General features: G+C 37.1%; 2 protein-coding genes across 2 annotated transcripts; one reads left to right on the plus strand and one right to left on the minus strand.

Moving 5' to 3' along the window:
* Nucleotides 1–540: 540 nt before the first annotated feature.
* LOC149785165 (low molecular weight phosphotyrosine protein phosphatase-like) lies at nucleotides 541–49,549 on the minus strand. The gene is made up of 6 exons (XM_089978958.1): nucleotides 49,488–49,549; nucleotides 26,700–26,773; nucleotides 18,490–18,606; nucleotides 16,675–16,736; nucleotides 6,878–6,977; nucleotides 541–3,505 (listed from the first exon to the last, which is right to left on the minus strand). The coding sequence occupies exons 1-6, from the start codon at nucleotides 49,528–49,530 to the stop codon at nucleotides 3,419–3,421; spliced, it is 483 nt and encodes a 160-aa protein (XP_089835084.1). The 5' UTR covers nucleotides 49,531–49,549; the 3' UTR covers nucleotides 541–3,418.
* Nucleotides 49,550–49,746: 197 nt separating this feature from the next.
* On the plus strand, nucleotides 49,747–97,916 carry LOC149785166 (bifunctional FAD diphosphatase/FAD synthase-like). The gene is made up of 14 exons (XM_089978957.1): nucleotides 49,747–49,950; nucleotides 56,187–56,281; nucleotides 58,003–58,126; nucleotides 63,255–63,367; nucleotides 68,473–68,613; nucleotides 71,608–71,756; nucleotides 72,959–73,047; nucleotides 73,453–73,597; nucleotides 78,582–78,662; nucleotides 81,975–82,073; nucleotides 82,841–82,962; nucleotides 85,032–85,173; nucleotides 92,113–95,098; nucleotides 95,162–97,916. Exons 1-13 carry the CDS (start codon nucleotides 49,806–49,808, stop codon nucleotides 92,246–92,248), a joined length of 1,581 nt encoding a protein of 526 aa, XP_089835083.1. The 5' UTR covers nucleotides 49,747–49,805; the 3' UTR covers nucleotides 92,249–95,098; nucleotides 95,162–97,916.
* The last annotated feature ends 46,263 nt before the right edge of the window (nucleotides 97,917–144,179 follow it).

Consider the following 144,179-nt stretch of genomic DNA (forward strand, 5'->3'; position numbering starts at 1 on the left):
TGGCTGCAATATGTCTCTAAAGATTCACTTCCTTCATTCCCATTTGGATTTCTTTCCTAGCAACTGTGGTATTGTTAGTGATGAACACGGCGAACGTTTTCATCAAGATATCGCAACAATGGAACAAAGATACCAGGGAAAATGGTCCACTACAATGCTGGCTGACTACTGCTGGACACTCCTCAGAGATGCTCCCGAACAGCTGTACAAGAGACAGGCGAAGAAATCTAAGATGTAGTCAATGACTTGATTTTTTATAGGTAGGCTATTACAGTTGACCTTTTACTATTGGAATGCATTTCGTTATGTAAACATTAATTTCTTGCAGATTACAAAAAAACTAGAGCCAATTTTGCAATTTGACTGTCATATTCGTGTTCAGCACATAAAAATTGATAAGAATTGACTAATTTTATTTCAGTAACATGACTTTTGTAAAAATTTGTTGTCCAGTGTATTCTATGCTCAGTATTCATTATATACAAAGTGAGGAATATTTGATAATAGAGAATGTATTGTAAAGAAAGAACAAGGAATTCATAACACCAAATTACCCTTTAATTTATTAAATACCAGAAGCATGTTCAATTTAATAATGGCAAAGGATTCCTTACGACTTTTAACAATCCATGCTACTCATTAAATTTGTTGAATTCTAAGAGAATGAAAATTTGAGGAAAATAATTAAGTTATTGTCAGTTTTCTGGCACTGCAGTGGGGCATCTATGTTCCTGAACACATTTCTAATTTGGACTCTTTTTAGACCAAAGTAACTTCCTGAGAAGCAAAACAAAATTGTCCTGTGTTAATAATTCAGTGAACCATTGCATGGAAAATGTTTATCATACAGGTTGTTTTTGTGAAATTATCTGATACTTTTTCCCAGGTATACAAAATCTGATAGTTAAAAATGTTACAGAAAATGCAATATTAAAAATATTTCTTGATATTTTGGAATATAATTGTATAATTGTATATTTTTTAAATATATATATTTTAAATATAATTGTATGTATTTTCCTGATATTTTGGAAACACATAAAACTGCTGTTCATATTTCACCATATCAGAAACTTGTTTATCATCCCTGATTTCATAAATGCACATGAATAAGTCAATGCATTACTTGTGGTGACAATTTTTTTTATATAACAACATATACTATTTTTATACCTAATTCTTGATATATAAATTTTTAAAACTTTTTGACTGTTGTGTTTAATTAAATTGAAAGTCACATCCTACTTGTTAATACATAGTGTTATCTATTCAAGGAGCTGCCAACCCTAACAAGACCTTTTCATTAAGGCAGTTAATTTTTTCCATAAGTAAGACCAGTTTTCACTAAGATGTAGCAAAATATCATGTACTGTTATTGTCAAGCTGGAAAACATGCATTTAAAAGTCCAGAGGTGTGATTCAAGACTGATGCAGTTTTGGTAAATATTGTGTACAACCAGGGTCAAATTATTTAAAGATAATCTGATTCTTTAATTACCTCCAGTACAATTTCACCAACTTCTGGTCAAAATCCTACATAGCTCAATGGTTTCTTGCTATCTCTGAACTTGATGCAATCCATGAACAAAAAATAAATTTCATGTAGGCTGTGGCAACAGCAATCATCTTGCCTGCCACATGACATACTCAAATCAATGTATTGTTGTCCTTATTGCTTTTTCCTTTTAAGAATCTGAATATTCCCTTTTATTATTCTGTACTATTAAAACCTTTTTAGAGGTTTATTGTCCCTTTCATTGTGAAAATATATTGCTTGATGGACACCATTTTTAAAACAAACAAGCACAGCTTAATCATGCAGATGTTTTGCATATAACAAAAAAATGTAGTTTAAAGTGTCTGAGGTACTCCCGTAAAATTGGTCTGGTTCCCTCACCAACTCCACTGAATCTAATGTGAAACCCAGATCTGAATCAAACAGGGACAAGCCAGTAATGGGATTTTACCACAAACAATAATATTTCCATAATTTGAGCTTTTATTCTGTAAGTCTATATCTGAAGGGCCATTTCCTAAGACTTACAGGAAAATTGTCAGAGTTGGCAGGCCTGTATTCAGACCATTATGGTTTTAGATGGTGTGGCCATATTCATGTGATTTTCTGCCATTACAGTAATGATTTCGGTGCTTAGTATTGTATAGAAACTAAATGTTATTTATCTGCACAAGTAATTATTTTGATTGTGTATAACTGTGAAACAATATCTGGTAAATTAGGTACTCTAAAGTTTGATAGGCATGATAATTTAGTCCTCAAATAATTTAATTTTTCAAGTTTATTTCATCTCCCAAGAGAGCAAGTTATTGAATGATTTTTCTTTATCCCCATTTATTGTTGAATTATTAAACTAATTTCAAGGAAAGAAATATTTTTCATTCAATATAATCACATTATGAATTATGACAGCTAATACATGTCATAATTTTCATACCTTAACTTTAGTTTATATATTTCATTCACTAATTCTTTTAAGCTCATGGGAAATATATAAATTAACACACAAATGAATCAATTAATTCCATAATGAATTAAACAAATGGTCATAATATTTAATCAATCAATAAATACAATTTTGTTCAGTAAATGATAAGCTTCAAATTTTAAATGCACTAAAGACTTAAATAGGATATTCATATTTTTTTATTTCATTCACAATATTCTGCAATAATTATTTCACAAAATAAATATCCCATTCATCATAAAAAATTTCCCATATGTTTCATAATTTACAAGATAAACAATGCCCTTTACTGCACAGCAGTGAGTTCAGTACATTAAAAAAAAGCATGAAAAGTAATTATATATGGTAAAAACACTTGTGATTCCAACATTCGTAGACTTAATTTGCAACCATAATGGCCACAATTATGACCTGCATATAAAAAAAAGAACATGAAAGAAGAACAATATTTCTTACCCAAAATTATATGCATGATAAAATTAGTCAATATTTCAAATTTCTTTTTCAAAAATATGCATTAACAAAATGTATTAAGAGAAGTAGAAAAGTAATGATAATGCTTCAAATCATATTTTTTTCAATTTTGTCAATAATTTCAAGATGATCACTGTATCAGCCATAATGGATGTAAGAGCAGCACCATTTTCATTTGGGCCTTGGGATGAATGTGTGTGTAAAATTTCATGGCAATCTTCTAAGTAGTTTCAGAATAGTGATAATAAACTTGTGCTAATGGAATGGAGAGTGGATGGAATACAACAGGCCATCCTAAAAGCTCTTCCAGTTTATGACCAGTAGATCAAACAATTTAGTCTTTCTTCAAATGAACTCATAATAGCACCACAAATGTGAAAAAAACTAAGCAAATGTTGCAGGTTTTAGTACACCACTGCAGTCAAAAAACAAAATTTCACTCCCTAACATGACGAGGAAAACTAATTTCTTTCACAGAAATCTAAAAATCCCTTGCAACTTCTCACACACTGCTTATAGACATTTTCAAATCCTGATGGATCCCCATCCTGTGAACAGAAGACATGAAGAAATGTTAAAAATGAACAACATTTGTATTCCTAAACTAAGTAATGCTGAAATTACTTCTGTGTTTACAATATCATATAAGGTATAAAATATTTACTACAATACCCAAGTCAGATGTTTTCTTCTTACAATAACATTAAAACATCTCGTCTTTTTTTTCTTCAGGGTTATAGCTTTGACTTCCTTTGTTAAAAGTCTTATCCTTTATTGAAATGGTGATTTTAAAGAGCCTGTAAAGACATCTTTATATCAAAAGAGGAAAGGCTCTGGAATGCATCCTGCAATAATTAAACATGCATATAAATGCATTACAGTAATTTCTGTCAATATTAAAATACATTGGCATGATTAATAGGCACAACACATTTTTATTCATTAAATACAAAACTTGTACATAATATTAATTCATTCTTTCTGGCTAAAATATTAAATCAAACAAGTCTATGTCAGACAAACAGTGATAACCTGCAACATTAATTGTGTAACAGAAAAAATGACTAACTGAAATCACACCTACAGAGTTGTTTACTTCATAACCATGGAAATAAATGCCAATAAGGAAGTTGTATCTAACTAATATTCACAGATACTAAACTCCTGTGTTTATGCTGGAAGGTGTGGGCTTTTGATGATTGCCTTGGGTGAATCAATTCATTTATTTTCAACATTTGTTCATGTTTTATCATTCACTATCTGGTTTTTCATTCATCTTTTACTTTATAATCGTGGTTTAGAGTACACCTTTCACTCAAAACCATTGTAATGTAGTATTTACAAAGACCATTTTATGACATGGTGCCTTAATCTTCTGTATTATTGGAGCAAAACAGACATTTCACCACAAGTCACAAGTTGAATTTATTATTTTGATTGTGTAAACATTCCTTCATGGATTTCCCTAAAAATGGAAACTATAGGTATGAATAAGGGCCACCCAGATATATCTTGTCATACAGTTTTGGATATACCTGGAGTAATCTCACCAAAATGCAATTCCACAAAAAGATAAAATAATAGTACGTCTATTTTCTTGTTGCAACAACAATCAGATGCTGTGTAATTAAGATCATCTCTAACAAGACTGAAATTCTGACTTTGTTTTTTAATATGATGACAGGAATAAATGCAGCTTATTTTGCTGAAACCTGATGATCGGTCCAAGGAAAATTTAAACCATATTCATGTTTTAGGAATAGCAACTCTGACATTCATGCTACTTTCACCAAACTGAATCACCTTGTTCTGAAGGAAACATGCACACCATCTTTCCTTGGCATCTGTTTTGTAGAATTTAAATTGTTCTGCAGAAATCAAATGCAAAGGCTAAATTTATTTTATGAACAAGTGACCTTGACCTCTACCTTCATGCTACTTATGAAGAAGCCTATTCATGATCTTCTGAATGAAAAGGTTTCTAAGGGGAAAAAAAATACTAAATATTGCTGAAATCTATTTATAGAACTTTAGTTATATTTGCTATTTCATGCAATGGAGATGGCAGCTAAGTACCTTTCCCATGGAGAGAAAGAGGCAGCTGACCCTGGCTGTCATCAAACACTCAAAACTTTTGAATATGAGCAAAACATTTTCCGAACTTAGTTACTGCAGCTCACATGTTGCGGTGATGAATGCATGGGCTGAATCTGTTTGTTTTTGACAGTGATTTTGACCTGTAGCTAATGACCCTATAATGAGCAGGAACTTTCTTAAACAAAACATTGAAGACAAAATTTATACAACTCTCCCCCATTAATATGCTTGGCTACTACATGATTCAAGATATGCTATGAATCCTGTCACCAAAAATTATGAACTTAAAACAAAAATATATAGAATTTTGGATATCTGTCAGCTGAAAACTTTACATTAAAACCATTGCACTTGTTTTCGATGTTGCCAGAACATGTTTTTGCAGTCAACATTGGACTATAAATAGCCATTATTGTATTCAATGTTACACATTGTATTCCTAACTGGCTAAAGCATACCTGAAACTACCCATTCCCTAATGAGCAAATATTGTAACTGGTCTGTGTCATCTACTGTATTTGGTATAGTACATAGGACTGTTGAAATTGTCTTTAGCTCTAAAGCCACTCCAGTAGATCAGTGACTTAATCTCTGTTAATACACCTTGCAAATTATACAAACCAGCTTATTGCAGGTCATTGTTTATTGACATTGAATGGCAGATTAAGGATTTCTGGCATCATGTGTTTTATACAAAATACTTTCTGTGATTTGTTGCAATCCAACGGGTAATAAACACTGGTCTACAATAACCTGATCTCTGGTATTTGTCATTCTAAACTAACGACTTCTATCTATCTATAAATACTTTGACGCAATCACATTCGACTATTAAGCAATGGGTGGTGCGTCGTCAAAGATAAAGTAAAGATGGAAGTGATATGACAGTCAGAAGAGTAATGATAGGAAAGGCAGAAATAAGTAAAGGAGTGTTAGTGTACGTTTTCGTCCCTTCATACCCAGACCAATCCGGCTACCATAGCGGCAATGAGATAATTAAGTGCTTCAGTTCTGCCCAGAGTGCATTATCTGATCACCAGGGAGAAAGTTACTGATATATACTTGTTTGCATACTGTAGCTACAAATAAGGTCCATTAAATAATTAAGTGTCACTTTGTTGTGAAATCAGTTAAATTTATGAGTGATATCAGTATAACTTGTATTTACAAGTGACTTAAGACAGTAAAATGATCATTTAAATCATCTGTATTTAGTGAATTGAGACATATAACCTCTCAATGGAAAGAAAACACACCTTTTTCTTTGAACATAAATCTATAACTTTCACTGGCAGGCAATAAAAACAAATTTTGTTCATTTATTGAATATTGTTCTGGGTAAACACTTACAATATATGGATCTTTTATCATCATGTTCTGGGTAAACACTTACAATATATGGATCTTTTATTATCATGTTCTGGGTAAACACTTACAATATATGGATCTTTTATTATCATGTTCTGGGTAAACACTTACAATATATGGATCTTTTATCATTATGTTCTGGGTAAACACTTAAAATATATGGATCTTTTATCATCATGTTCTGGTTAAACACTTACAATATATGGATCTTTTATTATCATGTTCTGGGTAAACACTTACAATATATGGATCTTTTATTATCATGTTCTGGGTAAACACTTACAATATATGGATCTTTTATTATCATGTTCTGGGTAAACACTTACAATATATGGATCTTTTATCATCATGTTCTGGGTAAACATTTACAATATATGGATCTTTTATTATCATGTTCTGGGTAAACACTTACAATGTATGGATCTTTTATTATTATGTTCTGGGTAAACACTTACAATATATGGATCTTTTATTATCAGCTCCTTCTGTGGATCAAATTCTCCTAATAGCTTCAGTTTTGCTTTACTATTCTTGGGCTTCAGTTCCTCCAAATCACTGAAGAAAAAAAACACTTTGCAGCAGCATCCTGTTATTTATTCAGGTTCCCATGTCCCCAAAGCCCACCCCCCACCCCCGCTTACTGTTTTAATGTGGATATAATGCTTTGAACACTGTGACAATGCTTTCTAGAAGTTTTAATTCTTGATCCAAAACAGGGCAGAAGCACATGCATAGTATTTCAAACAGTATCCATAAATGCCTAACAGTGGCAATACATACCTGTGCTATTATGCCTAATAGTGTCCAAACATGCCTGTGTATATTATAAATATTAGTGTCCATACATGCCTTTGTCCATTACACCTAACAGTGTCCACTATGCCTAACAGTGTCCATTATGCCAAACAGTGTCCATACATGCCTGTGTCCATTATGCCTAACAGTGTCCATACATACCCATGTCCATTATGCCTAACAGTGTCCATATATACCCATGTCCATTATGCCTAACAATGTCCATACATGTATGTGTCCATTATGCCTAGCAGTTTTCATACATGCCTGTGTCCATTACACCTAACAGTGTCCATACATCTTTGTCCATTATGCCTAACAGTGTCCATACATGCCTGTGTCCATTATGCCTAACAGTGTCCATACATACCCATGTCCATTATGCCTAACAATGTTCATACATGCCTGTGTCCTTTATGCCTAACAATGTCCATACATCTTTGTCCATTATGCCTAACAGTGTCCATACATTCATGTGTCCATTATACCTATCAGTGTCCATACATGCATGTGTCCATTATGCCTAACAGAGTCCATACATACCTGTGTCCATTCAGGCCCTGCCCTAGGGCAAGGCAAATGAGGCAACTGCCTTGGACCCCACGGTTTCAGGAAATCAACTCCACAATGCAATTTTTTTGCTTGGCGCCCCGCTCACTGCATGCTGTCTTGGGCCCTGCACATCCTAGGGCTGGGCCTGTGCCCATTATGCCTAACTGTGTCCATACATGCCTGTGTCCATTATGCCTAAGTGTCCATACATGCCTGTGACCATTATGTCTAACAGTGTCCATACATGCCTGTGTCAATTATGCCTAAGTGTCCATACATGCCTCTGTTGATTATGTCTAACAGTGTCCATACATGCATGTGCCCATTATGCCAAAGTGTCCATACATACCTGTGTCCATTATGTCTAACAGTGTCCATACATGCCTGTGTCGATTATGTCTAACAGTGTCCATACATGCATGTACCCATTATGCCTAAGTGTCCATATATACCTGTGTCCATTATGTCTAACAGTGTCCATACATGCCTGTGTCCATTACATCTAACAGTGTCCATACATGCATGTGCCCATCATGCATTACAATGTCTACACTATTCAGATAGAGACTTAAACCTTGACATATGACTGATAGTCTAAAGATGCTCACAGTGGTGTTTGATTTTTGATCCACCCCAAGGAGCAGCGTTGGGGAGAACGGTTTTTATATAAAACTGAACTACCACTTAAATTAAGTCTTGTCTGTGATTTGTTTCATATTATTACTGACAAACATATCAATATGTATCCAATGGGTTTTGAATTAGACACCTAGGTCATGCTTTAGGGGCACCAGAAATATCAGGCAGTACAAATACAATTATATATATATATATATATATATATATATATATATATATATATATATATATATATATATATATATATATATATATATAATGTATTCAAATGTTGTCCTTGCTTAACAAGGAGTTTACAGAGGAATATTTTCCTCCATATGTCATTGTCAAGAATGTGCAGAATTAATGTAACAATCATGTAAAGAAAAGAAGGAATGAACACATTTATTTGAATATAAACAATCTTTACCTTATAGTAACATTAAGCAATCTGGTCACTGATACTAATTGTAAATTAGAGTATACATAATGAACAGATTATTATATATCTGTACTCTTGAAGATCTTGAGTGTACTTGTTATTTTGGCCAAAGCAACTTGAAAGCCTGTCAGCCACAAGTTTGTTGGCCACATGCCAAAACAACTCATCTGATATCCTGGGTGGACTGGTTGTTCTGGTACAGCCAACTGACAATCTCAGTGGCCAAAAGCCAAAACAACAGTATATATATATATATATATATATATATATATATATATATATATATATATATATATATATATATATATATCCTTAGTGGGCATGAAAAGACCAAAACAGATAGGTAAGCAAGAATGGATCCTTGATCAATCCCAACACCACAAGAGACTTATCCATTTGGGTATTTGGGTATAGATTAAACAGCTAGGACAAACTTTCTCTAGTATATATATATATATATATATATATATATATATATATATATATATATATACCACATACATTGAAAATAACATGGCATTTAAAGTGTTGGTATAAAGCAAATTGATATCCCAATACTACTGGTATATCAAATTGTGATCTGCCCATGGTCAAATAATACAATTTTTAAACATTCTTTAAACTGCAGGCCTATAGATCAATGATGAATTTCTACTCATTCATCAATCATAAATGACTTATGAAAATAACAATAAAAGTATTAATAGTCCCTGTTTTCTAAAAGAAATTAAAATGGCACACAATTTCATCGGAACCCTTTCTTTTTTCAATTCCCCTCTCACCTCTCATGTGTAAGGGACATAATAAGCAAAAATCTGGAGTGAGAGAAAACATTGCGCTGCACGAAAACATTAAAATTGAACTTGTGCCAAGTAACCTACAATAATCTGGTTTGTCATAATGGTATGTTTACGCTTTCCTCGGGATCTATCTACAGTGTTCATAATATCAATGATACATAGTTATAATAACCTGTCGACACTATATGTTAAATTTGTTGGTTATGAGGCACACATACTGTAGCATATTTAATGCTTTGTTGTTGTTGTTTCTTAAACCTATTATAATGTTCTAAAAATCGATTAATAATTATTAAATATAAAAATGTCCAAATGGTTGCCCCCCCTCCCCCGGTTATTGTAGCTAGATACGGGCAAAAATCCATGAAAATACGAGTGGTGGGGATTTTCGCTTGTGCCATACAATGATGTCTCTGGACCTATGAATGATGGTAAAGTTTAGTCAAACTGTCCAAAGGAGAGAGAGAGAGAGAGAATGTTATAATCTTTAGAAATGTTAATTAAAGCAGAATAATGACTTAGCTGAACTTTAAATTTATTAAAATATTTTGGTTACCTCTTGTTGGTTTGTCATTTCACTTATTTTCTATTCCATGCTTATTTCCATATGCCAGTAGGCAAATGCCTGACATGGTTCACTGTACAAGAAGCTAACCATGTTTGTAGTGGACTACTTTCTTCATAAAAACCGTATTTCATGTATAAATCATGAGTGTGTCTTATATTGATTTAATAAATGTGAATAAAAATAGAAACTCAAAAAGAAAACAATCAACTTATTCATTTGCATATGTGACTGTGAACAACAAGAAAAGGCATAGAATTATATTTTGCAGCGGACACACTCGCAGGGATGTGAGGAGTTCCTTCACTCGGTCTATACACAGTTGCCCGGAGCATGTCGTAACTCCATTAAATGTTCAAATATGTGTTTTTGTATGTGATATAAATAAAATATATGTATGGTATGTACACTGTATCAATGATATACCACTCATTGTACAAATTTTTCATTAAAAGGCAACTCAGCAAGTCTTGCTTCCTTTCAGCTCATGTGTATTTTCAGAACCCCATGCATCAAGATTGGGGTGGAAAGAGAGTTTGATAGGATTAAGAAAGAAAACCTCCACCATCTCTCCACACATCCTGACAGAATTGCCACAGTGGCACAACTGAGAATTGCTCTGTACACCAGGATGACCAATACTGAGTGGAAATGGTCTCTAAAAATGTGCATGGTTTACTGTGTATGACCCCTGCAAGCATGCTCTTTAGAGGTTTATGGAGAAAGTGAGAAAGAGACAGAGGAAGAGAGATTTCAATTTATCAACATCACTATCAGATGATTATACACATTTCCAAGTTCTAATGATGACTCTGTAATAGATATGATGCCAAATCAAATTTAGATAATATTAACATAGTTGAAATGCCTCAAAAACTGTACTAACACTACTGTACTTTTTTCATTCAGAAAAGACTGATTGACACCTTTTACAACAAGTTTACACTTTTATTTTATTCAAGGAAATCTGAACAAACGTATGCACTGATTGAATGAGACCTTGTTGTTGTTGTCTTGAATAGTGCAAAGTCATCCTACTGTTCAAACCTGAAAAGTAATCCTCTGAGATATGAACATTTAAATTCCCAATGACAGCCACTTTTGTTTAAAAAAAAGCCACACACCTCAAAACCCCATAAAACACTAAATTTACACTTAAATGCAAACCACATGTTTAGGACTTGAAAAGTAATGACTCATTTACGAGGCTGAATATAGATGTACACAGCTATGAACTTTAGTTCAATTCTGACTGCATTTATACTGTGTGATACTGGTCATTTAATATTGTCCTTTCCGATTGGAACAGTTATTTTATTCTTTCATTCATCACAAGATAAAATTGTTTCAAATAATATATTAACCTTATGGAAACTTAAATGGTTCTCCCTAGTCAATTATTAGCTTGAGTGGATGTTTTACAGAAATAAAGGTAGTGACTGTTATCAACACTGTTATAAAATTTTAGCATCAGAAGACATGTCAATTTCAGTGTGAGCATGGTGAATTTCTAACACGAAGCCATCTGAGATGGACTGTTGTAGTTTACAGCTTAAATTATGGTTCCATCATTAACAGTGGAAGTAAGGTAATTGTTCCTAATTAATCTGATCTTAGAATCTTGTTGAAATGAATAATAATGTGGAAAATTGTCAAATACTATATGTTCAACACATTTAAGGCATTCTGCATGGTTGTGTCCACATGTGTCCTTTTATTTGCTTGTTCTTGTTGGGAAAAATATAAAAAAACAAAATTTTAATCATGACAAAAACACTTATGTCATATGGAAATGATACGTCAATAACCTAATTGTAACAGCTCTAAGATGTTGAATTGTTTCAATGCAGTTTTCTATTTGTGACTATGGAGCATTTGGATACTGAGATGAAAAAATAAAACATGCAAATCAATTTATTTCAATAATATATAGCAAATTTTTATATTTGGTATATAGCTTTGCAGTGGAAGACATGGGATTGATTTTTCATCTCTCTCTTTCTTGACCAATAAATCAATAAAATGATGGCTATCAAATATATATTTCTCTAACGTGATGTAATGACTTTACACAAATAAAAGACCTACCAGCAGCAGTAATACCAAGTTTGGTCCCTACATTTATATCAGACTTGTAAAGTGCTTACTATTGCATATAATGGAATCCTCTACTTAACACAAAGCAAAAAGTTCAGAAAATGCTAATGGACCTATTTGGAGTATATTTGGCAAAATGAATCTTATTGTTTTTTAAAGTCCCTCAATACCATGTTATTGGGATGTACAGATGCATTCATTTCTTTATTTCTGTTGCAGTTCACACAATATATTTTGTTAAATATCATATGGAATACAGTATTCAGTACTACTGCACTCTCTGCAGTGAAAAGAACAATAACGAATAACAGACATCAAACATTTTACAACAAGATCACATTCATATTTGACTGATGTGAGACAATTGTGCACAAGTTCTGATAGTTACCCCATGCAAGAGCGTAGCTGAATCAGGTCAAATGTTGGGGGTGGGGGCTTTGGTTTTTCCTAAATTTCAAAAGGCCCTAACTTTCCTCAAAAGGGTACCAAAGCAAAAGTCTATACATCTATTTACTCAAAGTGTGCATAATACTCAATAAACATGTGCTAGAATAAAATGATGGTCAAATTTCAAGTGACAAGTGACCAGCTTTGTGTGTGTGTGTACATTTTGTTATTTATTGTGGTGGGGTGTAGGCCCTGATCCAGCACTGACAAGTTCTCAGTAATATCTTGCACTATTTCTTCTGACAGCCAATCACAGGACTATAGAGGTGTGATTTAAATTTGAGATTTGCATTGCATAAAGGACACCATGCCATTCCTTTTCTTATTTTAAATACATTTATCTTGTGATAAATGAAACAAGAACAAAAATATCCCAGTTGGAAAGAATGATCTAGCTCTATAAATTAAATAACCAGTCCCTTGCAGTACATGTATAGTTAAAATTGAACAAGTATGCATGTTTAGTCTAATGACTTGGTCATATTGTGATTTATAAATTCAGAATTTGATCTTGTTTTTGTTGATTAAAAAAAAATAAGTGGCTTTCAAATGGAATTTAACTGTTAATCCTTAGAGGATTATTTTTCATGTTTAAATAGTACGATAAATTGACACTGTTCAATACGATAAATTGACACTGTTCAATACAATAAATTGACACTGTTCAATATGATAAATTGACACTGTTCAATACAATAAATTGACACTGTTCAAGGGAAGATGTATGTGCCTCTCATCAAATCAGTACATAAGTTTGGTTTGTTGTTTTAATAAAATACAAATGTAAATATATTGCAAAAGAAGTTGGTCAGCCTTCTCTAAATGTACAGAACAGACGAGGCTCTTTCTTTCATTTTTTTATTGTCCCAATGTATTTGATAGAAATTAAGATCACTTTATTCTTGAAACAATGTCTGATTGTAAATCACACATGACATTTCAGTCTTTCCATGGGTGGTCAGCATTCATTGACTATTCAAATGTCAAATCAGTAAAACTTCTATTGTTAATAACTGGACAATAATTTGAGGTATATGTGTATTAAGTGCAACGCACCAAGTCATTTGTGTGATAGAAACACACCAATTCATCTGTGTGATAGAAACACACCAATTCATTTGTGTGATAGAAACACACCAATTCCTTTGTGTGATAGAAATGCACCAAGTCATTTGTGTGTGATAGAAACACACAAAGTCATTTGTGCATGCTAGAAACACACAAAGCCAAGTCATTTGTGTGACAGAAACACACCAAGACATTTGTGTGTGAAACCAAGTATATCCAATGAAGTCAATAGAGTCCTTCACAATTAGAGGTATATCCAATGAAGTCAATAGAGTCCTTCACAATTAGAGGTATATCCAATGAAGTCAATAGAGTCCTTCACAATTAGAGGTATATCCAATGAAGTCAATAGAGTCCTTCACAATTAGAGTTATATCCAATGAAGTCAATAGAGTCCTTCACAATTAGAGGTATATCCAATGAAGTCAATAGAGTCCTTCACAATTAGAGGTATATCCAATGAAGTCGATATAAACTTATCAATCAGAAGTATATCTGGTCAAATCAATAGAGTCCTTCTCATTTAGAAGTATATCCAGTGAAGTCAATAGAGTCCTTCTCATTTAGAAGTACATCCAATGAAGTCAATAGAGTCCTTCTCATTTAGAAGTACATCCAATGAAGTCAATAGAGTCCTTCTCATTTAGAAGTATATCCAGTGAAGTCAATAGAGTCCTTCTCATTTAGAAGTATATCCAATGAAGTCAATAGAGTCCTTCTCATTTAGAAGTACATCCAATGAAGTCAATAGAGTCCTTCTCATTTAGAAGTATATCCAATGAAGTCAATAGAACCATTATCAATTAGAGGTATATCCAGTGAAGTCAATAGTCCTTCACAATTAGAAGTATATCCAATGAAGTCAATAGAACCATTATCAATTAGAAGAATATCCAATGAAGTCAACAGAGTCCTTCTCAATTATAAGAATATCCAATGAAGTCAATAGAACCTTTTCAATTAGAGGTGCATGTATATCCAATGAAGTCAATAGAGTCCTTCTCAATTAGAAGTATATCCTATGAAGTCAATAGAGTCCTTCACAATTAGAAGTATATCCAATGAAGTCAATAAAGTCCTTCTCAATTAGAAGTATATCCAATGAAGTCAACAGAGTCCATCACAATTAGAAGTATATCCAATTAAGTCAACAGAGTCCTTCACAATTAGAGGTATATCCAATGAAGTCAATAGAACCATTATCAATTAGAAGAATATCCAATGAAGTCAATAGAGTCCTTCACAATTAGAGGTATATCTAATGAAGTCAATAGAACCTTTTCAATTAAAAGTATATCTGATCAAATCAAAAGAGTCTTTCTCAATTAGAAGTATATCCAATGAAGTCAATAGAACCATTATCAATTAGAAGAATATCCAATAAAGTCAACAGAACCTTTTCAATTAGAGGTGCATGTATATCAAATGAAGTCAATAGAGTCCTTCTCAATCAGAAGTATATCCAACGAAATCAATAGAGTCCTTCACAATTAGACGTATATCCAATGAAGTCAATAGAACCATTATCAATGAGAAGAATATCAAATAAAGTTAACAGAGTCCTTCTCAATTAGAAGAATATCCAATGAAGTCAATAGAACCATTATCAATTAGAAGAACATCCAATGAAGTCAATATAGTCCTTCAGAATTGGAGGTATATCCAATGATGTCAATAGAGTCCTTCTCAATTAGAATAATATTCAATGGAGTCAATAGAATCATTATCAATTAGAAGAATATCCAATGAAGTCAATAGAGTCCTTCTCAATTAGAATAATATCCAATGAAGTCAAAAGAACCATTATCAATTATAAGAATATCCAATGAAGTCAACAGAGTCCTTCACAATTAGAGGTATATCTAATGAACCATTATCAATTAGAAGAATATCCAATGAAGTCAATAGAGTTCTTCTCAATTAGAAGAATATCCAATGAAGTCAATAGAACTTTTTCAATTAGAGGTGTATGTATATCCAAAGAAGTCAATATAATCCTTATCAATTAGAAGTGTGTGTGTGTGTGTGTGTGTGTGTGTGTGTGATTGAATTTTTAATGTAGCTTTAACAGTTTTTCAGTCATATAGCTACTATGTCTGCAGTTTATAGTGATGTCTAGCACTGGGGCATCATGCCTCAGACATGTAGCATGATGTCCCATCCAGTCACATTATCCTGACACCAGGCTGACCAGTCCTAACACTAACCTCTTAATGCTGTGCACCTAGCAAGGCAGCTGTTAGTACCATTTTTGTAAGCCTTTGGTATGACTTGGCCAGGGTTCGAACCCAGGACCTCCCACTTTCAAGGTGGATGCTCTAACTACTAGGCCACCGGAGTGGTCGCAATTAGAAGTAAATCTGATGAAATTAATAGCATCCTTCTCAGTTAGAGGTATATCCAAAGAAGTCAATAGAACCCTTCTCAGTTAGAAGTAAATCTGATGAAATTAATAGCATCCTTCTCAGTTAGAGGTATATCCAAAGAAGTCAATAGAACCCTTCTCAGTTAGAAGTAAATCTGATTAAATCAACAGAACTCTTTTCAGCTAGAGGTATATCCAAATTTTACCACTGAATTTTTTTTTTTCTTGAACCATAACAAATAATACCAATAAAATTAAATGGCTTTATGGTACAAGGTATCTGTCAATTAGATGTAACATTATATCCTAAATGATCAGTCCTCCAAGACACTAGGCAACAAGTTTCTGTACATGCATTATAAATTTAAATTTCTGTGCACTGATGAATTTAATAAAGTCATTTAAAATGTACATCAAGGCATGTTTATGCCCTTTTTTGTCTTTCTAGAAAAATCAAACCACTGAGATATTTAATGTAAACAGAAGTCCCCTTCAATACGTACCTCATATTTTCTTTATCCATTCCTAAAATGTATTCAAACTCTCTAAAATCATCACCACAAACCTGAAATCAGATTTTATTTAAATCATTGATTTGCTTAATTGCACATGTAATGAAAATAACAGCAATCAGACTTGTCATCCATCTTTCCATTGATGCCTTCTCCTTTGCAACTCACACCACAACATCTAATAACTGCATGCAGAATTAAAATGAATGCTTGTTTTTTCACACCTCTCTTTGTAATAAATTATTTAAATTTGTGTGAGAGTGCTGAAATATAGTAGCTTCATGTATAATTTTTTAAAATTCTATATAAAATTTTTTGAAGAAGATAGTTTCCTCAGAGAATTCAGCCTAGTTTGATGTATAACAAAAGCATGAAAGAGGAATCATGATTTTTTTTTACAAAAACAACTATAAAGTGCAAAGGCAGCTAAGCAGCTACAACAACAACAACAACAACAATAATAATAATAATAATTATTATTATTATTATTATTATTATCTGTTAGTGCCATTCATTTTTTTAAAAATTACTTAATCAGTTCATTTATGGGACATGGGTTTTACAAACTTCTGTTTAGAAATAAATGCACAGACTAGATTATGGTACAAGTCACACAGGTCATGCATGCTCATTTACAGATTTTAAATTAAATACAAATTGTTTTTAAAAAAATATAACCTACTTTTCTTTAACAACAGTCTATTCAATCCTGATTTTTTTTAATGATCTGAATTTAACTGTCATCAAGAAACTTCCTGACAAAAATTATTGATCTCTACTGTCTTTTACAGTGGTGGCCATTTACTAAACTTGGGTCAAAATAAATGCGCACTGAGTGGAATGGTCACAATCAAGGGTAGTATGAATTTGTTTATCAATATGCGTAGTTTTCATTGTGAGATCACAACACGTGACATTCAATCCAGATTGTACTGGATCACACCTTTAGGTTCATTTTGTCCAAAAATGTCTAGGTACTTTAACATTGGTTTTGCCATATGCACCTTTCAGGGTATCTAAATAATGACCTTCCAAAGGAATATGGATGTATATGAATCCAAATGAAGTGAATACTTACCACTTAAAGGTATAGTATGTAGAATAAAATTCTAAAAAATGAAACCCATTACTGAAATATTCTATGCTGAAAGCTCACATGACCCTTGTGACTTGTAATATAAATGAGTAGGAAAATAATGAAATTACAAGTTATGTAACCTGTCTATGTGTTTGTAGTTATAGTTACATAACCTATAGCCCTGAGTGGCCGAGTGGTCTAAAGCGCTCTCCGTTACGGATCACTGCCATCTCACCTCTGTCTGTGTGGGTTCAAGTCTCAGATTCGGCCAATGTGGGTATGTGAGAAAGCTTGCCAGTAGCTTCTCGAGGGTCAGTGGTTCTTTCCGGGTTCTTCCTCCACCATTAATACTGGCTGCCATGTATAGCCTATTGTGTGCTGAAATATGGTGTTAAACCATACAACAACAACAACATAACCTATGTGTTTGTAATTATATTTACATAACCTGTTTATGTTTGTAATTATAATTATGTAACCTGTGTTTGTAGTTATAGTTACATAACCTATGTGTTTGTAATCATATTACATAACCTGCTTATGTGTTTGTAATTATAGTTATATAACCTGGCTATGTGGTTGTAATTATATTTACATAACCTGTTTATGTTTGTAATTATAATTATGTAACCAGACTGTATTTGTAATTATAGTTAATGTAACATGTCTAAGCATTTATAATTATAGTTATGTAACCTGTCTATGTGTTGTAATTATAGTTACGTAACCTGTCTAGCTACGTGTTGGTAATCTCTGACTCCATTCTTCTTTAAAACTTGTACAGTTCTATCATCTGGTGTTTTTCCAACATTCCAGTCAGCTATGGCAGCACTGTCCACTTTCCACTATAAATAGAAATATGGGCATGTCCATGACAATTAACATGTACAATTCCTTTTATCAAGAGCTTGAATATTTTCATGGAACATTTTTTATTGCTATCAATTGGAAAAGTATTTTTTTTTTCAGATATAAATTGTACGATTTTGTAATGGTGGAGGCTAGATTTATAATAAAAAATTGGCTTAGAAAAGAAGTATGACAGCAAAAATAATATTTTAATTTCAAACCCTAAGTCCAGGTATTCTTTTTTCCGCTATATTTTATTGACAAACAATTATGACTGTGTTACAATATAAGGTATGCTGCTACCTCTTTACCATAAAAAGACTCAAAAAATAGCACCATAAGCATCATGCTGCATGCCCATCTTCTGGCATTTTTCCTGACATTATTTGATTTTTGAGATAAGGACCCAGCTTTTGAGTGTATGCACTTTGTCACATTATGATGTATAGCGATGTAAAATGTTTTTTTTAAAGTATATGCCAGGGTACTTTGATTTCACAGAATACATATTAAAATGATAAGAAAATTTATAAATTGCATCTATGGGTGAGTACCTACTTTAAAAGTACCTTCCCTGGGTCTCATGTATGATTTAATGGAACAGCTCTTATCTCCTGCAGTTCAGATGTTACAGAAAAGACACAGCAAACATTTAACAAATAAGTTAATGTGTTACATTTTCCCTTAACCCATGAGGTAAGGGGTGACTCTGGAATGCTACCCAATGCCTAGCACAAGTTCTTGCTATGATGTGATTTGTTTAAAAGTGTCACAAAAATCTCTTCAGTGATTCAAATGTTGCAGCATGGAGAAAGAAACAGGTTATCTTAAGTGGCACATTTGCTGAATGCCATGACCATGAATTAGGGGCATGACTATGACAACCACCAAGCCATGTATCTGGGTAAAGTATCATTAAAAGAAAAGCTTTAATAAATTTGCAGCATGCATGAGGAATAGGTCATAAAGCTATATTTTAGCATGATGCATCAGAGGCCACTATGGTGCAAAGCAGGGTAATATCTTAAGGAGTTCAAAAGCTGCAGAATGGACACACCTCACAGTAGTACATTTTACTTTACTGTGGCATGCCCTTGAGGTAGGGGACATGACCACAGTACATACATGCCAGTTTGTCATGATTCATATCCAAATAAGGTCTCATGAAAATATTTTCAGTTGTTCAAAGGATACAGCCCTGACAAGGAAACATATCACAAAGTAACCCAGTATATTTGCCTTGTCACTGCCATGACTTCTGAGCTAGGGCCCCGACTACAAAGCATGACACACTATCCTTGTCCTAGGACCCTTCTTAACAGAGGCCACCCCTAATCAAATGACACATATCAGAATAACAATATAGTATAATGTTACAGTTTGTCCTCCTTCTGGAGGCTATCCCTTTAAGAGGCCATTTTCAGCGTGAAACAGATGAAGTCCTCATTATAGGAAGAACCACTTATAGATGTTACTTATAGCTGGATGGATTATACCATAAATTATATTGAACTTTATAAAAGCATATAAAAACAAGAGTAATTAATGATTACATTGCTTACCTTTCCTAAGCTTCTAAGCTTTTAGAAGCCTTCAACAACCTATGTAAATGATAATTATCATGTGTGTGCTAATAAGTCATTGCATACACATACACACACACACACTATATATATATATATATATATATATATATATATATATATATATATATATATATATATATATATATATATATATATATATATATACATATATATATATATATATATATATATATATATATATATATATATATATGTATATGTATATATATATATCTATGTGTGTATATATATATATGTGTATATATATATATATATATATATATATATGTGTGTATATATATATATATATATATATATATATATATATATATATATATATATATATATATATATATATATATATATATATATAATAAATCAACACTGAAGGGGAAGAAAACAACCCCAATATCTGCTATCAACACAAACGTATGTCAATGCACATACACACACCTAGTATGATAGAGTGTAAAACAAGGTAAAACAATAAAAACCTGTAAACAGCAGGCACCTATGGAAAATAGTCAAACTGGCCCCATAACATAGGTGACATCTGAAAGGAGGTTTACCTTACAAAGTTGGCTTTGGAACAAATATAATATGCACTGAATACCATTATTATTATTATTATTATTATTATTATTATTACTATTATTACTATTATTATTATTATTATTATTATTATTATTATTATTAATACAGTATTATTAAACAAATTCCTAAACTATATGCCCATATTATTTCCTCTGAAAATTACATACCTCACAAAATTACTGTATCCAGCTCACTTTGATCCATCCAATAAATTAAATCATCACTGACTCTTAAAAACACCCTGACCATTGTTTTGTGCACAATAAAGAAACAATAACTTTACAAATACTTTACAGGTTATATATGACTGTGAAACTGAGGACTAATTCTTCTGCCAACTTGTGTAATTAAGATTACAAACTGCTGTTCACACTTAAAACAACATCAAGATTAACCAGTGGCTCAACTTGCTGAGATCAAAGACAAATCACTTAATTGACAAGGTTTGTGATAAATAAGGAATAAAAAGAAGTTTAATGTGGCTACAATAACACATGAGCCAAACTTGTTCCTTCCTTTAGAGACAAGTCATGTAAATAAATAACCACTGACAGAAATGAAATCTGGTGTAACTCACCTCTCCATGGAGATTAAGTTTTGGCATACCAGCTCCAGGCCTTCACGAGTGGCGGAACCTGTTTAAACTGACTGGAGAAGGGATGACAGGCGTGTTTCTGGCACCTCAAAACCAGATGCTTTGGACAGATGGGGCTCGTTAACCTAGGGTGGTCGCCCATCTAGGAGAAGGTAAACTCTGATTTCAAACCTTCGCTGCCTTGCGACTATAATCTCTCATGGGAAAGGCTAAGGGTGTAAACCCACACAGAAAATCCGGAGACGGAGTCCCTAAGGCGACTTGGCATTGATTTCAGTGTCATCTCGGCAACTCCTGCGATACAGCTGGTGCCATGACATATTGGCTTGTCCTTTCCTTTGGATCCATCAGCTACATGGAGAGGCGGTATCAACTGCATGGGCAACAGCTGATTCTCCATATCACCCTGCACAAACTTGCGTCCTGGAGAGGACACTCCAGCTTCGCTCCACAGCGTCGACACAACACGGGAAGCAGCAGTTTACTGGTTATAAGTCACCACTCGACTGGCGTAGAGCCAGACGCCAGGGTTGCTTCTGATGGTGGGAGAGACCAACAGGTTTCACTGGACAGCTATCACCTACCTCAAACCTGGGAAGCCCCCAGCCAATACGGTGCCGTCCCACCACAGTTCGCCTGCCTTGCTGGGTGCATAAGGCTTAAGGTACGCGAGTACCTGACAAGTGGACTGCAATTACTGCACCAAGAAATAACAAAAGAAAACCAAGAAGGAAACCTCCAATCCTCAAGCTAGGTACCTGGAATGTCCGGACCACGCTGACTGGGCTCTCAGATGATCTCCAGACAATCAGTGATGTTCAAAAGACTTCAGTCATCAACAACGAACTTGCAAAACTCCTGGTTGACATCACCTCACTACAGGAGACATGACTACCAGATTCCAGGTCCCTCAGAGGAAAGAACTCACATTCTTCTGGCAAGGAAAGAGTGCCGACGAAGCCAGAGAGTTTGGTGTTGGATTCGCTGTCAGGAACACTCTGCTGGGGATGACAAAACCCTGCCAACTCAGAAATGGAAGACTGCTATCCCTCCGCCTCCACACCACAAATGGGCCTGTCAACCTGATCAGCGTTTACGCTCCCACACAAAGATCCTCCACAGATACCAAGTATGAGTTTTACGATGAGTTAAACTCGCTCATCAACAAAATTCCCAAGGAAGAAAACTTGATTTTGCTGGGTGACTTCAATGCTAGGGTGGGTGCCGACCATGACTCTTGGCCCTCTTGTCTTGGCAAGTTTGGTGTTGGGAAGATGAATGAGAATGGGCAGCGCCTTCTAGAGATGTGCTCGTACCATGACCTCAGCATCACCAATTCATTCTTTCAGACAAAGCCACAGCACAAAGTGTCTTGGAGGCATCCCCGGTCTAAACACTGGCACCAGCTGGACTTGATCATTACAAGACGGTCAGCCATGAGGGGTGTGCTCCTTACCCGTACCTTCCACAGTGCTGACTGCGACACCGACCACTTGCTGGTGTGCTGCAAAATGAAGCTTCAGCCAAAGAAGATCCACTGCTCAAGGCAAGAGGGTAAACCACGCATTGATGTGAGCAAAATATCATATCCAAACAAGGCTGAGTAATTCACCTATGCTCTTTCCAAGATGTTTGATTCAGAACCCCCCAACAGCAATGCCAAAGAAAGATGGGATCACATCAGAGAGACTGTGTACAGCACAGCCACACAGAATTTTGGTAAGAAGCAATCAAAGAACAATGACTAGTTTGAGGCTAACTCTGCCACACTTATGCCAGCCATAGAAGAGCGTCGCAGTGCTCACCTGCAATACAAGCGATCCCCCTGCCAGAAGACACTACAGGCATACAGGTCTACCAGAAGCAAAGTGCAGAGATTAGCACAGCAGTGTGCCAATGAATACTGGCTTCAGCTCTGTCAGAACATCCAGTCAGCAGCAGATATCGGAAACATCAGAGGCATGTACGATGGCATAAAGAAAGCAATGGGTGCCACGAAGAAAGTGTCAGCACCACTGAAGTCTGCCACAGGTGATACCATCCACAACAAGGGCAAGCAGATGGAGCGTTGGGTGGAATATTACTCTGAACTGTACTCCAAAGAGAACCACATGACCAATGATGCCCTCAACGCCATTGGAAACCTCCCTCCCTGGCTGAACTGGACGAGAAACCTACTGTAGCTGAATTAAAGAAGGCCTTAGAGAAACTGTTCTTAGGTAAAGCCCCAGAGAAGGATGGCATCGGAGCAGAACTCATCAAAGTGCGGATGTAATGTGCTGCTCACACACCTGCATGACCTCCTCTGCCAGTGCTGGGATGAGGGTGCAGTGCCTCAGGACATGAGAGATGCTAACATCATAACCGTGTACAAGAACAGGGGCAACAGAAGTAATTGCAACAGCTACAGGGGTATATCACTTTTCAGCATCGTGGGTAAAGTTTTCGCACGCATCATCCTGAACAGACTGCAGACGCTTGCTGACAGTGTACCCTGAGTCGCAGTGCGGGTTCCGTGCAGAGAGGTCCACAATCAACATGATCTTCTCCATCAGGCAACTGCAGAAAAATGCAGAGAACAACACAGACCCCTCTTCCTGGCCTTTATAGACCTCACCAAGGCATTCAATCTGGTCAGCAGAGACGGACTCTTCACAATCCTGGCAAAAACTGGTTGACCTCCAAAGCTGCTAAGCATGATCCAGTCCTTCCATGATGACATGAAAGGCACAGTGCAGTACGATGGCTCAACATCTGACCCCTTTGACATCTGACCCCTTTGACATCCGCAGTGGAGTTAAACAGGGCTGCGTCCTTGCCCCCACGCTTTTCGGCATCTTCTTCGCAGTCCTGCTCAAGCACGCCTTTGGGACGTCCACAGAAGGGATTTACCTGCACACGCGATCAGACGGCAGACTGTTCAACCTGGCACGACTGAAGGCAAAGAGCAAAGTACATGAAGTCACCATCAGGGACATGCTCTTCGCAGACGATGCTGTTCTACCCACCTACACAGATGCTTCAGCACCTGATGGACCGCTTTGCTAAAGCATGCAATGAGTTTGAGTTAACCATAAGCCTATGGAAAACAAACGTGATGGCTCAGGACGCAGACCCCCCAAGCATCATCATCAACAACTACGAACTTGAGGTGGTCAGTCAGTTCATGTACCTTGGCTCTACCATCACCAACAACCTCTCACTTGATGCCGAGCTCAACAAGCGGATCAGAAATGCATCAACAACTCTCTCCAGGTTGTCGCAGAGAGTGTGGAACAACAGCATGCTGACCCTGAATACTAAGATCACCATGTACCGTGCCTGCGTGCTAAGCACTCTCATGTACGCCAGTGAAACCTGGACTCTGTATGCCTCACAAGAGAAAAGACTGAGTGCCTTTCACATGTGATGCCTCCGACGCACACTCGGGATCACCTGGAGCAAACGAGTAACAAACAACGAGGTGCTCAAACATGCCAAGATTCCCAGCATGGTCACACTCCTCTGCCAACGTCACATCAAATGGCTGGGCCATGTACATCGGATGGATGACAGACGGATCCCCAAAGACATTCTTTATTTGGAACTCGCCTCTGGCAAAAGGTCGATTGGACAACCACATCTCCGCTTCAAGGATGTCTGCAAGCATGACATGAAAGCCCTTGACATCGATGTCAACACCTGGGAAGAGCTCGCTCTAGACAAATCAAGCTGGTGACATGCTCTGATCATTGGTCTGAAAGCCGGAGAGGACAAGCTACAATTGCTAGCTGATGAAAGATGATTGCAGAGGAAGAAGAAGCTCCAACCAACACCAGACACAACCTTCAAGTGCAGCAAGGACTGCCACTCCCGCGTTGGACTACATAGCCACAGCAGATGCTGCACAACCACCAACTGGGACATCTCTCATGGGCGCAGTTCCATCGTCTCTCGAGACTAACCGACACCAACAACAACCTGTGAATCTATCCCCAGTGTGAAACATTCCTACAAGACTGGACCGTGGTCACTTGGAACTATGTTGGTATTGTTAAATGCCAATATGTAAATGATGAAACTGACTCCAGTACAGTGTATATAAAAATGAAATAATCTACAGTTATATACAAAGTAGTTTATTCATTTATTTATTAATTCTTATTTTGTCACTATCTGTTCCATCCTTCTGCTATTCTTGTGGTGTAATTTTAGATTTATCTCTAACTGTGGTTAATTTAAAATACTGAACACCTGCATTTACCTGTAATTAATTGTCTTCATTGTTTTCATCTCTCTCTCTCTCTCTCTCTCTCTCTCTCTCTCTCTCTCTCTCTCTCAATCAGAGATGCAAAGATATTTTATAATAACAATACTTTTTCATCAGACTTCTGTTGTTCTGCATTCAAGTTTTTCTACAACTAATGTGTTTTGTCAACCTTTATACCTACAAGTTTTATTGATATTATTTTTTTCAAAATATATCACATTTTAACAATCAAGAATTTGTTTAAAATTGTGCATTGTGCTTACACATAAAACAACTTCAGTATTTTTTACTGGTGAATTATCATTTAAGGAATAAGTGACTGAATCACAATGTCTTTTCTTTCAACACTGAAATTTCAAAATTAAGATAATGTGTAACTTAAGGGATACATTGTTAGACTTCATATTTATTTTGCAAAATTTTCTTTTTTTTGAATCATGCCTCTTACTAATCTCTCAACTATGACTAAATGACTTGGCTATAAAAGGGTGCATTCTTGAGGTGATTATCCACATTCAAATGTCATACCTCTTGAAGTTTACAAGGTGTCATTGTTAAATTGTGTTTTTCTTTGTCCCCACCATACCATGTGAAGAAATGAAAAATCATGTGAGCTGAGCAGTATCTGATATGATTTTTATCTTTTGCTCCTTAATAATTATGCATTAGACTTCCTTTCGAAGAAATACTGGTATAAGTATCTTTGCCAAGAAAATATGACATGAAAAGAAAGTTAATTTTGAGAAAGATATTAAGGAAGGGTTGTTGCTCCTGCAACTACATATAAAATACATTACTATGAGAAAATAGCAAGTCGGCAAGTCTCTATGCATATTCTCAAATTTTACAAAAATAATAATAATAACAACAATATTATTAGTAATAATAATAATAATTTGTGACAAGATAAGGTGCCCTTTTGATAATGAAATTTCCCGATGATAAATACCATGCTCTCTTTAGATCCTGTTGTAAACATAATTAGTTTATGTACATCAGATGAACTTATCACACAGCTGATATAAACTAAAGTTTAACAAATTGACTGTAAGTACATGCAGCTACCTCACTCAGTTTTCCTGACTGTGACAAAAGATGATGCAACACTGCTTCTGCTGTTGGAGATCTACATATATTTCCTACAAAATGCAAACAGACTTAAGTTCAGGGCAATTCTATTATTATGTAAACAGTTAATGAAAGTATACACATTTTTTATCAGATTTTTTACTTTTATCTTCACCTTTTCATAAACGAATATTGTCATCCCCTTTCACCTGTTTTGTTATCTTTTTGCATGGAATCTGAACAATTCATCAGAGTTTTTACCTGGCTAATTACACCGCTCCCTCGATAACTCGCGCCCGGATAACTCGTGATTCCGCTTATAATGCGGTGTCCATCTTGGCTCCCGATTTTTTCCAGAGAAAATGTATTTAAAATATCTTTAAAATATGCTGAACATGAAAAAATTACAATAAGAATTGATAAATTAAACCTTGATACATTGCTTGTTTTATCATCGAAAATGGTATTTAATGCCCGTAAAAATATAATCCATATTTTGAAATTTGCAAGTTCTAAAGAAGAATTAATTTCAGAGATCTCGAAAACGCTTAATTACGCGTATTTGGATGCCAATTTTTGATCTGGGATGCAGAAAATCACTGAGGCGGGAGTCCTCCGTACGCATGTAATAGGTGTGCGGGAAAATTCAAAGATTTGCCGGTCCTGTTTCAGCCACCTGCTTTGTGGGAAAATGTGTTGATCAGTTAACTGTGCTGATATTTACAATGACAGAATTCAGTGGCTGAAAGACTCTTTGATGTACTGTTGCCATTTTATAAGAGTACATTATAAAAAAAAAAATTAAAAAAAATGATACAACAACTAGGCGGCTAGTTCAAAGGCTTTGACTGGCGGCCGAGTGAGAAAATGTACTGATATTTAGTGATTGAATTCAGAGGCAGAAAGACCCAGTTTTAAAATCCTAGCGAGACCTCTGTTTAAAGATTTCATATATTATGTAAGTTTTTATGATAAATAGTTGTCAGTATACTGTAAATAAACAGTCTGGTGAAATAGCGATCAATGAAAACTTCTGGTAAATGCTAACAGGTGGCAACAGAGAATAAAATAAACACCAATTAAACGTCTTCCTGTGTGAAAGTCACGTTCTAATCCTTTAATTCCGTTTCAGTGTAAACATTATAATCACAACATATTCTGTTCACTGAAAACATGAAAAGAGTCAATCGACCGTCACATTGAAACCTGTGAGTACTTCTGTGAGAACCTAATTACATGTACATGCCGGCTTTGTTTTGATCAACAACTTGGGGAAGTGTTTGTTGCATTAAAAAAAAATCGATTACAAGAGACCTCGGGTGCTGGATTAAGGGTCTTGGAGCTGCCTTTGACATAAAGCAAAACAGTAACAGAGACAACGACGATGATAGTGACTTCGAATGTTTCAGTGAAACTGATGTCATTAATGCCGAGGTTGTTTGGGAGAAATTCGTACAGACTCATGGTCCTGAGATGGGCGTTTCTCTTGATGATATGGAGGAGTGGATTTGTGCTGACAATGATTGCCCCACAGTCGAATACATGTCAGATGAAACTATAATTATTTCTATAGCGAACAAATTTTCAGCAGAAGACGATTCTAACTGGAGTAACACAAGTGTTGAAAGTGATGCAGACGCTGATGTTGCACCCCCACCCCTCTGCACAGGAAGCAATCAGATATTTTGATATTGCCATAAGGTGGCTGGAGACCCGAAATGTTGACTACGTAAAGCTCATGCAGTTGAGAAATCTGAGGGATTTTGCTCGGCAGCAGAGAAACCAAGGAGTAACACACAAAAAAAAAATTTACTGATTTTTCAAAAAGTGAATTGATATTTGTCAAGCGTGGCACAAACAGCAAGTATTAACTTGTTCTAGTTTACGTTGTTTTAAATTTGTAGACCAATTAAATATGTTAGTACTGATTAACCCTTGTTTTTTTTTGTTTTCCATTTTACTTCTATCGCATTCAAATCTATCTATCGTTCGATCGACACTTTCTCGAAAAGAGTCGATCTTTTGTATATAAAAGAACGTCTAATTTGGACTAAACAATAAAACTAGAATGTATCCAATTCAACATAAAAATTAGTGACGTAGTACACAATGTGTGAAGTGGTACACATGTTAAGTGAACGGAAACCACATGGAATAATGTTTTTGATGATCACCTCAATATACTGTAATTTATTCTGAAATTAATGTTGTCCTATGAGGAAATAATAAAGTACACCGTTATGAAGAGATATTTATTAATAGCTAATCTCATAACGATTATAAAGTGAGTATTCAACAGTATAATCTGCCTACCCTCCCCCCCCCATTTTTCCTTTATGTCGTCAATCACTTTATTGGTTTTGGGCTTATTTTATAGGTCCCTCGATAACTCGCGCCTCACTTATAGTGTGGTCGATGTTTCTGGACCCCAATGTGTGCGAGTTATCGAGGGAGTGGTGTAGCTGTAATGGGACCACTTAAGCATCCTGTCAATTCCATTGTGAAATATGCACAATATACTTCATATTTTTCATACTACATTTACAGTTTTTTATTTTCTCCATGACTTTTCAAAGGAAATTAAGCCATTAAGAAATAATTTATTACAATTAATAAGTTTCCCTTTTTTGTACTGAAGATGACTTGTTTTAAATAATAATGGAAAATAGGTTCCAATGTGGTTAAGTCCCATTAGGATTCAATACGCTGACCTACTTGGGCAGTGTGGTTTAAGTCCAATTAGGATTCAATACGCTGACCTACTTGGGCAGTGTGGTTTAAGTCCAATTAGGATTCAATATGCTGACCTACTTGGGCAGTGTGGTTAAGTCCCATTAGCATTCAATATGCTGACATACTTGGGCAGTGTGGTTAATTCCCATTAGAATTCAATAAGCTGCACTTGGGCAGTGTGGTTTAAGTCCAATTAGGATTCAATAATTATGCTGACCTACTTGGACAGTGTGGTTAAGACCCATTAGGATTCAATATGATGACCTACTTGGGCAGTGTGGTTTAAGTCCATTTAGGATTCAATAATTATGCTGACCTACTTGGGCAGTGTGGTTAAGTCCAATTAGGATTCAATATGCTGACCTACTTGGGCAGTGTGGTTTAAGTCCAATTAGGATTCAATAATTATGCTGACCTACTTGGACAGTGTGGTTAAGACCCATTAGGATTCAATATGATGACCTACTTGGGCAGTGTGGTTTAAGTCCATTTAGGATTCAATAATTATGCTGACCTACTTGGGCAGTGTGGTTAAGTCCAATTAGGATTCAATATGCTGACCTACTTGGGCAGTGTGGTTTAAGTCAAATTAGGATTCAATATGCTGACCTACTTGGGCAGTGTGATTAAGTCCCATTAGGATTCAATACGCTGACCTACTTGGGCAGTGTGGTTTAAGTCCAATTAGGATTAAATATGTTGACCTACATGGTCTGTAGCAGCAGGGGGGGGGGGGGGGCGAATCCGACATTTTATCCAATCGTCATTTGGCTTAATTAATACTTTCTGCACTCAGCGGATCCGGTGTAGTCAGCGCCGGTAAAAAAAAAACGACGACGGTCCATCCTACACGACGGTGACGTCATTTGGTTCTGCGCGCCGATCCCAGCGTCGTCAGCGTCCGGTAAACACAGCGACGACCGCGTCGATGTCATTTCCCCCCCTGCTGCTAAGAAGTTATTTACAATGATCTTACAAACAGAGTGATCACTAACTCCTCCTCTTGTAGATCAATTAGGTTATTTGACTGATCGGTACGTCTAAGATTAATTCTCGTTAAAAACCGATTATGGCATCGCATATAGACCGGATTAATCGGGCTCTCAACGATTAAGAATCCGGGAGGGGCTGTTGGTGAAAATGAATAAAGGATATACCCCTGTTGAGCTTGATTTGATTGCTTGGTATCTACCCGGTAACTCCCTTCGATAACATCACACACTAGATTGATTGCTATCACCGATGCGATATTTACGTTGTATGGAGCAATATGCCTACCACCATCTCCGTTATCGTGTCTGAGAAAATCATTAAGAGACTTTCTTAGTTCTGGTGTGTTGTATCCTGGAAACTTGAAATCGGGTAAATCGGCTTCTGTGATATTATACTCGGTTAGGAATTTTTGTTTATTACCATCGCTGTTAGCGGATATTGTTTTAACGATTCGCTCATTAATATATTCCATGTCTGATATAAGTTGATTTAACACCTCGACGTGTTTTCGTGCTTTTGTTTTCCGTAGCTGTTCTAGTTGTGATTGGCAAATACGATTAATCTCGGCAAACGCACCAGTGATATCATTTAAACTAACTGTGACCACGGCGGACGATTCAGGAGTTTCCTTATACGGAAAATACCATTGCATGGTATTTCTGTTTTGAAATATAAACCTGCTGGGTAATAACGTGTTTCTTATAATAGACAAATCATCTCGATATCGGGTGGTAATCTCATGATACGATTGCGCATTTGTGTGCAAGTCCGCGGAGATTTCATTAGGTGGATTCATGGGCCAACCTAGTATGGTTCTTATTGAACTGTTATAAATATCAACCATATACCCCGATGTGCTTATTTCAATCGTCGACGATAACGTCGGTTCATGAACCGTAATAGCGATTTTTGATTCTTTTCCTGTGATCGATTTTATCCTGCGTTGAAATTCTTTATTGATTTGTTCTACTTGGTATGACCCAGTTGGTATTGTAACCTCATTCCAGTCTGGGGTCCCATCGGGTTTATTTGTCCATGCAAAAACCAGCGAGTTATTAGGTTGTTGTCCGTTAAATGCATCCGCTCGGATATTAGGCCAACTGTGATATATTCGCAATTTTGCCAGCGCTATTTCCTTCACTGGAATCGGAGAAGGGAAGTTTACACTGAATTCTGGCTTCGTTGATGTTACCGATATCATATTTGTTTGTACCGGAGTGGTGTTCTCCGCGATCCGTTGAAGCAATTGAAACCCTTCGGGGTTCAGCGACATTATTATTATTCGTCGTTTCTAGTGTTTAATTTCAACACCGAATATTAACAACCTGCTTGTTTTCAGGAGAATGTTTTAAGCCCATTGAAGTTGTTTCAGGAGAATGTTTTAAGCCCATTGAAGTTGTTTCAGGAGAATGTTTTAAGCCCATTGAAGTTGTTTCAGGAGAATGTTTTAAGCCCATTGAAGTTGTTTCAGGAGAATGTTTTAAGCCCATTGAAGATGTTTCAGGAGGATGTTTTAAGCCCATTGAAGTTGTTTCAGCCACGTGGTTTCCAGCTTCCAGTTGAAAATCCTCGATTTTTGACATCGCGGAGTCATACAACTGGACCATCGTGGAGAATTCAGCATCGGATATAAACGAATTATCTATCGCCAACGAGATCAACCCGGATAATTTCGAGTACGCGTCGGATACTATTTGATGTTTTACTGTATACTCGTTGAGTTTTTTCTGAGAACACGATGATATCTTTCTAGTGATTGCGTTGGCGACTCCAGCAATTGTTGTCGCCGCGGAGATAGCGATTGGAACAGCGATCGGGGCCATCATGGTCACCGTGGATAAAATAACACCGGTACCGGCTACTATACCCGACACCGAGTACACGACCGCGTCGATGGTGGTTATTTTTCGGCGGTATTTTTTTATTTTTACACGGTATTGTTCGGAAAGCGTTTTCAAATTCGCGGAGAATTCTTTTACGGTATTGAATCGATATTGATGTGACGTCGGTGATACCTCTGATTCAATTACCTTGGTGGTCATTTTTATTTTAAAAGAGCTAGTGTTTTTAATTACTTAGATCCGCTACAAATTCCACATACCATGTAATGTTTGACAAGGTTAAATTTCTATCAACGGCTTCAATTGTAAACGGTTCAGTTGCGTCCTTGTCTATAATTGTTGATATTGTATTGTTAAACCCGAATGAACTCGATGATAATATATTAAACTTCATCATTGAAACCAGTGTCAATCAATAAATGCCCTTGACGGTTGCGGTGATATTTATTATATTCTGTGTAGGAGTCCAAGTGAATGGTCCATGTTGAATCGTGTATACTGTGTTGATGGTGTTTTCATGAGGGATTTTTATTTTTGTCACCTTCGGTAGTCTGTTGTTAATCGCTGCAACATCAGTTTTGATTGTTCCTATTTCCTGTATATGAACGTATAACCCCGCTTTGATCGTTTCAACATCAGTTTTGATTTTTTCTGTTTCCTGTCCATATGTGTATACATTCCCTTTGATCGATTCAACGTTAATTTTGATTGTTTCTATTTCCCATTTATGCGTGTCTATACTCATTTCGTTCGTTACAACATCAGTTTTGATTATTTCTATTTCCCGTTTATGCGCGTCTACACCCCTTTTGTTCGCTTCAACATTAGTTTTGATTATTTCTATTTCCCGTTTATGCGCGTCTACACCCCTTTTGTTCGATTCAACATTAGTTTTGATTATTTCTATTTCCTGTGTCGCGTCTACACCCCTTTTGTTCGCTTCAACATCAGTTTTGATTATTTCAATTTCCCGTTTATGCGCGTCTACACTCCTTTTGTTCGCTTCAACATCAGTTTTGATTGTTCCTATTTCCTGTCCATACGCAGTGATATCATTTATAGTTATTGTAATTTCATCCGGTCTGGTATTTTTTTTACCAAAGAATTTATCAATGGTGTTATCAGCCCTGTTAAAATTTTTTCGTAACGTGTAAAATTGGCCCGACAGCGTTGTAAACTCCGAAATAGTATTTTTTATCCCCACAAGATTCGGTTCGGTTACCGTCGGGGTTCCAAAAAAACTAGCAGTAGTGAGTTGTATATCGGTGACAGACTTTTGTATCCCCTCGAACTGATTTGCTTGCGCGTTAAATTTATCATACAAATTTTTTAACGAATCCGACACGGATATATAATTGTCGCCAAGTGTACTTATTTTTCCATTTATCGTCAAGATGGATTCACCTGATTTAAGTCGTCCGTCATCGGTATACAACGCGATAGTGTTCTCGGCGGCATCACGCTGTCGTATTAAAACGTCATTCAGCGACACATTACTGGATTTCAATTTACCCTGGCGGTCTTGAAATACAACTATTTCGCCCGGGTCAACACTGGTTAAATTTAACGTATCAGCGATTTCATCCTCAATTAGTTTTTTTATGTCATCGGTGGCGAGCGTTTCCGTGGATTCTTTCAGCGCCGAAACCGGTCGTCCCCAGATATCAATCATTATTATTGTAAAAAAAACCAGTGTTTTTAATTAACCCGCCGGGCCTCTACGACCCCACTAGTGTATTCGTTTACAACCACATGAGGTGGTTTCCGCGATGATGAAATCGCCGCGAGTACGTTCAATACCTCACGGCCGCATATCGGTGTGTCACTTAATTGTTGTGTTGGCAGCGTGGAATAAAAAACCGGGGCTGAACACGCCCGGATATACCGCATGAACTCGTTCGGCGGGGCTAACCCGTATGAATCAAAATAGACGATCGCACGCGGATCAATTGCGTATGCAACCCAATGAGTCCCCGCTCCGGAGGATTTATCGAGGTTAATTATACCGGTTTCAATATTCCTTGGTTTTGTCGGTAATTGATCCCTCATAAAAACACCTCTGAAGTTTTTTATCGCTAACGCGTTTGCGGCATCTATTAAATCAAAATTAGACATAGGAGTCATTAAACGGTTCCCGGTAGTCTTAGACCCTTCCCCGAGTACCATGAATACGGGGTTCCCGGTAGTCTTAGACCCTTTCCGGCTACGGGTCGTTTTTTTTTATAGCCTTTCCCGGTTGCCTTCTTCAATGCCATTCCCGCCGCGGTACCAACGGCTCCTAACGCCGCCGCCTTCGCCACTGCTGGGGCCGCCGCGGCAATCAACGCTGGAATCGCAGCTAACAGCGGAAATATCCCACCGGTCTTTTCCATGTTTTTAATCGCTGCGGCCGAAAAATCTATTTGAACACCCTTTTTATTCTTCATCGCATCATTGAAATGTTTTATTTGACGCGCCGTCAACGATATCTTATGATTACCACCTGCCATCTGTGACGGCTTTAACGTTATTGTGGTTCCACATTGTTTAGCCGACTTTGATCGTAATTTCTTGACTTGACCATCGGTCAACTCTACATCGACAACATTATACGACATTTTTATTGTAAACGCGTTTATGTTTTCAATTACATGTTTTCCACTGGTGCATCAACGATTCTCATTCGTCCACCAACACCTTCCAACAGCATTGATTTATCGCTGAGAATGACAGCAACCGCTCTATAATTGGCAATAACGCCGCGAGTTACATTAGCTCGGAAGTGTATATCAACGACGGATTGTCTTGTTAAATCAAGATGTTCCAGCGAAAAGTAATAGATCGGATATAGTTCTTTGAAATCATGTTGTGATATTTGCAAACCAGTGTCGACGTTTTGATCACGACTCATATACGACAGCAACCGATGGTACACGCGTCCAATATGGTTTTGACCGTAATTAAGTTGTATATCCTCAGATGGTTCCTGCTGGCCGTTTATTCTCAGCGAGACGTCAGTAACGCCTAATCGATCAAATATCATATGGCTGGATAGTTGATTATCAATTCTCGTCATATCCTGCAACGCAACAAATATATGACGCGGAGCCGAAATGCCTTGTTGTGATGCCAGGTTCCATGTGAATATACCATTGATATTTGATTGCTTAGTATCTGTTGTTGTTGTTAGCCAACTTAGTAATGATTTTCCTCCCTGCTCCATATAGGATAGCAATCGTGCCTCTGTGGTAATGGATGGAGTCATTACTGGCATCCACAATAATATTTTAGTTAAAAAGACTTTACCAGAGTCATTATTTGGATTCGCAAGATCCGCTGAAATTCTCCAAATTGCATTTCTATCATCACCTTTTCGCACAAGCACCACGGTATGCTTTGCTCCGTAGATAACTTTTCGCACGTTCCTACAAAATCCAAATATATGATGCAGTGGAATCGCGCATGAGAAAGATCTACGCGGCCCTGTTAACATTGATATGCGTGTTGCAGCTCCGATGTTAAAATTAGGATCGCTGTTTATAATCATATTCTCGACATCAGCATCAGCGTTATTAGCATTATTTCTTGGTCGTCTTACCACAAATTGCGAGTTTCCAGCAGTGTTTCTAGTATCCTTTGCAAACATCATAGATGGACCCGCTGATCTTGTATAATCGTCGGAATATCTTGCTAGCCCGATTATTGTTGTAGCAACATCAACATCGCGTTCTATAGACTCGATCTCTCTTCCATCAATGAGATATTTTGCACTCTCGAATAGCGCCATTACGCCGTTATTGACTAAGCCAACTTTGGTACCATCTGGATACGGTGCTGGTACAGCAGGAGTATCGGCCTCTGTTACAAGTTCTCCTTCGATTTCAATAAACGCTTCACACGGCAAAAAATATTTACTGGTATCATGGACTTGAAGTTCAATTCGCGATCGTATGTTGGGTTGTACTGCATGATAGGAATAAAATTGATAATTACGGACAGAATCATCCTTGTGCACTGGTGCGTCCATATCAAACGCCGGGTCAGCTGTTCGTTTAAACATTTTATTTAATAATACGCTGATGCATCTAAATCATCGTCGTCGTTTTAAGTTCTTCGAATTTTGTCGTGGTTTTAAACCACTTCCCGCTATTATGTTTGCGATGTCATCTTGATTATTGTTTACCAACGACTCTAGTTTTTCTTCCACGGCGTTATTTATTACTTTACTGACATTCGCAGGCATCACTGTCGTTGATGGCATCACCGGTGGTTTCTGTTTTTTTCTTCGTGAAAATCCTTTGGATTTTACCAACGACATTAGTTTGTCCTTTGCTGCAGAAACCACCCTTCCGGCAACATCTCCAATAGCACTAATACCCTTATCACGAATAACATCAATAGCCTTCATTCCTAATTGTTTGGCTAACGGCGCTACTTTTGGAGCCATTCTTGTAAATAACCCCGCAATGGTGCTACCGAGACCGTCTCCGTACCACGCGCGGTATACGGGCAATCGTGAGTTTACCACGTAGACGCTGACTGGTCTATCATGGTTGTAGTGTATAATCATCTTTATTATAAAAAACACCAGTGTTTTCCAATTAGTGATTGATCACCAGTGATTGATCAATCGCTGTAATGACCGTGGTCCACGAGTTCGTCTATGAGCGTTCGATATATATTAATGTCCATGATACCACCGGCAAATAACCGTCTGCAAATATCAGCGGCCTCATTGATTATTTCCGGAGAGTTATTTCCGGCTCGTTTTCCTCCGATTAGTATTTCTAGCCGTGATATATCACTGAGAACACTACCAGGACAAGTAACGTCTTTACCAACAGAGTATCCTTTTCCGTGTTTTGGTCTTTCACTTTTTACTTTATTGTGGAATATTATATAATTATTATCACGCGGTAATAATACATTTTTATGTTTATTTGCCAAATACACTATTCTTGTCCAGTCCTTTAACGACCTTATATTTTTCTCGTAGCCGCTATTGATATGCTCATCTCGTGAATTCTTATCAAAATTTACGGCAGTAAAATCAATCAATTCTTCATCGCTGAAGGCTCTGATTTGATCTATTGTGCTCTTTTTAAGAACATTACGGGGTATATTCCCCTCTTTCCGTATTTCTTCCGGTATTTCTTCTTCTGGTTCTCTTGCGGTGGCGCCTAGTTCTTCCTCGTCGGCCATTGTAACATAAGGTTCTTGTGGGTCCGTTATAGCGAGTGGTGGCGGCCTCCGTGTTGTAGCAACCGCTATTTTCGCAGGGAGTGTTTCCAGAGACTTTTTTGTTTGCTCGGTCTGAGCCGCTATCTTTTCAAGCGCATCGAAAACGGGTACAGTTGCCGCCGTAACATCTTTGGTCGCTTTAGTTACCGGAGCAAAGAGCTGTTCGCTTCCAACAGCAAAATCAGTTTGTAGTTGTTGCCGCGTTTGAAGTTGTTTTCGGACCCTGTCTCGTAACGGTATGAACTTTTTAAGCGCTACTAGCCGCTCTCTGGCTAGCCGAGTAGTAAGTGATTCGCCTACCATTATTGCAATTGCTCCGTAGTTTCTAATTTCCCGCCGAGTGTGGCGGGGGGGATATGTCCCAGGGGCTCCACGGAGTTTTCGTCTATAATCCTTCTAATGTTTTTAATTTTATTAGAGATTTCTCGACGTCGTTCAAAAGCCTGTCCGAGTTTTTTTCGTACTGTCTCAACGGCAGTAAATAGTCCAATAAATGCATTTACGTCATTGCCATACAAGTTTTCATTGATCGTATATTGTAATCGCTTTATAAAAGAATACTCGCGTGGCAAGGTATATCGACCTTTCTTTGATTGCTCGTTAATAATTTCATAATCGGACAATATTTTTTGGTTATCAAGCTTATCAGATAATACAATTCCTTGATTTTTTAATTTTAAAATCTCGGTTAATATATTATTGATGTCTTCGATATTCATATTCTTATAAAACATCTTATTTCTAAATAAAAAAAAAATTATTTTACAAAATGAACCCCGCGTATCAATCCCGAGGTGTGTTAACATTCGATGAAACCGTAGGATAATTCGTTTTCTTCCGGTATTTCTTCCGGAAGAGACAATTTATTGTAGCGTTCGCACTGTCATGGCGACTTCGTCATGGCGACTTCGTCACGGTGACCTTGTCACTCGCTGATTTCTGTTATATATGAAAATCGAATTCTGTGACCCGTCTTTTTTGAGATCGCTGAATTCTGTATTCCTTCTGCAACAAATCGTATTGAGGCGATATAAATGTCAAAATATTTTCCTGCCTCATTCATCGACTGAAATATTTTTTCCTCGTGAGTTGTTGTATCAAATGACTTTACGGGTTTTGCTTTCTTTGAAAACTTACCAGTTTGGCCTTTTTTGGTATTTTGACTTTGCGAGATGGCTTGCAAGTTTATAAGAGAATTATCAGTCTTATTATTATTAATATGATCAATCACAAGCCCATTTTCGATTAATCCGTTGAATGCTTCAAATACAATCCTGTGAACATAATAGCTTTTTCCTCCCGCAGTAAATTGCAAGTATCCCTCATTATTTACGGTACCAACCGGCTTCTTCAGTCTACAATTTCTAACAACGCCGTCGCGAGATGCCTCGTAATTAACGAGCACAGGATGCGGCTGAAATTCTTGGTTCATTTGTATAATAATACTACTTGTCTAATTCATTATTTGGTTTAATTATAAACCTTGCAATGTAGTCTTGAGGAGTTTTGATGACTGAGTCAGCGGTGGGGTCAATGACGGCATTTTTTATTCGCTTGTCGTAATAACGTTTTAACTCCCTGTATCGCTTTCCGCCACAATTGATACACAACTGCGATTTTCCTCTTACACCAACGTGACAAACCAAGCACGGGAGGGGGCCAAGAGAACCATTACGAACGCTTTGTAAATGATACCCGCAGAATTCACCTCTACATGATTTATTGCACGGGGTTGTCGACCCAATCATCAACCATTTGCAGTGATTCATTATACTATATTCTTTCATTTAAATACTTGTTTTAATTATATGGAAGAGTTTGAGAGATTAGCAGCAATTAAGCCCTGGAAAAATATTAAGTTTAATCTCGATAGAGTCCTCAAGGACGCACCAAAAGCGTTAATAAACGATAGAACCCTGTTGAATAAAATACGCGACTGTATCAATGAATTCAAGCGTGATGGTGCATCTCATAGTTGGTCAACATTTCGAATTGATGGTGTTGTTGATGCTACCATGAACGACAACCGCGCAGCAACGATAATATCACAACTTGGCTCCAGCAAGTATTTCTTCAGAGTAAAATTCATTGTCCGGGTGGAATCAGGTAATTGGATCATACGTGATAAATTTGAACCGGTTCTAAGCGACAAGAAAACAGTCATTGTTAGCCGCGACTCCAAGCCGGGGCTGTTAACCGGAGTTGACAGACCATACTATGAACGAGCGTATCCTGAAACAGCAGTTGTCTATGGAATATACCCGTTAAATAAGAAACCTGATATCGGAAAACTAGCGCCGATGAAACAGTCAACGGGGATAAATTGTGTAGCAGAACGAGTAATAGAGCATTTTACAAATGCGTGTCGAGGAAATAAACTGACCGATTTACGACGTAGCAAAATAAACCTATGGGAGAAGACAGTGCGCGAGCGAGGAGGAACCATTAGCGACATAGTGAAATTAGAAACGTCGCTGAGATTTCCAATAACCGTTACAACGATAACCGGTGAAGTATTATATGAATCAAAGTATAAATCAAATGGAGCCCCAATCAAAATTATTGATCATAACGAACACGCGTGGACGCCCGCGGTCACAATATTTCCACGGGATAGAACAGTAAAGTATATCCCGGGGGAATTCCTGGGAGAGGATGGTTTTCTCGCGGAGAGGAAACTATTTGATGCTATTGCCTGCTTGTGTAAAAACGACCCTGTATCAGTGTGGTTACTTCGCAGCGCTGAAAACGATGTGGATACCGTTGATCAGTTTGTAAGACCAAACGGTGAATTATATCGCACTGAAGCGTTTCACAACAAGATGAAAAAAACCGCCATGGAATTTGAAGAGCATGATGAACAACTGCTAACAAATTGTTTTACGATTCCATCGGTTGCGGCTCATGTTGCAGCAAGGAAAAATGCGTGGAGACCAACGCGCAAGGAGTTTCTACCAGATGTACAATCCAGTTGTTTGGAATATTATCACGGTGGACTATGGAACACTGAATACAACCGCGACGCTATGATTTCCGTTGATATGGTTGCCTGTTATTCAGCGAGTTTTCTCGGGTATGGATCCGCCGCTGAATATTTCAAACGATTTGGACACCCCAGACATGAAATGACTCGTGTTGCTATTAATGGACCACTGCCTGATTTTGATTTAGCCGGATTCGCTCGCATAGTATCATTTGAATTCGCAGCAGGACTTCATCGCTGTTGTTATATTTGGATCGGTAGACACATGGCTGAAAAGAAGTGGCTGCCAATAGCGCTGTTACGGTATATGATTGATTGTAGCATGCTAGTTTCGTTGATTGTCAGTGACGCGATTATATCATACCGGGCGCAGACTGAAGTCTGGTTACCAGAACCAGAGCGTCTAGATAGCATAATTGACGAGTCCAGAGCACACATTGATGCCAACGAGGAATATATCATCGAATGGTCCAAAAAGATATTCAACCAACGAAACCGCGAGGCAAAAGATCTCGGTAGAAGAATAATTGGTAAGTTCACACAAGGTGGAAAAAACTGCGACTACAAACGATATTGCTCACGGCTGATTATAGATGACGCAGAATATGATTTCGTAATCAAGGACGCAGTGGCAAAAAATAGATACGTGAACTGCAAAACAGCTTTCTTGTCCAATGGAACAAAGTTGGGTACAGTTGTTACTTACGCCGATGGAGACAGCCCCGCGTATCCACATTTGAGGGCGTCTATGCTGGGTTACGCCGCTATCAATTTATTCTCGATGATAAATAAATTTCCCGACACTGCGGTTAGAGTAGCCGTTGATTCATTTTATATAGACGTAAAGTATAAGGGAAACATAGCCGAGTTTACTAGTCCCGACGAGAGTTGGGGTATATGGAGAATTAAAAACGAAATACGACGCGATTATTCCCCGTCAGCAGATGTCACCGTTGAAAACAATTACTTACGCGGTGATAATTTATCAGAATGGTCTAATGCACCACCGTGTTCTGATCCAATTTGTAGACACAAAACAGTTTATTTAAGCGGCTGTGGCGGGTCAGCAAAGACGACTCGGGCAATTGAATTATTTCGAACGCGGGCAAGTATAATCGTGCTTACACCGACCCATAGACTAGCGCGAGAGATAAAACAACGAAATGTTGACGCCGTTACTTATCACAGCTTTTTTCGATACAGCGGCGGTGAGTGGACTCCTGATCGAATGGGGGAAAAATTTATTCCTGAGGTTATCATCTGGGATGAGATATGTACTGTTTCGTTAGATACTTTACAAATGTTTCTTGAGTGGTTGCTGCGCGCGAATACAGCGGTAATTATGTGTGGCGACCATGGCCAACCACCACCATTTGTCGGCGAGGGTCCACATGATTGGTTAAAGGGTTTTGTGGACTATTATGAAGAAACCGATACTGATTACCGAGCACTTGATGAACAACTACGCGAGGTTAAAAAATTAATCAGATTACAGCCGGATAGAGTTCAATGTGAAATAATCCGCGAGGTGATTCCGGAAACGCCGTTAAATGAATTCTGGGAAACATGGAGACCAAACGATTTGATTGTAGCGAATAGAAAGATAGTCAGAGACACACTTCAGCGGAAGTTGTTTACGTTGCATAAGGAAAAGTTTCCAACGCGTCCAGTGCCGTTGTGTTATAGACCCGCTGACACACGGCGGCAGAACATTGAAGTTGAAATCCCGGGCCCGACAGCGTCAGGGACAAAAAAACAAATTCTTGTGCTGAATGATATTGTGCTCGTTGATATCAGCGTCGTCGAAGACGCGCTACGTGCTGATAAATCCCCGTGGACGCTAGGATACGCAACGACAATACATTCCTCGCAGGGATTGACTATCACGGATACAATTGTTTGGATGGTTGATAATCGCATCGAATGGTCAAATCTAGTCTATCTTGCAGTGTCCAGAGTACGGAGAATGAATCAGCTTCGAAGAATTGTTATTGACGAAGCCAGTGACAACGATGACATCATCGATGCAAGTGTCATTGATAGAAAACTCTCTGGTTACCGCCAACAGGCTAAAAAAAAAACAGCGGCGTTTTGATATTGATGCCGAATTAATAATTGCGTTACGACAACAACAAAATAATCACTGCGCGAGTTGCAATTGTGTAATGCGCTGACGTTATTCGGATAAAGACGCTCGCCAATTTACCGTGGATAGGATCGATAACAGTCTCGGTCATATCCGTGGTAATGTGAGGTTAACTTGTCTTGAGTGCAATAGACGCAACGGCGCTAGTTAAGACCACGTGGGGGCAATTGAGTATCGTCAGGTATCACTTGTAGTTGCTCGCGAGTAAATCTGCGCTGAGGAGCAGTTGAATCCAGTCTATAGATCGGTGGTCTACCAGTTGATCGTGTTATCGTTGATATGTTATGCGTGGTAACACTCCAAATAGGATCAGTAGCTCTTTTTTTACCGCCTTCAAGCTCTCCTGGTTCATACAGATATCTAACAGTGACATCGCCGAGAATCGGCTTGGAAACGCTATCTATTTTTGATCTTCCGGGTATATACTTTTTTTTAATCGCGTCGCTGGGCTTCATGTTGATTGCTCGGGTAATCTCGTTATTTAACGCTGCAATTACGCCTGGCAACCTTTTAACCCATTCACGAGATCGTTTTTCCTGGATGAATTCTTTCGCGTATTGATATCCAAATAACCGTTCAGCAAGAGTCCGATTGAATCGTTCAACAATTGCCTGATCACGATGTAGCGCAGTATGACCTCGTCGTATCGCGACGCTATGATGTTTCAGCGTTGATAAAACAGCGCCGCGAAATTCACTACCAGGATCAACTTGTAATAGGTTTGGCCAGCGCAGAGGACCTCTTCGGTAAATCCGCTCAAACGCATCGGCTACTTCAGTTGCTGACTTTGTTTTTAACGGCTCCGCTTGTTTGTATCGACTCGCAACATCAACTACGGTTAGCGCGTATTTGTAACCGTTGTCATGCGGCAGAAATAGTATATCAGCCTGATGAACTTCATTAGGTACGCTCACATCAAAGTGTGAGAAGTTGATTTGTTTAGGTGGTGGTAGATAGATTTGCCATATAGCCTGTTTGGATAACCAATTAGCCGCAACGGCCTTTGTTACCTTTGCAGCGCTTGCGAGTTTACCAATTGCGGCCTTTCCTTTCCAGTATCCTCTCGGAGAATAATAGATGGATTCCATGTTGTTATTATAAACGCTAGCGTTTTCAATTACCAGCGCGAGAAGCTCCGCTTCCAATCATTAATTTACCTTTCATAGCCGATTTTACCAACCATGAAGCCAATTTTTCTTTGAATGATTTATCAGGAATAGCATTTAACGCGTGAATTAATTTTACATCCGCGATATGACGCTGTTGCAAATCACCGCTACGATAAGCTATATCATGTATCCGACATGCTTCGTCGATAGCGTTTATTGGATACTCACCGGGTCGCGGCTGATTTTGATCATTGAGTCTGATATCTAATCGTGTTCCGGGGCCAAAGTAGCTATATCCTGGGAGGTGCTTTTCTCCTGGATACTTTGCCCACGGTGTTCCGGGGAGTTTTGATAACTTGGCTGCAATATCACCTCCTCGCTTTTTTTTAAAGCATCCCCGGGTCTAATAGAAATAAATCTAAATTTTTTTGTACCGCATCGTGCACACTTACCAGTAAGGGCCGATCTGTTATTTCTCGTTGTAACGGTTGTCATATCATTTGTGCCAGTACGCACTCTACACTTCACACAATATAGATCCATAATTTATGTATAGAGATATGAATATAATTGATTTTTCGGCGACTAAAACGAGAGAACCAGTTAAGCATGTTGCAGCGTTACCAAACTCGATCCGGATAATTATCATCGGACCATCTGGATCCGGCAAGACGCAATTATTACTTAATTTAATAATGAGATGGATGAAGTGGGATAAGTTGTATTTAATCGCCCCTAGCGTAGATGATCAACGATGCTACGAGGTGTTGAAAGATTTTAACGAGAATGCATCAGCGATCGCTGAAAAAAATGTTATTGAGTTTATTACAGATATCAATGATGCACCGGGTATTGATGATATTGATGGCGACGTTAACAATCTAGTCGTGTACGATGATGTTATGTTAGACAATCAAAAAAACCCAGCTAGGATATTTTCCAGAGGCAGGCATAAAAACACCGACGTGATATATGTCACTCAACGATACACTCAGATTCCAAAAGTAATCAGAGACAACTGTAATATTCTTGCTGTATTCAACGGCGTTGATACACACACGCTACGAAATATCTGGCAAACTTGGTGCGGCGGTGACATGGACTTTAATGGTTTTCGAAACTTTTTTAGTCATGCTCAGTCGACCCCACATGGATTTGTAACGATAAATTTACATGATCCTCGGACACGATATCGTATTGGACTTGACCAAATATTCGGTTAGTTGTAAATAATTTTCATTGTAAATAGCCCCTTAGCAGCAGGGGGGGAAATGACATCGACGCGGTCGTCGCTGTGTTTACCGGACGCTGACGACGCTGGGATCGGCTCGCAGAACCAAATGACGTCACCGTCGTGTAGGATGGACCGTCGTCGTTTTTTTTTTACCGGCGCTGACTACACCGGATCCGCTGAGTGCAGAAGTATTAATTAAGCCAAATGACGATTGGACAAAATGTCGGATTCGCCCCCCCTGCTGCTTCTGTAATGCAAGTCACAATGATGTATACAACCACATTAGGGATTTTCGGAGACAGAACTTGATTGTTTTCTGTTTTATTTTTGTGGTTTTTATAGCAATAAAGCCCAACCTACATAAGGGTAGATGATGATAAAAGATTACACATGGGAGATATTTTTTACTCGACTTTAGACACTGTCTTTTCTTAAATGTTTGTATTCTCTTGTGGATTGAGATAAATCGGGCAAAATGTTGCAATTAATGCCAGTTGTTATTCATTCCTGAGCACATCAATTAAGATTAATTTTCAGTTTTACTTCAAGAGTAGCCCAATATCATAAATGTTTACTTTGTTGCTGATGCTTGCCTTTTTTTATATATATATTTTTGGACAGCAAAATAAATGATTGTCTTGCCATCTGAAAACAAATTGTACATATAATGAACTCCTATCTCATTTAAATGTTTGTAATTTGAGAATAAAGCTTTTCTTTTTTATCTCTTACTATTTATTTATTTTTGTTATTTATCTTAACAACATTTAAACTTTCTTTTAAATCAATGAAATGAATAATGAACAATGCTTTCATGACTTAGACGTATCCAATAAGCATTACTGTGATGGATGGCAAAGGCATAAGAACTCTGAAGGACACTGCAAAAAAAGCTCAGAATAAGTGCTTCAGCTAAGTGAAGGTCACATACTGAAAATCACTGCCAATAAAAGGTTTCAGAAGTAATTTCATCTAACAAAATAAGTAGGCATTAATGGTTGTAATTAAATTTGATATATATGTTGCTTCCCTCTTCTTTAATGATGGCATTCTTCCAGCCATTCAATGTTCTGGATTATCAATCATGTGATTACATTATGCATCATATGAAAACAATAAATCAATATGTTACCACAGAGTATATATATATATATATATATATATATATATATATATATATATATATATATATATATATATAATCAAAGCATATTTTCCAGTCTATATGTAGAGTCTAACGTACTGAATTTGGACCATCTGTGACCAATGCAATTATTTTCCTTCTATCAAAAACTACTTTCATTGGCATTAGTTTCTGGTGAAAATATATGTCTACAATTTGGTATTTAGCTCCTGTTATATCCATCTGGTAACATTTCAGCTGTCTGGTTGTTCATGTACACACATACACACACACACACTCATACACATGCATGTAAACACACACACACTTTACCTTTCTTGAGGTTCCTCCACACCAAAAAAACTTACTTTTCAGTGTAATGTAGCACATATAATTAAGGAATAATTTATATCATTTAACAGATTTCCCCATTTTCATAAGAAACACTGGGAAAAAAACTTAATCATAATATTCTTTTCTTAAAAAGGTGGAGATAAAAGAGTTAAAAAAAATAATTATTTTTAACACTGGCATGCAACATCAAATAAAGATTACTGATAAATCTTAGTCAACCATACCCTTAAAATCATTAGCTATCTCCCATTAAACTATCCTAACCTTCAAATCATTAGCCCTCTTCCATTAGACTATCTTAACCTTCAAATCATTAGCCCTCTTCCATTAGACTATCTTAACCTTCAAATCATTAGCCCTCTTCCATTAGACTATCTTAACCTTCAAATCATTAGCCCTCTTCCATTAGACTATCTTAACCTTCAAATCATTAGCCCTCTTCCATTAGACTATCTTAACCTTCAAATCATTAGCCCTCTTCCATTAGACTATCTTAACCTTCAAATCATTAGCTATCTTCCATTAGACTATCTTAACCTTCAAATCATTAGCTATCTTCCATTAGACTATCTTAACCTTCAAATCATTAACTGTCTCCCATTAGACTATCTTAACCTTCAAATCCATTAGTCCTCTTCCATTAGACAACCATATCCTTCAAATGATTAGCTATCTCCCATTAGATTATCTTAACCTTCAAATCATACTATTTTCCATTAGACTGTCTTAGCCTTCATATCATTAGCTATCTCCCAGTTAATCTATGTTGTGGTGTTCCACATGTGTCTGTTCTTGGACCTGTTCTCTTCATTCTATACATTCAGCCGCTTAACCTTCAAATCATTAGCTATCTCCCATTAGACTATCTTAACCTTGAAATCCATTAGCTATCTCCCATCAGACTATCTTAACCTTGAAATCATTAGCTATCTCCCATTAGACTATCTTAACCGTCAAATCCATTAGCTATCTCCCATCAGACTATCTTAATCTTCAAATCATTAGCTATTTCCCATTAGACTATCTTAACCTTCAAATCCATTAGCTATCTCCCATTAGACTATCTTAACCTTGAAATCATTAGCTATTTCCCATTAGACTATCTTAACCTTCAAATCCATTAGCTATCTCCCATTAGACTATCTTAACCTTCAAATCCATTAGCTATCTCCCATCAGACTATCTTAACCTTCAAATCATTAGCTATTTCCCATTAGACTATCTTAACCTTCAAATCCATTAGCTATCTCCCATTAGACTATCTTAACCTTCAAATCCATTAGCTATCTCCCATCAGACTATCTTAACCTTGAAATCATTAGCTATCTCCCATTAGACTATCTTAACCTTCAAATCCATTAGCTATCTCCCATCAGACTATCTTAACCTTTAAATCATTAGCTATCTCCCATTAGACTATCTTAACCTTCAAATCATTAGTTACCTTCCATTAGACTTTCCAGTTCGTCTTTCCTCAATCTCAATAAAATCAGGTCTCCACTGTACTGGGTGTACATTTGACAGTGACAGCTTAGGGGCATGTTCTTTGTGACCTTGAGTTAGCCAATGGAAATGTAGCTTTCAGAAATTTGAAACTGAATCAAATCATAGGCACAGACTGATGCTCTTCAGCTATATGGCCCAGTCTCCCAAACATGAAGATATAAGGCTTCAACTGAATGGCTCACTAGAACATGACCCCTAAGGGGCCAGGGGCCAGTTTATATGTACAAATTTAATGCTGCAATCAGCGACCTAGTATAAGAAATCATAAAAAAAATCAAATACAAAAGTGAGGTCAAAAAGGTCCGTATTTTTGGATACCTATATTAAAACAAAGCATAAGAATATTATCCACTTGACCAAAGAAGTCAATGGCACCTCATAGAAGAATTTTATGCACCCCAACCCCAAATTTCTACCTGCAATTTTCACGTCCGAAGGTCATTTTTGATACCATGTGATGCTCACAGTGCAAGTACAAGCCCTTTTCCTGGATGACAATTTCGCAAAACAGTGTTTACTAAACAGGCTGATGCAACTGAAAATAGTTGTCATCCAAGTCATTTTTGAGATATTCTACTTGCCCCAAACCAATGTGTTTACTGCTATGGGAGGCTAGTTCTTCTTCCTAGCCGACTAATGGTATTTCACTATCAACATACTGCAGAGTAACTATGGAAGGTGTACATGCCTGACATCAATTTCAAGAACAATACAAGCCCGAAACACCTAGTTCACAAATATATATTTAAATAGTAAACAATAATAGCTGAAAAAGCCTTAAGTTAAGAAATTTACCAGGGGGCAATTTACGAAACTGTACCCTGCCACCTAAGCAGTGCTGTCAGATCTTCGAGTAGGACAATGGAGATCTAATTTTAATCAGACTGGTCGCTCCTTTACATAATCATATGTGAAATAAATTACCAAAGTTTTCGGGATAAACCTTGCAAAGTATCCGTAACATACAATTTATTTTATTACAATATTTATATATACCATGCGTATGCGAAATTGAAATATAATTTACTTGGAAAAAAATAAATAAGAAAATAAGCATATAAAGAAAAATAAACAAATAATGGGTATCAGCGCAAGTAAAAATAAACATAATTTTGTAATGAATTATATGATTGACTTAAAAGAATAAGAATATATTAAAAAATGCAATATAAATAAAGTATAAGATATTTTGTTAGTGATGCCAAAGATTAATATTATTTCATGACTACATTTTGCTTTCAATGGACCAAAGACGCCATAAGTAAATACTTCCCATGTTTCTGGTTTTTCTGAGTAAAATCACAATATGTTGGAGAAAAGGTTCTACATACATTTAAAAATTTGTAGACGTCAAAAAATTCAACGACGGTTTTAGAGCATAATAATGTTTACAATTATTGAAGCATATATTTGATATATTTGAGTGAAAAAAAGACGCGTCTGCTTGAATGGTACAATATCTGGTCTATTTACCAGCTCAGGAGGTGGGCTGTTCTAAATTAATCTACTTTCTCAGTTATAAGCTAAATTAAATGTATGATACCTAAACATATGAAAAGCACCGATTTTCGAGGTATGGCTTCCATTCCGATGTTACCTGAGTTACCTACCTTGGCATGCAAATTTCTCGCTTACATCTGAAAAACGAGTGTCTAACAATTTTTACAGATATCTTTAATATCTTTAACAATAGCTACAAATACAATACTTAAAAAATATTCAAGTTATTTTATTACTATAATATTTACATTAAAACTCTTATGTAACTCAATATCGTAAATAGATGGAATTGAGTCCCTTACACCACTGCCGGTTTTGAAAGGTCATGATGTAGAATGCGTTCCTGTGTGGACTATGTAGGATGGTAATCCGGTTTGTGAGAGCTTTCATGAGTACACGTCACTTGCATCACGCTAACCGATTGATTGTCGTCCTTAGACATCTAAGTTCTTCTTACAACCCAGAACTTTATAAACCAATGAACGGTCATACAGCTGGTCTCATAGGTGGGAGGATTATTATTACCAGTCTTTAGCAACGAAACGACATTTTGTCAGTAAAAAGTGAAAAATATTAACAGCATCCACTTGAGTTTTCCTAGTTAACACACCCCTTTTCCCAATCACCACATCCAACTTTTCCAACCAACGTTTTTTTTCTTTCCATTTCCAGTTGACTGAGAGAAGGTGAAAGAGTGTTATAATGATCCTATTTTTATAGTAATAAGTACGAGTGCCTGTCCAGATTAGAGCGTGGGTGAGTGTGATTTAAAGTTTTAACGTAGCTCTAACATTTCTATATTACAAGTCACAAGGATCATGTAGGCATTCAACACCGACTATTTCAGTAATGGGTGTCATTTTTTAGAATTTGAATCTTCATACCTTTCAATGGCAAGTATTCACATCAATTGGATTTGTATACATCCATATTCCTTTGGAAGGTCATTATTTAGAAGCTCAGAGAGGTGCATATGGCAAAATCAATGTTAAAGTATGTAGAATTTTTGGACGAAATGAACCTAAAGATGTGATAAAGTACAATCTGGATTGAATGTTGCAAGTCGTGATGTCACAATGAAAGCTACGCATATTGATAGACAAATTCGTACTACCCTTTGATTGTGAGGCCACTCAACGTGCTTTTATTCTGAGCCAAGTTTACTACATGGCCACCATTGTAATGTTCCATAGCAATACATAATTTTTATCTGGAAGTGTCTTGGTGACAGTTAAAGTGCAGAGCATTCAACAATCGGAATTGAATAGACTATGGTTAAAGAAAATCGGTGTTAAAATTTAAATGATCAAATGAACAATTTGTATATAATATAAAATGATTAAATGTGCATACATGACCCATGTGACTTGTACTATAGTCATATCGCAACGATGTCAGCAGTGTGACAGTTTATAGTGATGTCTAGGATTGAGGCATCATGCCACAGACATATAGCATCATGTCTCACCCTATGACATTATCCTAACACCAGACCTACCAGTCCTAACACTTACCTCTTGATGCTGAGCACCAAGCGAGGCAGATGCTGGTACCATTTTTATGTCTTGGTATGATTTCGCCAGGGTTTAAGCTCACATCCAAGGTGGATGCTCTAACCACTTAGGTCACTGGAGCAGTCTGTCTGTCATATTTAGTCCCGTTTTTTTAAATTTATGTTATTTTTCTTAATGCAGTATCATGTACTTGTGTTAATATTAGATTTTGGAATATCTTTAAGTAAAGGTTTAGATTTAGGATTCCTCTGTTTTAAAGATCTTTTTCGGTCTCAGTTTATTTTTGTACTATTTAGTTTTGGCTTGCACTCAAATTATGTAATTTTGTATGTGTTTACTTTGCTTGCTAGTTTAGATAGTGCTTTTCATTTGCATGCTTACACATAGGTACATTTATAAACATGTATACTAAATGTTTGAGTGTTATGTGTGTAAGACCAGTGCTACAAAAATTGGATCCCTGTGATATTCTAAGTGAGCTGTGTGTTGAGCTTGTAAAAAGGGTGTTGTCTAATTTGCATGAAAGAAACCATTAAGGTGCAGACAAAATTCTGCATTTTCATTTTGAAGTTCTTGAAAGACACTGGTAAAATGTTAATATTCAGCCCCCTGTTTGAGCTCCATTTGTAGGTCCCTTCACTTTACATCAGTTGTATCAAAAACTATCAATTTTGTATACAGAATGAAGCATGTGACCCATGAATGGGGAAAAAATTTCTATTCTCATGATTTCATTGGCTATCAATAATTAGCACTCACTTGTTCTGCCTATGATAATGAGCTGTCACTTTTCATACATTTGAACCTTTATGACATTAGGGTTTTACTTCTGAGATAAAGTGTCTCCCTTCCCTCACATGACTCCTTGAAATCGCCTGTGTGAAAAAATCATAACAGAAATTTTTCTTTGTTTTCTTCCCACCTTGCTTACAAGACATTCCATGATCACATGACTGTAAATTGGCTAATTTGACTTAGTTGTACTAATACTGCCACATTCCAATGTGGACGCTCAAAGGACATTTATGTTCTGAGGAAAAATCAGGCCAACTCCAAAGGAAATCCTGATCCAATAATGATACATTATCTCCAGAGTGAACAGGACTGCCACAAAATATAATCCAGACAATGATCTACAAAAGGCTAAAAGTGCCTCTTATAAGAATAATAGAAAAGGCAGCAAGTTACTGGGAAATGACTGATGTGATAAAATGATGTCATATTTTAATAGACCTGTAAGGATATTTCTTCACTAGTTGTCATTTTGTCCAGTTGCTTGCTAAAAATGGGGTTGATGAAAATTCTCATTTGAAGTCAAAACCCTCGACTAAATTTTGCAAGTCTCTTGATCTGTCCTAAGCTGATCTTTCTATTGTTATATGTATGATCACTGGTTAAATATAAAAGGCAGTACCTATGCTATTCTTTGAAAATGAAGCTAAGCTGGGAGTTTAGCAACTAAAGAGCTCAAAGAAATTTTTTCAAACACAGGACCAAGGCAAGAGATTTTTTATGAAAATCATTTTTGCCAGTCTCTCTGTCAACGAAGGGGCCCCGAGTGGCCGAGTGGTCTAAAGCGTTCGCCGTTACGGATCACTGCCATCTCACCTCTGTCTGCGCCGGTTCGAGTCTCAGATTCAGCCAATGTAGATATGTGAGAAAGCATGCCAGTAGCTTCTCGTGGGTCGGTGGTTCTTTCCGGGGTTTTCCCGGGTTCTTCCTCCACCATTAATACTGGCCGCCATATATGGCCTATCGTGTGCTGAAAAATGGCGTTAAACCCCACAACAACCAACCAACAACAACTGTCAACGAAAGCCTTGCTGCCTCAAAATGTATCTTCTTGCCATCCTGATCATATAATCTGGTAGGGGTAGGCTCTAATTCTTTGCTACATAATGGGGAAAGTGGTGGATTCAATATCAATTTCCTTCAGCTACAAATGTGGCACTAATTACCCTGCCATTGAAGTTAGTATTCTCAAATCAGTTTATTCTTGCTCCTTGGTTCATGATGAAAACACCATGTTGGGTTCTATTTACAGTTCAGGAGGGAGACTATGTAATCAGTGGGGATTTTTATCTTCACATCCCTATTCAAATAGCTTCCAGGAAGTTCCTGTGATTAACATACCAAGACACTTTTATCAGTTCAAAATACTGTTGGATTTGGCATCAGTCCCTGGCATTCCACTTAGTTAATGGACCATGTAATGGCCATGGCTGCAACATCAGCTACCTGGATTACATTCCACAAAGCAAGGCATTACATCCCTTGTTACTCTCCTCCTCAACCTTGATTTCCTTGTAAGCATGGACAAACCCAACCTGGTACCATCTCAACATTTTGTTCGTCTATGTACTGGGTTTATAGAGGTCAACTCTTAGTTAACAGAACATGTCTCCCACAGGAACAAGCATTGAAAATCACGGTCCTTCATGGGATGATCTCCCTGCCTGAAACTGGGTTTGCTTAATGTGGCAGTAGACCTCTTAGTTCTAGATTGCCTATTAATGCATCCATTACAGATGATTATGTTGTTCAACTGGAGGGCAGTAGTTTACCCATTGGACCAACTTCTGACAATATACACAGATATGAGGTTAAATTTTAGAAGATTTAGCAAACACACCTGGCTCATGTTGGGTATGCCCCTGCAGTACAACCAAACAGAAATCACAGTCTGTATGGATGTGAGCACAGATTGGTGGGGGGAACACCTTCCATCATTCCAGGAAGCCTGTGGGTGTGGCTTTCTCAGAATCATCACTTACATATCAACATTCTTGAGATGAAAGCCATTTTGGAAGCTTTTCACTGGTGGCAGGATGATCTACATGGAAAGGGAGTTCTCATTCTGTCAGACAACTACACTGTGATGACTTATCTCATATGGCAAGGCCTTTGTCTTCTTGTTTGCAATTGTCTAAATTTGTGGCATATTGAATGACAAATCCATGTCCATGTTCATCATATTCCAGACTGACTCAATGTATTAGTGGACCCATTGTCCTGGAGAATCAACTTATACAAATGGAATGTTCTCATCATCTCTTGGTTATCAATCAGATATGAGCCCAAATCTGAGCAACCAATGGTTGACCTATTTGCAACTAAGTGGAAGGACAAACTCCCAACCAACCAATGGATGAACTATTTGCAACTAAGTGGAAGGACAAACTCCCAACACAGAATTGCTGAACCTCCATGGTTGGCTCTTATTAAACAAGGCATCCAGAACAAACAGTCCTCAAACCATTGGTGGAGAAATTGCTGAAGTTAGATGACCCTCCACCTGAAAGGTGTTCAAAGACAATGGAAAATCTTCACACAGTGGTGTGCCCAAGAACATATACTACTTCAGGCATCAAAAAGATAACTTCCTACTGTTGTTCTTTGATGAGAAACAGTACTAATCACAATCAAAGGTTACCATTCCATGATCACTGACACCCTGTGTCATCATGGAAAAGAGGGTATATGACAAAACAAAGACCTATCTGATCTTCTGTTCAGTTTTGATTGCACACATCCAAAAGATGTTGGCTTTTTGCCCAAACTGGAATCTATCTTGACTATTAACATGGCTGTACAAGACACCATTTGGACTGGATTCAGGAGCCTCATTGTTTTTCACCTCATATAAGATCTACCTTCTCACCTTATTAGTAAATGGCAGGCACAATCAGTAAAAGTCATGCTTTATCAATAGACCTGTACTCCGTGCATTTCAAACAAGATTGGTCAGTATTACTTATGATGTTCCATGCATTCATTGCCAAGAATAGGTTCACATTCTTAGGGAATCAGACTTAATGAAATTCCTGTATATTCTGGACACTTCATCTCAAGGTCATCTACAGGATCCAGTGTGAGCTCTAAAGTGCGATAAAGAAGAAGGATCAGCCATTGCAGAGAGGGAGATCATGTCTCTTCATACAATCATATTGAGGAGGATCAAGCCATTGCATAGAGGGAGATCATGTCTCCATGCAATCATATTGAGGAGGATCAAGCCATTGCATAGAGGGAGATCATGAAATCATGTCTCTTCTTACACATCACATTAAGAAGGATCAAGTCATTGCATAGAGGGAGATCGTATCTCATCTTACACATCACATTAAGAAGGATCAAGCCGTTGCATAGAGGAGATCATTTTTCTTCTTACGCATCACATTAAGAAGGATTAAGCCATTGCATAGAGGGAGATCATGTCTCTTCTTACACATCACATTAAGAATGATCAAGCCATTGTTTAGAGGGAGATTAAGTCTCATCTTAAACATCACATTAAGAAGGATCGTGCAGTTGCAGAGGGAGATCATGTCTCTTACACATCACATTGAGAAGGATCAAGCCATTGCTTAGAGGGAGATCATGTCTCATCTTATGCATCACATTAAGAATGATCAAGCCATTGCATAGAGGGAGATCATGTCTCATCTTATGCATCACATTAAGAAGGATCAAACCATTGCTTAGAGACAGATCATGTCTCATCTTACATATCACATTAAAAACGGTCAAGCCATTGCATAGAGGGAGATCATGTCTCATCTTATACATCACATTAAGAAGGATCAAGCCATTGCATAGAGGAGATCATGTTTCTTCTTATGCATCACATTAAGAAGGATTAAGCCATTGCATAGAGGGAGATCATGTCTCTTCTTACACATCACATTAAGAATGATCAAGCCATTGTTTAGAAGGAGATTAAGTCTCATCTTAAACATCACATTAAGAAGGATCAAGCCATTGCATAGAGGAGATCTTCTTACGCATCACATTAAGAAGGTTCAAGCCATTGCATAGAGGGAGATCATGTCTCTTCTCACAAATCACATAGGTAAAGGATTGTGCCATAGTCTGACTACAATGAGTGATTAACAGCATATAATGCTGAAAAAGTTAATATTTGTTGAAGTAATTAAAAAAGAAATGATGCAAGTTCCTTTGATGATAATGTGTGTTTGAATTTCTTGAACAAACAAAACTATTTTTTTTGCTACTCTTATTTTTTCGAAATAATACCAGCTTTTGTAATAATAGCGGTCATTTGCATCACACTTTTTCCATTTCTAGAATTAACACCGACCACCACTGCCACACAACCTGTATCTGCCAGAGGTTCATAATTTTTCCATAGTAACTAAGATGGTGAAAAAAGCAATGTTTGGAGATACATTCTGTTGCATGTCTTGATGGTTATTTTTATGTTTCAGTTATTGGAGATGAAATTCTCAAAGGACAAACTGCAGACACAAATTCACACTTCATCTGCAAGCATCTGCACTCCTGGGGTGTCCGTGTAAAACGGGTATGATCAAATTTAGTCAAGATTATAATTATGTAAGCATCTGCACTCTTGGGGTGTTTATGCAGATTGGTTATAATCAAATTTAGGCAAGATTTGATATCATTATGATAATTTTTGATGATCATTTAATCTTTTTTGATGTGCTTTGGTGAGACTATTTTGTTCATTTTGTATTATCTACCAAGTTGTTCTCTTTTTAAGTGTCATTTCATTTATGAGAAAGGATAGTTATGATTTTTTAAAAAATGTTTTTTTAATAAGTAATTAGTTCATATACATTCCAATATTATTTACACAGATAATATAGTGCATTCAATTTTTAGCACATGTGTAATTGAAAGTGGCAAGCAATCAGGGGTACTGTAAACATTGGTGTTTGCATTATAATTTGGTCTTGTATCAACAGGTTGAAATATAATCAGATAGTCAGTAAAACAGACAAAAAGTTCATTTTCTATGGTAAAAGTTTAACTTAGAAATCAAACATAATCATCAAAAGTCTAACTCCTTATTATATTCTTGAAGTTAATATCAGATATCAAGCTTCCTTTGTATCTTGTTCACTAAGACTTCTACGTGAACTAGAAGTTTCTGATTCACCTCTTCTCTCACTGCTTGCATTCTGTCTCAACAGGTGAACAACACAGACCTGCCAACCCATGTGATTTTGCTTAAGTCTTATGAAAATAACCGTTAAGTACAAGCTTATGGAATAAAAGCAAAAACTACAGAAATTTGATTTTGTGGTAAAATCCAAAATAATTGGATTGTCCCTGTTTGATTTTGGATACAGGTTTCACAGCAGATGTAGTGAAGTTAGTCCGGTAACCAGACTAACTTTACAGTTGTACCGGTACCTCAGACACTTTCAACTGCACATAATTTTTCATGCAATGCATGTGCATGATCACTTTGTTGATTATTGAATCTTTTAATAAATGGCATCCAGTAAGCAATGCATGTTGAAGATGAAAGGGAAAATGAGCCTCTTAAAAAATGTTAATAACCATTAGAGAAGAATAAAAAAGGAATATTCAGAATTTTGTGAATAAAAGCAGGAAGGGACACAATTACATTTATTGGACATCTCGTGTCAATTTGAGTATGTCTCGTGGTGGGAGATGTGGTTGCCATCATCATATGAAATGGAAAAAAATCCAAGTACATGTATTATGTCAAGTTGTGTGATAGCAACAAGCCATTGAGCTGCATAGAGTTTGGAACTGAAGTTCATGCAACTGTACTAGTGGTAAATAAGGTCTTTGTGTACTTTACAAACTTTTCAGTTCAAGATAATGTTTACCATTGCTGCATCAGTTTTGAATACCAAACATTTTAAATATGTTTTCCAACTTTACAATAGCAGTATATGATATTTTGTTACACCTCACTTAAATATGGTCAAACGTATAGGAAAAAATCAAGGATCTTGTTATGGCTGGCAGGTCTGACAACATTTCCTATCAAATGTGAAGCCACTTTATTCCTTCATTTTTTTTAATTTATGTATATGTATGATCAAACTTGTGTTATAAATATGGATGTACATGAAGATTCATTATCTTCATTACCGTATAAACAAACAATCATGTCAAACATAGAACATGTTGTCCTTACCTAGGGTGCACATGCATTTACATGTTCACTCCATTTTCTTTCAGTTATACTTTCACATTCAGTTTTACTTTTCACACTTTGTGAATAATTATCTTACGTTTCAGATATCTGTGATCCCAGATGACCTTGACACCATTGCCAGTGAGGTTGCCAAATTTTCCTTACAGTACACACATGTTATCACCTCAGGAGGTATTGGCCCCACACATGATGACCTCACATTCGAAGGTAGTTTTATTTATGTGATCTTTGTGCTTCTAAACCAAATTATTTTACATTCATTGTGCAACATGTTCTTGTAGATTAGGCCACCCAAAATGTGCGTGTTTATGGTCTCCCAACTGTCCCTGCTTTTTGGGGAAAACCCAATAGCCCCCCCCTTTCTAAAACTTCCCCAAAATTGATTTGTGCATCTAACTGAGCCAGTTTATATATATATATATATATATATATATATATATATATATATATATATATATATATATATATATATATGCAATGAACAGTGCAAAACTATCTAACTAGTCTGAGTGCTTTTGACTCTTAATTAGTCTTTTTAAAAAAAAGCAAATACAAAACATAGACACGACAATCAAATAAAACAGAAAAACCATTGTGTTTGCAAAACTTTACCTGTCTGTTTCTACAGGAATTAAACCTTTAAATTTATTATGTTTCATCTAGATTATTTTCAACTTCTTGAGGATGCTGGAAAATATTTTTATTGACCTAGAAATCGACGAACCATAACAACATATATTATTTTATGTAAATTTATGTAAGTGCAAATTATATCCTGGATATTTCGTTGTTATAGTAGTAGTTATAGACTGCTAAGCAAATTTAGAGAATTATTTAAAAGAAAATATGTCGGCTGCAAAATATAATTTTATTTGTGCATAGCTGTCTTTTTTTAGTCTTCTTGGTTTAAACCACTTGGTTTCAGTAATTGAAATTATATAAAACATCTATGGGATATAATTTGCACTTACATAAATTTACATAAAATAACAGATATCGTTATGGCTCGTCGATTTCTAGGTCAGTAGCTTGTGTTTTACTACTTATTAAAATGAAGACATCATGATTGCTTAAATATAATTTTTGTAAAAGGAAAAGCATTTACATGTACTATTTTAGACTAATAAAGCAACTGCAAAACTGTTATAGGTGGTAAGTTCTATTGTATAGATTATTTTTTAAACCTGATTATTCTTACTGCCATGTGATCATCACATGTCAGGTTTTATCACTTCGATAATTGCTGTCATTATTGCCAGGATCAGGATTACCATAACTAATAATTGAGATGGACAGGATTGATTAGCACAAATTAATGTGAAAATGGTGTGATAGCCTCTGACTTAGGTTAGATGGCCAGCTTTTTATTTGTAGTGATGATTAGGAAGACTACAAAAGTTGACAGAATGATGCAATGTGCATATTGTTCAGCACAAATCTGTATGACATAAAATTGGTATGGTAAAAGTTTTTTAACAGTGATATACATGTAGTTGGCAACATATGAATAAGTTACTGTGAAAAGTTAAAGCAAAAGAAAAACAAAGAAAAAGTGTAAATAATTTGACTCGGTGAAAAGGGGAAGAGTTCAGAGATTCATACCAAAAATTTTGTTGTCAGAAACATTAAAATAAACAGAAGTTTATGGTAAGGAAAATAATCAGCAGAATGGGAAAATGGATTGGATGGAGGAGAAAAATTCTTAGAGCCAGGATGTGGTTGTACTCTTATATAAATGACAAGGTTTTTGAATGGTTTTGCACTGTGTGTGTGCTAAGAACATTCCACCTCAAGACCAAATGATTTAAGAAAAGGCAATGATATTAATGTGGTTGTAAGAACATACTGATGCTTACTGATAATATTCTTTTTAAAATGACGTTTGTGACAGTTTGTATCACACTCATTCCATAACTGTAAACATACATGTGATTTTTAAATGAAAATGTTAAATGTTTCAGAATTGGTTATGACTTTCCTATTTCTTCATATGTAATTACTACTCACATATGTGTTTCATCTTTAGAAAGGTCACCCTTTTTTATTTGGCCACTTTTTTGCTGCAGAAACGGGTGACCACTGTATTTATGCTATATTTTAGTGATATTAATTTTCTCACATTTATGATGATGACACCTGTCATTGAAAACATTTTATGATGCATTCATGCACTTACCTTGATGCTATGAAGAATATCAGGGGAAGTAACTGGTTATTATATTCTTTGATGAATACAAGAGGTAATATTAAGGATGTTGACTGTTGGCGTAATTACATGTATTTTAAATAGTGACTAATGCTTCTTGATGATATTTAATTGTACACATTCTAGTACAGCCTGAGGTTTATTCATCATCCTTTGACAGTTGAGTGAGACAAATTTTTTAAAGAAGTGAGGTGTTCGTAAAAATACAAAATGTGTATTGTTTTCAGATTGTCTCACATGCTTTGCCCATGTTTTAATACCAGAAGAGGCCAAAATAGCTCCTTATATGCATGCGTATTTATTTTAGCTTACTAAAATACATGTTGAAATACACCATTATGTTTAACACATTTTTTTTTAATGATTGCAATATCTAAATATCATAGCTGATCTGATCAACCATACTGTAAACAAAATTTGCTGAAATATTTTATTTTCCTACTTAAACATATTTTAGGTACTTGCCAAAAACTGAATTATAATAATGTATATATGCACTTTAAGTCGAGTCAAATTACAAACTGCCCTGACCTAGATCTGCCATCTCATAATGCTCCTGCAGATAATGGTCCGTGCAGTTTGTTAGGAGTAATCAGTAGAACAAACAACATAGACTCTGATCTGCATGTGCATTATGCTAAGGCAGATCAGGATCTTTGTTGTTGTTTGTAGTTTAACTCGACTTATAGATGAGCATATGCAGTAATACTCTCACTGTTGACTTACAGAATTATCTTTTTGATAAATTTCAGGATAAATTTCATCATTATAGGCACAAATGGACAAATCTGTAAACATTGTCACTATCACTTGAATGTACTTAATAGAAGAGCTGGTAACTATTTACTCTGTAGCTTCATTTCCTCTCCTAATGTGAAGAGCACGTGTAAGATCCATTTTTGAGATGAATATAGCCCACAAAGTTGTATGGTAATAATATACAATACATGTATTGTGGTAAGTTCTGAGAGCGATATAGCCTACAGACTTATGTGGTAATGGACAAAAAATGGCTTTGGCAAATGCAACAACAACAGACTCATCTTACAGAGGAAAGGCACTGACATACATGCCAACCATTACGTTTTTTGGCATAATCATTACGCTGTTTTCACAAAAGTATGCCTTACGCTGTGCACATATGTGGATTACGCTTTTTCAATATATCCCCCTCCCAAAAAAATAAATAATTTGTTTTCTCATTTTTGTTAACATCCCACAGATCATATTCTAGAAAAGACAGCTTGTGCATACTTACAGCATCAGAATGAGCTTGTCCATAGATCATGCAGACAGAGCTGATATGCATTGGCACTTTATTTCCCAGTTAAAAGACCCAATCACTGGGAGATATAAATGTACATTTTTTTGTCAAGTTATGAAAGGAATATTGGTTTTTTACCATTCTGCGGCGGTTCGAGTCTAAGATTCAGCCAATGTGGGCATGTGAGAAAGCTTGCCAGTAGCTTCTCGTGGGTCGGTGGTTCTTTCCGGGGTTTTCCGGGTTCTTCCTCCACCATTAATACTGGCCGCCATGTATAGCCCTATCGTGCTGAAAAATGGCGTTAAACCCCACAACAACAACAACAAAATCTTTACCATTCTTATGCTGACTGTGAGAGATTGTACAGTAAAGTTAACGGGAAAAAATTGAATTCAATCCAGACTCAGTAACACAGTACTTAGTGCTCTGCTCTGCTGGTGTGCAAAACATTCATTGTCTCAGCTGGTATAAAGTGTTTTGAAATGCATCATGAGGGTCTGTTGCATTCTAAAGCCAAAAGTGATGCATGTGAAAACTTGAAGCCGTCATTGATGTTAAAAGACCAGAGGGGTAAATAAATCACTTTGTACAAAATTAATGTTGATTGAATTTTTATCATGTTATTTGTGAATTACTCTTTTTGTGCTCAGATTACTCTTTTTGTTCACTGGATTACAATTTTGCCACCCTAGGGGTTGGCATGTATGCACTGAAGATAACCTCACCAACACAGTATTCCACCTGCCAAATTGCAACATGATGTTTTGGCTGAACCCATGTTCCAAGCACTGGCATCTCATTGTGTCACCATCTGGAGAAGAGAAAGGGAAGATGTCAAATGATGAAGACCATGAGAAGTGCTAAATGCTGGACTGACCACAGGCTCATAACGTCCAAGCTCAATCAAGATTCAGACTAGCAGATGACCATAAGGCAAAAAAGTGTCCCAAAAGTTCAATGTTTCCAAATTGAAACAGGAGAATGTGAAAAAGGCATTTGTCAGAGAATTATGCAACCAACTAGAAACAATCAATATGAACTCCATGAATGTCAAGGAAAACTGAGCATCCTTCTGAGACTCTGTACTTGGCTTCATCCAAAACCCTTAATACCTTCATACATAAACATCACGATTGGATTGATGAAATCATGTTCTACATGCATTTTAGTAGACTGAGAAATTCATGTCATACATACATTATGGTTGATTCTGAGAAAATCATGCTATATATGCATTATGATTGGCCCTGAGAAAATCATGCCATATATTCATTATGGTAGACAGAGAAATTCATGTCATACATGAATTAAGGTTGATTCTGAGAAAATCATGATATACCTGCATTATGGTAGATTCTGAGAAATTCATGTCATATATTCATTATGGTAGACAGAGTAATTCATGTCATACATGAATTAAGGTTGATTCTGAGAAAAGCATGATATATATGCATTATGGTAGATTCTGAGAAATTCATGTCATATATGCTTTATGGTTGATTCTGAGAAAATCATGCCATACATGATTTGTGGTAGATTTTGATAATATGCCATACGTGCATTGTGGTAGATTTCAAGAAACCCATGATATTTTGGGCATATTTTAGATGCTACTTGTCTTCAGTGAGGGATGCTGATATTCAGATACATGCTCAAGATTAGAAGTGGATACTTTAGGGTTTGTGCATATTTGCAGGTATTTTTTTAACAAAGAACAGTTTATGTAAGCCATTAAACATCTTTGTTGCACTAATTAATATTGCATGTTCATTATAACTTTGTTAACACAGATTTCTTTGGGTTTAATATTTCTGTTATTTATGTATGTACTTCACTAGTTTACTTTATTTATACATCAACTGTAGGTGTTGCCAAAGCCTTTGGAGAAAATGTGGAGCCTCACCCTATACTTGTAGATTTGTGCAAACAACATTTTGGAACTGATGACCTGAATTCCCCCGAGTTGAAAATGGCAAAGGTAATTTTGATTCTTTGGCACAAAATTACTAATAACAAATCCATTCATAGATATCATAAAGATATATGCATCTGTGACCTTATTCTTTAATCATACAAAAGTGTTGCATTTATAAGATTTCTGTCCATACTTCAAAAAATAATCTTTCTAAACACTTCATGCACTCTTATTGGGAAAAAGGTGCTTTCTGAGGTGACACATCTCCATTATGAAAATGATCTTGTTGCCATTTTTCCAACTGGTTTGTTTTCATTATGGACCTATAAACTGTCAGGATTTTACAATTCCTTTTCAACAGGTGTCATCATCTCAATTCTTTCAAATATCCTGAGATTAATTTGACATTTACTTTATTGTCATGAGAGCCGATGCAGGTACAATCAATGATTTTATCAAAGTATTTGTTCCAAAAAGTGGTAAATTTCCCCTTCATTTTATTTCTAATAATATCAGTGTAGATGTTGACCAAGAAATATACATTTTTAGTCTTTTTTTAAAATTTGGAAAGTATTTATTTTCTATCCAACCATTTAAGAGACATTACAGTGTAAAAACAAGACCAATTCAAAGTCCTTAAAGGCATGCATTGTATTCATAGGAGACTGTGGCAAACCACCCAGTAATAGAACAGCATAATAATCTGCATGCTGAGATAACTTAAATTCCTTTTTAAATTGTTGTATTAAAATTATATCATAAGTAAGTTAAGAAGCAAAATTTTGAACCGTTAACAAATAGAATCTCCAAAATTGAAGGAGCATTTTCACAACTTTTTCAGAATCTTTCAATTAAAGAAGACCAGTTTCATTTTTCCTCAAGATTCTTGTATTTTCATTGTTAAATTGCTTTTTTATTAAAACTTTTAAACTATCACTAAAAACAGGACAGATCATTCATAACCCTATTATCTATTGAAGCAGAATCTATCTTATAGTCTACTTTAAACATTGAAATTGGTCTTCAATCCTGTATCTTGTGTCATTATCCTATAGTGTATATTAAACAATGAACTGGACCTCAGTCCTGTATCTTGTGTCATTATCTTATAGTCTACGTTACACAATGAACTGGACTTCAGTCCTGTATCTTCTGTCATTATCTTATAGTCTATACTAAACAATGAACTGGTCCTCAGTCCTGTATCTTGTGTCATTATCTTATAGTCTATACTAAACAATGAACTGGACCTCAGTCTTGTATCTTGTGTCATTATCTTATAGTCTATACTAAACAATGAACTGGACCTCAGTCCTGTATCTTGTGTCATTATCTTATAGTCTACATTACACAATGAACTGGACTTCAGTCCTGTATCTTGTGTCATTATCTTATAGTCTGTACTAAACAATGAACTGGACCTCAGTCCTGTATCTTGTGTCATTATCTTATAGTCTATACTAAACAATGAACTGGACCTCAGTCCTGTATCTTGTGTCATTATCTTATAGTCTATACTAAACAATGAACTGGTCCTCAGTCCTGTATCTTGTGTCATTATCTTATAGTCTATACTAAACAATGAACTGGACCTCAGTCCTGTATCTTCAGTCATTATCTTATAGTCTACGTTACACAATGAACTGGACCTCAGTCCTGTATCTTGTGTCATTATCTTATAGTCTATACTAAACAATGAACTGGTCCTCAGTCCTGTATCTTGTGTCATTATCTTATAGTCTATACTAAACAATGAACTGGACCTCAGTCCTGTATCTTCTGTCATTATGTTATAGTCTACGTTACACAATGAACTGGACCTCAGTCCTGTATCTTGTGTCATTATCTTATAGTCTATACTAAACAATGAACTGGTCCTCAGTCCTGTATCTTGTGTCATTATCTTATAGTCTATACTAAACAATGAACTGGTCCTCAGTCCTGTATCTTGTGTCATTATCTTATAGTCTATACTAAACAATGAACTGGTCCTCAGTCCTGTATCTTGTGTCATTATCTTATAGTCTATACTAAACAATGAACTGGTCCTCAGTCCTGTATCTTCTGTCATTATCTTATAGTCTATACTAAACAATGAACTGGACCTCAGTCCTGTATCTTCTGTCATTATCTTATAGTCTACGTTACACAATGAACTGGTCCTCAGTCCTGTATTTTCTGTCATTATCTTATAGTCTATATTAAACAATGAACTGGTCCTCAGTCCTGTATCTTGTGTCATTATCTTATAGTCTATATTAAACAAAAAAAATTGGTCCTCAGTCCTCTATCTTGTGTCGTTATCTTATAGTCTATGCTAAACAATGAACTGGGCCTCAGTCCTGTATCTTGTGTCTTTATCTTGTTTTGAGATGCATGTAAAAATACACTGAGACTGAAATTCTAGAAATACTTGTGTTAAAAAATGAATGACCAATATACAAATTCTTACAAGTTCTTCTTCCCAGAAATGTATAGAATTTGAAAGTGAAACAGAAGCAGGATTAGTTTCATATATTTCAAAACAAGGCCTCATTACAAAAAAGTTAATTTACCTACACATGAATTTCTTTCAGCATCTTTAACTTTTTTTTAACTTGTGGGAAAATGGTTTGGGGTTTATAAATCTTTATTGTTGCTTTTGTGTAAAGTTTGATAGAAATCATTGATGAGTTGGTATATAATTATGATCTGTTATCCAAAAGTAATTCCTTCATTGTTTACACAATTTATCTTTTCTAAGTTGAAAAATATTTTTAAATTTTGTCTCCTAATTCATATTTTCATGCTTTTGGTCCTACCATTTCACTTAACATGTTTTCATGCTTTTGGTCCTACCATTTCTCCCTCAAAATGTTTTCATGCTTTTGGTATTATCTTTTCTCTCTCAACATGTTTTCATGCTTTTAGTCTTACCTTTTCTCCCTCAAAATGTTTTCATGCTTTTGGTATCATCTTTTCTCCCTCAACATGTTTTCATGCTTTTGGTTCTACCATTTCTTCCTCAACATGTTTTCTCTCTGACCTATTTGAACTTGGGTTTTTGTTAGTTTGGTGTTTCCATTAAAGCTGCATATTTTGTTTGTTTAATGAATGATGTAAATACAAATTTTAGACTTTTTTCTCCTGTATTTCTTAAGTAAATTAGTATATGATTTGGCTTTACAAGTTTTGCATTGAATTTCCAATAACCAGGGCCCCAGGGTATTGCAGATAAGGGCAAAGGCAGAATTAGAGCTGAGTGATCTGGTTTATAATTAGGAATAATAGATAAATATTTAAAAGTTGAAAAATGTCCTTAGAAATTTGGAATAATCTAGAAATTAGGAATAATCTAAGACAGCACTGTTTGTTGGTGCTTGCCTGCTGCCAGATAAATAAAATACTATCCAGATAAACTGCTGCCAATGGGTCTAGCAAATCTAATTTATTCTGGATGTCCTGGGCTGCTGTTTGGATTAGGATTTAAATATTTAGTATCTTGTCAGTGTCAAGTTAAGTGCCCGAATAACATTTGAGTAATCACAGACAATGATAGAAAATTGATTAAAGCATCCAATATATTATTTGAAATTCTTGATACTGTAATGGTTATCACTGTGCAATGGTAATGATATATATTCACTAGTTTAATTCTTTTTCCACCAATTAATAAATCTGAGGATAGGCCTTCATAGATATGTACATCTGTTTCATACAGGTATCAGTAGCAGTTAAGATATTTAATATAAAAGTTTTGTATAGTTTTTCGGTTTGAAGCATGACAGTTTTATGACTTTGAGGCCATGGCAGGAATTGATAAAACTCTTAAGACTAGTCAAAACAAAATCTCAGACTCAAACTCAGTCACAAACAACATTACAGCTGAAAGATCATTTCAGATTGGTTAATAGTGGAAACATTATTGCAGACTTGAGCTCAGAGTTTATTATTTCTCGTCCAAATATTGTTTTAGATATCAAACAAAATAAATTCATATGCATAGCAACATTTTAAGTTTTTTTGGTTCAAACCCACTGTTTATCCTTGAGCCCTTGATAAGTTTTGTTGGGCAATTCTAATCTTTGCATAAATCACCAGTTTGTAAACACCCCCCACTACAGATTTCAATAACGAAAATCTTTAACGTGATAAAAATTGCACAAAACTTAGTCATTTCATTCTTTGATTTATCATTTCTAAGCTGACTTTCACCAGGGTGGCTCTAACACTGCGTTTTTCATGCTAAACTGAGTTTCTGTATTAACACTGCACCATATTGAGTCCACTATTGGCAAGTCTCTTTTCCTCAGACAACAGAGTGATGTCCTACTTGGTAATTGCCAGATAATTCCATAAATTACATTGAAGTTGAGTTATATTTCTTTGCACACATGTACATAAAAATTACACTGCTTGTTAAATCGTGGATCATGGAAGGGGAAACGTGTGGCCAAGTGGTCTAAAGTGCTCACCCTTATGCATTAAGGATCACTGCCATCTCACTTCTGTCTCTGTGGGTTTGAGTCTCAGGTTTGGCCAATGTGGGTATGTGATAAGGCCTGCCAGTAGCTTCTCATGGGTCGGTGGTTCTTTCCCGGGTTCTTCCTTCACCAATTTATAATGGCCACCATATATAGCCTATCATGTGCTGAAAAATGGCATTAAGCCCAACAACAACAACAAATTGTGAAAGGCAAATTTGCAGTTGTCGTTCTTTTCCGTTGCTTTATTCGACATTGCAAATATCGGAAGCAGACAACAAAGTATTTGCCTTCTATGTACATACATGTGTAGTCGTGCATCCAGCCCTTTGCTGAAAATGAACTTGTCCAGAACTGGAAATGACCGGCGATCAGGGTCGTCTTTTGAAAACTTGGTATGAAACACGCAGACAATAATGGTGTTAGGGCCCCCTCATCATAATTAAGTTTGAAATTATTAATCAATGAATGAACTATGGTCTGTGCATTTTTTAAATCTCATTTTAAGCTTTCTGTTTTTTAAATCCATAGTGGGGTACAAACAGATGGGGAGGTATATTCAGACTGTAGCATGAAGTGTCTCACTGAAGGACTAGTTATGGCAGTTGACCCATGATGGCCTTGCAATCACTACTGTTAATGACTTGCCATAATCTGAATTTATTATTGCCCATATCTAAGGTAAGATATATTAACTCATTTCAGGTACCTAAATCTGCAAAGTTGGTGTTTGGAGAAGACAAGAAAACAGGGGAAAGGACAAAATATCCACTTGTCACTGTCAAGAATGTCTACCTCTTCCCAGGTGTTCCCAGTATATTAGAAAAAGCATTTGTTTTGCTTAAGGTAAGGGAAAATTCAAACATAAAAGCAGTTGATTGCTTTTGTAGTAATGATGTATATGTATAGATTTACACTTACATATTTGTCCGATAATTACTAATTTATTAGTTTTTGAAAATCCTTGCAAGTCATGTAGTACCTTGGCTTTTGATATGAGGCTGGAACTTATGTCCATTTATTCCTAGTTAGATGTTATACACCAAGTGAGGGTGCAATATTCTCTTTGATGGGACAGCAGTTAGATCATTGTGGATCAACTTTCCAGTTTCATCTTATATTGGCCTACACCATGGTCAGCCACATCAACCAACATTCAAAACTATTATCTTAGAGGGTCATATATCCACAACCTCACAATTCTGGCTTCAGAAATAAATACACATGATCATTTAGTAACAGAAGGAAGGAGCACTAACACAAAAAGAATCATCTGCTTCAAAGTTATAAAGATGGCCATTGGATTTAAAAATGATTGAAACGATGGAAAACAGTAGATTTTAAGGATATAACACTTTTGAGCACAAAAAATCATGTTGAGATTCAAAATCCAAAATTTTAAAAAATTAAGTTAGACCTTGTTAGCTTCTTTGAAACATAAAAGAAATATACAGAAGCATACTCTTAAAAATCCTCAAAATTTTTAATGCATAAGAAAGAAAATTAATGGTCAGAGTTTTGAGTCCATGTACAGATTCATTGCTATAATTTCTGTAGCAGCATGGTCAGGTTTTTTTGCTGACTCACTTATGGCACACTTCCAAAATGACAATCAGAAGCGATTGTCGTAGGCCTGGAAAACTTTGTGTTTGGTTTTAATTTCCCTATCTTCAATAATTTTTCCATGCATTCCAAATTCTTTATGGATCCTGTAATGATGTTGACAATGTCAGATTCTGAAGGTGTAAAATGTAATTTGAACAGATTATGTAAGCAGTCAGCTGCCTGATAGTAACATTATTACTGCTGGTTAAGCCTGCATACTGCTAGTTAGTCCTACATACTGCTGGTTAGTCCTACATATTGCTGGTTAGTCCTACATACTGCTAGTTAGTCCTACATGCTGCTGGTTAGTCCTACATACTGCTGGTTAGTCCTACATAATGCTGGTTAGGCCAGCATACTGCTGGTTAGGCCTGCATACTGCTGGTTGGGCTTGTATACTGCTGGTTTGACCTACATGTGGCTGGTTAGGCCAGCATACTGCTGGTTAGGTCTATATACTGCTGGTTAGGCCTACATACTTACGTATGCGAAGTAGTGAAACAGGTATGTATAAAGACATATTTGTTTAATTTTTTTCTTATTTAACTAGTTAATATTTTGAGAGGTAAAACTGGAATTGTGCAAATTTCTTTTTCCAAGGTCAAATTTCACAAACAAGTTACTATACATCATGCATCATTCATTAGTTACCTCAGTGAATGATGGTTCAACACTCCTCATGCAGTGTTGCACCTTGAGCACAGGATTGCACGTTTAACCACAATTTTACGTCCTATGTTCCAGTTCCCCAAATCATACTGCTGTTTGACCCTGGGTATGCTTTTTGATCACAATAAAAAAAAAATTACACTTAATTTTCTTTATTGCTAATGCATTCAGGTCTATGATGGTGCTTGCAGTGGCTGGAATCTCTAAATATGAACAAATCTGTAGGATGTAATTTGATATCTGTTTAAAACAAAATATTTGGCAATGAAAACATTCAAGGTGTAGGTTTTTTTGCCTACTTATAGTGAAATGTCTCTGATAGTCACGTGTGATATATATTTTCCAGATTGAAGGCACAGATTATGGCAACAAAGAATTAATTTATTTTGAAGTTAAAATAATGTTAAAAGGGACACGATTTTTGCAGATGCACACATTGTCATTGAATCACTGAATAATCTGAGCAGAAAATGAAGAAGAATTATGATAATAAGTTATATTAGACAATCAGTGAACACTAAAGTGCAGTGAGTGCAAGATCCAGAATTTAAAATTCCATAGTTCAGCTCATTTCAGGTGAATCAAATATCAAACATGTTTAATATTTTCTTGAGTTACTCATGCATTTTATAAAATATTGATTACAATACACATTATGTCAAAGGGTAGGATAATAACACAGTACAGATGACAAAGTTAAGGTGTCAAAACAATAACAGCAGTTAAGATTATCTCCTGTTTTTACTAGTGCATTATCTGTTATTTGCCTTTGTCCATTTTAAAATGTTGTTTATCTCCCACATTTGGAAGACTGGAGACACAGTATCCCCAAGCCTTCAGAGCGTTGGTGCAACACTGTTCCTGACAGTGCAGGCATTACATTGATGTTGAGTCACAGTATTCCCCTCATGATAAGATTGGGGAGGGCCAAAATTTTTTGTCAGAAAGTATATGGAGTGGGCTTATTATTTATAAAGATATAATAAGCATTTCCCACATCGTTTTAAAGCTATTGGTAGGCTTATCATTAGAAAGTTATAACTGAAGTCAATGTATTATTGTATCATTTCAGTCAAAACTTGGTGTATGTTCAAAGTACAGCATTCTTTTTTACCAAGAAACTCTTATTTTCACAGTTTTGTATAAGGGAACTTAACCCTTTCCAAGTAATTCAATCTTATTTATTTGTTTTAAATTGAAAAATTTAGCTCGATTTTCATCTTTGCAGACTTAGTATGAAAAAACATGGTTTCATAATTTCATTAATAACTATGAACTTCTTGTGAATAAATATAACAATATGTAGTTTTAGTAAATGCTTTTTTATTAACTCCCATGTTGGAAATAGAAAGGTACCTTTTCTGCAGAATTTAGATGCTTTGCTTTGCAGTTTCTTTGTGATTACATGCGTAACAGAGCTTTAGGCATGGTATATCAGTATGATATGAAGGGAAGATCATTTGTATTAAGAAAGATTAAATAAAATTTAAATTTCTGTTATCTCCACATTTTGGTGGTTTACATATTGTCATCAAAAGAAGATAAACTGTGCCACCACACTTACAGGACCTGTTCCAAAATCCTTATGCTGAGTTTCACACCCAAGAAGTGTATATTCAACATGATGAGGTTTCCATAACACACATTTTGAATAAGGTGAATGCAATATTCAGTAAGGATGTCATAATGGGATCTTATCCAAACTTCAAAAGCAGGTAAGCAAGCCTGTAAAATTTCCTACTTTTAATGATGTTGCCGTGGTAAAAGTTACCTCCCTTTTCTTGTATCGAGTCTTACAGCCAGGAATACTGCTGTACGTTTGTTGTTTACTTAATATATTTCTCATCATTGGACATATTTCTGTTAAAACTTCCCATTTTCAAGAGCTAATAAACTATTAGACCCTGTTTATATTTTGGAATGGATGCAATGATGAAGCTTACAATAAAGGCTGACATAAATTTTGTAAGGATAAAGTACATTTTAGATCACTGTTTTTCAGAATATATATGAATATGAATTAGGGATGTTTGTTATGCACTGCAGTGTCACTGAGGGGACTCCAATGATATCATGGGTAATTTCTCTAATATTTAATGGAGAACATTTTTGAATGAATCAATCATTTATAGAACATTTTCAGAAATATATGTTCTAGAATTTAGTGATAACAATAAATTTGGTTACATCTGTATGATCTTTACCTTTGTGTTAAAAATGGGGGAGGAGTTGCTTAAAGGAATCAGATCTCCTAACTCTTGAGATAAATAATACTTACACCGCCATTCTGTCATCAGAAATTATAATTTTCCTGAAAACCAGAAACTTAAATACTGAATGTTGTTGTTGTTGTTGTTGTGGGGTTTAACGCCATTTTTCAGCACGATAGGCTATACATGGCGGCCAGTATTAATGGTGGAGGAAGAACCCGGAAAACCCCGGAAAGAACCACCGACCCACGAGAAGCTACTGGCAAGCTTTCTCACATACCCACATTGGCTGAATCTTAGACTCGAACCGCCGCAGACAGAGGTGAGATGGCAGTGATCCGTAACGAAGAGCGCTTTAGACCACTCGGCCACTCGGGGCCCCTAAATACTGAATGTTATTCCTACCTATTCATTTAATGGTTTCTTTGCCTTCATAGTCATGAACTTGCACAAACTTTGAACACAGAGTTAAAATTAAAGCACAAAAAATATGTGCAATAAAAAAATGGAGATATAATTTTAGAAATGTTGTAGAGTTAGCTTATTATTGAACCAAAATATCTGTACAATATTTCTATTGTAAATGCCCCCACCCCACCCCAACAACACCTGGACTGGTTATTGATGTTGGAATCTTTAGAGTGAGTTAAGATTTTGTGTTTGGACATTTTTTTTACTACAGGGACTGTCCATTTTACCTATTTTAGCTATTATAAAGTGAAGGTTACCTTGGAATCCGAGAATAAGAATCGTCTGGAGGAAGCTCACACTGCCCTTGTTAAAGCCCTCCCTGAAGGTAATTTTTGACTTATATGTAACACATGCAACTAATTGACAAAATTAATAAGTTCCAGCTGTCTGCCACAGCTGCCAGGCAGAAATTAAAATTCTGTTAAATTGCTGACTAGTTTTTCTTTGGTCAGTGTTTGAATCACTACATAATCAGCTTAGAGTGCTAACTTGGTCTAATCAGGGGTCAGCCTATTCCACACCATGGTAGTTTTTCATTATCTCAAGTACAATTTCTTGTTGTTAGAACTCTATAGTTTGTCCAACTTTTGTAAGAATTGTAACTTGAACCCTAAATTCAGTTCATTTATAAGGCAGTTTTTAAAAAAGATATATGTGCCATTTAGCATCCGTGTGTGTGTGTGAACTAACTACCCCTCCGAAAAACTTGTGTGTTGTTTTGCATTTCCAGGAAGCATAGTTAAATATGAGAAAGATCCTATTGCCAGTGCCATCAGGCAAGTTCATGATATTGTAGAATCTGATGATCAGTCCAAGTACACCTGTAATGTACGCAAGGCTGTACAGGTGATAGGGGAAAGTCTTGAAAGATACAGGTAAGGGCATTTTTACATGTAACTACAGTTATTATTAAATGAATCTTTTGTTTCCCTATCCATTGTCAACTAGTTTTTATCTATAGATTTGGAGACATAAAGTAAGTAAACTAAAGTGAAATATTGATGGCTAAAACTGATGGGACCAAATGAATCAGATTTGGTATATTCATAGTTTGAGTGAACAAGGCTGCCATTTCTGAGTGACTGATATTGAAACACTGTTTGATGCTGTATGAAAATGGACAGTGATGATTACATAACCTTGATTGAACTGAATTAAATTGAACTAGCATCTGGTGTTCTTTTATCAATATAACCTGTTTTGTTATCACTACTTCCAAGGTGATTGATTTAATGTGGTTACCATGATGCCCATGGCTTGACAGATTTTCTTGGTAAGTTGAAATAGCAGTTCAAGGTTGGAATAGTAGAGTTAGAAGGAGAACTGTTCATTTGCGTCTTATTACTGTATGCTGTATGTAGATTCTGCATGGAGCTGAAAGACATTTGAAACAACCATGTGTATTTGAGTGAGCATTCAAGCTGTGTAGATTCCACACCACGGGACTCTTGATGGCTTATTATTACTCTTGATAATTCATTTTTTGAGTGAATAATTTAAGTCCATTGTTCACAGAACTTTTCAGTTTGAATACACTGTTTGAATACACACTCACAGAATTAATCAGTTTGAATACACGCACACAGAACTTCTCAGTTTGAATACACACTCACACATAAGGTTTGAACACTTAGTAATCAACAAAAACTGACATTTTAATATTTTTTAATTCATCCAATTTTCAATATATTGAATTTGATGATTTCTTTGGAGACAATTTAAGAAAATATGTAAACCAGCTACAACTACTTTGTTGCAGTTCATTGACACCCTTACAATTTTATGTAAACCAGCTACAACCACTTTGTTGCAGTCCATTGACACCCTTACAATTTTATGTAAACCAGCTACAACTACTTTGTTGCAGTTCATTGACACCCTTACAATTTTATGTAAACCAGCTACAACTACTTTGTTGCAGTTCATTGACACCCTTACAATTTTATGTAAACCAGCTACAACTACTTTGTTGCAGTTCATTGACACCCTTACAATGTTATGTAAACCAGCTACAACTACTTTGTTGCAGTTCATTGACACCCTTACAGTGTTATGTAAACCAGCTACAACTACTTTGTTGCAGTTCATTGACACCCTTACAGTGTTATGTAAACCAGCTACAACTACTTTGTTGCAGTTCATTGACACCCTTACAGTGTTATGTAAACCAGCTACAACTACTTTGTTGCAGTTCATTGACACCCTTACAATTTTATGTAAACCAGCTACAACTACTTTTGTTGCAGTTCATTGACACCCTTACAATTTTATGTAAACCAGCTACAACTACTTTGTTGCAGTTCATTGACACCCTTACAGTGTTATGTAAACCAGCTACAACTACTTTGTTGCAGTTCATTGACACCCTTACAGTTTTATGTAAACCAGCTACAACTACTTTGTTGCAGTTCATTGACACCCTTACAGTGTTATGTAAACCAGCTACAACTACTTTGTTGCAGTTCATTGACACCCTTACAGTGTTATGTAAACCAGCTACAACTACTTTGTTGCAGTTCATTGACACCCTTACAGTGTTATGTAAACCAGCTACAACTACTTTGTTGCAGTTCATTGACACCCTTACAATTTTATGTAAACCAGCTACAACTACTTTTGTTGCAGTTCATTGACACCCTTACAATTTTATGTAAACCAGCTACAACTACTTTGTTGCAGTTCATTGACACCCTTACAGTGTTATGTAAACCAGCTACAACTACTTTGTTGCAGTTCATTGACACCCTTACAGTGTTATGTAAACCAGCTACAACTACTTTGTTGCAGTTCATTGACACAACCAGCTACAACTACTTTGTTGCAGTTCATTGACACCCTTACAGTTTTATGTAAACCAGCTACAACTACTTTGTTGCAGTTCATTGACACCCTTACAGTTTTATGTAAACCAGCTACAACTACTTTGTTGCAGTTCATTGACACCCTTACAATGTTATGTAAACCAGCGACAACTACTTTGTTGCAGTTCATTGACACCCTTACAATTTTATGTAAACCAGCTACAACTACTTTGTTGCAGTTCATTGACACCCTTACAATTTTATGTAAACCAGCTACAACTACTTTGTTGCAGTTCATTGACACCCTTACAGTGTTATGTAAACCAGCTACAACTACTTTGTTGCAGTTCATTGACACCCTTACAGTGTTATGTAAACCAGCTACAACTACTTTGTTGCAGTTCATTGACACCCTTACAGTTTTATGTAAACCAGCTACAACTACTTTGTTGCAGTTCATTGACACCCTTACAATGTTATGTAAACCAGTTACAACTACTTGGTTGCAGTTCATTGACACCCTTACAGTTTTATGTAAACCAGCTACAACTACTTTGTTGCAGTTCATTGACACAACCAGCTACAACTACTTTGTTGCAGTTCATTGACACCCTTACAGTTTTATGTAAACCAGCTACAACTACTTTGTTGCAGTTCATTGACACCCTTACAGTTTTATGTAAACCAGCTACAACTACTTTGTTGCAGTTCATTGACACCCTTACAATGTTATGTAAACCAGCGACAACTACTTTGTTGCAGTTCATTGACACCCTTACAATTTTATGTAAACCAGCTACAACTACTTTGTTGCAGTTCATTGACACCCTTACAATTTTATGTAAACCAGCTACAACTACTTTGTTGCAGTTCATTGACACCCTTACAGTGTTATGTAAACCAGCTACAACTACTTTGTTGCAGTTCATTGACACCCTTACAGTGTTATGTAAACCAGCTACAACTACTTTGTTGCAGTTCATTGACACCCTTACAGTGTTATGTAAACCAGCTACAACTACTTTGTTGCAGTTCATTGACACCCTTACAGTGTTATGTAAACCAGCTACAACTACTTTGTTGCAGTTCATTGACACCCTTACAATTTTATGTAAACCAGCTACAACTACTTTTGTTGCAGTTCATTGACACCCTTACAATTTTATGTAAACCAGCTACAACTACTTTGTTGCAGTTCATTGACACCCTTACAGTTTTATGTAAACCAGCTACAACTACTTTGTTGCAGTTCATTGACACCCTTACAGTGTTATGTAAACCAGCTACAACTACTTTGTTGCAGTTCATTGACACCCTTACAGTGTTATGTAAACCAGCTACAACTACTTTGTTGCAGTTCATTGACACCCTTACAGTGTTATGTAAACCAGCTACAACTACTTTGTTGCAGTTCATTGACACCCTTACAATTTTATGTAAACCAGCTACAACTACTTTTGTTGCAGTTCATTGACACCCTTACAATTTTATGTAAACCAGCTACAACTACTTTGTTGCAGTTCATTGACACCCTTACAGTGTTATGTAAACCAGCTACAACTACTTTGTTGCAGTTCATTGACACCCTTACAGTTTTATGTAAACCAGCTACAACTACTTTGTTGCAGTTCATTGACACCCTTACAGTGTTATGTAAACCAGCTACAACTACTTTGTTGCAGTTCATTGACACAACCAGCTACAACTACTTTGTTGCAGTTCATTGACACCCTTACAGTTTTATGTAAACCAGCTACAACTACTTTGTTGCAGTTCATTGACACCCTTACAGTTTTATGTAAACCAGCTACAACTACTTTGTTGCAGTTCATTGACACCCTTACAATGTTATGTAAACCAGCGACAACTACTTTGTTGCAGTTCATTGACACCCTTACAGTGTTATGTAAACCAGCTACAACTACTTTGTTGCAGTTCATTGACACCCTTACAATTTTATGTAAACCAGCTACAACTACTTTGTTGCAGTTCATTGACACCCTTACAGTGTTATGTAAACCAGCTACAACTACTTTGTTGCAGTTCATTGACACCCTTACAGTGTTATGTAAACCAGCTACAACTACTTTGTTGCAGTTCATTGACACCCTTACAGTTTTATGTAAACCAGCTACAACTACTTTGTTGCAGTTCATTGACACCCTTACAATGTTATGTAAACCAGTTACAACTACTTGGTTGCAGTTCATTGACACCCTTACAGTTTTATGTAAACCAGCTACAACTACTTTGTTGCAGTTCATTGACACCCTTACAATGTTATGTAAACCAGCTACAACTACTTTGTTGCAGTTCATTGACACCCTTACAATGTTATGTAAACCAGCTACAACTACTTTGTTGCAGTTCATTGACACCCTTACAGTTTTATGTAAACCAGCTACAACTACTTTGTTGCAGTTCATTGACACCCTTACAATGTTATGTAAACCAGTTACAACTACTTTGTTGCAGTTCATTGACACCCTTACAGTTTTATGTAAACCAGCTACAACTACTTTGTTGCAGTTCATTGACACCCTTACAGTTTTATGTAAACCAGCTACAACTACTTTGTTGCAGTTCATTGACACCCTTACAATGTTATGTAAACCAGCTACAACTACTTTGTTGCAGTTCATTGACACCCTTACAGTTTTATGTAAACCAGCTACAACTACTTTGTTGCAGTTCATTGACACCCTTACAGTTTTATGTAAACCAGCTTCAACTACTTTGTTGCAGTTCATTGACACCCTTACAGTTTTATGTAAACCAGCTACAACTACTTTGTTGCAGTTCATTGGCAGCCTTACAATTTTATGTAAAATACATTCAGAAGATATGTTTTGAAAGATTATTTTTATTTTTATTACATAACTCATCGGCTAGGGTTCAGAAATTGCAAAGGTATATGGAAGCTGCATTAAGAGAAATTTTTAAAAAATGTGATAAGAATTGGTAGGAATTTTGAAGCCATAGTATGTACAATGTTTTGCCTACACTAATGGCTTAGAGAATAGCATGTGATGTCATGGTACTGTATTCCTTTTTTCAGTTTAGATGAAATCTGTGTGGGCTTTAATGGTGGCAAGGACTGTACTGTTTTGCTTCATTTATTCCATGCAGTAAAGATGAGGTAAAATTAATATAACACTTTAACTAGTTAAACCCTGATCAAATTTAAACATTGACTACTAACGCTTTGGTGGCCTAGTGGTTAGAGCATCTGCCTCGGTTACGGGCATCGCGGGTTTGAACTCCAGCCGAGTCATACCAAAGACATAAAAATGGTACTAACAGCTGCCTTGCTTGGTGCTCAACATTAAGAGGTTAGTTTTAGGACTGGTCGGCCTGGTGTCAGGATAATGTGACTGGGTGGGACATCATGCTACATGTCTGTGGTATGATGCCTCATTGCTAGACATAACTATAAACTGCTACACTGCAGACGTGACTAAAAAGTTGTTAAAGCTATGTTACAAATCCAAATCACACACACACACACATGGACTACTAGTTGAACAATGAGCAAAAATTAAACATTGAGTATTAACTTATATTGAGATTATTTAGACTAAAGACAAGACCTCTGTCACAGAAAAGATGTTAGTTCTCTTGATGCAGCTCTTAAGAGCCTCACATACTTTGGAACTAAATAATTCACTTCTGATATTATTTATTTTTAAATTTTTTCATTATTTTACTTATTATTTATCCAGTGCTTAAGAAACATTGGTAAAAATGACTAATTACTAGGTATGAAATGAATCTGGTAAAATGAGTAATTTTTCACTGAATATATCGTTATTAGTAAAATATTTTTGCTTGTTTTCATTGGTTTAAAGCCATTTTTCAAAACCTGATAGACTATACATGCCAGAGTAAATTAAGTCAAATTAGGCATGTGAAGAGTACATTTTATCTAATACTTGATTGTGTTTAATGTGGCTTTAGTGCACTATAACACTGTAGGATATATTGCCAGGGCAAGTAAAGTGCCTTACCAAAGGACACAGTATGGCTTCTGATTCAGGCTGATCCATTGGTGGGAATTAAACTTGCACTGTTCTGGTCTTGAGTCATACACTATGACCTCTTTGCCATCTTGGCTTCTTAGGTGCTTGAAAAAAACTCTGAACTCAATAAATGACAATTTTCTTTGAAGGCATTCACTTGTGCAAAGTGTACTACAGAATCATTGGCTTTTCTGCTCATAGACCAAAATGGGATGGCCTGTTTCTCATGTTTCATCATCTACCCGACCGTTAGCACAAGATTATTATCATTACTTATTCCAAATTTCTGGGAGGTTTGCCATGAAACTTGACACAGACATTCATCCCAAGGTCTAGTTGCTTCTAAATCAAAATTGGAGCAGCTCAGACATCCACTGTGACTACCACAGCACCATCTTGAAAATATTGTCAACATTCTCCTGAATTGGTGGTTATATCTTCATGGGGTTTTCACAAAAAGGCTTCTTACGACATCTAGTTGGCCCTTAAAAAAATGTTGCAGATCTGACATCCAGTATGGCCACCTGCCACAGCAGTGACCTTGAAAACTTGTGATTAGTACTCCTTCTGAATTGAAGGTCATATTGGCATGGGGTTTTCATCAGAAGACTTCTTATATCTACTTGGTCCTTAATGAAAATGGTGCTGTCTGGCCATTCAATATGGCTGCCACAGTGGCCATTTTGAAAATCTTGTTATCACTACTTCATCTGAATGAATGACCATATTATCATCATGGGGTTTTCACTGAAAGATTTCTTTTTATATCTATTTGTCATAAATGAAACAATATTGATTGACATCCAGTATCTTTAGAATTGTGTTATTGGTACTCCTTCTGAAGGAAAAGACATATCAAGATGGGGTTTTCACTAGAAGCTTAATTATGATATCCTAAATGAAAATGATGCTAATCTAACCTCAGTTATTGCAGCCATCTTGAAAATCTTCCTGTTGTTACTTCTAACTGAAAGTCATATCCTCAAACATCCACAGTGAACATAATAAAGATCTTGTTGTTACTAATTCTCCTGGATAGGTGGTTATGTTGACTTGGGGTTGTGACTAAAAGTCCTCTAATGGCATCTAGTTTTATCTAAATGAAGCAGCTGATCTTATTTCCAGTATGCCCACCACAGCATTTAAAATTTGGACATCTTATCACTCAAGAGTATCAATGACAATTTCAGCACTCTGCAGTTAAAAAAAAGAAATGGTCTTATCTTGAATTCCTGACAATTCTTTTCAGGCACTAGAGCATCTGTTCATTTGAGATACTCTTGTTGTTTATCATTTTAATGCTTTATAGTTTATGTAGGGACCAAAAGTCTGTAAAAATGGTACAGGATGTTTTACTTTTAGTCAACTATCTATAATGAAAATGGAACCGCTCTGGTGGCCTAGTGGTTAGAGCATCCACCTCGGATGCAGGAGGTTGCAGGTTTGAACCGTGGCCGAGTCATACCAAAGACTTACAAAAATGGTACTTACAGCTTCCTTTCATGGCACCCAGCATTAAGAGGCTAGTGTTAGGACTGGTCGGCATGGTGTCAGGATAATGTGACTGGGTGGGACATCATGCTACATGTCTGCGGCATGATGCCCCAAAGCTAGAGATCACTATAAACTGTCACATTGCAGATATTGTAGCGATATGACTGAAAAATTGTTAAAGACACACACACACATAATGAAAATGCATCAGGATATTATCTTATGTATGTAGTCACTTATAAGCTGAGTCCAACTGCAAACTGCACAGACCCAGATCTGCTGTCACATAATGCACTGTCAGATCTGGATCTGTGCAGTTTGCTAGGAGTAAACAGTAGTACAAACAACATAGACCTTGATATGCAGGTATGTTATGCAGATCAGGATCTTTGTTGTTTGCATTTGGACTCGACTTATAAGTGATGTGCATGGTAACAAAGACAAATTTGGAACAATTGATAAAGAAAAGAAACATTTAATGTAAACAGTGACATGCTACCACGTTTTAATCCCTATTACAAAATGATTCTTCTGTATTTATAGGACTCATTTGCATCTGCTTGTTATTTTGTATCATTTGCTCAGTGTGTTAATTATATATGTATATTCAGTTTAATAACCTTAAGTGTTTATTACATAAGTATCCTCAGTATAATAACATCAGGTGTTTATTACTTAAGTATGCTCAGTGTAATAACCTTTTATACCTTTTGAAAGGGAATTTGTTTGGCATCAAATTTTCACTGCCCAAAGCCACATAGTAACACTGCAGGCAATACTTTTCAATTAAGATTTGATTGGTAAATGGAGAAATTAATGTGTACAGTAAAATAAATGTTAGAGATCTATATTACTTAACTATATTTGAAATTATTTTTGAACCGTTTTGCTGTCTTAGAAAACCAGTTCAGAGTTAATATTTTGCTTGCTTCTCACAGGAAATTCCCAACTTGCACTCAGAAGACAAAGTGCTTGTACATCAAAAGTCGATCGCCTTTCCCAGAAGTGGAGAAATTTATCCAGATAACTAGAGATAAGTAGGTGCCATCTTCATAATGAGCTTTAGACTCAATCTTCATTTTTTCTTTAAATATATTTTTTAAATAAATATACTGCAAATAAGCTTATTTGTATAGGTTTTCATGTAATTATTATTTACTTGTACATTTTCTTATTTATTTTATGTTGCAATGAATTGGGGATAAGCAGGAAGTTATCTATATAAACAGGTTTTTATATACACGTAAAAATGCATGCTTGTATGAAGGGGACTTAATACTTTTGACCATGTTACATAGACTGTTCTTTATATACAGTTTGTAGCATATTTGATTATATCATCATTGATCTTGTAACATCTTTTGGATATAGACATCTTTCCATGGTCTATTTTAACAGCTATATCATGCAATATGGCCAGTCATGTGAAAAATGGGATAAAATGTCCTATTGAAACCAAGTATGCTGACTTCAACCAGATCTCAGTTTCATAAAAGCTGATTGGTTGAGAGATATGTTCATATTATTATTATCTGAGATAAGGGAGGAGGTGTACTTAGTTTTAGATTGGAAAAAAACATTCTTCTAATTCTTTGAATATTGTAAGTAATCATTTTTCATGAAAATACTTCATAATAAAACAAAGACTGTGCTACTATTGTTTCAGATTAACTGTAAACACTTTTTAAAAAAATGCAAAGATATATTTCTCTAGTTTATTTTCTTGAAAAGCATTACATTATGCTGATACATTAAGAAACTGATGCTCAAAGATTTAAATGCTTTTTACCATTTTTGTTGTTAGTTACAAGCTGGATATGCTGAACTACAGTGGCCGAATAAAAGAATGTCTTGGAGAGCTACAAAAACAACACCCTGAGATTAAGTCAGTCATAATGGGAACCAGAGTGACTGATCCATACTCCGGTATCCAACTTGTCTTTCTTATGTTCTATTTACAGCGTACCATTTTGCTTCTTAGTACAATTATTGGCAATGGGTCTTACCATATCATTTTTATATTCAGTTTTTAAACAAACCAAATTTAAATGTTGTGAGCTTTAATGAGCACATATTTTTAGATTCTGTTAATTACATAAGAAATGCATGGATTTGTTTTAGTTACAAATACATTTAAATATTTACAACTTGTATCACCATCAGGTGCTTAAAAATGTTTCATTTATTCTGTGTACAGTGCCATGTTAAGATATTGCATGTAGTATCTGAAAATTCGGCAAATGTAGGTATGTTTGAAAACTCACCAATAGCTTCCTGCGGGTCGAGTGTTCTTACTGGGATTTTACCTAGTTCTTCCTCCACCAGTTATACTTGCTGCAATGTAAAGCCTATTTTATGCTGAAAAATGGCATTAAACCCGAGACTGCAACAACAACAACAACAATCTGGAAATTAATATGGATTTTTAAAGTTTATATCACTAACGGCCTGTTTTTAAACTTGTTTTGGCAAATTCTGATTATCTTATTAAGCTTTTGAGCTTTTTATGAGCTACAATTATTGGTTGTTATTACAGTGGATATGGTCTTTGATTTTTTGTCATCACTGAATCTTTTGAATTTGCATAGCTGGTTGTTTAAGTTCTTTTTATAAAGTCTTGTCTTAGTATCTCTGTGTATTATTTAAATGGACCAAGTTCTGAATATTACTTAAATGGACCAAATTCTGTACATTACTTAAATGGACCAGATTCTGTACATTACTTAAATGGACCAAATTCTTTATATTACTCAAATGGACCAAATTCTGTATATTACTCAAATAGACCAAATTCTGTACATTACTTAAATGGACCAAATTCTGTACATTACTTAAATGGAACAAATTCTGTATATTACTCAAATAGACCAAGTTCTGAATATTACTTAAATGGACCAAATTCTGTACATTACTTAAATGGACCAGATTCTGTACATTACTTAAATGGACCAAATTCTTTATATTACTCAAATGGACCAAATTCTGTATATTACTCAAATAGACCAAATTCTGTACATTACTTAAATGGACCAAATTCTGTACATTACTTAAATGGAACAAATTCTGTATATTACTCAAATAGACCAAATTCTATACATTACTTAAATGGAACAAATTCTGTATATTACTCAAATAGACCAAATTCTATACATTACTTAAATGGAACAAATTCTGTATATTACTCAAATAGACCAAATCCTGTACATTACTTAAATGGAATAAATTCTGTATATTACTTAAATGAACCAAATTCTGTATATTACTTAAATGAACCAAATTCTGTATATTACTTAAATGAACCAAATTCTGTATATTACTTAAATGAACCAATTTCTGTATATTACTTAAATGGAACAAATTCTGTATATTACTCAAATAGACCAGATTCTGTATATTACTTAAATGGACCAGATTCTGTATATTACTTAAATGGACCAAATTCTGTATATTAAAAAAATGGACTGAATTCTGCAATAAATCCATCATTTAGTCATAGTCAGCTAATGAAAGACCACCACCCCCACTTCCAGAGTGAGTAAAATCTCAGTCTTAGAACTGCATATAAACTGCAAGAAGTGTTTTTTGTAGTACTGTATAATAGCATACACTATAACTTATTTTTACTCTGTAGGGCTGTTTTCATCTGTTTGATGGATGCTTTTTGTTGTTTCTCTTTGTAAAAAATTTGAAATTACATACACTGGTTGAGAAAATATCATCTTTGTAAAAATTATTTTTATAGTTGTTACTCAGCTTATTTTGTTCTTGATCATGCATACTAAACATTCATAAACACTTCAAAAGTTCAAACATTTGCTTGAAATAATAGAAAAAAAGTATTTTAATCTTGGGACTTTGCCGTTCAACTCCAAGTCTTGCACATTTTTCCTGCCACAACTCATTAAGCTGTTTATTCTCCTTATTTTCACTTCATTGTTAAAAGTTTTACAACTTTGACTATACCATCTGTGGTTTTTGTTTGTCTTTTTGTCCAGCTCACTTGGAGGCTTTCTCAATGACAGATCCTGACTGGCCACAGTTTATGCGTGTCAATCCTCTATTAGACTGGTCCTACAATGATGTGTGGAAATTTCTGCGATCGTTATGCCTACCATATTGTAGTCTGTATGACAGAGGGTAAGTAAGGGAAATAACAAATCTTAGATTAAAACCTTTTTCTTATTATATATGGAATTTATGATTTTTAAAAGTGTCAGCCTCATCATTGTAGTAATCTACCATGCACCAAACAGAATGGAAAAGATGAGACAACACTCCATTGCTTTAACTGTTATTTATCATGTCTGCACAAAATATAATGGAAAAGATGAGACAACACTCCATTGCTTTAGGTTATTTATCATGTCTGCACCAAACAGAATGGAAAAGATCATTCAGCACTTCATTGCTTTAAAGAGTTATTTATCATGTTGGCACCAAATAGAATGGAAAAGATGAGACAAAACTCCATTGCTTTAAATAGTTATTTATCATGTTGGCACCAAATAGAACAGAAAAAGATCACACAGCACTCCATTGCTTTAAAGTTGTTTATCATGTTGGCACCAAATAGAATGTAAAAGATCACACAACTCTCCATTGCTTTAAATAGTTATTTATCATGTTTGCACCAAATAGAACATAAAAGATCACACAACTCTCCATTACTTTAAATAGTTATTTATCATATTGGCACCAAATAGAATGGACAAGATCACACAACTCTACATTGCTTTAAATAGTTATTTATCATGTTTGCACCAAATAGAATGTAAAAGATCACACAACACTCCATTGCTTTAAGTATTTATCATGTTAGCACCAAATAAAATGGAAAAGATCACACAACACTCCATTGCTTTAAATAGTTATTTTATTTATCATGTTGGCACCAAATAGAATGGAAAAGATGAGACAACACTTCATTGCCTTAAATGGTTATTTATCATGTTGGCACCAAATAGAATGGTGGTTGTTGTTGTTGTAGAGTTTAATGCCATTTTTCAGCACACGATAAGCTATACATGGTGGTCAGTAATAATGGTGGAGGAAGAACCCAGGAAATCCCCAGTAATAACCACTGACCCTCGAGAAGCTACTGGCAGGGTTTCTCACATAGCCACAGTGGCCAATTCGAGACTCTAACACATGCAGACAGAGGTGAGATGGCAATGATCAGTAACGGAGAGCGCTTTAGACCACTCAGCCACTCAGGGGCCCCCCAAATAGAATGGAAAAGATCACACAACACTCCATTGCTTTAAATAGTTATTTATCATGTTGGCACTAAATAGAATGGAAAAGATCACACAACTCTCCATTACTTTAAATAGTTATTTATCATGTTGGCACCAAATAGAATGGAAAAGATGAGACAACACTCCATTGCTTTAGATAGTTATTTATCATGTTGGCACCAAATAGAACGTAGGAGATCACACAACTCTTCTTTTCTTTAAATAGTTATTTATCATGTTGGCACCAAATAGAACAGAGAAGATTACACAACATTCCATTGCTTTAAATAGTTATTTATCATGTTGGCACCAAATAGAATGGAAAAGATGAGACAACACTCCATTACTTTAAATAGTTATTTATCATGTCTGCACCAAATAGAATGGAAAAGAAGAGACAACACTTCATTGCTTTAAGTAGTTATTTATCATGTTGGCACCAAATAGAATGGAAAAGATCACACAGCACTCCATTGCTTTAAATAGTTATTTATCATGTTGGCACCAAATAGAACGTAGGACATCACACAACTCTCCTTTGCTTTAAATAGTTATTTATCATGTTGGCACCAGATAGAACAGAAAAGATCACACAACATTCCATTGCTTTAAATAGTTATTTATCATGTTGGCACCAAGTAGAATGGAAAAGATGAGACAACACTGCATTGCTTTAAATAGTTATTTATCATGTCTGCACCAAATAGAATGGAAAAGATAAGATAACACTCCATTAATTTAAATAGTTATTTATCATGTTGGTACCAACTAGACTGGAAAAGATCACACAAATCTCCTTTGCTTTAAATAGTTATTTATCATGTTGGCACCAAATAGAATGGAAAAGCTCACACAGCTCTCCTTTGCTTTAAATAGTTATTTGTCATGTTGGCACCAAATAGAATGGAAAAGATCACACAGCTCTCCATTGCTTTAAATAGTTATTTGTCATGTTGGCACCAATTAGAATGAAAACGATCACACAACTCTTCATTGCTTTAAATAGTTATTTGTCATGTTGGCACCAATTAGAATGAAAAAGATCACACAACTCTCCATTGCTTTAAATAGTTATTTATCATGTCTGCACCAAATAGAACAGAAAAGATCACACAGCTCTCCATTGCTTTAAACAGTTATTTATCATGTTGGCACCAAATAGAATGGAAAAGATCACACAGCTCTCCATTGCTTTAAATAGTTATTTGTCATGTTGGCACCAATTAGAATGAAAAAGATCACACAACTCTCCATTGCTTTAAATAGTTATTTATCATGTCTGCACCAAATAGAATGAAAAGATCACACAGCTCTCCATTGCTTTAAATAGTTATTTATCATGTTGGCACCAAATAGAATAGAAAAGATGAGACAACACTGCATTGCTTTAAATAGTTATTTTCGTGTCTGCACCAAATAGAATGGAAAAGATGAGACAACACTCCATTACTTTAAATATTTATTTATCATGTTGGCACCAACAAGACTGGAAAAGATCACACAACTCTCCATTGCTTTAAATAGTTATTTATCATGTCTGCACCAAATAGAATGGAAAAGATCACACAGCTCTCCATTGCTTTAAATAGTTATTTATCATGTTGGCACCAAAGAGAATGGAAAAGATCACACAACTCTCCACTGCACTAAATAGTTATTTATCAGATATGACATAAAATGATCAGTGTGTTCTCCAAGACTTGTGATTGTATTAATCCCTACCCCACCCCAAATTATAGAATCCCCGCTTAAATAATTGACAAGCACATGAAAATCATACACATGAGCATACGAAAATCTCATTATTACTAGAGCTCAATCTGATCATGTAAATTACATAGCCAAGTGCTTACTAAGGAACTTTTTGCCACAGTGAGATTCATTCATTGATTGTCTGATTTATAAAAACATTTGAACAACTGTACATGGTGAAATTGTGCAATGATGGACATACTATTTTTGATATTTAGTGGTAATGTCTGAGCTGTTACATGTAGTTCTGATGTGTGCAGCATAGGTTGATTGATTGTCATAACACACTTTTGCTGCCTCTGTGTTAATAATGAAGATAAAAAGTTATAAATTTGATCTTTATTCATCAAATATTAATGATCACACACATTTGTTGAAATATACAGAAAGGCATCTATTCAAACTATTATCACATCCCTCCCCTTAACCCCGCCCCATTGTGAAAAACTCCAAAGTGGAATTCCTCTAATGTTTGAAAATCCTGAAGAAGAAATCATTGCCCTTTCTCAGTTGAATGATATGATAAATAGCTGTACATGAAGTGCAGTTGAGTCATTTAATTCCAACTCAGAAAATTCATTTGATAAGTATATATTTAACAAGTCATGACCAAACAGATTTGATAAGGGGGCCGAGTGGTCTAAAGCGCTCTCCATTACGGATCACTGGCATGTCTGTGTCAGTTCGAGTCTAGGATTCGGCCAATGTGGGTATGTGAGAAAGCTTGCTAGTAGATTCTCGTGGGTCGGTGGTTCTTCCTGGGGTTTTCCCGGGTTCTTCCTCCACCATTAATACTGGCCGCCATGCATAGCCTATCATGTGCTGAAAAATGGCATTAAATCCCACAACAACATCAACAACGAATTTGATACCATATGACCTGTAATGAATTAGTCACATTAATTTTACTTCCTCATGTTTAAGTTTAAAGATATTCACTCAGAACTTTACATTTTATCGGCCATTGACCTCAAATGACACATATAATGTGTTTTGAACTGTTCGGACAATATGTATGTCTCATGGAATCCTGAGAGTGGAAGGGGTATAAAGTTTATGCCATAATGTCCCAGAAGGGGTAAAAGTACATGTCCCATGAACCCTGGAAAGGGAAGGAGTGTAAAGTACAAAACCCATAGAGCCCTGGGATGAGGTGTATAATTTGTGTGTAATCTATAAAAAAATAAAACCATGGAAATCAGTACAACTTTGAATTAATTGTCATACAATCTAAATCTTGTGAAATATTAATTCATAGAGGAAATATATAAATATCTGAAAATACTACTCATGTTCAGACATAAAAAATGACAATTTACAGATTGTAAAAAGCTCTTTATGGGTCTGAAATAAAACACCATAATAGAGAAAAAAATGAGGACAGAGCTCTCTTGGTGAATATAATTATATAAACAAAATATTTGGAAATTACACTTTATGTGTATCAAACCACCAGACACAATTTCTATAATTCACTTTAATGTTTTTATTATTTACAAACTAAAAATAGTATCTATGCTTCAAGGATTGGTCCGAAATGGTGTCATGCAGTTTAAAAATACAAAAGTAAACCTATCATGCAATAGTGTTTTTTATCTCAACGTAAACAATGCTTTTACTGCTTTAGTTAGAGTTTACTTAATTATCTTAACTGGAATATCTAAAGCAAATTGCTGTAGAGTTCAACCTAGGGATACATACTGGAGTAGATATGATAAGGCTTCCAGCTTTAAAGTTGTCTCATCAGTGTCTATACTGGAGTAGATCTGATAAAGGCTTCCAGCTTTAAAGTTGCCTCATCAGTGTCTGTACTGGAGTAGATCTGATAAAGGCTTCCAGCTTTAAAGTTTACTCATCAGTGTCTGTACTGGAGTAGATCTGATAAAGGCTTCCAGCTTTAAAGTTTACTCATCAGTGTCTATATTGGAGTAGATCTGATAAACGCTTCCAGCATTAAAGTTTACTCACCAGTGTCTATACGGGAGTAGATATGATAAAGCTTCCAGCTTTAAAGTTGTCTCATCAGTGTCTATACTGGAGTAGATCTGATAAACGCTTCCAGCATTAAAGTTTACTCACCAGTGTCTATACGGGAGTAGATATGATAAAGCTTCCAGCTTTAAAGTTGTCTCATCAGTGTCTGTACTGGAGTAGATCTGATAAACGCTTCCAGCATTAAAGTTTACTCACCAGTGTCTATACGGGAGTAGATATGATAAAGCTTCCAGCTTTAAAGTTGTCTCATCAGTGTCTATACTGGAGTAGATCTGATAAACGCTTCCAGCATTAAAGTTTACTCACCAGTGTCTATACGGGAGTAGATATGATAAAGCTTCCAGCATTAAAGTTGTCTCATCAGTGTCTATACTGGAGTAGATCTGATAAACGCTTCCAGCATTAAAGTTTACTCACCAGTGTCTATACTGGAGTAGATCTGATAAACGCTTCCAGCATTAAAGTTTACTCACCAGTGTCTATACGGGAGTAGATCTGATAATAATAGTGTTACAGAGCAACAAAACGTTGTTTGTTTAAAATACATAACATTACAAATCAGACCATAAGAGGTTTATCCTGGAAGTATATGGGAAATGGGCAAGGCTCAAATCTTGGTCTTTGTGGTGAAATCTGGAATGGAAAATAACTTAATATAATATAGATCAGAACTTTAATTTTTTTATTTTCATTTTAAGTATATTTTTGTTTCAGGATAATAGTATGCATATAATTATCCAATAAGAATTAAATGTAGAGAAATATGTTGTATATGAACAATACTCTAATATCTGCATATGGCAAAGTGTGCTATGAAAACCATTTTAAAGAAAATTAAAAGGAAAGATATACCTGAATGTCAAGAAAATGTAGAAAGTACAACCAAATAAGTATGAAAAAGACATCAACACTGATTGTTTATTTCTAAATAATAATGTAGTTCCCTGTATTTATGGTATTATAAGTTTTTTAAAAATTTGGTGGTCAAGTATTTCCAGATGATAATTCATTACAAAAAATTGTGTTTAATTACAAAAAAATACTGGTATTTGTTTTTTTTTTTAAAAACTATATACTAAAGTTTTGTGTTTTATGAATTTTTATGGTTGAAATATTTTACACAAATAAATATGTCTTCAGAATCTTGGAAGCAAAACAAAGTGACAGTTCAAAATAGAATGTTTTGACTCATTTATCGTTGACATGTATTTTAAAGTCCTAGCATGATAAAATAAATCCTTTTTTTTTAAAGACTGTATATTTTATTTTGTAAAATTGACTGAATATACTAGGTACAACTATTGCAAATATTAATTCTGATTAATCTCCTGGTTTTGATTGGAGATTATATTTTCTATAGATTGAATTCTCTTTGGAAAAATCTCTGAAATGTTTTGTTTTCATCATGATTGGTTATAAAATTACCATAGACTTGCTGTAGCATAAATTGTATTAAGCTAGCATTTCATAATCGCCAATTTCATTGTAATTATTTGCAAATGACAAGTTTATTTACCATAAATACAGGATGAGAAAATGACAAATTTCTGTAGCAAAAAGGTTCTTTTAAAGTTGTTACTTAAGTTAAATAGGAAGTAGGATGTCCTTGACCAGTTTTGACAAAATGTTGTTGAAATTGACATATTTTGTCAATTTTTTTTATAGGTTCACTATCTTGAACAAGATTTTATTTCAAGCGTACTAAATATAATGATAAAAATAAATGTTCAGTGTTGATATTTTATTTATTCAAGCTTGCACAGACAGTAATAATTGATAAAACAGTACAAAAATTCCCCAAGCTACCAATTTACATGATTTTCCATCATATTTCAAACCATTTTTTTCTGGCAGCCTAATATATGATTGTACTAAAAGCATTTAAAATGTAAAAACTGAATTTTTCTTGGTTCCAGCTCAATTTTTATGATGAAAAATTCATGCATTTTGTTCACTGATAAATGTGGGGCTCTAGATTGACGTATATCACATATAGTCCTTTATTTAACATACTGTGATTTATTTCTGAAAATAATTATAACTTTTTTATAAGTCTTTGTATTTCTATCTCAGTTAATGTCTTGTCTTTTAGGTATACATCTCTTGGCTGCATGAACAATACACACCCCAACCCATCCTTGCAGTATATAGATGAAAGAGGTGTTGTCTGCTATAAGCCAGCGTATGAACTAGAGCTTGAGAGCCAAGAAAGAGATGGGAGGAATTGAGTCAAATTCATTTTTGTTGATACCAGAGTAGCAAACAAATTGCTAATAAACATGAATATTTTGGAGATAATTATAGATAGTTCATACCTTCACAAAAAGTAGTGTTGGTATATATAAAAAAGTTAAAATCGACATAAAAAGTATTCAGGACATTATATGTTAGACATTCATGTGGAAAGTGCAAGAGAGAGAGAGAGAGAGAGAGAGAGGCTTAACTGAGACCATTCTGAGTCTTTTCCTTGCATTTTGATCACATTAGCCTTACTCTCAGATAATTAAAAAGAGATTAAGAAAACACTGTGGATGACAGCAATGTGTTTGAACTCCATATATTGAAAACAAAACAAATCCAGCTTAGAAAGAAATACAAATTACAATAATAGTACTTAAGATGCTTTTACTGGAATGGTAATTTTACTTTGATATAAGAAAAGACTTGGCAGATTATATTCCATGTCAGAATTTGGATACATAAACATTCACTGGCAAAATAAAACCCCGGATTGGTTGTTTCTTCATTTCCAGTTTACCAAATCCTACCTATTCACAGAGTAGAAAATACTTGGTATGGTCTAAGGATAGTAATTATATTTATTCATGGAAAAAGGAGAATACCCCTTCTGTTTATTCATGGAATAATGATAATAATACTTCTATTTATTCATGGAAATGTTCAGAATACAATTCTAAGAAAGGGGATTCTCTGAGCAGTTGGACTAAATATATTCAAATACGATTAGCAATATATTTGTTGACTTATATTCAGAATACTGTATTTACTCATCACTAACATTAAACAAGGTAGACTTATATCTACCACTGCATAATGTGTTTGTAGATCAGAGTTTGCTTTATATCAATAACTGATAAATAGAATGGATGGTGGTGGTTCTGGCCCGTTATTCATGTAGCCCACAGCTGAGTGCAACACTTAAAATTAGATTCTTTTGCTCAATATGGAACCAGCTAAATTAAATATAGATACAAGGCATTTCAAGGTTGTGTTTAATCAGCTGAGGAATAACATAAATTTTGAGAGTTTATGAAAATAAAACAAGTGTGATGTAATTCAAAGAATGAAAATTTCAGATGGAATGAGCAGTCAAGTTGGAGTTGATGAATATGGGGTTGTATTTTCCAAATTCCAAAACTGCACACTTAGACTTGGCTTCAGATATTTTATTATGCACCAAGTCAAAAATGTATTAGAAAATTAAAAGTTGAAATTTATCTAGTTGAAGCAAAGAAAATTCTAAAAATTTAATGAAATCTAGTAGAATAATGTGTATTTGTATTTGAGTGTGCTTTCGTGTTGAAAGCCTGATTTGCGGTATAGAATGCACCTGTTATCTGGTTCTGTGCAGTTTGCTTGTAATCATAAATAGAACATGATGATGGAAACTCTGATTTGACAGAGAACAAGCACCAGTAGATCTGGTTCTGTGCTTTTAATCATAAATGGAACAAAGGTTTACAGCACTGATCTGCCAGTAAACAATGCAACAATAGATCTGTGCAATTTGCTTGGAATCATAAATAGAGAGGATTGTTGGGGGCCCTTGTTTGCTTGGAGTCCTAAATAGAATGGATGGTAGAGACTCTTATTTGTCAGCAAACGGTGCACCAGTCAATCTGGTTCTATGCCCTTTGCTTAGAATCAGAAATAGAATGTAGGATGGAGGCCCTGATAAGTCAGCTTACAGTGTACCAACAGATCCATTCTTGTGCTGTTTTCTTAGAGCCCTAAATAGAGTATTGGTTGGAAGTGAACAGTGTACGAGTAGATGGTTGGTTCTGTGTACTTTGCTTGGAATCATAAATAGAATGGATTGTGGAGGCCCTAATTTGACAGTAAACAGTTCACCATTGAATCTGGTTTTGTGCACTTTGCTTGGAATCATAAATAAAATGTAGGATGAAGATCTTGATTAGACAGTGAACAATGTACCAGTGGATCTGTTTCTTCTTCAAAATACATTGCCCAATCATAATACCATAGAAGAACTACTACTGCCTCAGAAATCCAGCCCTCTAAGGCTATAAACTTGTAGCTAAAAAGCTAAAAGTTATCTGCCTATCCCCCCATTACAGATGAATAGAGTAATCTCCCCTTGATATTGGTATTGAGGCCAAATCCTATGAATCCTATGAAACTGTCAGTTATTACTTCTGCTCATCAAGATTGCATGCTGCCTGCAGACAGAGATGGGGATCCAACAATAGTTTTTTGGGACTCTGTATTATGTTTAGGGCATCTACAAAGCCTTTGCAAGGAGTTCTTTCAGTTGCAATGTAGCACTTATTACTTGGTCCTCAATCTAAGCATTCAGTCAACTTTGTTGCACTCTTGGGTTCACGATGGAATGTAACAACAGGTTCTAATGCCATCCATTCTGGAGACTATACAATCAGTGTGACTTGCAAAAGATGTGACCTCATGTCCCTATTCAAACAGCTTCCAGAAGTTCTTTGATCGCTGACAACAGGCAACAAAGCAGCAGACTAATTATATTTTGGAGCAAGACATGACATCATGTGTTACCCTCCTTCTCATTCTCAATCTCCTTGTCAACAAGGACATCTCTGACTTTGTACCCTTTCAGGATTCAGTCAACCAGGTCTGGAATCATTGTTCAAGTAAAAAGAATGTTTTCTCAGTAAACGAGAATTGAATTGATGAAATGGTATGCTCCTTGCCTATATGGAGGAGTTCATCTGCTAGACATTCTCTTCACCGAGTTTTGCTCAATACGGCAGTGGACATCTTAGTCTTCGGTCACTTTATTCAACTCTCATAACAATGATCATGTGGTTCATTTGACCAACTCTCACAATCTGCAACAATATAAGGTTGCATCTCGAAGGTAGGGAAATCACTTTGGACTCGTGTCGGGGATACCTCTGCAATATAAGGTTGCATCTCGAAGGTAGGGAAATCACTTTGGACTCGTGTCGGGGATACCTCTGCAAGCACAACCTCTGGCAATCAAGATCACTATAGATGCAAACACAGAGGACTGGGGTAGGAAGTCTTCTACCATTTCAGAATGCCATAGGAGTCTGACCCCTAAGGATCATTATATACATATCAACTTCCTGGAGATAGAAACCATTTTAAAGATTTTCGTTGGTGGCAGGAGAAAGTGCACAGGAATGAAGAAATTGTGAAAGCTATGTTAAAATCCAAATCACACACACTTACCCAATCATAAAACACATACACCCTCCCAGCCTCCCTGCAGTTACATCCATATAGAGAACATGCCTTCTCCTCTAGTAGTAGCTGATGATTTCACATGATTTGGTACTAGTCCCATCATCAATGAGAGATCACTCTAGCTGCCACCTAGGTGGTAGAAAGCTTTAAAAATTTTTTGTCAAAAGTTTGTAGCCTGGGAGGGCCTGGGAGGGATGGATATGTGAGGTATTACAAGTGAGTAAGTATTATCAACAAAATAGATTTTACTTCAAAATTTGGTTTTCGTGTGTGTGTGTGATTTGGATTTTTAACGTAGCTTTAAAAAAATTCAGTCATATCACTACAATATCTGCAGTGACAATTTATAGTGATGTCTAGCACTGGGGCATCATGTCGTAGACATAAGGCATGATGCCCCACCCAGTCACATTATCCTGACACCAGACCGACCAGTCCTAACACTAACCTCTTAATGCTGAGTGCCAAGCGAGGCAACTATTAGTACCATTTTGTAAGTCTTTGGTATGACTCGGCTAGGGATCAAACCCACGACCTCCCGCATCCGAGGCGGATGCCCTAACCACTAGGACATCGGAGTCATTTTCTAGCTGATTGCTTAAAATCGTAAATAGAATGAATGATAGAGATCCTGATTAACCAGAAACATTTTACCAGTAGATCTGGTTCTATGTACTTTGCAGTTAGATGCATAACACTGCTCCAGTGGCTTAGTGGTTAGAGCATCTGTCTCCATTGCAGGAGGTCGTGGGTACTAACAGCAGCCTCACTTGGTGCTCAACATTTAGAGGTTAGTTTTAGGACTGGTCGGCCTGGTGTCAGGATAATGTGACTGGGTGGAACACCATACTACATGTCTGTGGCATGATGCCCCAGTGCTAGACATCACTGTAAACTGTCACATTGCAGACATCTTAGCAATATGACTGAATTTTTTTAAAAGCTGTGTTGAAAATCAAAAAAAACACACACACACCTACTAGAAAATACAGTACAACCTAAGTTAATACGGCATAAACAATCAATACCTAACACAGAGTATCAACGCACAGGCAGACAGTTGATATTCATTTACCAAATCAGCAAAAGTCAGAATATCGAAGCACAGGCCGGCAATTAGCACATTGTTTGGTTTTTATCATGTTTGAACTATGGCATATGAAGTCCTTGTGAATGGGAGTCAGTTTGTCTACTTCACTTTGATATCTTGATTGCATCAAACATTGATTGTTGACACATTTCAACTTTAGCTGTATGTGCGTCGAATAACGTGAAAAATGATGATTGCAAGTAAAATTGAATTTGTTTCCAAAACTGTGTCTGAATATGAAGAAGTTTGTAGTTTAACTCCTGATGGATAGTGTCAAGAAACAAATGCAAATTTTAACCTGAAAAAATGAAAGTGTCTGTTTTCTTTGTACACATGTCAAATGGCAGAGTGAATGCGATGAAATTGTTGGTCTATCCATCCATCCGTCAATCCATCTATTACCAATTTTGTTTTGGAACAATAAAGTTCTCTTAATTGTGTATGGCATGCAATTTAGGCAAGGAAGAATCTTAACAGTTTTGAGGTCAAAAGTTTAAAGGACAAAGTCAGTGTGACAGAGAAACTTCTAAACTTTGTTGATTACTTGCACATGTGGTAAAGAAGAGAAACATTGATTTCAGTGTCAAAATGTTCAAGATAAAGGTTACTGTGACTGAAAGAAGAATAATGGTTTCCACACAATAACATTAGTTCTACTTTACCTACCTGGCTTAAACTTTTGTGCATGGCATGACTATGAATGTCAGGAAGAAACCAGTTTACTTTGGGGTCAAAAGATCAAGTCACCTTGACTAAAAGATGAAATATGGTTTCTGCATTATATCAGTTGCCCGGACCAGATTTTATGGATGGCTTACACTTGGTGATGAGGAAGAAGCTTATTGATTTGGGGGTCAGTGGTCAAGGTTACTTTAGCTAAAGAAAAAAGTGGTTTCCACACGAGATTTCAGATATCTATACATAAGTATTAAACAAGGGGCAGGCATATAATGTGCCATTTATGGTACTCTTGTTAAATACTTTAAAATGCTATTTCATCTCTTCTATTGACTTTTTCAACATTGAAAATATTTCTCAGATAAGACATATTTTTAACATCAGAAAATGCTGTTTTCTAATATTAGAATTTTTTTATATATTAGAATATCATTTTTAATAAAAATTTGTTGATATTTAAAACAACTTTTTGTCCACAAATGCTTTTCCATGTATTTTATGGTACCTTAAATTTGATTCTGTATCATAAATTGTGGTGAATATATCACATATTCAAAATGTATGGTGTCATAAAATCAAATTTATGATATCTTACAATTGATTGTTTGAATGAATTTTTAGCAGAATTATAATACTGAGGAAAAAAAACTAAATAATAATGCTAATAAATATGTTAACACCTTTCCATTTGTTTGGACTTTTATTAATTGAAAAGTAAGCTCTCTTACCACCATTCACATCTTAATTCTGTTTTGGTATCCATGTTTGTAGCATTGTGGTATCATTGATGAATGAAAGCCTTAATACAGCGAATTTGCACCTGTTCCAGATAAAAGAGTCTGTATTTAACTTCCAAGAAGCAACGGTAGTTATTTTGTGAAATTTTTAGTCTTGAGACCACTATGTGCAGTAGTGAGTGTTCCAAGTGCATCATATAGATTGAATGTTTGTAGTTTTAGCTCACCTCAACATAAGGCACTGGGTCCATCATACGTCACATCACCTAGGCATACGTCACTGGGTCCATCATACGTCACATCAACTAGGCATAAGGCACTGGGTCCATTGTACATTTGTCACCAATGCATAAGGCACTGGGTCCATCATACATCATGTCACCTAGGCACAAGGCACTGGGTCCATCGTACATCATGTCACCTAGGCATAAGGCACTGGGTCCTTTGTACATCATGTCACCTAGGCACAAGGCACTGGGTCCATCGTATATCATGTCACCTAGGCATAAGGCACTGGGTCCTTTGTACATCATGTCACCTAGGCATAAGGCACTGGGTCCTTTGTACATCATGTCACCTAGGCATAAAACACTGGGTCCTTTGTACATCATGTCATCTAAGCATAAGGTACTGGGTCCATCATATGTCATATCACCTAGGCATAAGGCACTGGGTCACCGTACATCATGTCTTGCATCATACATTCATCAACAATTGCTCATTGAAACTCCAAAGAAAAAACACAAAGATAATTTAACCAAATTTGGCAAAGAGCATCCTGGCATGAATGGCTTTTAAATTTTTACCAATGATGCCAGTATGCCATCACATATAGCCACCATTAACTTCTCAAATGCAACAAATTTGATCAAATTTGCCAGAAAGAATACAGGCACTAGTGGTTTCAAAATTATTGGCAGACTCCTAGCCTACAGCTTGTAAATTTCCTGTCAGACTAGTTGTTTTCATAATAGTCTAATGGCTCGTAAAGTTTCAGTTTTCACCAGTCAGCATGTTTTTTACTCTTTCATGTGAAATGTTTAAAAAACTGAATGATCGTATGATATCCAAATTCTCGCAGAGTTAATTGCCAAACTCCAAGATTCATTGCAAATCTAGAAGGTTATAACAAGTCAAGATTTTTACAAATCGTATTTCAAGAATTATATTTCAGGGCTTATAAATCTTTACTGGTTTGTTAGCTCAACTGGTTGTAGACAAGGAGATCTTATGGGATGCTTTGTTGTCTGTCATCTGTCTGCCTGTTAGCATCAGTTTGTTATCACTATTCTTCCTAAACTACTTGAAGGGGGATTGCAATGAAGCTTACACACACACATAAATTTCATGGTCTAGTTGGTCCTAAATGACAGTGGTCTTGTTCACACATCCAATATGGTAGCCATTACAACCATCTTAAGAATCATGTTATCGCAACCCCTCCTGAACTGATGTTCATATCAACATGGGGTTTTCACTATCACTACTTGTTCTACATGAATGGTTATATCAACATGGGGTTTTCTCTGCAAGATTTCTCATGATGGCCAGTTGGTCCTAATAAAACATGGTGCCAGTCTGATGTTCAATAGGGTCACCACGGCAATCATCTGAAATGTTTAGTGCTACACCTGATGAAAAGAGGGTCATATCAACGTTGTTTGTCCACTAAAAGACTTCTTATGATGTCTAGTTCTTATGAGGTCTAGTTCTTATGATGTCTAGTTCTTATGATGTCTAGTTCTTATGATGTCTAGTTCTTATGAAGTCTAGTTCTTATGATGTCTAGTTCTTATGATGTCTAGTTCTCTAGTTCTTATGAAGTCTAGTTCTTATGTCTAGTTCTTATGATGTCTAGTTCTTATGAAGTCTAGCTCTTATGATGTCTAGTTCTTATGAAGTCTAGTTCTTATGATGTCTAGTTCTTATGATGTCTAGTTCTTATGAAGTCTAGTTCTTATGATGTCTAGTTCTTATGAAGTCTAGTTCTTATGATGTCTAGTTCTTATGAAGTCTAGTTCTTATGATGTCTAGTTCTTATGATGTCTAGTTCTTATGATGTCATTCTTATGATGTCTAGTTCTTATGAAGTCTAGTTCTTATGATGTCTAGTTCTTATGTCTAGTTCTTATGAAGTCTAGTTCTTATGATGTCTATTTCTTATGCAGTGTAGTTCTTATGAAGTCTAGTTCTTATGATGTCTATTTCTTATGATGTCTATTTCTTATGATGTCTAGTTCTTATGATGTCTAGTTCTTATGAAGTCTAGTTCTTATGATGTCTAGTTCTTATGATGTCTAGTTCTTATGAAGTCTAGTTCTTATGATGTCTAGTTCTTATGAAGTCTAGTTCTTATGATGTCTAGTTCTTATGAAGTCTAGTTCTTATGATGTCTAGTTCTTATGATGTCTAGTTCTTATGATGTCATTCTTATGATGTCTAGTTCTTATGAAGTCTAGTTCTTATGATGTCTAGTTCTTATGTCTAGTTCTTATGAAGTCTAGTTCTTATGATGTCTATTTCTTATGCAGTGTAGTTCTTATGAAGTCTAGTTCTTATGATGTCTATTTCTTATGATGTCTATTTCTTATGATGTCTAGTTCTTATGATGTCTAGTTCTTATGAAGTCTAGTTCTTATGATGTCTAGTTCTTATGAAGTCTAGTTCTTATGATGTCTAGTTCTTATGAAGTCTAGTTCTTATGATGTCTAGTTCTTATGATGTCTAGTTCTTATGATGTCATTCTTATGATGTCTAGTTCTTATGAAGTCTAGTTCTTATGATGTCTAGTTCTTATGTCTAGTTCTTATGAAGTCTAGTTCTTATGATGTCTATTTCTTATGCAGTGTAGTTCTTATGAAGTCTAGTTCTTATGATGTCTATTTCTTATGATGTCTATTTCTTATGATGTCTAGTTCTTATGATGTCTATTTCTTATGAAGTCTAGTTCTTATGATGTCTAGTTGGTCCTAAATAAAAATGATAATGATCTGACTTTCAATATGGCCACCACAACAACTGTCTTGAAAATATTGTTGTCTCTAATTGTCATTAATGGATGGTCACATCAACATGACGTTTTCACTAAAAGACTTACGATTATGTCCAGTTGGCCCTAAATGAAATTTTTTGCTGATCTGGTAACCAATTTGTCCACCATAACAACCATCTTTAAAATATTGTTATCACAACTCTAACTGAAAAGAAAGTCATATTGATACAGGATTTTTAATCAGAATTCCTTTTTAGATATCCAGTCAATCTTAAGTGAAAATGGTGCATATATGAAATTGAATATGGCCACTTCATAAATACTCTTGAATGGATGGCTGTATCAACGTTGAGGTTTTCATTAAAAGACTTGTGATGTCTAGTTTTCTTAAATAAAGATGGTTCTGATCGGATTTCCAATATGTCCACCACAGCAGCAATCTTCAAATCTTGTTATTTGTACTTCTAAATGGAAAGTCATATCTTGAAAATATTGTTATCTCTACCCCTCCTAAATGGGTGGCTATTTCAACATGGGCTTATCACCAATAGACTTCTTGTGATACCTAGTTGACCACAAATAAAAATGGTGCCAGTCATACATCCAATATGGCTGCCACAACTTCTTGAAAATCTTGTTGTCTTAACTCTCCCTGAATGGATGACCATTATGAGATGGGGTTTGTACCAAAACGTTTTTAGTGATTCCTACTCTGTCCTGAATGAAAATGGTGCCAAGATGACATGCAGCGTGTGCTAATTTGATATTGCTGAATCATTTCAGCGATGGTTTAAACACTTAACAGTTAAAAGGAAGAAAGGGTCATATCTTGAACACCTGGAATTTGTTTTTACCCTGTTGAGCATCAGTCCTTTTGAGGGAATCAGTCCCTTTGATGGACTTCTGTTAGGTTTGTAAGGCAAAGTTGTATGTCAAAGACTGTTAGTTTGTCTCTTCTGACCTTTCTTTTCCCCATTTAAGATATTTTAATATTTATGTTGAGGTGTGAGGTCATTGTGTATTGCCTAGTTTAAGATGCTGTGGTGTAGGGTAGCTGCTTACTAGTGGGCCAAGTAAACTTAAATGATCTTACATGAATCCTAACTGCATGAAATCAATAGGAAGATGATGTATCTTTTCAGAAATTGCAACTAAAATCTTCTAAACCAGACTTATGAACTGCTATGGTAGGAATAAATCTAGTAGTCCTTCTGACTACAAGGAATAAATCTACTAGTTCTGCTGTCTATAAGGAATAAATCTAGTCCTTCTGACTACAAGGAATAAATCTACTAGTCCTTCTGACTACAAGGAATAAATCTACTAGCCCTTTTGTCTATAAGGAATAAATCTAGTCCTTCTGACTATAAGGAATAAATCTACTAGTCCTGACTACAAGGAATAAATCTACTAGTCCTGACTATAAGGAATAAATCTAATAGTTCTAACTATAAGGAATAAATCTACTAGTCCTTCTGTCTATAAGGATAAATCTAGTCCTTCTGACTATAAGGAATAAACCTACCCGTCCTTCTGACTACAAGGAATAAATCTACTAGGCCTTCTGTCTATAAGGAATAAATCTAGTCCTTCTGACTATAAGGAATAAATCTATTAGTCCTTCTGACTACAAGGAATAAATCTACTAGTCCTTCTGTCTATAAGGAATAAATCTAGTCCTTCTGACTATAAGGAATAAATCTACCCGTCCTTCTGACTACAAGGAATAAATCTACTAGTCCTTCTGACTACAAGGAATAAATCTACTAGTCCTTCTGTCTATAAGGAATAAATCTAGTCCTTCTGACTATAAGGAATAAATCTACCCGTCCTTCTGACTACAAGGAATAAATCTACTAGTCCTTCTGTCTATAAGGAATAAATCTAGTCCTTCTGACTATAAGGAATAAATCTACTAGTCCTGACTATAAGGAATAAATCTACTAGTCCTGACTATAAGGAATAAATCTACCCGTCCTTCTGACTACAAGGAATAAATCTACTAGTCCTTCTGTCTATAAGGAATAAATCTAATCCTTCTGACTATAAGGAATAAATCTACTAGTCCTTCTGTCTATAAGGAATAAATCTAGTCCTTCTGACTACAAGGAATAAATCTACTAGTGTCTATAAGGAATAAATCTACTTGTCCTTCTGACTACAAGGAATAAATTTCCTAGTCCTTCTGACTACAAGGAATAAATCTACTAGTCCTTCTGTCTATAAGGAATAAATCTACTAGTCCTTCTGACCTTAAGGAATAAATCTACCAGTCCTGACTATAAGGAATAAATCTACTAATCCTTCTGTCTATAAGGAATAAATCTACTAGTCATTCAGTTATTAGTAACTATAAGGAATTTTTTTTTTAAAATTTAAGACTGCACTAAGACCTTTCAAACTTGTGAAAATGATGCCTATCAAGCTTCATATATGGCCTGCATTACTAAATTTTCGAAAACCAGCCTGTCGTCTATCAAAAATTGCTTTTTGTAAAACTTGTAATAAAAACCCACCAGACCAATTTCAGCCAAACTTGGCATATGGCATTCTATCACAGAGGCCGTGCAGATCAATATAATGACTTTGATTCACTATTATATATATATTAAATACTTAACTAATAACAGACTGAAAAAATTCCAACAACTTGTCTAAAAAGAACCATTAAATAATGTGCCCAAATCTGAAAGCCATTGGGGCCCCGAGTGGCCGAGTGGTCTAAAGCGCTCTTCGTTATGGATCACTGCCATCTCACCTCTGTCTGCGGCGGTTCGAGTCTAAGATTCAGCCAATGTGGGTATGTGAGAAAGCTTGCCAGTAGCTTCTCGTGGGTCGGTGGTTCTTTCCGGGGTTTTCCCGGGTTCTTCCTCCACCATTAATACTGGCCGCCATGTATAGCCTATCGTGTGCTGAAAAATGGCGTTAAACCCCACAACAACAACAACAACAACTGAAAGCCATTTATACAGTTGATTTTGATCTGCTATCATATATGGCCACCATTGCTAAATATAGAAAAACCTTTAAAAAAAATGACTTCTTTAGAACCACTGAATAAAACAGGACCAAACATTACAGAAAGAATCCTGGCATGAAGACCTTTAAAATTTGTCACATCAAACATCAAATCTGCTGCTATTACTAAAATTGGATTTTTTTAAATTAAAAAAAAGACATTTCAGAAACTACTCAGTAGAATTTGAGCACAATAGAACACATCATGGTACTAAGGACATTCATATTTATGCCATTATGTATTAAGGGCTTTCATATTTAAAATATTATGCATTAAGGGCTTTCATATTTAAACCATTATGTATTAAAGGCTTTCATATTTAAACTATTATGTTTTAAGGGCTTTCATATTTAAACCATTATGTATTAAGGGCTTTCATATCTAAACCATTATGTATTAAAGGCTTTCATATTTAAACCATTATGTATTAAAGACATTCATATTTAAACCATTATGTATTAAAGACATTCATATTTATGCCATTATGTATTAAAGACATTCATATTTATGCCATTATGTATTAAAGACATTCATATTTATGCCATTATGTATTAAAGACATTCATATTTATGCCATTATGTATTAAAGACATTCATATTTATGCCGTTATGTATTAAGAGCTTTCATATTTAAACTATTATGTATTAAGGGCTTTCATATTTAAACCATTATGGTATTAAGGGCATTCATATTTATACCATTATGATATTAAGAGCTTTCATGTCGATACCAGTGGTGTTGATTTGCCTTCAGATGTGGCTCTATTTAATAAAACTGGAAAATCCTTTTAAATGGCTTATCAAAAATCGGTTAACAGAATTTGACCTAATTTTTCAAAATCATTCTGGCATGAACGGATTTAAGGTTTGTACACATGATGCCAATCTGTCATCAGAATGATTACTTGTGGTAAAAACAGAAATATGTTGGTTTGAGTTTTTTTTAAATGTTGAACAGAGTTTAACCAAGTTTTACAAAACTTGTCTTAGCTTGAATGCCTTTGAGATTCATCATGTTGTCATTACTACAAAGAAAACACTAGTTAATACACAACTTTACAAAAAATGTTGAAAAGATTTTGAACAACTCTGACAAAGCAATATGTCATGGGGGGCATTTTCAGTACTGGACAAATGATGTGAGTTCAAAATGGAAGATGTGTTAGAATAGATCTAATGTGCCATGCTGTATATTGTAAATGGATGAAGATGTATCGACAGATCTAATGTTCCTTGCTGCAGGTTGTAAATGGATGAAGATGTATAGATATATCTAATGTGCCATGCTGCAGGTTATAAATGGATGAAGATGTATAGATAGATCTAATGTGCCATGCTGCAGGTTGTAAATGGATGAAGATGTATAGATAGATCTAATGTGCCATGCTGCAGGTTATAAATGGATGAAGATGTATAGATAGATTTAATGTGCCATGCTGCAGATTGTAAATGGATGAAGATGTATAGATAGATCTAATGTGCCATGCTGCAGGTTATAAATGGGTGAAGATGTATAGATAGATCTAATGTGCCATGCTGCAGGTTGTAAATGGATGAAGATGTATAGATAGATCTAATGTGCTATGCTGCAGGTCGTAAATGGATGAAGATGTGTTAGAATTGATCTAATGTGCCTTGCTGCATATTGTAAGAGATGTCTAATGGAGTTAGGGGCCATGCCATTTTTAGTTCTTGTCTGTAACAGCACTTTATCACATTATTGGTTATATCATGATTATGTAATGGGAGCTATGTGCTTTTCCCAAGAACACTACCAGGCAGCCAACCTTATCCAACCTTGGAGGGTATCAAACCCATGACCCTTAGATTACAAGACCAGTGCTCTGTCATCTGATCTAATGCAGCTCCATGCTGGACTCATGACTGAAAGAGTGCTGGTTTGAATGTTACCATGGAATTAGCCTGGTTCAGCTACACTGGTTTGTCCTTGGGCTAGGCACTTTATTCCAACTGTGTCAGTACTAAATGATCAGCTTGTTTTGCTTTGCCAAAAATCATCAAACTTAACACAAAAACATTTAAACTTTTTTTAATCTATTCACTCAACAGCACTTGACAAATTTCAACAAAAGACATGCTAGTGACCCAGATTTCTTGTCCAGCTCCTCTTGCATTTGGCATTTAGGCAGATGTCAGCTAGGTGAATGAACTTAGGCCCAATTGGGCCATGTGGTTTTTTTTTTATTAAAAAAATCCTAGCTAAGAATCAGATAAGATCAAATCAAATCTTTATTGTTATAAAGTTCAATTATAAGATTGTCACCAACATTAGATGAGCAAAAGGCAGTACATACACAATGGCAAGTGATCAGCATTTGAAATATATACAAATATAACCTACCAAGCCTTACGATAACAACAGAAGGTGTTGAAAACTTGTCAAATATAAATACTTTCAATGCAAGCGGACCAGACAACATTGCCAACTTAATCCTAACAAACTGTCAACCAAATTGTCGGTTGACTCTGGAAGTTTACCAACAGACTGGCTAAACACAAATGTAGCCCCGATGTTCAAAGAGACGTACACCATGCAGAACATTACCGACAAGTTTCCCTTACATCAGTTGCATGCAGACTTCTCGAACATATAATTTGTAATGATCTTCTTAACACCAGGAAAAATAATAGTCTGACTAAATTGAACCACGGCTTTAGATCGAATACTCCTGCGAAAGGCAACTTCTTACAACAATGCATGACCTACTTCAAAACAATGACTAAGGAATATAAACCGACATGGTGATACTAGACTTGTCAAAAGCACTCGATACTGTGCTAAATTACATAAATTACAGTTAAAGTTGGAAAATTATGGAATCGCTTGGACACTACTGCTGTCTAGATATGTTCCTGACAAAGCGACGCATGCAAGTGACTGTGGTTGGAGAATCATCCAAAGCAGTCACTGTCGACTTCGGCATCGCTCTGGGTACCGTGCTGAGACCACACATTTGCCACATTAATGACCTTCCAGACTATGAAATCTCAGGTCAGGTTGTATGCAGACGATTGTCTCCTTTACATAACAATTCAAAACCAGAGTGACTACCATATTCTTCAGAATGATCTCACAGCTCGCGAAAAATCGGCGACAAATTGGTATATGAATTTTAATGCCACTATATGCTCCTCATGAATATGACCAGTAAATCAGCGAAATCATCTCATTTCTACAATTTCCACATACTACAACTAGTCAGTGAAAACCCAAATCTTGGACTAACATTATCTGAAGAGTTCAAGTGGGAATTGCATATTAACAAATCGACCAATACAAACTCTACATTTGCATTTCTCAAAAGAAACCTCAATACCCACAGACATGCAGACGAACTGTCTATCTAGTATTAGTCAGATCCGTGTTAGAGTATGTTTTTGTCGTCTGGGATCCCTACTACACCAACGATATTAGCAGAGTCGAGAAGGTTCAACGCCAGACATCACGATTTGTTTCAGGTGACTACAAAAACCAGTGAAGCAGGATGTGTCATCAAAATGTTAAATGACCTGGGTATAATGACACTCCAGGACATGCGTAGTAGGATCCTACTGACATACCTCTACAAATTAGTTGAGGGGTTAGTGCTGGCTCTCTCACAAAATATATTTTTAAAATTCTGAAGAAGAAAAAATGACGTTTCTGACTCGTAAATTGCTTGGATGATTGCCATAAAACTTAGCACACATACATCCGTTCCATGGTCTAGATTGCCATAAACTGAACACATAAGTAGTGAATGGGGGCACCCTACGGACAATGGGAATTAGCATTAAAAACACCCTTGGGGCACTCTACGGACAATGGAAATTTAACATGGAGAAAAATCGTGGGGCACTGTACGGACAAGGGGATTTAACATGGGAATAAATCGTGGGGCACTGTACGGACAAGGGAAATTTAACATGGGAATAAATTGTGGGTCACTCTACGGACAAGGGAAATTTAACATGGGATTTTTTTAAAAATTTTAAAAAATTTTTTTTAAAAAAAGGGGTAGGCAATGGAAAGGCTATCTCTTTTCGAGAAATATGGCTGGCCCTGAAAAGGGCCTTTGGGTTTTATGTTAATGTATTCATTAACATAAATGGCACCGCATTGGTCTTCTTCTTGTCCTTAGGCTGCGTCTTACTGTTGGTCCGTACATCAGCACTCTTTTCAGGCATCCTTGTCTTTCGACGTAGATCCTACGTATCCACAGGCTGGTGTTTGTCCTGTGGACAACGGTCCACTTCGATCGGACATACATGAGCAAGTCTGTCCGAAACATCATGGAAGACACAAGGGTGGATGACTCAACTGTAGTCCACATCTTGAAGCGACGAGAACAGGTGAATCAATGCATTGAACGGCGCTTATTTATAGGCGGAGGAAGGATTGAAACGGATTGAATTCATTTACCAATCCGAACACGCGTTACAGAATTCAGTCAGCTCGCATCCAATCCGAAGAGAGCAGTCTGTGACGTCACGTAGTCAATATAGATTCGCTAGCGCTTGTGTGCAGTCAATCTATGCGACAGTGATTCAACATGACGGAAACTCAGAAAACGATCCAGTGGGGTGCACCAGCAGGGGAGACTGCCCAAGGGAACCCGGACTTACTTTCAGAAGAGGTGAATTGGGATTTTGTGGATTTTCTCTCCTCGCAAGAATTTGTTCCGGAACCTTCGTTACTTTCTTCATTACCGCAAGTGGAGAATTTTAGACAGAGACAGAAAGAAGAATTGGAGAAATTTATACAACGACAAAAGGAAGCGGAACAGGCTTTTCTCCTACAGCAACAGCAACAAGAAGAAGAGGTAAGAAAAAAACAACAGCAACAACAGCAAGAAGAAGTAGCAGCAAAGAAACAAGAGGGTGAAAATCAAACGGTCACGGTACTGTTGGACATTTTAGCGGAGTTAAGAAGTCTGAAACAAATGTATCAGACTTCTTTATCACGACCGAAGAGAATACGACCTTCCCGAGCCAAACACGTCAACCCTGTGACTAAGCCTACCGTACCACCCTTAGTGATTTCAACCCAATCATTATCATCATCAACATTACGCAGTCCAGAAGTAGGCCTTGGCCGTGGCAAAGGCTTAAGGCAGTTAAAATTGATTGCTTAAACTCACCCCTACACCATGAAGAAAAAAGGCCCTTTTCAGGGCCACCCACATTTCTCGAAAAGAAATACAATTTCAATTTGCCAATAACTCAAAAAAAAAAACTCACCCATGTTACCCTTTTAGTACGTGTCTGTGTATGAGTGCGTGAGTGTAGCTTCTTATTTTAAAATCACAACTCAAAGACACTTACCTTATATCATTCATTTATTCTTTTCTCCATTTTTTACAATCCAATTCACAATTTATAACACAACACTTTAATAAAGAAAAGTTCATTAATTTCTTCTTTTCTCCTTGTTTAGTCTCTCGGTTTTTTGAATTTCTTCACCGTCACACTCTTTTCCTCTTCTTCCTCCTCGCTTTCTTCCCTTCTTCTTTTTTTCTCCTGTTTCTTTTTCTTCACCTGTCTTCTTTCTTCCTCAGAAGAATCCCTCTCTTCCTCTGAAGAATCCCTCTCTTCTTCTGAAGAATTTCTCTTTTCTTCTGACTCCTCTTGTTTCTTTTTTGGGCAATCTGGAGACCAATGTCCTTTTTCTTTACAATAATAACAGGTATCTTGACTTTTGTCTTTTTTATCCCCTGTTTTTTTTCTTTTTTGACGGTCTGGACACTCTGAAGACCAATGTCCTTTCTTCTGACAGATATAGCAAGTATCTTGACTTTTATCTCTAAAGGAAGGAGAGTAGTCCGTAGGCTGGTCTGAAGAGAATTTTCTAATGACCCCTCGCAAAGCTCTGACGAAACGTTCCATCTGGTCAGTCTCTTCCATCGTTGTGCTCGGCTTGAGAGTGAAATGAATAGTGAAAGGACAAGACACACACCCTTTTATATACGCTGGTCTGCTATGACTATAAAGTAGTTTATGGTGTTTGAACTTGAGTCATTTGACTTTTTGCTTTCAAGATGAAACGATCCCATTCATTCGAGAAGAAAGAAGAAGAAAGTAAGAGGCAGAAACGTGATCTATCGCCTCGTACCAGGGCTGAAATCTTGGCACAAATTCATGCCAGTGATTTTGAAGAGGACATGAGTGAACCAGAATCCGAACCCTCTAAACCAAGTTCATCACCCTTAGTTAACCCTGAAAATTACTATTCCATTCGAGAGACGGAAAAGCGCTCCTCTAGAAAATTTAGAACCACGGCTTACAAATACACGGTGAAGTTTAAAGATTTCAAGGCTGAAGTGCCGTTAGAGAAAGCAGAAGTGTTCATCACTGAGGTGTGGGATTCTTTGCTCACTGCACTCAAGCGACAATGTCAACCCAAAGAAGACGATCGCTTGAGACTTTCCATACAACACGACGGTTTGAAATCCCCTGTTTGGATCGAGTTTAGCACCCCTGCAGAATTAACTGCTTCCAAAGTCATGGACAAGATTCAACACGTACAACAATCTAATGATCAGTTTGACATCACCGATGGTAAAGCCACACTGGACATGACCCACGTCTCTCCTCCTCAAGGGACTGGACGCAAAAAGATGTTATTGGTGGACGATCTTCGCAACACCAAAACAAGTCTCGTCCGAATTAAGAACCCTCATGACCAGATGTGTTTAGCCCGTGCCATCGTGGTGGGACGAACCTATGCCAACAAGAACGACACGGTAGAATGGAAAAGAACCTGGGACACTATTCAACGTTCCGACCGAGCCAAACAACGAAACGAAGCAGAACTCCTGTTACAACAAGCCGGACTGTCCAAAGACACACCCTGTGGCATTCCTGAGATGCAAAAATTGCAAGATGCCCTAGCTCCACGCTACACCTTGAAAGTGCACCCTCAAGAAGTGCGCGGACCTCTGTTGTTTCGAGGCCAAGACTTTAAGGACGGAAAATACATTCACCTTTATCATCACGATGAACATTTCGATACCATTACCAGTATCACCGGATTCCTGAAATACAGTTATTACTGTGAGAAATGTGACCATGGTTATAACAATCGAGAGCAACACAAGCATTGTGGATCGAAATGCACAGGATGTTTGGCCTCTTCACCCTGTCTGAGCGAAGAACCAGTGCCTTGTTCAACTTGTCTGCGCACGTTTGTCAGCCCTACCTGTTACCAACAACATCTGAAAACGCAAGGTTCACAGAAGAAATGCGCTTGTCAACTCCTGAGATTGTGCCCTACGTGTGGACAAGGCATACGTACCAATAGTGTCAAGGCACACGTATGTTCAGGAAAGAAAAAATGTCACATTTGTCACCACATCGTGGACTTGGAACACCAATGTTACGTGCAGAAATACCAACCCCCACCAGAGAAAGAGGACGGTCACAAGAAGAAAGGCAATTTCATCTCTTTCGATTTCGAATGCATGCAAGAGACTGGCATTCACATTCCTAATTTCTGCGTGGCTCATCGAGCGTGCGAGAAGTGCATTCAAGAACCTATCTTCAGTCATTGCCCTCACTGCAGCAAGATTCCCGGAGGGCGTGAAAAAATCTTTCGGGGACCAAACACGTTAGCCGATTTTGCCCAATGGGTCTTAGACCCCGTCGACAAGACGTGGAGCCAAGAGGACATCGAACGTTACGGAGATTGTCATCGTCATGCCACGGTGATGGCTCACAATTTCTCCGGATACGATGGACAGTTTCTTTTGAGGTACTATACGGAACAAGGCACCGAGCGTCCTAAAGTGACTTTGAACGGAGCCAAAATCATTTTCATGCAAGTGGGACAAGTGCAGTTTAAAGATTCGATGAGTTACTTGGCTATGCCTTTGAGTCGAATGCCTAAAACGTTTGGAATGACAGAAATGGCTAAAGGGTACTTTCCACACTTTTTCAATACGGAAGCCAATCAACACGCCGTTCTACCCCATTTGCCCGAGGCTCACTATTACGACCCCGACAACATGCGTACCGAACAACGAGAAGCTTTCTACGCTTGGTACCAGGCTCACGCCTCGGACCCTTTCGACTTTCAGGAAGAAATGTTAAAGTATTGTCGTTCCGACGTGGACATTTTACGACGTTGCTGTGGAAAATTTCGAGAACTGTTCATGGAACACGGAGGGGTCGATCCTTTGAAAGAAGCTTGCACCATTGCCAAAGCGTGTTCCTTAGTGTATCGACAACGATTCATGCCTGAAAACACCGTGGCTGTCATCAGTCCTCAAACGACCCACTTTGTCAAGCGTCAATACTCGGTCAAAGCCCTACGTTGGTTACATTACTTGTGCGACAAGGAAGACAAGTGGATTCAGCATGCTCGCAACGGAGGGGGCGAAAAGACCATCGGAACGTATTCGGTCGATGGCTGGGACTTAGAAAACCCCAAGATCGTGTACGAGTTTAACGGTTGCTTATTTCACGGATGTCCTGTTTGTTACCCTGACCGTGGCACTAAAAATCAGTTTTTGCAACGAACCATGGAAGACTTGTACCAGGACACTTGTCAGCGACGCCTAAAGTTAGAACAGGAAGGATACCAAGTGGTGGAAATGTGGGAACACGAGTACGATCACCGTATCAAAACCGATCCCGAGTTTAAACGCCTCGTGGAAAGTTACCAGTTCATGGACCCGCTGAACCCGAGGGATAGTTTGTACGGAGGAAGGACCAATGCCACCTGTTTGCTGTACCAAGCCGACGAAGAGAAAGGAGAAGAAATCAAATACTTGGACGTGTGTTCGCTGTATCCCTACGTGTGCAAATATTGTCGCTTTCCTGTAGGGCACCCGCAATTGCTAACGGAACACATCGACCTGAAAAACATTCGACAATACGAAGGCTTGATCAAGTGTAAAGTTTTGCCTCCCACGAACCTATACCATCCCGTCTTACCTCACCATTGTCAAGGCAAATTGATGTTTCCATTGTGCCGTACTTGTGCCGAAACGTGCAACCAAGACCAACCTTGTCAGCACACCCAGGAAGAACGTGCCTTGACGGGAACCTGGGTCAGCGTAGAATTGTTCAAAGCTCTGGACATGGGATACCAACTGTTAGAAGTGTACGAAATTTGCCACTTTCCCAAGACACAACAATACCGCAAGGGTGACCCTACTCAGAAAGGCATTTTCGCCGACTACGTGGATGCCTTTTTGAAACTGAAGCAAGAAGCCAGCGGCTATCCTTCCTGGTGTCACACTCCCGAAGACCAAATACAATTCAAAGAGAAATACTACGAACAAGAAGGCATCTCTTTAGACCACATCGAGAAAAACGAAGGCAGGCGATCGTTTGCCAAAGTGATGTTAAATTGCTTGTGGGGTAAAATGGCACAACGACCGTGTTTACCCAAGACGGAATATTTGACAGAACCTTCCCGCTACTTCCAGATGATTCACGACAAAACCAAATACATGAAACACGTGGACGTCGTTCGAGAGAATTTGATCTTGGTCAATTACGAAGAAGATCTGGACTTTGTACAAGACGACCCTTTTGGAAATGTCATCATTGCGGCTTACGTGACAGCCCATGCTCGCTTAAAATTGTACGAAGCTTTAGAACTGTTAGAAGAACGCGTCCTGTACTTTGACACGGACAGTTGCATTTACATCCATCACCCGATTCAACATCACCCTAACATCGAAGGAGACCGTTTAGGAGCCTGGACAGACGAACATCCTGACGACAAGATTCTAAGTTTCGTCAGTGGCGGTCCCAAAAATTACGGCTACGAATACCGTGACAAACAAGGAGAAGTGCACACGACGTGCAAAGTGAAAGGACTGACTCTGAATTATCGTACCAGTCGAGTGGTCAACTTTGGGGTATTGAAAGAAGCCTTGCAATCGGGAGAGGATGGAAACTTTAAAGTGACCACTTACCAACCGAACAAGATTGTACGTTTACCCACTCACCACATCGCCAGTCGACCTTTGGAAAAAGTTTATCAAATCGTGTACCAGAAGCGAGTTCGACTTCCCAATCATTTCACCTTACCGTATGGACACGTTGGTATAAAACATTGGTTGTAAGAGGATAGCCACCCACCAGAAAGATGACTTCGCCACAGCAAGAATCGAGTGAGAAACCCGATGAGAACTCCAAGTTCAAACCCTACCATTTTCCAGTCTTCTTACCTGACTATTGTGATTGTGCCCGTCGATTGGACACGTTTCAGAAATGGCCTACGGATAGGGAAGGATTACCTTCTTCGCATGTTTTAGCTAGAACAGGATTTGTCTACTTGGGACCTGAGTCAGGATTGGGATACGAGGTACAGTGTTTCGCTTGCGGACTGAAGTTACGAATGGATCTATGTATCTATAAAGATTCAGCTATTCTGGAACATACTCGATGGTCTCCACACTGCCCTTACCTTTCTATGGCCTTTCCACCCATCACACTACGGTACAATGTTGACGGTACCTTAGAGACGGTACCTTCCGAAACAAGACATAAAAAACGTAAAAAAGGAAAGATGTACAAGCTGGAGACTGCATTGCGACTAGTATAAAAAGGGGGCTATGGTCAAGATCGATAGTTCATTGTGACTACCAAGACCGAGCAAACAAGATGAATACTTTGAAAGAGACATCGTTCCAGTTTGGGGATTGTAAAAAAGCTGTATCTTTCTCTAGTGTGACTAATACTGGATGGATAAGACCCAGACATTGCGACGGAAAATGTCCGGAAGGAAACTGCGATTGTCCATGTGGTTACCATTGTAATTGCGTAACGGAGTTTGCAGACGAGTGCGATTGTGAGCCTTGCGATGGGACCGATGCTGTACCTTGTGACCTGAGCGATGCCGTAAAGCATCATGGGAACTTTAGTACCCCTACCCCTGTCATGGAAAGTGATGCTGTGCGTGTCAAACCTGTGGGATGCGAAAGCGATGCTGCTCGTCCTCTTGGACATTTTACTGGGTTTCGTTTTAAAGGGGAATGTCGACCTTCACGTTTACCTCCCTACGGATGTCATCCAGCCCTGAGCAAACTCCTGCCCATTTCACTCAACCCTCATCGAAACGAACCTGTGAAAAACGAATATTCGTTTCCTGTGCGTTTGTCGGAATACTGCGACTTTGAAAATCGTCTTCAATCGTTCAAAGGAAAATGGCCAAAGTATCTGGGAGGACCGACCCCCGAAGAATTAGCCAGAGCCGGATTTTTCTACTTGGGCGAAGGAGATAAAGTCAAGTGCTTCAGTTGCGGTGTGTCACTTCACCACTGGGAACCGCAAGATTCGGCCTACGTAGAACATGCTCGATGGTCACCGAATTGTCATTACTTACCTTTAGTGGGACCGAGACATTGAAGTAACTTTTTACCATAATCATCTGTTCATGGATACTTTACAAGAGAACATTCGTGCTTTGCCTGTGGAGTTGAGAGAACGCATTTATCGAGAACTGGTCAAAATACAAGTGAAACGTAAAGAACAATTGCATCCGATACGTCACCGGTGTTTGAACCACTGGTACCTGAAGGCTATACAAGGACTGATTCAATTGAAAGTGTTCCATTGGACAGACATTGATCAACGACCTCCTGGTTATAAAAAGGAATGGTTTGGTATTGACGATTCTATCTACTACATTGTAAATGTACTGCATCGAATTCCAGAGGAAGAGTTAACGAATTACCAACATCTTTCACACAATGTCAACTTGGTGAAAGAGGAAACTTCTGAACGAATTGTAATGTGTAGATTAGTGACTCAACGATTTAAATTCGACACTGAAGTGAAACCATGTTTGTGCAAAGAGTACATTTCTTGTGTCAGACCAAAGAGGATTTAGTATGACCTATTCATGGATACTTTACAAGAGAACATTCGTGCTTTGCCTGTGGAGTTGAGAGAACGCATTTACCGAGAGCTGGTGAAAATACAAGTGAAACGTAAAGAACAATTGCATCCGATACGTCACCAGATCTTTAACCACTGGTACTTGAATGGTATAAGAGAACTGATTCGTCAGAAATTCTTTCAATGGTCAGACATTGTTCAAAACTTTGAGGTCGCTAATGATCGACATGTTCATGATTATGGTTACTTCGAGATTCACCTACAGCAATACATTGAGGAAGACAAGTTAAAGGATTACCAACATATTTTACGTGGAATCTACTTAGAGGAAGAGGAAACACCTAAACGAACTCTGACGTTTCGGTTACAGTATGCAAGATTTAGATTCCCTACTGGAGAACGAAGATCTCTGGCTAGAAAGTACGTCTATTGCATCCGAAAAAAAGAGAATGTAAAAACAGGTTGCCATGCCACGGTTTATGTCACATGTCATCCAACAGATTCCGTGGAAGGAACTCAATGACCATATTCAAACCGTGGATCATTACCATCAATTATTACAAGAACTGTATCCATTCAATTTTGGACGACAAGTGGTGTGTGTCTTAGTGACTTGTTTTCTGGGATTTCGTTTACCAGCCGATTCTTTGTGGACTCTTTACGATCAGTACTTACCACCTCCATGGCCTTAAATGGTCACGAAAAACTCCTTTTGTTCAAAGCCTTGCGTTTTCATCTGGATACTTCTCGACCTCAACAGGAAAAAAAGATTCGTCAACTTTTAGCGACCCAAGACGTGTATGACGATGTGTGTGTAGCTTGTGACTTACACCCTCATTGGACAGATGTTCGTGATTGGAAAAAGGGGGGCTTTGAGGCTTGGACCCAAGAAGTGGCCCAGTATGCACAAGAGTTGTTCAAGGAAAAAAGTTACTTTTCAACCTGTGTTAGTGACGGTGCCAGAAGAACCCGTCACCGAGAACAACCACTCGCTTCAGGACAGGACTGTCATGGACATTCCTGAAAGGTCATTCCGGGAGGACACTTGTGTGACAATACCTCATGTAGAGACTGTAAGAACATTACACACTGTCCCTAGGACATCTTGGTTACCCAAAACATGTTGTACAGACACTTGTTTATATTCCACTTTGATCGCTTTGCTGTGTTTTATATTCCTGTACATCACTATTTGGGTTGTATGTATTTTTGTCTTTCGTGTTCATATTTGAAAAAAACATTCAATAAACGTGTTCTGAAAAAGTATATAAACTCTTGTCTTGTTTGTTTTTCGTGTCACAAGTGACATTTCTCATACCATGGCTACCTCTGCTGTCTCTGCTCCCTCTTCCTCCACTGTCAAAGTCATCGACGAACACTTAGATCGTGCCAGTTGGGAGGCTTTGTATCTTCGTCATCCCTTTAACATGCTCATTGCTGGACCTAGCGGTTCAGGCAAAACCGAATTCGTCAAACGTTTGATCGAACATAAACATCATTTGATCGATCGGCCCCCTCAACGGATCGTGTGGTGTTACAAAGAGTGGCAATCGGCGTACAGCCTCTTGCGTGAAAGTCAAGGCGATTCCATCGTGTTTGTGGAAGGCATTCCTAAAGAAGACGATGGCATCGTCTCTGACTCCCGTCTAACCCATTTGGTCATTTTCGACGACATGTTAGGAGAAGACGAAGAAGAAATTAAATTGTGGTTCACGCGCAAAGGGCATCACCGTAATGCCAGTGTCGTTTACATCACCCAAAATTTGTTTCAACAAAGTAAAGCCCATCGCACCATCAGTCTCAATGCACATTACGTGGTCTTGTTTAAAAGCCCTCGAGATAAATCGCAAGTGCAAGTCTTAGCCAAACAGTTAGGAACGCCTTGGCTGACTCAGGCGTACGACGATGCCACTCAAACGCCACACGCCTATTTACTCGTCGATTTGAAACCTACGACCCCCGAGGATTTGCGATTTCGTACCCACTTGTTTCACCACTGGTGCCAAGACGGAGGGCCTGTCCTGTACACGTCTCCGTCCTCGACTTCATTTCACTCCCCATGAAAAAAATCTATAAAAACCTCAGACCCTTTTTCGTCTGTCTCACACAGTGTGAACATGACGTCCCTTCAGTCGCATCTTCCCGTCAAATTGATTCGTGCCTTGTATGGCATCAGCCGAGAAAAAGATCCACAAACACGAGCTCGTGTCTTAGAAGCTAGTCTCAAAGAAGTCTTACGATGGTTCACGGTGACGGCACGTCAATTACTCCAAGGAATCATTCAGATTCCTCATCAAACCCAACGCTTTTTCGATCGAAACAAAGTCGCTTTGGTCCAACTGGCCGATCCCCGCATCGACACTCAAACCAAAAAACAAATCATTTTGAAACCTGGAGGGAGCGGTACTCTAGGAGGGGTCATCATTCGCTCACTCTTAAGATGGGATCCTAATGCCCCCAAAGTTATCCCTAAGACAAAAGTCCAACGAAGCCCCAAGAAGAAAAAGAAAAAGACCAAGTCCCCAAGAAGAATAACTTCTCCAGTGGCAGGACCCTCCTCTTACCAGACACCACCACCATCACCCCGGAAAAAGAAAAGAAGCCCCCAGAAAAAGAAACAGAGAAAAAGTCCCCAGAAAAAGAAAAGTCCACAGAAGAAGAAAACTAGTCGCAAGAGAGGCACTTCGGCCAGGACGCAACCTTACACTCGCAAGCCACGACCTGCCACAACGTCTCCGGCAGCCTCACGTTTGTCCACTTCTCCGTTGATGTCACCAGGAACTGAAGAGTACTTGGAGACGTTGATTACACCAAGAACTTCTCCGTTGATGACCCCCAAAAGAACTTCCCCAGTGGCAGGACCTTCCCATTTAGCGGCAGTGGCTGCTGCTCACAAAGTACCTTCTCCCAAAATCAAAGTTCAAGAAAGATCGGGCATGTTACAAAGTTTACTGGATTTGTCCAAGCAAGAACTGGCTCGATTTAGTCCGTTACGTACCCCTGCACGACGTGTCATGCCTGTCCTCAAACTGATACGACGTAAAGACAATCAATGGCGACGCGTTCCAGTATAAAAAAGGCCTGTGACCGAGTAGGGTATCAGTGTTTTTAGGTGCTCCTAAAGACTCAAAGATGTCACCCTCCAGAAAACCCCAAGGAAAGAAAAGGAAAGGACTACCACCACGTTTAGCCAAACATGGGGACCTGTTATCTGTCCTGTCCAAAGCTTCTCCACCCCTACGAAAAAAACTCATTCAAACGGCCTCCAAAGAGGTCATCGATACCGTGTGCGAATGTTGTTTGAACGTTTTGAAAGGCACGATCCCTTTGTCCAAACACCAGAAACAATGCTTAGGCAAACATCGTCACGTTCTTCGGAAAATGGTTCAAAAGAAAATTCCCATTCGTCAAAAAAAGAAGATGTTGGTCCAACGTGGAGGCATTTTACCTCTCTTGTTAGGCCCCATACTGAAAGGAGTCTTGGGAACCATGTTGGGAGGACTGATGGGAGCAAGATAAAAAGGCCTTCGGAAGTCCCAAGATCTCAGAATTCACCCCTGACAACCCCATGGAAGGACGAAAACTAGCTTTAGTGCCTTACAAACGATGGATGGAATACCATCGGTGGCAAGAACAACGCACCCCGCATTTACCTCCCAATCCCAATTTGAGCGAGATGTCCCAGTTACAACACGAATTGCAATCCTTGCTGGATCGCCAAGATTTGTCCGAAACAGAAAAATCGCAAAAGTACGGTCAACTCTTGCAACGACTGCAACTCTTTCACCAGAAAGCTTTAGACGAAACAGCTTTACCCACTTTGAAAGATTTTAAGACCTTGATGAAAAGTCCAGCACCAGTACCAGTACCAGTACCAGTACCAGTACCACCAGTACCCGTGACCAAGACAGAAAAAGGAGAAGAAGAGGAAGGGTTTCAAACTCCACCAGAAAAAGTACGCAAGTTAACAACACCACCTACCTCCAGAATTGGATGGATTAAAAAGATGATGGCCACCCCTTCTTCCTCACAAGAGAAAAAGAAAGTGAAGACAGAAGTGAAGACAGAAGTGAAACAAGAACCGATATCCCCCGCTCAGACATCCTTCTCCTCTTCGACACCTATTGCTGGCCGCACACGCAAAGCATTGCAATCCAAGAAAGTACCCCAAGAGAAAAAGAGTAGCATCCTCCAAGAGTGGGTGTCTTATTAACACACCAACCAACACAAAAAAATGGAAAAAGTCTTAGCCAGCATTTACTACGATCCCTCGCATCCTGCAGGTTACGCAGGAGTTCAAAAATTGTATCGTGCTGCCAAAACGCGACTGAAAAGTCTCCGTTTACCTCAAGTGCAACGATGGTTACAAGAACAAGCTACCTACACTTTACACAAACCCATTCGACGCAAGTTTGCCAGAAGTCGCACCCGAGTGGAAGGCATCGATCATCAATGGCAAGCCGATTTAGCCGATGTCTCTCATTTGGCCAGCTACAATCGTGGCTACAAATATTTGTTTTGTGTCATCGACGTCTTTTCCAAATTTGCCTGGGTCGTGCCCTTGACTTCCAAATCGAGCAGCGAGTTAGTACGAGCCCTGCAACGGGTGTTGAAACAAAGCGGTCGTCGCCCTCTTCGATGGCAAACGGACAAAGGCACCGAATTTCTGAACCAAGCTTTCCAAAAAGAATTAAAGAAACGTGACATTCATTTTTTTACCACCGAGAATCCCGAAACCAAAGCCAGCATCGTGGAACGTTTTCAACGCACTTTGAAAGAACGCATGTGGAAATATTTTACGCATCACCACACTCTGAAGTACATCGACATCTTACCGCATCTGGTGCAAGCGTACAACCAATCTTACCATCGAAGCATCGGACGTGCCCCGCAAGACGTGACTCCCGACAACGAAGTGCTGGTGTTCGAGCGCCTGTTCGGTACGTCCCCAACGAGGGCTGTCCCCAAGAAAAGTGGAGAGTTGACCGTAGGAGATTGGGTGCGCATTGGCAAAACCAAACGCACTTTCGACAAAGGTTACTTACCTAACTGGACGACCGAATTGTTTCGCGTCACTGGACGAGTGCATGGCCGTCATCCTACCGTCTATAAATTGGAAGACATGAACGGAGAAGTACTCAAAGGAACGTTTTATTTGCCCGAGTTACAACGTGTCACCAAAAAAGAAGACGACGTGTACGACATCGAAAGCATTCTCGAACGCAGAACCCGTAAAGTGGGCAAACGACGTGTCAAAGAAGTCAAAGTACGTTGGAAAGGATATCCACCCAGTTTCGATTCTTGGATCGACGCTTCGCAAGTCATCGACTATAAAAAGAAGAAGTGACCATCATGCCCTTTCACACATCAGACGCAGCTACGTCGACCAGTCCTTCTTCCCCTAGTTCTTCTGTGCAAGATTTACAAAAACAACCCTTGTGGGTGTGGTGTGGAGAACGTGTGCCTAAAACGCAAATCGTCTTTTTCTGCCAAATCTTCGTGGTGTATTGTGTCATCGGGGCAGCCATCGCCAATTTGAGTTTGCAACAAGGAGACAAACAATTGTGGACCATTTTATTGAGCAGTTGCATCGGTTACCTACTTCCCAATCCCTCCCTGAAATTCTCCTCGAACGGGAACGTTGTGTCCAGTGCCAGTGTCAGTGCCAGTCACCACTCCAACCACAACCAAAACCCCATTTTGGGCGGAGACACGCCTCTGACATCCACTAACCCCTCGGACAGCCACAGAACTCTGGAATTATGAGTCACCAAAACCAATTTTACTTAACCTTACCCAGTGACAGTTCCATGGAGGTGTTTCCCAAGAACACGTTGTGCTGTTACACGGCCAAATTACCTCAAGCCATCCCCTTAGATCACGAAGCCCATTGGGAAGTGGCTTTGGTAGAAATAATTCACCCAACCCAAGTCTTCAATGTCATTAACAATCAAAGTAAATTTACGGTGGAAGTTTATGACGAACCATTGCAAAAGTGGATGAATGAGAATAACAAATATCCCCATAAAACAAAAAACAAAGTCAATCCAAATTGGATGGACTATGAGTTGTTCATTCCCTCGGACTATTATTTTAGTGGTCAACATTTGGTCAGCGCCATAGCCTCCAAGTTTAATGGTGTGTTTGGGGAAGCTTTTAAGACTTTCAAGTCCAAAGCTGTCACCCTGGAATACCACAAAATAGCTCGTCGCTTCCTGATGAAATTTCCTGAGGGGGAAAAAATCTTGGGTTTCTATTTTAATGATGAATTGTTTGACATGTTGGGTGGTAACGTAAAGATGAGGAAGAAAGTAGAACATACACTAAAACAAAAAACCGTCATTTACAGCAACGAGTCTTTTGGCCAGTATTTTCAGGCCCCGGTAGAACTGAACCAAGGACAGAATTTGATCTTTGTGTATTCCGATGTGGTGGAATACAACGTGGTGGGACACACCTCCGTGCCGTTACTGCGTGTCATTCCTTTCAAAGTGGACTCTGCCGCGATCGCTGACGAAGAAGGTGGAAACACTTACCACGTTCACCGCGAATTTGTCCATCCTCACTATTTGCCCGTCAGCAAGTCGTATTTGGACACGGTCAACATTACTATAAAAGGAGATTTGGGACAAGATATTCCATTCACCAAAGGAAAAGTCACGGTGAAACTCCATTTTCGAAAACGGTTCTCTCACGACTCGTAAGTAAGTAAGTCATGTATCCAGTGTACCGAGGGGTTGCTCGACAGCGAGGACACGGTTTAGGAGACATGTTAAAATCGGCCTTTCGTTCGGTGGCTCCAGTCTTGAAACCGATGGTGACACGAGGATTGCACGCCTTGAAAGATGCGGCACTGACACAAGGCAAAGAATTTCTCCAAAATGTCATCATCGACAAACAAAACCCTAAAGAAGCCTTCATGAGGGCTGGCAAAAATGTCTTGCTGCAAACGGGCAAAGACATTTTAGGCCGACGAGACACACCTATAAATGCCCTGCACGCTACCGAGTCAAGCATTCAGCAAGGACAAGGCAGAAAGAGACGACGAAGAAGAAAACACCCTTTCACCAGACTTCAAGCGAGAAAGGCCAAAAAAAGAAGAACCGTTCGAGACTTAGACGTTTTCGATTATTGAGACACAGCAACAACAAAAAATGATGCACCGAGAGTCTTGCGCCTGTTCCAAGACGGAACTGGATCTGTTTGCCATGCCCCCCACCATGATGACGATGCAAGAATCCCAATGGGTGGAATTTCATCCCGTCTCCTCATTGACAGCCTCAGCTCCCATCGAGTTTGAAATCAAAGGACAGCCCGAAGATTACATCGATCTGAATAGCAGTTACTTGTACTTGAAAGTCCAAGTTCTAGATAAGGATGATGGTGGAGTAGAAGACACTGAGATTATAGCTCCCGTCAACAATTTCATGCATTCCTTGTTCAGCTCAGTGGACTTGTACTTGAACAACAAACTGGTCAGCAGCAGCATGGATACTTACCCTTACCGTGCCTACCTGGAAAATCTCTTGACGTACGGACCAGATGCCAAGACAAGTCATCTCAATGCCTGTGTGCTGTGGGTAGATGACGAAGCGGGCAAGTTTAAGATAGCTGACGCAAATGACAATGACGGCTTTGTGGCAAGACGAGACAGAATCACAACCAAAAAGAGTTTAGAACTGATGGATCGTTTGCATTTGGACATGTGGTTGCAAGAGAAATATTTGCTGAACGGTGTCAATGTGCGCCTGAGACTGAATCGCAGCAGTGCCACTTTCCATTTGTTGGCTGATGAAACTGCTACTAAAGGTGGCAATCCTAAAAGCCAAATCGAACAGGCCAGACTCTACGTACGACGCGTGGAAGTGTTACCTAAAGTGGGAAACGAAATCAGTCAGACGTTGAGCAGAACGACCGCCAAGTATCCCATACGACGTGTGGAAGTGAAAACGTTCACCATTTCTACTGGACTGCAATCCATAACCGAAGATCATCTGTTTCAAGGACAGTTACCCAAACGTTTAATCCTTGGTATGGTCTCGAATGCAGCCTTCAACGGAACCTTCACTGAAAATCCTTTCAACTTTCAACACTTCAACGTGTCCAAGATCGAAGTCAGTCGCGATGGCAAGACCTTGTGTACCCGACCTTTCGAACCTAACTTTGAGCCCACAAAGATGAATTACTTGAGATCGTACTTGTCCCTGTACGAAGCCACCGGCCAGTTAGGAACCAACACCAGTCACGGCATTGATTACAAAGAATATGCAGAAGGCTATACTTTGTGGGGTTTTGATTTCACTCCAGACCAAGGCAGCGACGAGGGACATTTCCACCCTATAAAATCTGGCCAGATTCGTGTGGAACTTCAGTTTAGAGAAACACTGAAACAGACAGTGAACGTCATCCTGTATGCAGAATTCGATAATACCATAGAAATCAACAGTTTGAGAGAAGTCATTCTAGATTATTAGAAAGCCATGGAAGACTGTTATCCCTCTTTACCTAGTGAAGAAACTTTGGAGATGGAATGTGAGGAGACCGTGGAAGGAGAAGAATCTCAAGACAAAGACGAAGAAGATATCATGATGAAGTCGAGATGGCCAGAACAAGAAGCCCATTTAGTCTCCTGTTTTGCCAAACACTTGGTCGACAAAATAACGGAATTGATCAAGAAAAATTGTTATGGATGTCAAAACGATCATCCCAGTCAAATTCAACACGATAAATGCCTGATGTTGAGTCAAGAAGAAAAATTGGACGAGTATCTGGACGAAGCTTGGAGTCTCATCTCGAACAAAGACGTGTTGCACCAGTGGTATAAAGACTTGCGTGAACATTCTTGTCCACCATTAACCACTCAAGAGATCCATCGTATCGAAGCTCTCCTGAATCAGAGTGAGGAAACAGAACGAATAACCGTTTATTCGTCAGACATTTTCAAGCAAAAAGTCAGGATCGAATTGACGACTTATTATTACCTGTGAAGAAGAAAACAAACACAAATCAATGGATACCTGGGAACTTTATTACCTTTTGAACCACAGTTCGTATACGTCTTCTTGGAATCCTGTCGTCTGTGCTAAAGATGAACTCCCTCATCGCAAACCTAAAGACCATCAAGCTTACGTGATCAACACGGACGACAGTCATCTCCCAGGAACCCACTGGGTAGCCGTCTACTTTCCTCAAGAAGGATGTGTGGAATATTTCGATTCGTACGGATTGCCCCCTTTGGAAGACGATATCATTGACTTTATGAGAAGAAATGCTCAAACCACCCGATTCAATAATGTGAAATTACAAGGCACAGATTCCTTGGTGTGTGGACAGTACTGTGTGTATTTTCTGCATCATCGCAGCCTGGGCTATTCCTTAGAACATTTAGTGACTCATTTTGATCCTCGTTCTTCTGCTAGAAACGATGTGAAAGTAGATCGATGGTTTTGTGACCATTATGCTTATCTTTTGTCTCAAGCTAGGAAACGTAGTGTCCATCAATGGCCTAATGATTTCCAACAGTGGAAATCACAATTTCATTCACAACGTTGTCAGCCCTGTTCAAAATAGTTAGTAATTGAAGAAAAAAATGTTTGTCATTTAAAAAAAATTGTTTGATGTTATCATGTTGGATTATTGTTAGAGTTGTTGTTAGTTAGTGTTAAGTGATTTTTGAATAAAAAATGTTGTGTTTTGAAAAAAATGCCTTTGTCTTTTGTTTAGCTATAAGAATGTTGGATTGATGCTCTTTTATTTCTTACTATCCCTCTCATGAACGTTGCGGCTCGAAAACCGTGTGGGGATGTTTTCCTTCACGTCCGCGCTTTAACTTTAAGAACCGGGTTGTTCCCAGTCTAGCCATCCATTGTCGACTCATCCTCCTAAGAAGATGTGCTCCAAACTAGCTAAGCTCAACGAAGCCTACGTGAATTTGCATAGGGTCAGACACAGTCTGATACCGAAGCCAGAAGAAATAGAGAATGTGAGAATGTTAAAAATCACTGAAGACCTGATAGAAGAGCTCTTCAGAGAAGAAATGAACAGGGAGAAAGAAGAATGGACAGAGAAGTACAGACTTCAGAGACAGCAGCAACAGCAGCAACAACAGCAACAGCAGCAGCAGCAGCAACCTGAAGCTGACAGAGGCTTTGTCGATTGTCGTATCGACACCAAAGAATTCTTCTTCTCTTTCCGAAGAAGCAGACCTATCGCCAGAAAGTCTATCCTCAGAGGACATCGCATTCTTAGAAACTAAAAAAGAATGCCATAGCAAAACAAAAAAACAGCCCTTTTTAGGGCTACCCAATACTCTAGAAAAGAAATAACGATCCATTTGCCAATGTGTGTAGGTAGAGTAGTGTGAAAATAAACACTAACTCTTTCTTAAAAAATGTGAGGGTATGTGTTTGTGTGTTTGTGTGATTGTGTTTGTAAGTGATAAAATAGGTTGGTGTGGATAGTAGATTAAAATGATGTTTGTTTTTTGGGCTGTTTGAGGTGTATATTTTGGGTTAGATTGGATTGCTTTGCGTATGTGGATAGTCTATTGAAGTGATGGGTAGCATAAAAAAGTGAGCGAGTGTTTCTTTTAGGTCCGCGCGTTGTTCTGGTTAATGATCTAGGTAAGATGAATTTTATGTTATTAGGGGATGTTTTCCTTCACGTCCGCGCTTTCAGTATAAATTGAAACTCGTTCGGCAGTCCAGCTACCCTTGTTGATTGATCAACACCAAAAATGAACACGAGACTGGAGAAACTGTTGGAACTTCATGTGCATCTGGAATATGCCAGGCGCATATTAAATGAACTGGCCGCTGAAGCCATTGTCGAGGAGGGAAGGATAAGAGAGGAGGAAAGAAGAAAAAAAGAAGAGGAGGAGAGAAGATATAAAGAAAAGGAGGAGGAAAAGGAGAGAAGAAAAAATTTCAGAATCCCAGAGAGTGAAAATTGGGATTCTGAAGCGACATATCCTGCCTCTGCTCTCTCCCCCCAAAAGGTAAAAAGTAACTGGGGGATAAGATGTGTATGTGGTGCCAGGCCTGGAAGGTGCCACCATTAACCAGGTGTCCATGAAGTTCCAAACAAAACAGCCCTTTTCAGGGCTACCCAATACTCTAGAAAAGAAATAACTATTAATTTGCCAATGTGTGTAGGTAGAGTAGTGTGAAAATAAACACTAACTATTTCTTAAGATATTGTGAGGGTATGTGTTTGTGTGTTTGTGTTTGTAAGAGCTCAGGTATGTTTGTGTGAATAGTAGATTATGGGTTTCTTAGCAAATGTGGAGAGTATAGTTAGGGTTATATTATATGAAATGAGAAAGTAGGGGGATGTTTTCCTTCACGTCCGCGCGTTGTTGGGTCATGATCTAGGTAAGATCCATTTTATGTTTTAGGGGGATGTTTTCCTTCACGTTCGCGCTTTTCGTATAAGAACCCACAGTATTAGTTGTTCAAACCATTCTGCAAAGAATACAAAGAAGATGGCGTCAAACCAAATGGACAAAATACAAACCTTGCAAGACGTTTTAGACAACTTAGGAATAATGGAACAGATGTTAATAAGACTCGTTGAAGACCATTATTCCTATAGTCCCCATCGTGTAAAGATGGAAATTAACAATTTAAGAAAAGCAAAGGACAAGATTAGTGGTGTGATGAAGGAAATAAAGGAGGAGAAGGAGGATGAAGAGGAAAAGATAAGAATAAGAACATGGAACGAAAAAATTGAAAAAGAAGAGGAAAATGAGAAGAGGAAGAAAGAAGAAGAGGAGGAAGAGAAGAAAGAAGAGGAGGAGAAAAAAAAGAAGAGAAAGAGTGTTGGAGATAAAATAAGAAGTTGGTGGAGGAAAAGAAGAAATTAGAAGCAGAAGAAAACCCAAAGGCCCTTTTCAGGGCCCCCATATATCTCGAAAAGAGATAGCCTTTGAATTGCCTACCCCTTTTTTTAAAAAAATTTAAAAAAAATCCCATGTTCAATTCCCCTTGTCCGTAGAGTGACCCACGATTTATTCCCATGTTAAATTTCCCTTGTCCGTACAGTGCCCCACGATTTATTCCCATGTTAAATCCCCTTGTCCGTACAGTGCCCCACGATTTTTCTCCATGTTAAATTTCCATTGTCCGTAGAGTGCCCCAAGGGTGTTTTTAATGCTAATTCCCATTGTCCGTAGGGTGCCCCCATTCACTACTCACATACACATCCATTCCGTGGTTTAGATTGCTATAAAACTTAACACACACATACACATTCCAGGGTCTATATTGCCATAAAACGTAACACACTCATCCATTCCATGGCCTAGTAAGTCCTAAATGAAAATGGTGTCATGTGCTACTCGGCATCCAATATTGCTACCACAATAGCTGTCTGGAAACTGTGTCAGTACTAAATGATCAGCTTGTTTTTACTTTGCCAAAAATCATCAAACTTAACACAAAAACATTTAAACTTTTTTTTAACCTATTCACTCAACAGCATTTGAGAAATTTCAACAAAAGACATGCTAGTGACACAGATTTCTTGTCCAGCTCCTCTTGCATTTGGCATTTAGGCAGATGTCAGCTAGGTGAATGAACATAGGCCCAATTGGGCCATGTGTTTTTTTTTTATATTAAAAATATCCTAGCTAAGAAACAGATAAGATCAAATCAAATCTTTATTGTTATAAAGTTCAATTATAAGATTGTCACCAACATTAGATGAGCAAAAGGCAGTACATACACAATGGCAAGTGATCAGCATTTGAAATATATACAAATATAACCTACCAAGCCTTACGATAACAACAGAAGGTGTTGAAAACTTGTCAAATATACTTTCAATGCAAGCGGACCAGACAACATTGCCAACTTAATCCTAACAAACTGTCAACCAAATTGTCGGTTGACTCTGGAAGTTTACCAACAGACTGGCTAAACACAAATGTAGCCCCGATGTAAAAAGAGACGTACACCATGCAGAACATTACCGACCAGTTTCCCTTACATCAGTTGCATGCAGACTTCTCGAACATATAATTTGTAAGGATCTTCTTAACACCTGGAAAAATAATAGTCTGACTAAACTGAACCACGGCTTTAGATCGAATACTCCTGCGAAAGGCAACTTCTTACAACAATGCATGACCTACTTCAAAACAATGACTAAGGAATATAAACCGACATGGTGATACTAGACTTGTCAAAAGCACTCGATACTGTGCTAAATTACATAAATTACAGTTAAAGTTGGAAAATTATGGAATCGCTTGGACACTACTGCTGTCTAGATATGTTCCTGACAAAGCAACGCATGCAAGTGACTGTGGTTGGAGAATCATCCAAAGCAGTCACTGTCGACTTCGGCGTCGCTCTGGGTACCGTGCTGAGACCACACATTTGCCACATTAATGACCTTCCAGACTATGAAATCTCAGGTCAGATTGTATGCAGACGATTGTCTCCTTTACATAACAATTCAAAACCAGAGTGACTACCATATTCTTCAGAATGATCTCACAGCTCGCAAAAAATGGGCGACAAATTGGTATATGAATTTTAATGCCACTATATGCTCCTCATGAATATGACCAGTAAATCAGCGAAATCATCTCATTTCTACAATTTCCACATACTACAACTAGTCAGTGAAAACCCAAATCTTGGACTAACATTATCTGAAGAGTTCAAGTGGGAATTGCATATTAACAAATCGACCAATACAAACTCTACATTTGCATTTCTCAAAAGAAACCTCAATACCCACAGACATGCAGACGAACTGTCTATCTAGTATTAGTCAGATCCGTGTTAGAGTATGTTTTTGTCGTCTGGGATCCCTACTACACCAACGATATTAGCAGAGTCGAGAAGGTTCAACGCCAGACATCACGATTTGTTTCAGGTGACTACAAAAACCAGTGAAGCAGGATGTGTCATCAAAATGTTAAATGACCTGGGTATAATGACACTCCAGGACATGCGTAGTAGGATCCTACTGACAAACCTCTACAAATTAGTTGAGGGGTTAGTGCTGGCTCTCTCACAAAATATATTTTTAAAATTCTGAAGAAAAAAAATGACGTTTCTGACTCGTAAATTGCTTGGATGATTGCCATAAAACTTAGCACACATACATCCGTTCCATGGTCTAGATTGCCATAAACTGAACACATACACATCCATTCCGTGGTTTAGATTGCTATAAAACTTAACACACACATACACATTCCAGGGTCTATATTGCCATAAAACGTAACACACTCATCCATTCCATGGTCTAGTAAGTCCTAAATGAAAATGGTGTCATGTGCTACTTGGCATCCAATATTGCTACCACAATAGCTGTCTGGAAACTGTGTCAGTACTAAATGATCAGCTTGTTTTGCTTTGCCAAAAATCATCAAACTTAACACAAAAACATTTAAACTTTTTTTTAACCTATTCACTCAACAGCATTTGAGAAATTTCAACAAAAGACATGCTAGTGACCCAGATTTCTTGTCCAGCTCCTCTTGCATTTGGCATTTAGGCAGATGTCAGCTAGGTGAATGAACATAGGCCCAATTGGGCCATGTGGTTTTTTTTTTATTAAAAATATCCTAGCTAAGAAACAGATAAGATCAAATCAAATCTTTATTGTTATAAAGTTCAATTATAAGATTGTCACCAACATTAGATGAGCAAAAGGCAGTACATACACAATGGCAAGTGATCAGCATTTGAAATATATACAAATATAACCTACCAAGCCTTACGATAACAACAGAAGGTGTTGAAAACTTGTCAAATATACTTTCAATGCAAGCGGACCAGACAACATTGCCAACTTAATCCTAACAAACTGTCAACCAAATTGTCGGTTGACTCTGGAAGTTTACCAACAGACTGGCTAAACACAAATGTAGCCCCGATGTTCAAAGAGACGTACACCATGCAGAACATTACCGACCAGTTTCCCTTACATCAGTTGCATGCAGACTTCTCGAACATATAATTTGTAAGGATCTTCTTAACACCTGGAAAAATAATAGTCTGACTAAACTGAACCACGGCTTTAGATCGAATACTCCTGCGAAAGGCAACTTCTTACAACAATGCATGACCTACTTCAAAACAATGACTAAGGAATATAAACCGACATGGTGATACTAGACTTGTCAAAAGCACTCGATACTGTGCTAAATTACATAAATTACAGTTAAAGTTGGAAAATTATGGAATCGCTTGGACACTATTGCTGTCTAGATATGTTCCTGACAAAGCGACGCATGCAAGTGGCTGTGGTTGGAGAATCATCCAAAGCAGTCACTGTCGACTTCGGCGTCGCTCTGGGTACCGTGCTGAGACCACACATTTGCCACATTAATGACCTTCCGGACTATGAAATCTCAGGTCAGATTGTATGCAGATGATTGTCTCCTTTACATAACAATTCAAAACCAGAGTGACTACCATATTCTTCAGAATGATCTCGCAGCTCGCGAAAAATGGGCGACAAAAATTGGTATATGAATTTTAATGCCACTATATGCTCCTCATGAGTATGACCAGTAAATCAGCGAAATCATCTCATTTCTACAATTTCCACATACTACAACTAGTCAGTGAAGACCCAAATCTTGGACTAACATTATCTGAAGAGTTCAAGTGGGAATTGCATATTAACAAATCGACCAATACAAACTCTACATTTGCATTTCTCGAAAGAAACCTCAATACCCACAGACATGCAGACGATCTGTCTATCTAGTATTAGTCAGATCCGTGTTAGAGTATGTTTTTGTCGTCTGGGATCCCTACTACACCAACGATATTAGCAGAGTCGAGAAGGTTCAACGCCAGACATCACGATTTGTTTCAGGTGACTACAAAAACCAGTGAAGCAGGATGTGTCATCAAAATGTTAAATGACCTGGGTATAATGACACTCCAGGACATGCGTAGTAGGATCCTACTGACATACCTCTACAAATTAGTTGAGGGGTTAGTGCTGGCTCTCTCACAAAATATATTTTTAAAATTCTGAAGAAAAAAAAATGACGTTTCTGACTCGTAAATTGCTTGGATGATTGCCATAAAACTTAACACATATGCATCCGTTCCATGGTCTAGATTGCCATAAACTGAACACATACACATCCATTCCGTGGTTTAGATTGCCATAAAACTTAACACACACATACACATTCCAGGGTCTATATTGCCATAAAACGTAACACACTCATCCATTCCATGGTCTAGTAAGTCCTAAATGAAAATGGTGTCATGTGCTACTCGGCATCCAATATTGTTACCACAACAGCTGTCTGGAAACTCTTTCTTATCACTATTTCTAGTGAATGGATAGTCATATCATCACGGGGTTTTCACTAAAAGACTTCTTATGACATCTAGTTGGTCCTAAATGAAAATGGTACTGATCTCATGTGCAGTATGGCCTCCCCAGCATCCATCTTCAAAGGTTTGACTATCACTACGTTTCTGAATAGAAATTCTTAGTGACATGAGGTTTTCTCCAGAGGATTTCTTGTGGGGTTTAGTTGGTAATAAATAAAAATGGCGTCCATCTGGTGTCTAATATGGCCACCACAATAGACATCTTGAAAATCTTATCATGGTTTCTCCTTCTGAATGAATGGTCATATTATGGGGTTTTTACTAAAAGAAATATTATTATGTCGAGTTGTTGCTAAATGAAAATGGTGACAATCTGAATCCAGTGTGCCCATCATGGCAGCCATATAAAAAATCTTTGCTCCTCCTGAATTGAAAATCATAATTGAAGTGGGGTTTTCACCAGAATTTGTATTGTGTCTAGTTGGTATTAAATTAATATGGTGCCAATCTAATGTTGTATATGACCGCCACATTGGCCATCTTGAAAATCTTGTTTTTGCTACTCCTCCAGTTGGTTTTTAATATAAATGGTGTCACTGGACTTCCAATCTATACCAAGGCTGTCTTGCAAATCTTGCTATCGCTACTCTCCCTGAATAGTTTAAAATTCCTACCCAAAAATTAGCTCTACAGCAGACGACTGCTCATGTAAAGTAGACAGCGTCCTGACAAAACTCATCTATGTTGTGTACATGTGGTTTTTACCAAAGATTTCTAATGACGTTTGATTGGTCCAAGATGAAAATGCTGACAATCTAATACCCAATATGTCTACCACAGCAGCTAATTTGTAAATCATGTTATGGCTGAAGAGTATCAGAGATGGTTTCCACACTCTTTAGCTAAATAGATTATATGGTCTTATCCTGAATTCCCTGAAATTCCTTTTGCCCTGTAGAGCATCAGTCCCTGGATGGACTCTTGTTCTGTTTTGGATTATGATATTTGTTTTCTGTCGTATCTAGTTGCTCCATATTATTTTAATTAAAAATTTAGGTTTCTAGGTTCATACCCTCACCTCTCTGGTAAAACATTCTGTTGGGCGAATTTCCTTTCCTTTCGTCCTTGTTCACATCTGAGTTTTCAGTTTCAATTCAACATTGACCTTTGTCATTAAGGCTTATATGGAGTTCATATTGTCGTTCGCTTTAAGATGTAAGGTACATTTATCAATAGAGATATTGCGTGTGTTACAGCTCTTGTTGCTGACCGGAGGGGGGGGGGCAGGTTTATGTGGATCAAGTTTTTTTCTTCTAGTTTTACTCTATTTCTCCTTTATAGGAAAAGTAAAGTGTGTAAGTATATTGTGCGCGTTCCTCTCTCTCTCTCTCCCTCCCTCTCTCTCCCACTCTCCCTCTTTCTCCCACCATCTCCATGAATGTTTTAATGCTTTGACATGAAAGAGATACCACGTGTCATCGCAATTTTTATTTCTTCTATCCGTCAACATACGCATATACACTCACGTTAGTGCAGATCACACACGTGTACGCATGCAGACATGCTATTGGTTGTGTGATGATTTCAGTTGTAACATCATCTTTTCATGTCTACTATGTTCGTTTTCATTTTCTGAATTCTCTTGTATCATACTGTGGGGATTTTATAATTAATGAAGGGATAGAAACTTGGTCGTACGCAGATGTGGTTGAAAACACCATGTGATAATGTTTTTCTATGTTTTTAAGTACAAGGCGGGTTGAAGTTGTTTTACGTGGACCTGAATTTAAAGTATGATGGGTTCTTATTTTTCATTTTAAAATTCAGCCGATTGAAGTTCTTTATAAGCGGACGTGGTTTAAAACATGCTGTGGTCTTGTTTATCTTCTTTTTAAACCACAAGGCTGATTGAAGTTATTTTTACGTGGACCTGAATGAAAGACATGCTGCGATCTTGTTTATCTATTTTGGCGGATTAGAAGTGTTATTGGCGGACGTGATTGATAGCATGCCGTGATATTAGTTTCTTCTGTTTTTAAAGAACAAAGCACGTTGAAACTTTTTTCGAGGCGTGTACGTGATTGAAAACATATTGGATTATAACTATCTTTCAATATAAAACGAATTAAAATTTTATCTTACGCGTGCGTCCAATAAATATTAGGGTAGTAGTTAAATTTCGTGTTGTACGATTACTATTCACTGAATTAAAGACATCTCCCTGTGAGGAAAGCCCTTTGTAAGTCGCTTACGCAGTGCCGGATTAAACCCTGTGGAAGCCGTTGGGGCCTTAGGCAGTCGAAATTTTGCCCCCCCCCCCTTCACAAAATTATCTCCTGATACGTTTTATCAATATTATTTTGATCCGTTGTCGTGGGGCCTCTAGGCCGGTGCATACTCTGCCTATTTGGTAATCCGGCAATGCGCTTACGATATTCTGAACACACACACACACACACACACACACACACACACGTGTATGTGTACGTGTGTTGTTTAACTTTTATTCTCCATGATTTTAAATTATCGTTTTTAAATCATTTGCATTTACCTAATATTTTTATATATAAAATTTATTCATTTATATTGTTATATTTCCTTTAATTCCCTGCTCTCGCACCAAGCAGTGGGGTCATTTCAAAAGATTTTCATAGTATAATTGCATAGCTACCAATAACACACCGGAAATTGTTCATTTTCCCGTCATTTTGTTAAAGGAGTTTCGTTGGGCGGATAATTTTCGCATCCCTTCCCGTGAACTGTAGAGAGATCACACACATTATAGTAGCTATTTTTTCAATAAATTACCGACACGTACCTTTAGACATAATGCTACGGGCATAAATGTGATAAATGGTGTTTAAGTGAGTATTCTATTGCGAGAGACTATGTGCAAACTTTTAAGATATTTGTCTATATGTTTCCTATGGTTTGTCATCGTACCTTCGGTGTATGGAATCTCTGTATAGTAAACGTTATATTTAGTTTTCTGTTTGATGTTGGCATTAATAAGTGTGAAATACTTTCAAATTGGAGATGATTTGCCTTGCTTTCTTTCAGCCATTTTAAATAAGACTGTGATACAAACCTGACATTATTTTGTTTTCATTGTCTTCATTTAACATTTGAACCGCAGGTAGGTTTTATAAACGGTTTTAGAGCTAACACGAAACGATCTCGTTTACATGCGTAAATGTCACAGAGTTATTGGTGCTGAAATAAGCATGGAAGCAAGCAGACATTCTGAATAGTCGACCATTTCCGGCAACCAAAGCATTATGGTATACCTCCATTTATTCACATATAGTTCATATGTCCACTCATGACATGATTACACTTGGGTGAGCGTTTGCATTACCAGATTACCTGCTCGCCCAGTCATCCTATGGTAAGATCACTCGTAGTGCATCTGTCAGCAACTGCTAGTCAGAACTTATTTAAATTTTGTTTTAAGAAAACACCCAGCCCCCTCAAAAATACCCTCCCTAATCCCCCCCCACACACGCCAGATCACATCTTTGAACATACTATAGTACAAGTCACAGGTGTCATGTATGCGCATTTACTAATTTTAAATTAAATATAAATTGTTTACACAACTTTATCTACAAAAGTTGTTGAACAGAAATGTGTCCAACTTGGACACAAAGCGTACTGGCGTAGGGTCTTTCAATACTGGACAATCGAAGCACGTACAGCTAAATCTGCGTGAAGATAGTATCAATAGAGAAACTTTGTAATGCTAAGGGAATTTCTGGATGGACATCAGCGCAGTCCGAAATTGATAGAAGAAAATTGATGTTTTTACACAGATTGTGTTTGATGCCCAATAACGTACATACTAAACGTGTGTTTAACGTTGTGTTATTTCACTTCATTTTGAGCGGATGCATGTCAAGCTACGGGTTAATTTCAAATTTATATTATACCTCAAAGAAGTTTGACTTGCTCGGGTATCTAACTGATTATTTGCATCATTCTGAAATTCCAGATAAACAAAATTGGAAAGAAATTGTAAGGTCAAACATTGTTGGTCTTGAAAATAGCCTCTGGAGAGTTCGTATGTCTAATCAAGCAGATTTTGATAGATTCTTTTCGATACACGAATACTTACGACCTGCCTCAGTGTGGCAGTCGGCTAAAACCAGACAACACACTAAGGCACTTACATATGTAGCTAAACTATGGGCTGCTGTTCCTCAAACACAAATCGATATGTATCTTAGATGTGGGAATGTTTATATATTCTTGATACTTCGTTGTTGTGTTGCTTGTCCTTATATGTCGAATTTTACGAACTCTTTCTGGGATTTCCTTACTGATAACTTTTCACTGAGCCTGCACATTACGTTATTTAATGCAGAAGATGAGCTGCAACTACAATATCTTCTAGGTAAAAGGTTACCATCAGGTGTAATCGACAAATAAAAACTCCAAGCTATTCGTCCTGCATGCAGCATACTTTGTCATGCAGTGTGCAGCTATATTCTGCAAATAAGGTACTGAAACTTGCAACTTATGCAGTTGACGAACACTTTGTTGACTGATATAGTGTAAGAATTTGTATTCTAATATTAATTTGTTTATTGTTTGTATTTTTTTTAAAAATACTTATCTATTGATTGTATTCAGATGATTTATTCTTATATCATGGGGGCCCCGAGTGGCCGAGTGGTCTAAAGCGCTCACCGTTACGGATCACTGCCATCTCACCTCTGTCTGCGTGAGTTCGAGTCTCAGGCTCGGCTAACGTGGGTACGTGAGAAAGCCTGCCAGTAGCTTCTCGTGGGTCGGTGGTTCTTCCCGGGGTTTTCCAGGGTTCTTCCTCCACCAATTATACTGGCCGCCATGTATAGCCTATCTTGTGCTGAAAAATGGCGTTAAACCATACAACAACAACAACAACTTATATCATATAATCTTCCATGGAAGGAAATAAAGGTGCTGATGACGCAACAACATTGAAGCAAATGTTAACAGAAAACATTCTACTGACCTACCTTTCTTGGCTAACTGTTCTTGCAGTAAATGTCGGCTATTAGGCATGGTCGCGATCGCAGATCAACTTTGGCCTTTTGTTCATATATTTATAATGGTAAGGGTTATTTACCTAAAACTATAAACCTTATAAATGTTTAATTGGATGCATTACCATTAAAAAATGATGGACTCTTCTAATAATTTTTTAAAGTTTGCTTTATTGGCATGGATACTGCAATATTGTAACAAAGGCTGAGGTAGGGAATTATGATTGAAGCGATGGGACAGAAAAAAAACCCAGAAAACTTTAATTTCCCAGATATGAATTTAAGTTCTACATAATCGTTATTTCCTTCACATATATACTTTTACTAAATTCTGCTGCTGCATTTATCACTTTCACTACATTTTGAATGACAATACATTATCATCATGTTTATACACTACATCATACTTGAAAGCGAAGTCTCTGGTCAATGATGGCATCTTTTCCTCACTACTAATGAGCGTGAGATTCACTGCATCTAGCGTACTCTCTAGGGACAGACCATTTCGTTTCGGATGGGGACTGGGCTTTTCTTTAGAGAGAGGGTTTCTTCTCGTACCTCAACATCGTTTTTTAATAAGTATAATAGAAATCATAAGTTCTTTGTTCAATCTTAGAGCTAGAATCGTTATAAAATTTGATGGATGTCGGATTTTTTAAATCCCAAAAGTCCTAAATACCCCCACCCACCCCCGGTAAATGGTCGGTCCTTCAGTATACGGCAGCTTAATCCCTTTACTTTAACACTATTATATGATAGTACCATTTAATAAAATCAAAGTATCATTCTCTGATGCTCACGTCCACCAAATTTACCACGTTAAAAAATGGTGTATTATCCCTTTCTTGTACTTTCTTTCTAATTAGTTATATATTTTTTTAACAGTGACACGTATAATAGATATGCATTGATACACAAAGTCAGGGCAGCCGAAGTTCATTATATGTAAGAAAAAAAGACTCGAAAACTTTTGGAAGTCCTTAAAAACCCGTTAACAAAATCAGGAGCTGAATATCTAGCCTGATGTGCACGCGACATCTTAGATAAACAATCAATATTAATTTCTACAGAATAATCAGAACGCGTTTAATTAATTAACACACCAATAATCAAATAAAATGCCTGAATTAATCCATGAAATACACAAACATTGCCAAACAAGTGAAGTTCAGAAAAACGATTTAAACGTCAGCTGATGATAAATTCAACTGTTCTCTCATATTTTTTTTCGGGGGGGGGGGTGTCTCCCTGGTTGATCTTTTCAGACCATTTAGGGAGCCCCCCCCCCCACGGCCCTAATATTACGATTGGTCAATGGCTTAAATTGTAATTGTTGTGCTATATTTTATTAGTTGTTGTTGTTGTTGATCTTTGTTTTAAAGAGTATATATTTTTATTATCTGATTATATATATCATTGTAAACATTCATCATTTTCTAGTAAGCATTCTTCATACATCTTCATATCTTCTTCTCTTTTCCATCTTTTTTTTTTCTCTTTCTGATTCTGTCTTATTCTAATTCTTTTTCTTGTTCCGTCCGATACGTCGGTGCTAATTCTGTTGTTTTTATCCCTGTTGTTGTTGTTGTTGATGTCTTGGGTACTTGTTTTTCCAGATTTTTGTTCCCCCTTGTGGTTTGTCCTATTGTTTGCTTCTGTTAGTTTCTATTTCTGTCGTTTCACTATTTTTTGTAGCTATTTGTTCTGCTGTTGTTGGATTGTTTGTTACCTGTGGGTTCCCTTTTGCTGTTTGTTTCTGATTGTTTCCTGCCTTTGTTGAGGTTTTTGATTCTATTTGTAATTTTGTTGTTGTTACGGAGCAGCAGAGAGGGTGAACAGACCATAGAATTCCGACAAAACAAATAAAACAAACAAATAAATCATCTCGTAGAAAGGTCAAGATTTTACAAATGAACTTTTCCTTGAGATGTTTTATTTCTGTAATGGACGATTGTACTAATAAAACCTCAGTTCGAAATAGTAGCTGAAAAAATAAAGTACTCTACGTGTTTATTTATTTCTTGTTTATTTTTTTGACGACCAACGTTGGTAGGTACCCTCTCTGCTGCTCCCCCTGTTACCCAAATATTTTATCAATACCCACACGATATCTTGTTCTTGGATCATGTAAATTTATTGTTATAAATCCATGCGGAGTAGCTTGCGCTCGTGAGAAGAAATTTTTGAATTTAATTATATCCATGTCACCACCACACCAAGTTTGATGAATATTTCGCAACGTGTGTGTGTCTACGCCATTAAACACAACTAAAATGTTGCAGTTGTCTCTGATCACCTTCGGAATTTGTGTATATCGTTGAGTAACATAGATCACGTCTGTATTTTTGTGTCTACCTCGGGAAAATATTCTGGCTGGATTTGATTGTTTATCTAGCATCACATCGTCGTATACAACTAAATTATTAATAAATCCGTCTATGGAATCTACGGATGGTGCTTCATCAATATCGGTTATAAACTCTATAACATCATTATCTTCATCCAGTAATCGCGCGTTTTCATTGAAATCTTTAAGTACATCATAACATCGTTGATCATCAACGGATGGTGCTACTAAATACAACTTATCCCATTTCAACCATCTCATTATCATATTAAGTAATAACTGCGTCTTACCCGATCCAGATGGTCCTATGATAATCATTCTGATGGAGTTCGGTAGCGCAGGATGATGCTTAACTGGCTCTCGTTGCCGAGTTGCTGAGAAATCAATTATATCCATATATATTATAGCATGAATTTATATTGTTTACGCTGTAGAGTTAAAACTCCAACTACTGATTTAGCTACAGTTATAACAAAAAATAAAAAAATAGCGTACGGTGGAAAATGTTCTATATGCGGTAGAAAGAAATTTTCGTTTTTACCTAATAAGCGCGGTGGTGATATTGCTAATTTGATGTCAAAGTTTCCAGGTGCTCCATGGGCTAAATACAGTGGGGAAAAACATCTACCAGGATATAATTATTGCGGTCCTGGTACTCGACTCGATATCAGGCTCGATAATCAAGATCAACCAAAACCAGGCGAGGAACCAATAAACGCTATTGATCGAGCTTGTCATGCTCATGATGTAGCTTATAAAAGTCAAAATCTACAAGATAGGCATATTGCAGATGTAAAATTAATTCATTCATTAAATTCTATAAAAAATAAAAATATTAGAGAATCATTAGCTAATTGGTTAGTAAGATCCTCGATGAAAGGTAAATTAGCGATTGGGGCTGGTAATTAATAATGGAATCAATTTATTATTCACCGAGAGGATACTGGAGAGGCAAAGCAGCAATTGGTAAACTTGCTGATGCAGCGGCGGTTAAACATTCTACTGCTAAAACGTGGTTGTCCAGGCAGGCAATATGGCAAATTTATCTACCACGTCCTAAACAAATTCAGTACGCGTATTTCGATGTCAGTGTTCCTAATGAAGTTCATCAAGCTGATATTCTGTTTTTACCGCATGATACTGTGCGTGGAAAAACGTACAAATACGCGCTAACCGTAGTTGATGTTGCAAGTAGATATAAAGAAGCAGAGCCGCTATCAGCGAAAACATCATCTGAAGTAGCCGATGCGTTTGAACGAATTTATCAACGAGGACTCGGACCACAAGGTGGTCTGCGATGGCCACAGCTACTACAGGTTGATCCTGGTAAGGAATTTCTTGGTCCAGTATCATCGCTGATGAAACAACATAATACCAAAATACGACGAGGTCATACTGCAATTCACCGTGATCAAGCAATTGTTGAGCGATTTAATCGAACACTTGCTGAGCGGTTATTTGGATATCAATACGCGAGGGAATTTATTCAGGATAAAAGATCTCGCGAATGGGTTGCAAGATTACCAGGCGTGATAGCTGCATTAAATAATGAGATCACACGAACAACCAATATGAAACCCATTAGCGCGGTCACAAAAAAAAATATACCAACACAACGAAAAGATGTTGGAAAACAAAAAATATTAGGTGATGTCACAGTCAGATATTTATATGAGCCTGGTGAACTTGAAGGTGGTAAAGCGAGAGCAACTGATCCTATTTGGAGTGTTACCACACACAAAATATCTACCGTGACAAGATCCACTGGAAGAAACGTAGGCGTTTCCAGACCTGCAATCTACAGATTAGATTCGGCCGCTCCTCAACGTGGATTTACACGTGAACAACTACAAATAATTCCCGCGGATACACAACTACCACCAAAATCACTCCGGTGATTTCGATCACTTAACTAGCACTAGTGCCAGCGCTAAGGGTGCCTGCACCCCGACGTCGATTACACTCAAGACAGGTTAACATGGTATTTTCTCGTGTATGACCGCGACTATTATCTTTTCTATCTACGGTAAATTGTCTTGAATCATTACTCGAATACCGCCATAACATTATACAATTACAACTTGCGCAATGATTATTCTGCTGCTGTTTTAACTCAATAATAAATTCAACATCAAGATCAAAGTCACGTTTATTTTTTTTATCAGATTGTTTGTATCCGATTAATTTTTTTCTTATTATATCATCATCGATGATGTTAAATTTATCAACGATTTCAGGAATTATAATTCTACGTAATTGAGATATATTTCTGACCCTCGATACCGCCAAATAAACTAAATTTGACCACTCGATGCGATCGTCTACAATCCAAACTCGTGTATCAGAAATAGTTAATCCCTGAGACGAGTGGATTGTCATAGCGTATCCCAACACCCATGGAGATTTGTCAGCGTGTATTGCATCTTCAACCACACTGATATCAACAGCGACAATATCATTTAATACGAGATTCTGTTTCCTTGACTCTGTCAAGGGTCCTGGAATATCAACATTAATATTCTGTTTTCGTGTATCTGATGGTCTATAACACAACGGTACGGGTAGTTCTGAATATTTTTCTTTATGTAGTTGAAATAACTGTTGTTGTAAAGCGTCTCTGATTATTTTTCTACTTGCTACGATCAAATCGGTGGGTCTCCATGAGTTCAAAAAATCACTCATTGATGTCTCTGAGATCACTCCACGTATTATTTCACACTGAATTTTGTTTGATTGTAATCTGATTAATTTTTTAAACTCCCTCAAATTTGCATCAAGAGCTCTATGATCATCATCTATTTCTTCGTAATAATCAACGAAATTTTTTAACCAATCATGTGGAGATGGTCCAACAAAGGGCGGCGGTTGACCATGATCGCCACACATTATTATGGCGGTATTTTTCGCCAACAACCAATCAAGAAACTTTTTTAATTTATCCAATGAGACCGTGCATATCTCATCCCAAATAATTATTTTAGGTATATATTTTTCTCCCATCCGTTCAGGAGTCCATGTATCTCCGCGCCACCGAAAGAAACTATGATACGTACACGATTGTACTTGCCGCTGTTTCATCTCACGTGCAAGTCTATGTGTGGGTGTCAGCACGATTATATCTGAATTTCTAAAAACATTAATCGTTCGAGTTGTTTTGCCGCATCCACCAGGTCCATTGAGATATACTGTCTTATATCTGGTTATTGGATCACTCAACGATGGTGCCTTCGACATTTCTGATATTTTATTACCCTCACGATAAAAATCTCTCATTGGAACATCTGCTGATTCTACATAATTGTGTAATAGTTCCTTTTTTATTCTCCACGAACCCCATCGTTCATCATTACTTGTAAATTTCATAACAGGTTCTAAATATTTACTTGAAATATAAAACGAATCTGTTGCGACTCTGACTGCGGTCTCAGGAAATCTATTAATCATCGATAATAAATTTATAGAAACATAAGCCAACATGGAAGATCTTAGATGAGTATATTGCGGGGATACGTCATTTATGTAACTAACGATCGTACCCAATTTTGTTCCGTCGGATAAATAAACACTTTCTCGATTTACAAATATATTTTTCGCTGTTGTATCAGCGATTATAAAATCGTACTCGGCATCATCTAGAATTAATCGTGCGTGATGTCTTTTATAATCATATGCACCACCTTGAGTAAATTTACCTATAATTTTTCTACCGAGATCTTTTGCGGTTTTGAGTTTATTAGGAATATCATCCTTAAACTCGCTGATAACTTCAGAATCTGACATGGGCAACCAAACTTTGGTCTGTGCATGATATGATATAATCGCCTCACTGACCACCAACGATGTCAGTATCATACAATCTAGCATATATCGTAACAAAACTATAGGTGCCCAACGTTTTTCACAAAAATGTCTGCCAAACCAAACATAACAAATCTTGTGAAGATTTTCGTTAAACTCGAATGATTCAATACAGGCGAATCCAGTCAGATCAAAATCAGGTAATGGTCCATTAATTGCCACTCGCGTCATCTCGTTTGTAGGGTGACCAAATCTTTCAAAGTACACAGAACAATCTCCGTATCCCAGAAAACTTCCTGGATAACATGCAACCATATCAACCGAAATAACATCATTGTAATTGTATTTGGTATTCCATAATCCGCCATGTCCATATTCGACGCAACTTGCGCGTACGTCCTCGAGTAAATCAAATCGTGTTGGTTTCCATGAATTTCGTTCTCTGGCGAAATGAGCCGCAACAGATGGAACGGTAAAACAATTAGTTAGTAATTTGTCAGTATTTTCCGCGTGCTTGCACTGTAAAAACGTCGCAAGATTTTTCATCTCGTCATGGAGGGATTCTGTGCGATATATTTCACCGTTCGGTTTGACAAACTGATCAAATTCACCCTCCTCATTACTTTTAAATAACCATACCGATACAGGATCGGTTTTACTTATTTCTTTAATAAAATCAAACATATCTGTGGGGTAAAATCTAACAGTTCGATCACGTGGAAATATTGTTACTGCGTTAGTCCATGCGTGCGCGTTATGATCGATAATATTTATTGGAGCTCCCTTCGATTTATATTTCGACTGGTACAGTACTTCTCCCGTTATTGTCGCCACAGTTATTGGAAATTTTAATAT

Source organism: Sinohyriopsis cumingii, chromosome 13 (assembly GCF_028554795.1).
Source record: "Sinohyriopsis cumingii isolate HCF-2022 chromosome 13, ASM2855479v2, whole genome shotgun sequence".
NCBI lineage: Eukaryota > Metazoa > Mollusca > Bivalvia > Unionida > Unionidae > Sinohyriopsis > Sinohyriopsis cumingii.

Excerpts from the sequence above, each read along its gene's own strand:
- LOC149785165 (XM_089978958.1), bottom strand. The coding sequence starts at position 49,530 with ATGGAAGCCATACCTCGAAAATCGGTGCTTTTCATATGTTTAG. Across the intron at positions 16,737-18,489 it reads ACCAACACGTAGCTAGACAG|GTTTGTGGTGATGATTTTAG; the intron begins GTTACGTAACTA and ends ATCTGATTTCAG. Across the intron at positions 3,506-6,877 it reads TAATAAAAGATCCATATATT|GATGGGGATCCATCAGGATT; the intron begins GTAAGTGTTTAC and ends TTCTGTTCACAG.
- LOC149785166 (XM_089978957.1), top strand. The coding sequence starts at position 49,806 with ATGGTAATCCGGTTTGTGAGAGCTTTCATGAGTACACGTCACTTGCAT. Across the intron at positions 68,614-71,607 it reads AAGCATTTGTTTTGCTTAAG|GACCTGTTCCAAAATCCTTA; the intron begins GTAAGGGAAAAT and ends CCACACTTACAG. Across the intron at positions 82,963-85,031 it reads AGTGACTGATCCATACTCCG|CTCACTTGGAGGCTTTCTCA; the intron begins GTATCCAACTTG and ends CTTTTTGTCCAG.